Source organism: Chamaea fasciata, unplaced genomic scaffold, assembly GCF_029207755.1.
Source record: "Chamaea fasciata isolate MVZ Bird 193981 ecotype frontalis unplaced genomic scaffold, bChaFas1.0.hap1 SCAF_3, whole genome shotgun sequence".
NCBI classification, from domain to species: Eukaryota; Metazoa; Chordata; class Aves; order Passeriformes; family Sylviidae; genus Chamaea; species Chamaea fasciata.
Genome location: NW_027094088.1, coordinates 100,032,944 through 100,173,355, shown reverse-complemented (window position 1 = coordinate 100,173,355; position 140,412 = coordinate 100,032,944). Strand labels below are relative to the sequence as shown.

The following is a 140,412-nucleotide window of genomic DNA, read 5'->3' as shown; positions in this document are numbered from 1 at the left end:
ACAAGATTTCAGGAAAAGAATAGAGAAAAAAGAAGAAAATACCAGTTTGACACTGCATTAAGTCCACACTTTAGACTTCTTGTACCCTGACTGGATATCTGACCATGGGATCATAGGTAGCCTCTTTGAAGGGACCACTGGCTGTGTCTAACCCAATCTCACTGTCAAAGACAAGCCAGCTATGCAGTGAGGTTACTTAGGGCTTTATCCACTTGTGTCTTGGAAACTTCCAAGGATGAAGACTACACAACATTTCTGGACAATCTGATCCACATCTTTATTGATCTCATGTTGGGAAAAAAAAAAATCCTTTTTCCCTTTATTTTTTCCCCTTTCAGATTACAGTGTTATTCCTTTCAAATGTCACATTTGAAAAGGCTACAGTAGAACAGAAAAGCACCATACAAGAGTGACTAGAGATTTTAAATAACTTCCACACAAAGCAGATTACATAGGTTAGGAGTCTTCAAATTTGAAAATTGGTAACTGAGCTGATAAATATCTATTGAGATATTTAGTTGAGAATAATATGGGAAAAGTGCACTGAAAAGAAATTCTTCCAGTTTCCCATAACATAGGAATTACAAAGCATCAAATTACATAATTAGGGAACATATTTGAAACAAAATTACTTCGTTTTTTCTAACAAGTTAAAATTATATAACTCACTGCTGTAGAATGTAAAAACTGATCATTTTTGCTTTCCTGTAGCTATATAAATTGTCATTAACAATTAATAATGTATTATTATTTATTAGAATTTGCCTTCTGATTGGAACCAACTCAAGGTGAAGAAAAGAAGACTCAAGGAAACCTTATCACTCTCTACAGCCACCTGTAAGGAGGTTGTAATGAGGAGGGTGTTGGTCTCTTTTTCCAAGTAATAAGAGACAGGATAAGAGGAAATAGTCTTAAGTGGCACCAGAAGAAGTTTAGATTGGATATTAGGAGAAAATTCCTTATCAAAAGGGTTGTCAAGCTTTGGAACAGGCTGCCCAGGAAGTGGTTAAGTTGCCATTCCTGGAGGTATTTAGAAGATGTGCCAGCGTGGCACTTAGGGACATGGTTTAGTGGTGGACTTGGCAGTGTTGATTTAATGGTTGGACTTGATGACCTTAGAGGTCTTTTCCAACCTAAATGAATCGCTGATTCTAAGGTTCCTCAGTACTGTAGGCAAAACTGCATCTTGCCATTCCTCAATGGTAAAACAATGGTATTACCACTCAGTGGTAATAACTACCTTCCATTTTGCTTGTGTTGGAAATGTGAGAGGAAGAGAAGAATAAGAAGAGAGGCAGAAAAGTCTGCTCAGCTTTAATCCCCAGGGGCTGAAGGTTATCTCATGTTGCTGGAGGCCTGGGACCTGTTCACAAGGGGTGTTACTCCCTGATGGTAAGACATGGAAGCACTGGAGCTGGACTAGCAGAGTATGGAGGAAAGCAGATGCCTCAAAAATGGAAACAACTACCTGAGTTTTTCCAGTGGTTTCCGTTTTTCCAGCATCTGCCTACAGCTTGCCTCCCAGTGGCAGGTAACCCATTATCCCAGGATCTCTTTCCCTCAGAACAAACAGGTGCCCCAACAATTCTCATCCATTTCAAGTTCTCATTGCTATTAGAGAGTGAGAAACTGGAGGAAAAGATGGAAGTGGCCAACATACTTCCATGTTGGGCTTGAATGACTTTTATGCATCTTGACAATCCCACCATCTGTGAATGTGCTAAATCATAAATCTCAGTGCACACTTAACAGCAAGCTACTCTAATTTCATGTAGGTACTGTATAACACATTTTCACATTATAAGATAAAATTAAATAATAAAACAAATTAAAAAAAAAAACCAAAAGAACAAAAAAAACAAAACAAAAACCACAAACAAACAAAACAACAACAACAACAACAACAACTAACTTCAAGGATACTTTTAAACTCAGGATATAGACAACTACCTTATGAGGACATACTTCAACTTTTCCACACATTTTAAGTTGTCAAAACTAAATACATCAGGCAATTCTGCACCTCCTCTGCCACAAAAAAAAAAAAGATGCAAACAAAAATATAATAATGACCTTTTGCAACAGGAATCTTCTTCTGTTGACAAACTCCTTAGCATGGATGAAAACTGCCAGCAGGCTCTGTAAAGACCTTTGCCTAGAAACCTCAGGCTCTGTCAGACAATGGCAGATGGCTTACTGCCAGATTTCCAAACCTTCCTAAGAACACAATATTCACTGAACCTTTTCAGTAAGACACCAATGTTCATATACAGCAAGTACTTGCTATTTACACAACCCTTAAGAGATGTCACCTTAAGAGACCTTTTTCCATCTATAGAATTTCTTTATTGAAATATAGGTAGCAGAAGCTTCAGTCTATATCATGAACTAAATCCTATGTCTCCAATGTGATACCACATCCATGACTTTTAAGTGTCATTCAACACATGAGAAAAAGGAATGCTGGTTAGCACTGTGCTGCTCTCATCTGATTAACTGACTCAATCTTCCTCATACACAACAAAGTGAAGAAATAGGAGATTTGCCTTCTAAGATTAAAGGATGACTATTTGCCATGTATACAGGAAAAAAACTTTTTGCAGGCAGATTAAGCTGAGCACATCAAGACAGATTCTACTATTGCCAGAGACAGATTTAAATATTACATTTTATAGCATAAAATCTTATACCTTTATGCCTAATGGTTATGCAGTGGTGAGGACCTTAGGGAGGCCTGGAAGCTTCTACAGACTGACATATTAATATACAAAAATATGGATAACTCTATAGTGCCATGTAGTTCAAATAGATATTTACAGCTATTGCTGTCTTTCATGATTTTGTACTTTTGCAGGAATGTATTTCCTCTGACTCATCTTTTCAGCAACACGTGCACCTAATGTAAGATCCAGTTAAGAGATTATTGTCATGAAAGGAAAGACTGCATTCAATACAGAATTGTAGAGTTTTACAGATGGCAGCCTTGGCTTTAACTACAGAATGTTGTAACCACTATGTACAAAAAGAAAAAAAAAATCATATAAGGATATAAAGGTATCTATTGACGGATATATTTCCCATTTCAGGATCACACAAATAGGCTAATAAATATTAATAGTATATGAGTGCGGCAAATGGTAAAAGAATGGGAAAATAATGTGATTAAAACAAATTTTGAGTATTACAATGGCAATATAAAAACCAGCAACAATATCCTATACTGCATGAAATACAAACCTTTTGCCATTTCTGAAAGTGCTGCATGAAGTTCACCAGTAAAATCTTTTACAAAGCAGTCAAATTTCAGCTACTCAAAATTAAAACCTACATGCCTAAGTAGTGCAGGGTAAAATATTAAAAATTACACAAGTAATTTAAGAAGTGTTTTTAAGAAACTTACGTTTTGACTTTCACACACAGAATGTTAAAAAATGTTAGTGAATCCACTATTCTGGCAGGTTTTGATGGCAAAAGACCAGATTTAGGAAATGAATTATTGCCCCCTGGTGGCACATTAAGAATCACTGTAATGAAAAAGAAACTGATTTCAGATAAATAAGCAAACGTTTTATTTTAAGAATCATGTTTTGTACAATTAATGTTTTTTGTACAATTAAAGGAGGTGTTAAAAGAATGCACAGTCATTTTAATATGCATTAAGAGAACAGTAAATGAGGTATAATTTACATTTTCATCTACAGGATGGTTCTAATAAAGAATGTGTGATGTTTAATTGTCAGCTTTGTAAAATGTAAATAACATAAAACCCTTTATAAGCAGAATGCCATAGCAAAAACTCCTGATAGTCAAGTGAGTTACTTCAAAATCTTATTTTCATTTAAAAGAATAATAAGTCTTTTTCATTTTCATATAAATATAAAAAACTCTTCCTGAATCTGAATCCGTGTGGGGCTCTTCTTCACCCCATGAGATACGTCAGCAGGCAAGGACAGAGAAGCACGGGAACAACAGGATTTGATCTTGTGACTGGCTAGAACAACAGCATAGTTAAATGTTGATGCAATGTTTTCCACATGGATTAATACAGGAATTCATGTATCCTAATCCTCAAATTATGAGCTGTTAGCCTCCTCCTAATATCTGACCAGTTTACAGCCACCCATTCCTATTCAACAACTTTAACACTGCTTGGCACATTCCTTACATCACCTCAAACTAAAATGGCCCTAGACATCTACTCCAAACTGTTTTGCTGCTCCAGATGGAAAGAAACTGCTTTATCACGGTGTGTTTATACAGTCTGTAATTGCAATGATAAAATCCATCTTCCAGAATACAAAAAAGAGGGAGAAATAATCATTCCTCATGGAACTACATACGTCACCACAGAGAAGTTGGCAATTAGGCTATGTTGCACACACAAAAATGATCATTTTCACATTTTGGTGTGTCCGTTCCATGACAGGAGACTGCACCTGCATCAGTGTAGCCTCACCTTGCAATACTGTCAACCAGCATTTGCATGATGTCTTTAAATGCTCGACTCCAAATCTCCTGATACACAGACATCTTGCCTTTGAGGAGCTGTAATGTATTCTCTCTTCTTTTATTCTTGTTGATCCATTAAAGCACGAGAACAACTCACCTTAATTCTACACTCCTCTACAAGGTGAATTATTACCATTCAAGTACTTGACTGAAAATTGGTTGCTATGAAGAAAACTGCATCCTCTATCAAGGCATCTGATATGTGATTGGTGATGCCATAAGCTACTCTAAAGGAATGTCTAACTGGAAGGGCTATGAAACACATAGTAAATGAAAATTAATTCAGTATTTTTTTTCAAGATAATAGAGTGTTAGTTGGTATGTTTGGTCTGACCACACAAGAATATGAACACAATTCTTTAAGCAAAAGAACTCTGTGACAGACTTACCTGCTGCAGAAGAGAGTTAATTGCCATAAAGAGCAATCAAGGAACAGATAAGCTATCTAACAAGGAGCTGTGTTTTAAAGAAGTGTTTTTGTCTGACAAAGAGAAGTTATCTATGCAATTATCTATCCTATTGGAAATTTTGAGACTACTGAAGAGGTTGGCCAACGAGCAAGGCATCAGGGCTTATAAAATGTTATCACAAGTATGGAGGAAAGGGCAGGAGCAATGGAGCTGGGACTTGGGAAAGGATGATGCTGCAAGGTAAATGGACAGGCTTAGTTTGGACATGCCACATTTGATGGTTCCTGTCTGGCCCTAGAGGAATATACCTTGCCCTTCACTTACAAACCTCTTGTAATGAACTTATTCCTGACGTGGGCATTCTATCTGTGTCTCTCCCGTGAGTGACACGCACAGCTCTGGCTGCCTTGTACTAGCAAGTAATGACAAAACCAGGTAATTTGGCAAAGAATCAATACTAATTCCTCTCACAGCTACTTGCATGGCAATGCTCAGACAGAATGCTCTCTCCTTGCTCATGCTGTTACCTGGAAGAAAGATAAATCTCCCTCTTTGCAGTACAAGTGATGACCCTCTTCTTCTTGAGGGAAGCCGTATGAGGAGGGGCTAAGGCCACCTGGCTTGTCCAGCCCGGAGGAGACTGAGGGGAGACCTCATTGCAGTTACAACTTCCTTGTTGAGGGGAAGAGGAGGGGCAGATCTTCTCTTTGGTGACCAGGGACATGACCAGAGGGAATGGCCTTGTGTCAGGGAGGTTTAGGTTGGATATTAGAAAATGGTTCTTCACCCAGAGGGTGGATGGGCACTGGAACAGGCTCCCCAGGAAAGTGGTCACAGCGCCAGCCTGACAGAGCTCAAGAAGCATTTGGCCAACATTCTCGGGCACATGGTGTGACTCTTGAGGTGTCCTGTGCAGAGCCAGAAGCTGGACTCGACGATCCACGTGGGTCCCATCCAATTTAGCATATTCTGTGATTCCTCCCCTCAGCCCACGCCGGCCGCTGCAGTGCTCGGTGCGCTCCCGCTGTCGCAGAGGCGAGGACGAGGACGAGCAGACCGTTTCCGCCACCGAGCTGGCAGGCTGATGGGACGGGAGACAAAGAGCTGCTTCGGCGCATTCCCGCCGGTGCTCGGTGAGGCGGGGCCAGCCCGGGGGGCCGGGAGAAGGCGGGAGAAGCCCCGGTGGGGCGGGAAGGCGCCGCGGGGGCCGATGGGTAACGGGGGGAAGGCGGCGGCGCCGCGCGCGCCCCGGCGGCAGAGGGGAGGGCGCGTGCGCGGCTCCCGCTCGTTCCCGCCCCAGCGGCCCCCCAGGCGCGCGCGGGAGCGGCGGCCATGATGGGCAGCGGCGAGGGCGGGAGCGGTTCCGCGGCGCCCCGCGCCCGGCGGCGCCCCGGAGCCTCGGCGTGAGGGCGTCCGAGAGCCCTCCCAACTCCGGCGCCTCGCCTCGGGGTCGGTCGGGGCCAGGAGGAGGGGTCTGGCGGACATGGCCAGACTCGACAAGTGGGAGCGCCTGAAGCCTCTGCAGCCGGAGGCGCTGCGTGTGAGTGAGGTAGATGGCGGGCGGCACGGGGAGGCGCTGCCTGTGCGTGGGGAGAGGGCGGGACGGCGCCGCAGCTGCGCTCATGCCGCCGGAGCTGCTGAGGAGGCGGCCGAAAGCACGTCCTACGTCTCTGGGCGGGAAAGGTGCGGCAGGCCAGGCAGCGTGGTGCCCGAAAGGAGCCCTGGGGTGCTTCTCTCCCTCGTGGCGTTGGGGCAGGCTTCCTGGGAAAGGTGATAGAATGCAAAGGGATGGTTTTTCTTGCCTGTGTTACCTACAACCTCTCAACGGAGCTAAATATGTTGTAGCTAAGTATGTGAAAAGGGGACTACAATGTGTTTTCTCCTCTTAACGTCTATGAGCATCTTACCTGCAGCTGCCACCATTACCTTTAGCAATGCTATGAAGTAGCTAGCAAAAAAAGCCCATTTTGTAAAACCTTTTTAAGAAAAGTTACGTTTTTTAAGTTAACCCTGATGATCCATGCTTTTAATTTTGTGAAACTTTCATATATATATTTTTTTTAATTAATCTTTTCAGTTGGGCAAAAGGTTACTTGGTAGTATTTTCTTAAAGCCATGAAAGAGTTGATTTAAGTTTTTAGGTGGGTAATGGAAGTGGTGATTGTAAGAAGCAACTGGTGTTTGGCACAGCTTTTTTATGTAGATATTTAGATGAGTTTACAATGGGTGATACTTTCCTGAAGCAGCTTCTTATGAGCAGGGAGGTCAAAGGTGTGGTAATCATTAACAGCCTTGCCTGTGTTGGCCATGGAATTATATCTAGTGTGAGTAGCTGGGTTTGCAGGCAGCAGATGGGTGGGATCCCTAGACAAGAGGCCATGAACTGCCCAACCCTTGAGATAACAAAGGGCAGGAAGATGGTGGCACTGACCAGGTGAGTGGATACTGAGGGACACAGCAGAAGCCATGAACTGCCAACCCTTTGGATAAGGAAAGGGCACAGAGATGGTGGCACTGCCAGGGTGTGAAGAGAGACACATGGGGGACACAGAAGAAGCAGAGGACTCAGGGGGAAAGGCAAGATTTACCTCGGTAGACTATGAGGGTGTAAAACTTAAAGGTTCCTTTATTGTGCACCCCTCTTTGGAGGTACCAGCTTGGGCTGTTTCTGTGTTGCTGCACCATGAATAAATTGCTTTATGGAGAGACATCTGAGACTGCAGTGGGAAACCTGGGGTTGAACCATGAGAAAACATGGCCTGACTGAGTGTGGTGTGCAGGGAGTCAGGTGGGCCTCCCAGTGGCTCACTGAGGCTGTCCATTGTGAGGGGCTTTGGTCCCAGCAGTGACAGCCTCTGTCACTGGGAGTGTGACTGCCAGAGAGTCTCATGAGTGGTCAGACTGGGAAGTTTTCTTGATAGTGGGATATTCAAGACCCTGAGCCTGCTAGTAAGGAAGGCTAGTAGCAAAGTGCAGAACTGGGACTCCAGCTTATTGTGCCAGGAGGTAGTTGAGGTTTTTGGGAAGGCAGCTTTGGAAGCTGGAGGAGCTGAAGAGATGGAGATCAGTAAGGAGGAACACATTTCATCGTGACACTCATGGCGGAAAGAACATACGCAGGACAGACGAAAGAACAAGGATAAGAAGTGTCCAGACATGCAGATATGATGCTTGGAAAGCCAAAGTTGTAGTGTTGAAACTAGCAAGGAGTGTCAAAGGTTACAGTATTAAAGAAATTTCCCTGTCTGACCATTCAAAGGGCACTCTTGTCAGTGTCACACCACCTGAGCTGGGACTGAGGCCCCTTTGCAGCTGCACCCCCGCACTCACAGTCAGACAAAGTCCCTTCACCAGGTTGACCCCAAGTTCCTGTAGCAGAGTCTCAGACATTTGGATCCTTAAAATAACTTAATCTTGGTACACCAGCTGAAGCAGGGACCCCAAACAAAGGAAACCTTGGGCTTTGTATACCCTGTATTGGATTTTTATGGTCAGGTTTTGATAGCAGGTGGGGGGCTGCAGGGTGGCTTCTGTGAGAAGCTGCCAGAAGTTCCCCCCATGCCCTGCAGAGCTAATGCCAGGCAGCTCCAGGATGGACCTGTCACTGGCCAAGGCAGAGTTAATCAGAGATAGTAGTAGTGCCTCTGTGATAACATATTTAAGAAGGGAAAAAAGTTATTATACAGTTAGAATTGCAGCCAGAGAAGAGTGGAGTTCGAATATGTGAGAGTAAGAACTCTGCAGACACCAAGGTGAGTGGAGAAAGAGGAGGAAGTGCTCCAGGTGCTAGAGCAGAGATTCTCCCTGCAGCCTATGGTGCAACCATGGTGAAGCAGCTGCAGCCTGTGGAGGACCATGGGGATGCAGAAATCCACCTGCAGCCCATGGAGGAGAGCCAGCCTGGAGCCGGTGGATGCCTGAAAGGAGGCTGTGAGGTTGAGGGAAGCCCATGCTGGAGCAGGCTCCTTGCAGGGACCTGTGGACCCATGGAGAGTGGAGCCCATGCTGGAGCAGGTTTTCTGTGGGACTTGTGAGCCTTGAGCCACGCTGGAGCAGTCTGTGCCTGAAGAACTGCACCCTGAGGAAAAGTGATGCACGTTGAGGCAGTTGGAGAACTATTGCTGTGGGATGGACTCATATTGGAGATGTTCGTGGGGGGCTGTCTTCTGTGGGAGGAACCCCACACTGAAGTAGAGGAAGGACTCTCCTCCCTGAGCAGCAGCAGGAACATTTGATGAACAGGCTTAACCCCCATTCCTGTCTCCCTGCACTGCTGGTTTGGAGGATGTAGAGCTTGGGAAGGTGCGAAGGGTGCAGGGAAGGTGTTTTCTTTAAATGTATTTTGTTTCTCATTATTCTGCTGTGATTTTATTGGTAATAAATTTAATTACTATTCCCAAGTTGAGTCTGTTTTGCCCATGACTGTGTTTAGGGAGTGATCTCTTCTGGTCCTTAGCTCAGCTCACAAACTTATTACATCTCTCCCCTGACCACTTGTGGAGGGGAGTGATAGAGCAGCTTTGGTGGGTGCCTGGCAGGGTCTATCCTGGGGGCTATCCTGGTGATAGGTGTAGGATGTGAGGTTTATGGGCTGGAGGAGGGGGTCATCTAACACCTCATAAACCCAGGAAGTTGAAAATCAGGTGTTAAAGCTATGCCTTTACCCTGCAGTGGTACAGGCTGGGGGACCACCCTGCTGAAAGGACCTAGGGATCCTCATGGACAGTGGGCTAAATGTGCACCTGCACTGTGCCCTGACATTGAGGCATGTGAGGCTGTCTTAGCAGGAGAGCAGTAAATTGAGGGAAGTGATTCCTTTTCCTTACTTGGCACGTATTAGATTGCACTTGGAATGCTGTTCCTGATTTAGGCCCACTAGTATGAGAAGGCTGTTAATAAACTCCTGAGAGAACTTGTTAAGCCACAGCAGCCCTTCAGTAAAATCATAGCATATCCGGGGTTGGAAAGGATCATCAAGTCCCACTCCTGTCCCAGCACAGGACAATATCAAGAATCACCGTGTTCCTGAGAGCATTGTCCAAGAGCTTCTGGAACTGTGGCAGGCTTGGTGCTGTGACCACTTCCTTGGGGTGCCTCTTCCAGTGCCCAACCACCCTCTGGTAGATGAACCATTTTCCAACTATCTAACCCAAACTTCCCTTGACAAGTTTCATTCCATATGTGCAAGCAAGTTAACAACTTTAGGAGGTGACCACATATTTCACAGTTTCACATGATGGGTGGCTGAAAGGAAATGGCCATGAATTGCAGTGAAAGATGCAAGAGAGTATGCAGCATCCGTGGGCATCAGCAAGCTCAATGCTGTTTCCTATTTTTGAAAACAGAGTGAGTTGTGCTGAGATTAAGGGCTGAAAATTCTGGCAGGAAGTAAAGAGCATGTATTCCTTCTATCTGGTAGACACTTCTTCACAGTAACAGCTGTTGAATTGTCAGAACTGTGATGGCTGTAACATCTAAAGTAGATTTGAATATTTCTTACGAAGAAGCTCCCCCTGTAGATATGTTTTTTGGCTTTTTTTTTTTTTTACAGTTTTATGACAGCTGTTTTTTTCCCTTTTTATTTTCCCAGGCACCAATGGTCGACCTGAATGTGTACAAGGACACAGAGCCTGTGAAAAGTAAGTTGCTATGTGTCATATGTGAAAATTAATCTTGCAGTATTTCATGCCTTTCTACAATGTGAGTACATGCTGTAGACAAATGAAAAGTTGTATTTAATATCAGCAGAGTGGAAAAATGCTGAACACTGACTGAAACAACAGATGTGAAGCAATACATTCTTTGTAGTTTGTTCTCTTCAGATCTATTGCAAGTATACATTCCCACTGCTATGTAGAAAGTAATGCAAAGGAAATATGAGGTAGAGAAGACTGGAACAACACACTGGCAAATGTTAGGTTTCAACTGGTGTTAATAAATGTGGAAATAAACTTGCGTGAATTTCTGGGTGTTGGGGCTTTCTATGTTCTCACCAGGTGAATTGTTTCACACATATCCAGGAGCACAGTCCAAAACCGACTTGTTGAACCTGTCACTTTGTGTTAAGGAGTGCACAAACTTGCAACCATGGAATGGGTGTGATAGGTTATGAGAAAATGTGCATATCTTATTCATCTTGGGAAGAACACTGATGGCTGAAGTAGAATGTTGTCTAGGGTACTTTGTTTACGCACACATCTTTTCTTGAAGCATTAGACTGGAATATTTCTCAGGGACACAGGCTGATCAGATGAAATACCTGGTTTGCTTTATGGGGGAAAAGACAAGTAACAGCAGAATTTGACAATCTTTTGACTAGCATCACATGAGTGTGTGCATACCATGACTATTTTGTGCCTCAAAAGTAGGTGCTTTTTTGTGCTTTTTGCATACATAAATAACATTCTCAAATTATTCATCAGTGACTTTTGCTGTTTCTGCAAATATGTTGGTAATGGATGCACATAGCACAGGTAGCTGTAGATGTTCATTGCATTAGTAAATCAAACAATGGAATGACCAGTTCTTTTGCCCTGAGACCAAATAGTGCTAACAGAGTTTGTCTACACACTGAGTTCTTCAGTTCCAGGAGAGATTGGTCATGTCCAGCCTGAGGCAGTCCTGAAGCCAAGCTGACTCCTGAACCATGGCTAATGGTTACATGGAAGGTCTGGACCAAAAAGGTGTGAAAAAATATTCTAACAGTGTTATGGCGCAGAGACAGAGCTGTGCTTCCCTGGCAGCGCCTCAGCACTATCCATGGCTAACAAAAGGTTTCATTGGTATTTATTCAGTGATCTGATCTCATGTCCTGTAGAACATGCGCTTACTCAGTTATTAATAGCCATACTAGCAGTGTGGAGTTATGGATGTTGAAAGCACAAAAATGCATACTTGCTGTTTTGATAAAATCATTGCAAACAAACAAAGGTTTGTGTAGTTAATAGGCTTCATACCACTGCAATGTCAGCATTAAAAAATGCAGTGCTTCCAGACTTTTATCTTCATTTATACTTCATTGCTATCCCTTTTTTTAAGGATTGCTTCATGCTTACATAGTAGCTTACCCTGAGTGTTCTACCAAAACTTTACAGAAACTATGGATGTCAAAAGGCCTCGATTTGATGCATCCTTGGTGCTTTTGACACGAAGATTTATGGCTCTTCTCAAGAAAGCTCCAGACGGTGTCCTTGATTTAAATGAAGTAGCAACAACACTTGGAGTACGAAAACGAAGAGTGTATGACATCACCAATGTGCTGGATGGAATCCACTTGATCCAGAAAAGATCTAAGAATCTTATCCAGTGGATGTGAGTTGGCTTTGAAACTTCTAGTTTCTGAAACAGTAAATCCCAACAAAGTTGAGTAATGTTTATAACTTTTATTAGAGTATCTTTAACCATATTAAATTACTTCTCACAGATAATGTTTTACTTTCTGTATCCTTATGCTGTGTGAATTACCTAATATGTTAACAAGTATCAAGTGCAGAAATACACTGAAGCATATTTCAGCCGAATAAAGGAGTTCCTTACTGTTTTCTGTTAGTATACTTGGTGTTTAATAAACAGACTTTTATTTATATAAACATACTGGACAACTTTCTTATTCTTCTAGAGGTAACAATCTTGACCAAGTTGTTGGAAAAGCACCAGAGCAGCAAAACCTTAGAGATGAACTTTCGGACTTAACAGCCATGGAAGAAGCTCTGGATGAATTAATCAAGAATTGTGCTCATCAGATATTTGAACTAATAGATGACAAAGAAAATGCAAAATATCCTTTCAACTCTTGCATTATTTTAACACATGGTTTTGGTACTCACATATCTGTGAGTAAGAAATGTAGGTTGATACCACAGGTATGCAGTACTGCTTGATAATGAGTTCTATAATAGCAAACTTCTTGATTATTTTGTATTTGAGAGTGCCAGTTGTGTGCCTTGCTTTGCAGTATCATGGACAGTCTAGCCTGTCCTCAGAGGAGAGCTGCTTGTGTGACCTTTCCACTGCAGAAGAATGAAGTGGGGCAATAGTGTTGGTACCTGACCATCACCCTGTTCTCTCCATTTGAGTTGTCTCAGGGCAGGTCTTGACCTACCAGTGAGCTCAAGCTGCTCAGTGAGATGACAAAGAGGACTCAGAATGGAGTCCCAGTGGCCTGTCACCAGGGAGATATAATGGTATGTTGGTTGTGTCCTAAAACTCTTCTCTCTTGAAAGAGATTCCAGTGCAGTTCTGACTTTGATATGGGTTTTAACAATAGATAAGAGACTTACATTAAAATATGGCATAAAGATTGATTTTTGGCTTTGGGTTACAATAAAATATTATTTAGCTCTCTTGTTTGGCAGGATGTTAAGGTGTGTGTGCAGATGAAATGTGCTCATTTTCTTTACACTGTACTGGTTAAGAAAACAGGTTTATAGTGTCTCAGGGAATTGTTTTCATGCTATTAAAAACAGACTGTAGTTTCTGAAGAACAGTATTCCCTCTGCTTTGTAGACTTACGACATCTGTGAAAACTTTGGAGTTTTGTAGAACACTGAGTATATCTTTTTAAACCTTTTTTTCCTTCCTGGAAATACAGAAAAGTATTTTTCTACCATTGGCTGATACTTCATTTTATAAAGCTAATATTAACCTCTACTGAATTATTGATCAATTTTATGAAGTTAGTATTCTGCCTCTACGTATCTTGACATCACACTCTTTGCTTCTGTCCATTAGCAAATTACTGTACAGATTCCTTGACCAATGCACACACTAGCTTATGTGACATATCAAGATATCCGAAGCATTCAGGCATTTCAGGAACAGATTGTGATTGCAATCAAAGCTCCAGAGGAAACCAAACTGGAAATACCAGTTCCTAAAGATGTAAGTTTTACCCATTTCTCCTAAAGGGACCAAAGTCCTCAAATTCGATTTTTTGCAGCAGCAGTCAGTAATTGACTTCCAGTTTCTTTGTCATGCAGATAGTGGTTGCTCATTTTTCTTGTGTTCCACTAAACAGTGCTTCAGGGATAATAGTCTTAGGAACTTTTTTGCTGTATTTTTCTTTTTGCCTAAATTATTAAGGCATAAATATATCTGAGCTTTAGTTACCTGGTTTTGCAATGTACAGTATGGCTGGAAAAAAAAAACATTTTGTCACTGTGGTAGATCATATCTAGAGGGATTTTTCATGGAGTGGGGCTGTGCACTGTCCTCACCCCACAAGGCTACGTTCTCATCTCACAGAGGAGCCAGACCTTTGCCCTCTGCACCCAGCAGTGCTGCAGCTGCATAGTGGGGCCTGTGTACTGGGAACCCACTGTTGGTAGTGCTCTAAGAGGGCAAATCCTGGAAGGCAGCCTACAATAACAAACAGAACTTTAATTCCATTTTCTTGTTTGCATTAGCATTTTTTATAGTCTTCCCAATTGCACAGTCATTGACGTTGCCTTGCTGTGTGGACAGAAAGTTGGGGATCTCTTAAGAAAAGGAGATGAATCAGTAGAACCAAAAGATCTCCAGTAGTTTCCCTGGTCAAAGGAGCTGTCTCTCATGCAGTGAAGATGGAAAAGATATAATTCCAAATGCCTCCCAAAGCAATAAAAAGGCAGAATTTAAAAAGTTGTACATTAGAACAGAGTATTTTCTCCATTGCGTATTAAGATTTATTTGCTCTGTCTTGCAATGTGATGTCTGCTGAAGGAAAGCAGTAGAAGCAATAGGGATTAGTTGCTTTACCATGTCGTTAAAGCTATGTGCTCCAGTTTGTTGTCTGATTTATGGCACTGTTTTGTCAAGTTTTTAAATTTTGTTACTCTTCCTAAGCATATAGTAAGTCTTGGTCATATATCTGAAGGTCAGTAGAAAGACTAAACAAAAATTTAAGCGCATGTTCATCAAAAATGTTGTTACCTTAATTCTGCATAGTGATTGTCCTACAAATGTATGTAATAGCCATAATTTATGTGGAAGTAGTAACACAATTTTAAATAGTTATGTCATTTCTGTATTTGTTCTGTGCTTAATCTATTGTCTTTAAAATTCGTGCAAAAATAGATAAAGAATGTGTAAGATTTGTTCTTTGGATTATATGCAAGTTGCTGTTTTACAGGATCACATAGAAGTACATGTGAAGAGCACAAAAGGACCCATTGATGTGTATCTATGTGAGGTGGAAAAAGAGAAGCCAGGTGCTAAAACTTACGAAGATATGGATACTGTCACTAGTGAAAGTGAAACTGATACATCATTTTATCCTGATGAAGGTAACATTTTTATCCACATGTAGGCTTTGGGGTTTTTTTAAGCTTGTCATATCATTCTGATGAAGTTGTAAGCTGTACTGTTGCACAAGTATGATTTTCATAGTGTGTGGGAGTGTAGGAAACGCCTGGAAGAGAAGTCTGTGCTGTTGTGTTACGTCACAGCAGCAGGAGGTCAGAGAGTCAGGTACATGCACATGGAGCAAGGCACTCTTGTTCCCTGGCCTTTTCCTTCCTTCACTCTTTGCTGGTTTCATGTGGGAGCTGCACTCTGTGGATGGAGCAGCATGTGTCAGCTCTCAGCTGCTGCACTGCAGAGTCCTGCTCAGCTGAGATTTTTGCCGTGAGAGTTCTGATGCTGTTTTAAATGAGACTGTGCTGCTGCTCATTCCTGCCCTAAGGGAGAGCAGATAGAAGAGAGGATGTAGTATTTTAATCTCCTAAAACAAGATTGGATGGAATAGAGACTCTGAAGGACCCTAGTGCTGCAGGATGTTGTGGCTTAAAACAAATGTGGGAGGAATTGCAGTAGCTCAGAACACAAAGAGAGAAATTATTTTTAGAAGTGCTGCCTTATAGGTGAAGGGAAGAGTTGACTTTTTCATCCTAGGCATGCTTTACTTCATTTTGCTTGTGAAATACTTCAGAATTGTATTTTCTACGATAAGAGTAATCATATTCCTTTTTTACTTTCCTTTTAAAGTAAGATCTCCGATGGAAGAGAAAAAACCATTTGAGATGCCAGATTAATTACAACACAAAAATCTAATACAGGATGTAAATATCTGTGTTATAGGGCTTTTCCAAAGCTGCTTGGATCTGCAAACTTCGTAACCTGAAATGTTCCAAAGTGTTTCAAGAAACCAGCAGTGGATTGGTTCAGTGATTTCACAGAATTGCTTGTTTTCCTAGGTCAAAAGACAACAGCTTTTGGAGTTGCCACTTAGGAGATTTTTCTTAATTGCATGTGACCTACAGAACTTTGAGAAAACAGTATTTTTCACCATACAATTTTAATTGACAGATAACACAGATATTCAGTTACTTCCAAAAAGGAAGGTTGGAGAACTATTTCTGGAACAGTCCACAATCTGTGTGAGAATGTATAAAATGAAGAAATGCACTTTTTGGTTCTGAGGCTGCACTACTAAGCAGGATTGTCAAATATGAGTGTAACAAAGAACTGGTGTATTGGAAGCCTTTGCTATAAAGAACAAGATGAAATATCCTGAGAGTTATGCCTTATACTCTGTAGGTGCTGTTTGCATCCATGAACTACATGAACATGAAGTTCATTTACATGAACTGTGGTATCAACACTGAAGTGAAATAATGGGGTTTTGTGTACATACTTGTATCATTTCTAGGTAGTTACTGATGTACATTTCTTGAGATGGTTTGCATTTCTGCTTTTGTACAGCAAAGCAATAAAATAAGCTTACAAAAATATTAAATAGTCTAATGAAACGTGTTGGGTTGCCTTTGCTGCAATTCACTGAGTAACTACAAACATTTTAAATCTTGTGAAGATGTAAAATCTCTTTTACCTGGTGCTGTCAGATAACACTTAGATCTGGATTTTGTGATGCCACAGTAGTGTAGCAATTTTCAGAAGAATGATGGATAACTACTTAAGTTGGTCCCTTCCAATTTCTGGAGTTTACTTACAGCAGAGCTTTAGTTGAGTATAGTGACATCTTTGTGGCTCAGCTTGCAACAATATATAAAATACTTCAGGACTACATCTGTATTATCCATCTTTTGTATCCATAAAACAAAGCTGTGGAATTTGGATACTGGATTTTCTAAGGGAATGAACTGTCACTGTACAAATGCTGTCCTTGGGCTCACTTCATCCCAGTACACCAGAGGTGGCTGTAGGGGTGGGGTGGATTGGCAGGTTTGGTTTTAAATGGGAAGTCCAAGTCATGGTTTTCCTGATGACACAGGAAACTATATAATATGACAACTATATAAACATGACAACTTTCCATCTACTCATAAGTGAGAGCATCAAAGCTAATTAACCCCTGAATGTTCTAGCCAGCAACTCTACAGCTATTTTAGACAGATGTAGTGAAATTAAATGCCCTGTGCTCTACAATACAAATAAGGTGACACAGGTGACACTGAGGAGCCTAAATACACCTAGAGATTGAGAGTTAATTCAGTTTTCCACAACGTTCCCTAATTCTGCAAAATGCGTAGTAGTATACTATACAAATTGGGAGAAAAAATGCCAAGTGCAAGCTTGTGTCAGAAAACAGTCTTGAATTTTTATGTATGTCCTACCAACCTCTGGCTCCAGAATATAAAACTTCAGTATAGGATACTATTTTTCTGCCTATGAAATTCAAACTACAGGCTGAGCTGTAATAATAATAAAAAATAAAAGCAAAGTGACAGCATAGTTAATACATAGAACATGGTAATAATGAGGAAGGTACTCCTCCAGTGAAGCTGGGAGTGAGAGCTAAAACTAAGAAAAACATTTTTTTGCACAGGAAGATAGTCCTTTTCCTTCAGTGACTGGTATGTTTTCAGATGGCAAACTCTCTATTTGCTATTTTACATTGCTGTTTTGTTTTGGTGGGTGGGGAGGTCTGTGCCAAAGAGCAGCTTTGATTCCCTCTATGCTAGTTCAACAACTCAGGGCAGTGTTTGCCATAAATGTGTAAAAATTTCCAACACTAACAGCTAATTCTGAATGCTGTATGTTGGGGTGGGTTTTTGTTACATGATCTTAGAATCCTAGAATGGTTAGGGTTGGAATGGACCTTAAACATCATGTCATTCCAACCCCCCTGCTGTGGGCAGGGGCACCTTCCCCTACATCACAGAATTATTTCATTTGGAAAGACCTTCAAGACCATCAACTCCAACTTTTGACCAAACACTACACCGTCAGCTAGACCATAGCACAGAGTGTCAAATGCAGTCATTCCCTGAACTCCCTCAGGGATGGTGACTCCACCACCTCCCTGGGCAGCCTGTTCCAGTGCTTCACATTTCTTCAGTGAAGAAATTCTTCCTCATGTCCAACCTGAATCTCCCCTGGTGCAGCTTGAGGCCATTTCCTCTCATCCTGGTTGCCCAAAGCCCCATCCAACCTGGCCTTGAACACTTCCAGAGATGACAAGGCATCCACAGCTTCTCTTGGCAACCTGTTCCAGTGCCTCTCCACCCTCATAATAAAAAATTTCTTCCTAATATTCTAAACCTACCCTCTAACTCTTAGCCATTGCTTACCTTATCTATAGAGTAAGGAAGTATATTTTTTACAAAATAACCATCTTAAAAATGTTAGGAAGTCTGTATTCAACAGTGGGACAATTCATTTAAATGAAACATTAGGATTTTTCATTTTGAACAGATTTCTACTGATTGCTTTTCCTCACTTATTTGTACAGGTTTTCTAGCAGTATAATTAATTTTTTAGCCACACAATTGTCACAGTGAAATGGAAGAAGCTGTAATATGACAATTATACTATTATTATTTTATTAAATACATCTGTTGTTTTAATAGTGCACCTTCAATTGAATGAATGGACTTTTGAAGATTAAACCACTGCCTTTACTACTTGGTTACATACAGTATTACCCATTGGTGATGCTGGACAACAATGTACTGTATAAGCTTAGTGCACTAACTAGCTGAAAGGATTCAACTTGGACTTGAAAAATTCCCAAGTGATGCTGGACTGACACACAAGTTACAAGCTCACTTGTAAATGTGACAGGACCTTACTCTGCATTTGTACAATCTTGATTTTTTTTTCTGAGAGATTATTATTTTTCTTGAGTCCATATCTGTCCACATTCAGTACATTTGTATGTGTAAGAAGCTCTCTTGGCTATTTGAGGACTCTAATAAATTAAAAGTTTCTAATACTCTTTTTGTCTTCCCTTCAACAAGAATGGCTAAGCATCTGAACACATTAATCAGCAATAGCAACAGCCAGGATCCATAATCATGAAATGCCTGGTTTTGCTGATTCTTACTGGAAAAAGTGCTGCAGGTTGCCAGTTCAGCCTGTATTTGGTGTAGGAAATCACTTGTCAGAGTTTTCAGATGAGAACTACAGTTTTAAATAATGTGATTTTTAAAGAAGAGAGAAGATTCCTGCAAATTACTGTCTGTTGGAAGGCATTTGAAAGCCAGCCAGCAGTTTTCTTCATTTTGAATGATCTTTTTGGTGTGTGTGAAGAGCCTCATTTATAAGCATAATTAAACACTGATTTCATAAGTCACTTTAGCTTGTACTTGTCAGTGGCAGAGTTCAGCTGCTGGCCAGGCTATGAGCTGTTCCCTGCGTGCTGGGGCTGGCTGCAAGCTCTAAACCCTTGTATTTAATGATCCTGGGACATGGGCTGGCCCTGGCACCCTGCTGGGTCCTCAGTAACTGCTGAAGGGTTTATCCAGAACTCCAATCTGCCGGTTTTGGTTCCACTTCTGATCTGCCTGGGGTAACTTGTGAGAAGTGTGTTGAGGCTAAAATCATAGAAACTACACTTGGTTGTGTAGGTTGTATAAATCTAGAGGAGGCTTCTCACTGTTCATAGATGTTTACTGAAGGACTGGGATACTCACTTGTCAAAAAGCATGATCTATGTTTTGGAGAAAATTTAATGATGTTTGCAGAGAAAGGGCAGCCTTGTTCTGTCCATGTATGGCATCCTTGGTTCCTTCCTTCCCTGCCACCCCCTGCAGGCAGACAGTGGGTGATCTGAGGGCCTGGAGCTGGGCTCTCCAGACACCCACCATGTGGATGTGGGCTCATGGAAGCTTCTCACCATGTGATCCATGAATGAGGTGGTGTTTGCAATTGCCTCCAGATTAAGGGATGGGGGAATAGAAGATGATCCTAGAAGCTGTAACAGCAAATTCAAAGATCAAGCTCAGTACATCACAATTCTTTTTTATTGACTTGTATTAGGCCACTGGGGGGGGGGGGGTGTCCCCACCCTGGCCACACTGTGATCTCAGAAATGCTCATTAGGCCTCAGCCTTGACAAACAGCAGCTGGCTGAGCTCCTCTTGAGCTTATCAGAAACACTCTCTTCTCCCAGGAACTTTTGCTGTCTAACAAGCCCCCTGTGTTTTAATGAACAGCCTTGGAAGCTTATTTTTGTTGCCTGAATAACAACCTAAGTGGAATAATATTTTTATTAGGAAACTTTCTTTGAAAGTTACCGACCTGAATTGTGGCCAGGATGGAAAATTACTGTGACTAAAGCCAACTCTGTTGTGGCCCTATAAACACCAGTCCAAAGTGAGACCCATGGAGCCCTCCTGGACCACAGTGGCCTGTGGCCTACACTTCCCTCTCAGGGCCAGAGAACTCTCAGGTTTGCTGTACTCGGGAGGATTGCTGAACAACGGCGGATCCTGGGCTGATACACCCATTCCTCAAGGCTCAACCATTGAGAAGGTGCAAAGACATCCAAAGTGATGGATGAACTTCCCTGAACTCGAGGGGAATTTTTCACATGCATATTCTTACTATAGACTCTTCATGTTCGTGTGCATGCTGTGAGAGAACGAAATTTAAAGGGATAATGTCTCAAAATATTGCCCATTTGTGGAGATGGCAGGGTGCCTTGTTGAAGCCTGGTTTGGAGGTGGAGGAGGTGAGGTTTTAGATGTGCAGTGGTTAACCTCTGATAAGACTGAGGGTGAATGGTGTGCTGAGAGAGGAGACAGGTCCTATAGAGATGGGGTGGTGCTTCCTGTCATGCTAAGGTGCTCTCCCTTGCACAAACCACTGGGTTGTAGCGTGCACTCAGTGGCCCTTCTCCCCTCTGGAGAGTACTGGGACATTCACATGTGGCCTGGCCTGAGGGTGTTCATCTCTGCTGATGGGCCATAATTGAGTCAGCTGCCGGTGTGATGGGCAGCAGTGTTGTCTTAGATGATGTCAAGAACTCCCAAAGTGTCCCATGATCCACAACATTATCCCATCCAGTGTGAAGCTCCCCAACCTGGGGAAGGTACCTGAGCACTCCCACCTGAACCTGAGTGAATATAAAGTCAATAGAAGTTGTGTTCTGCAGATTGTCCTAGGGATTTCTCCCCACCACTTCTTCAGGACTTCCCTCACTACCCAAAGGATCCAGCCTGCAATCAACACTTTGACCAAGAGCGTGGAACAACCAAGTCTCATCACAGGGCCTGTGGGTGGTGAGATCCTCACACTCTTGTCCTCTCTTCCTCCTTTCTTTTCCCCTGTACATGTCCTTGGGTGAGGTGGTTGTGCCTTCATATTGCAATGCTTTCATGTTATATTCTTACAGATAATAACAACCAAAATGGAAATGGCTATACACCTGTTTTCCTTTGCAACCAAATTGTTCTATAATAAACCTTACATGTGTATGTTTACAAACACTGATCGCTCAGTGTCATTTCACTCTAATCCACCCCAAGTGAGCTATTATCAAGAACCTGGGTTACCCTCACCTTCTGCAGTAGGTCATAACACATGTGAGAGTGAATATGACATAGCAAATGTACTAGGAATTTTCTCTTAGATTCTTAAGTAGTTTAAATTTGTAGTAAGTCAGGTCTGTAAATAAATTATGATATAGTAAATTCTATATGAATCTATTGCTAAATTGTTTAGCTTCAGTTATCTATTAAGTACTGTTAAGTTTAAGTGTTAAGATTAGGGGCTGTTAAGATTAAGTGCTGTTGGGCCTTTAGGGATAAACTCTTGGTGAAGTCCAGGCTCCGTTTCGCTCAGGGGTGTGCTATGAACCCTGTGGCACTACAGGAGAGTCTTCTGTGTTCCTTTTTATCCTTATCTTTTCCTATCCTTTTCCCCCTTCACCCTCCAGACTCCATGTAGATATTTTTGGGTTTATTTTAGTTTGATTGATTTTAGATTTTTGTTTGCTTTTTCTCCATCAGTTTTTACCATCTAGTAAGTAGTAGAGTGAACCTTGCCAGCAAACTTAGTTGTGCTGTCACTTTTATATTAAACCTGTATTTGCTGAGTCCCTTTGCCAGTGATTCTTTAAGCAACCTTAAAACACTCATTCATGGTATATTTCAGAGCATCCTTCAAAAAGAAAACTTGGCACTTCATGATTATAAAATTTTGCAAGCTATTCATTTAAACAGTTACCTATTTAGCTATTCATCTAAACAGTTTTCAGTCTCTTGTAGATCCTGATGCAAATCCTGCACAGAACTGTTTTCAGACAATGCAATATTCTTTCTCAGACAGATAAACAATTTTGATGTTACAGCTGTCATTTTCTAAGCAATTCTTTTTTCCCTCCACATTTATAACCATAAAAATGTCCCAAGCAGGTTACAACCATGATTTCTGCTTCTCTAACATGCAGCCCCGGCATATATGAAAAAATGAAACAAGAACTGATAAAATTCTTGCAAATTAGGAAGGTGTCAGATCAGATATGAAGTTTCATAAAGCTCAGAAATGGAAGGGTTGTTCTTATATGTATTTTAATTACAAGACATAACAATTATTAAGAGGCCTGCTGGCTCCTAAACCTAGGATAACGTTTGTGTGCACAAACTGTGACCTTGACATTAAAAGAGTTAAATTCCAAATCTGAAAAAAAGTTATCTGTCAGAAGAAATTCCAAAGTGCAGTAAAAACATTTCAGAATTTATTTGGATAACAAAGTCTTAAAGGGGATTCTACTAAATACTGCAAGTGGTAAAATTTTAGTGTGGAATGAGGGAAGGCATTTATGCCATTTTGAAAAGGACACATGGTCACTATCTCATGTTGTTATTGGTAAGATCCACCCTTGCAAGCTATGAGACTGTCTTCTGCCATTCGCATCTGCTAAGTTGTACTCTACCTCTGCTCTTGTTCTGGAGTGTCCAGAAAGTAAATGGTATGTAAAATGAATGAAGGAACCAACAAATGAATGAATTCACTCCCATTTTCCTGGGATGAGAATCATGAATTCATTTCTTCCTGACCATGCTGCAGCTACTTGAGTGTTGTGAACAACACTAGACAGACACTGTGCTGCTAGCTGGCCATTTAAGGATCAAATCAAGCTTCCCAGAAGTTAATTGTGATCTTTTCACAATCCCTAAAACATCTATAAAAACAGGACAATATCCACACAGTGCCTCCATCCTATATACTAAGGTAGGTTGCACAAAATTCATTCAGGAGCTGAGAACTGTGATTTACTTGATAATGCTACTCCCTGGAGATCATCAAAGAACCTTTTTACCAAGCAATGTTCTCACCATCAAAGCCAGTAATATTTTGTGTAATAAACAATTTCTCACAAAAAAAAAAAAAAAAAATCTCCCTGGTTTTAGAAACAGCTTTAACCTTAACTCCCCAGCAATGTGTGCGAGCCTTCAGGCTGACAAGAAGCTGTTGGAGGAGATGATTTCTGTATTTATTCAGCTGAAGAGAAAACAAACACATTTGAAATTATGCAATATTATCCTATCCTGGGAGAATATTAATGAGGGAAATATAGAGATATAAGATTAATTCTTCCTGTGATTAGAGGTTAAAATAAAGCAAAGTAAAAGCAAAATACTGTGAAAACATTAGCATTGTCTGTCTTTTGAGATTAAAAAAGACTGAATTGCAGATTTATCTTAAAGAACTGAATAAAGGGATTTTAAAAAAATGCCAAAATTTTTACATTGACTGTCAGTCTCCATGCAGAGATTAGTAGTTTTGACTTGTGTGGAAAGTACCAAAAACACTGACAACCCTGAGCCACTGAGCAGCACAAGAGGCAAACGTGGATTAATGTTTATTTGTTGATTAATTATGTGTTTCCCCTGGTCTGAAATACCGTAGACTGCATCAAAAATTTACTGCACATTGAAACACAGAAATCTTACTTCTTTCAAAAAGAATTTAAATTTGTGACATTAGATGATGATTAGACTCTTTAAAACAAGTATCTTCCAATCAAGATATACTTTATTCCCAGTCTGTAATATACTGTTCCTTTATACATGGAGAAAGCATGAACTGCTTAGAAAGAAGGGGTTGGAAGGTTGTCCACATATTGTCTGTATTGTATGTATGAGTCTCTGAGGATCAGTTGCCTAGAAATGAAAACAGGACAACAGCAATTGTTTACATAGATGTCGCCTAAAAACTTCTCAGGCATTTATGCTCTCTCTGCTGACTTGATGCCAATTGTCCATCTCTTAAATTGACATATGGAGCTATTTTTGGGGTGTAAGGAGGGAAGTCTGAAAAGCAACATTTATAATTTGGAGGGAAAATTATTCAGAGCTAAAGGGAAAAAAATCTCCCTAATGCAACTTTAAAAGTTTTTTACCACCTTTGAAATCAAAACCTGATCAGGATGGTGGTGTGTGTTCATTCAATTGTTTCCAATGAGCTTAACAGAATCGAGGTTCAACTAGAAATAGTCATTCAGCCATGTAGCAAATGGTGGTGTTGAAATGGGCCTTAGTTCAGCTTGAAGTATAATTTACTTAATTGTTGCTCTTTTTTTTTTTTTTTTTGTATAGGTAATTCTTATTTAAAAGTAATAATGGATTCAAAATGGTAATACTGGTAGTGCAGGTGAATTACTGAGACACAGAGCTACCATTATCAGAAGGATGAAATCTGTAGTTTCTGTTTCCATACAGAGAAAATCCCAGTGTGGGCAGTCCTTTAAGGACAGTTGTACTTACATATAAACCCATATCTCCTTTCAACACCACATCCTGCTGCTGTCAGGCAGCTTGCTGCCTCTGGAACAAATCATTCCTCTGTGTTGTGCCCATTTGCAAAAAGGGAGGACTGTCTTGATCTCCCTTGCATACTCTGATAATTTCTGCTCTGCAGTGACTACTGAGAGTGTGCCAGCTTCCCCAGGACCCTCCACGGTATGCTTGTCCAGCACCAGGAAGGGCACTCCCCAGATTTGCTGTGCTCCATGAAGTAATCACAGTGGGTGCCCTGGGACAGCATCCTTTCTGAAGATAGTACTGGAGACCTTTCCACTATCTTTAAAGATGCTATCCCAGGGCTCTCATTTTTGCTGCATGTCCTTTTACAAAAAGCAAAATAAATTCAATGTTCCAAACACATAAACATAATTAGCATCTTATTGACAATTTCAGTTGAGAAGCCTAAGTGTACAGATGTACAAAAAATTGTTCCTTATGTTTATTTTACATATACTTTGGTTTTTTGGTTGGTTTTTTTTTCCCTTTGGTATTCTATCAATCTTGTGTTAAAGAGACAAGAAGATCTGAAACATTTAATTAATATTCAAGTATAATTTGCCTTTTTTTCAATGATGACAAATTCGTTCTCTCTCTAGGCTAAATAAACTGACATTTAAAAGAACTTAGAGACAGGATTAATCCTGTCCTCATATCACCTCCCAGTGCATCTGTTTTTTACAGTGGCCAGTGAAATAGGTTCAGCCTTCCAGTCACAAGGCTGTGCGAAGCAAACACTCTAAACACCCTGAGCTGGTGCAGAGTTTCCAGAGAAACTTGAGTGAAATGGAAAAAGGCAGAAATTATCTGCCATTTCTTATCTGTGTATATCAGACAGTTCCCCAGCCCCACAGAGGACCCAACTCCACAGAGGAGCACATCTGCCCCTGGTGAGCCCAGGGATGCCAGAGCTGCTCCTGGCATCCTGGAGGCTGCGGGGCCACTAGAGGGATGTCTACAACCATCCTACCACGGCTCCTGAAGTACCAAACCACCAGTTCACATTCCTGACCAGCTGCGAATCACACATGGCATCAAACAGTCCTTGGAAATACTGCAACAGATGCATCAGAGAGCTGCTTGCCGTGGCCTAGGGAAAGTATTTGGATACTACCAGTTGGAAAGATGAGATGCAATGCTGGAGTGCTACAAGGTCCAAGAGAGCTGACTAGAAATCATACAGTCATGGATTCACAGACTGGTTTAGGTTACAATCCTGACAATAATCTAGTTCCAACCCCCCTTGTTCTGGTTGAATAGTTTTAACACTATTAAAATCTACATCTAGTTATATCCTTTTTTTCCTTCATTTGTTTCCAATAGTTCAGCTTGCATATAGTGCCATGGCATAATCTAGTTAAACTATCAACAAATTAGCACTAGGCTCACTGCAAAAAGTGTTGGTTTGTTTTTTTTTTTTTAATTAGTTTAAATTAGTTGACTAAAAAAGCATGAAAATATAATAGAGTTCCCTCTCCTACAGTGATCAGCTGTTAGAACTGATAGGATGAAAGGGGCTGCAAAGAAAGGAGAATATGAGTAAACTGAAGAAATAAGCATTAGTTGGAAGTCCTATAAAAAAAGCTTGTGCATTCCAGAACAGCATAAGTAAGCAGCCCTAATTTACTACCCTGGCTGGGTAGATGGGTCAAACTGTTATATTTAATTACATTTACTAATTTTTTTTTAAAAAAAGGTTTTAATTTATGTGGAAAAGAAGCATCATGGATTTTAAAAGCAGTAATAGTTAGAGTTGGATTATTTATATATTTATTTTAATAGTTAATTCCCTGGAAAATGTGGTTTCAGTCATGTCTAAACTATTTGCCTCAAATTTGCTGAATAGTTTTGAAAAAAAAAAAAAAAAAGAGGGGGATAAACTGTGTTGGAGGAAAGTCCCCAATTACCCAACAGCTCAGTGATCAGAGCATTTACTAAAGTAGCAGAGACCCCTTAACAGAGGCTCTGTTGAGGCGGACTGTGCTCAATCCTTCCTGTGACCACTTTGATTTGGTCCCAGTTGTGAGGGGTGCGGACACACCTCCCAAAGGAGCAGGCTGGCTCCCAGAGTAGGAGGCTGTGATTCTCATGCTCCCCCTAGCTGACCCAATAAACTTGGTGCCTCTGTGCAGGTCAGCAGCTTCAATGTGAGGAAGAATTTTTCCTTTCTCTTGCTTCATGGATACCGAGTCCTTGGACAGCTTTCTAAGAAGAAGAATTCTGCTTCAAGTTCCCTTGGACAAAAGTAGGATTTCCTCATCCTAAGTATATCCATGCCATGACATTCTTTCAAGCATCCAAAACAAATATTCTGCATTGGATTAAAACTTAATATTCAATGGTTCACGAAAAGAAATAACCTTCAGGTTGCTTTCTTTCAGCAAGGAAAAGCAGCCAGTTTGGTTATGTCCAAATTGTGCTGATTTTTATTACATTCACCGAAGTTCTTGAACAAAAATGCAACTTCCACCAAGTCTTTAACTTATCATGAAATAGTTTGATAACCTTCATCCAGACTACCCTATGCTTCTTACAAACCCTTATGTCTGCAGCTGCATAAGAACTGAAAATGACATTGAGAGCTCCCAACTCCAGTCCCTGTGGTGTCAGACACCTTGCAGCCCTTTCAAAGTGCACTGATACCCTGCAGGTAGGTATTTTCTGGCTGCCTTTACTTGGATGAAGGTTGTACTAACCCCACATCGTGAGTAGCCAGAAACAGTCTTATTTCCCATCTAAGTTTATTTGTGGCCAGTTTACTCACATATGCTCTTCTGCCAGTATTGTTCTGTAATGTACAGCTCTTAAACATCTTGGTTGCTGTCTTTGGTGTATCTTTAGATATCACCATATTCTCATTCATCTCTCTGCTGGATCTAGAAAACTGAGTCAAGCCACCTCACATAAACCAGGCTGGTTTGTTCCTTTATCCCTGCCAAATTCCCATTTTCAGTTCTTCTTCTCCAATCAGATGAACGGAACTGTTTATGTCCCAGTGTTTTCACTTGATCTTGCCCTATCCTATCTCACTTGAGTATCTTTTTAAAATTTTGTTAAACAATACCATTTATACTTTTTAATTCCACATTTTCATTAGCTAACATTAGCCTGGAGTACTTCTCCTCAGCTATTTCCAAGTGGTAAGTTCCCACATTACATCAGAATTTCTTACTAGTACCCGAGGGCACTCCCTCTATAGATTGTACCATTTAATAATGTCCTGTTTCTATCATTCCCATCATTGAGCTGATCCAGATCTTCCAAGCAATATCCCAGCTCTCTATTGATGTTGTCTTCTGCAAACAGGCAGCATCAGCAGCACAGTCCTGGATTTCATGCTGGTAAACAAAAAGGTTCCAATTTCAAGAAGTTAAACAGGAGGAACCAGGACTGATCCTTGTAGTTCCTACCAATCCAAATCTTCAAGGATTCAACTAATACCTATATCCCTATTTCACCCCTTAAGGTATTGCTATCCTACATGAAGTGAGTCCTTTTTAGTTTTGGAATAGCATGATACCCTTCAGAATGTTTAAATCTCCTACAAAGAATGCACATGAAAACATCCCCTAATAATTCCCACTAACTTCAGCTTTCTCACATCAAAATCTTTCTTCCAAGTTTTCTTCTAATTTGGTTTCAATTACCTCTTCTAATACCTTAATTTTTCTTATCCATGTAGTGTTTCATTTAATTATTGTCCCCCACCATCCAAGATTGGGGAAAAACTGAGATCATCTCTATGCCAGTCTCTTCACACAACCATCCCATTTAGTATTTGACAGTCAAGTCTAGAAATAACAGCAGTTAAACATACTGTCCATGTTGGACAAAAGGACAGATAGAAAAGTTGTATTTTTTCCAAGCAGTAGCAGATCTTTCTCTCTTTCTCTCTTTCTTTCTCTCTTTCTCTCTTTCTCTCTTTCCATCTTTCTCTCTCTTTCCCTCTTCCCCTTCCTTCCTTCCTTCCTTCCTTCCTTCCTTCCTTCCTTCCTTCCTTCCTTCCTTCCTTCCTTCCTTCCTTCCTTCCTTCCTTCCTTCCTTCCTTCCTTCCTTCCTTCCTTCCTTCCTTCCTTCCTTCCTTCCTTCCTTCCTTCCTTCCTTCCTCCTTGACTCTAATGCTGTTTAAATACAAAATGAATTTCCCAAAAACTGTAAACCCTTATATACAAAGCTATGTCTTCACTCATGCACTCATAACTGTTCTTATTCGTATCTAACAGCCCCTGCAAGTTCCCTGAGAGCAGGCACAGCAGCTGTAGTTGTTTACACCCCAGTATCAGCTGGACTGGCTTGGTTTCCCCACAATTAACAGTAGCTAAGTCTTGATGAAAAGCAGATCACAGGAATGACAGTGCTAATGCAGAGACACATAATGTGGGTATTCAGAGATGCACACAGAACCTCTGCACTAATCATCTTTTTTTAGCTTGTTCTATCCAAGTCATCTTCTATTGGCATTTCCCTCTAATTGCAGGGAGAATTCAGTGCCTGGGGTTTTACTGTCATTTTCCAAGCCAGTTCCTGCATACTTATGGCAAAAGGCCAGATCAAAAGAAGGACTGATTAGGTGCTTACAGTGGTTTTTACACCAAAATCCAAAATGACAATTCAAAAAATACTCAATAGCTGTCTAACTGTGAAGGTCACTAAGTTTGCTACCTACCTCTCTGCTTCCATCCTGCTGAGTGTTCTCATCGAAAGGCTACAGAGCCTTTTTTTCCTGGCATCCCATTTCTTATTAATGCAATTTTCTGCAAAACCACACACCAGCCTGCAAGATAGTGTCTAGGAACTTTATTTGGAGATGTACTGTGCAACATGAATTGCCACAGGACGGAGAAAGGAGAACATGTACATGCGTTCTTGTTCTGCTAAAGAATTCTGGATCAGACCAGGATGAACATGCTGGTTCAGATTATCTCATCTAGGAGAATACGGGGCTTTGGCCACATTTCTCATAATTTCCATTCAGGATCCAGTTAGGCCTCTGTTCTAACACGTCTGATTCCCCCTCAGATTTTCTATAAGGAGCCTATTTCCCCAATTCTGGATTTTGGGTTCCATTTTGAGAAGCTAATGCTTAAATGTTTGATCTTAAATACAGAATAAACTATCAGAAACGCTTTTGTTCTTGCAGGTATGTGTTCACTAGAAGAGATTGTTACAGGCGTGAAAGTGACAGGTCCGAATCAATCTCTAGTCCCCTTGTCGAATTAAAAGGAGGCAGAGACAGCTTTGAGAAGCTCTGGCCAGCATTTCCAAAGGACCAGCAGCGTTGTACTCCTGCATATTTCCAATATTTCAACCTTTATGATATGTCATGCAAAGGAAGTGCTGGAGATAATGTTAACAGCAGAAAGAAGAGTGGCAGAAACCCTCCTCTGCTCCAAGGTACTGTGAGGTATACACAGCCTACTGACAGCATAACAGCAAGGATTTCATAAATCACAGCAGTCTCTCAAACTGCTGTGACTTACACAGATGGGCCACAGAGCCCTAAGCTTCACCTAAATGCACAAAGCAGCAAAAGAAAACTCGAGGTGACTTTGTCCTTACTCTCCAAGCTACACTTACTCCTGAGACTTACAGCAGAGAACCTGGCACATCGCCATCACGTAACCATTTCAATTAACCTAGATTCACAGCTTCACTTCTGTCTTTGCAATGCATCCAATAAACTATGAAACTACCTTATTAACAAAAGCTATGTTATTTAGCTGGGGAGAATTATGTAAGCAATTAAGAGCCAGGCAGAGACCAAGTCCTGTGTTATCAGACACACCCAGGCATTATGCAGCCACTTTTGATTCACACCTCCTTTTGTTGACTCTCTGGTATTTGTGCTTAAGACAGTGACTTGAGCACAGCAACAGACAGTACCAACTAATAGTCCTGTATTTATCAGCTATATATGCTGTTAGAAGAAATGGGAAACAGCTACCTGGCACACCTTCAGAGACAAAGGTACATCCCTTCCCAAGCAGAACAGTAGATACTGGCCTTTACCTACAAAGCTTACCAGATGAAGACATTTTCTTTAACATTTGCTTGATTACTTTGGTTTTCATTTAATTATACAGATGGCTGAGTGGTTTTGTAATTTTATAGCTGGCCTGTGCTAGTAATTGATGTGGTAGTGTCAGTCTTACTGAGGCTGGTTTGGAAATGCATGGGGTTTGAAAAGCTGCTTGTATTTAAATCCTCTAGTTGCAATGCAAGAGATGAATTAAATGAAAGAATGTTAAACGATGTTGGGGGGGGGGGGCATTTGTGGACTTTACACAACTGTACCATTTGTCCCAAGACAACACTGGAATCAGTATATCAACGATGAAGATTGTGACTTTGCAAGTCCTTCAAAAACATAACTCCTATATACGCAAGTTGTGTACCTTTCTTCCTGTCTGTTTTCATTAACCTAAAATGAAGAAGTTTATTTTAATCCACAAAAAACAATATATTAAACCTTAGGCTGATTTAACACTAGCATGTGAGAAAGTAAAATTAAAACAAACAAACATAGAAATAAACTTAAATTCCTTTTCACCCCTATTTTGTATTTATGAATCCAAAAGTAAAGAAACCCCTCTTCTAATGACATAAATCTACATTATTTTTTGGTGGCAGAATGATGATCTTTAGCTATGCCCTCCAAAGTCTCAAGACGTCATTATCTAAAAAATGACTTCTTGTCCTATTTTCATCACAACAACAGTGATCCATGTCAGTGCAGCGTCCTGAGTGAGTGGTGATAGTTATGCACCTTTGCCTGTAGCAGTCTGACATGGTTTAATTTTGGCAGCTTTCAAAGACTGTATTTTCTTGGACTATTGACAGGTGTTTTGTCTTTCTTACTGTTGTCACGATTTGATTCTCATTTGGGATAGAGTTTATTCATGACAATGGACAGAGACAGTCCATGATATCACTGGTAACTCACTTAGCTCTTCTATCTGTCTTCCCATATGCAAAACACAAAAATGGACTAGATCCATGAGATGCTAAACCTAAATTTTAGAGACCCTAGCTATTAGGAGAATCAACTCCCCTGTTGGTAGTGCTCTTATGTTCTTCAAATATTTGCAGAGTGGGAGCCTGAAAAGAAGATTTGCAAAAGCCTTACTTAGCCAGCAGCACGTGCTTAAAATCACAGCCCCTTCTCTTAAAACAGATGCACACATGGGTAGTCTCCTTTTGCTTCTTTTGCAGTAGTAGTGAAAGCATGCCTGAGGTCCAGAGCTAAATCTCTCTTCTCCCTGAACAGGCTTAAGCCCTATGGGATACCCTAAAGGAACAACCTGAAGCTGATGGCTTTTAACCAATAAGCCCCATTTACCAACTTCTTACAAATCTGTTGCTATAAATTTAGCCAGTTCTGAAAATGGTCAATAGCAAATTTCCTACTGCCTTGGGGCACCTAAAACATATTTGGACTTTAGATATCTTTAGATACCTAAAGAGTTCTCAGCAGCATTTCAGGGAGCAGAGAGAGAGATGACGGATCTAACTGGGCTTAAAGCTACAGTATGCATGCTGGAAGGCTTGGATTTTGCCTTACAAAAGACGATAATTGACAATTCACTGCATGGGACTTCAACACTAGCATACACAGAGTGAGTAGGAACAGTTTTTCCTTAGATGGTCATTGTAGGAATAGGTGATACCCTGAGAGATTTACACCACTGAAGGCAGAAGAGGTAGAGCTGTAAAAAAACCACAGAAGGTGGTGTTATTTCTCCTTTAGGGCATGTTAACAGTGTTCCTTGCAAACACTGAGAGAAGGATCTGACTTTCTGAGTACTATTTTTGTTACTTAGTCACTTATAACCAGCAATAAATCTTCCACTGATGATTTTTGCTGAGGATTCGTGTCGTACAAAGGAATTCAGCTGACTACCGTTGTCAATTTGTCCCTGTAACAGAGTAAAACTTGTTTAGTGAGTAAACAGATATGTCCTGAAGGGTGGAAGAATACATCTATTGGGCAAGAATTTCAAGAAGGTACTGTTTCTACACACTTGCTTTTGAAGTCACAATCACACTTTTTTTCCCCACGTAAAAAGGCCTGTTACATTTATTTAAGATTTTCTTTGTTACCTTTGTTTAAGATAGCACCCTGAACAATATCATTAAATCACACTAGCTAAAGATCAGTTTTTACAGAGCTTATAGATAAGAAAAACTGAAGAAAAGAGAAGCACCTTGCCTACATCCAAGAGGAAACTAAGAGCTTAGATCATCACATCACCTGGTGCCCAACTCCGAGCTCATTGAAATCAGCCCCAAAATTGCCATTCACAGTAACAGAACTTAGCACAAGCTCCTTCTTGATCACTAGAGACACACTCCTCACGTTTGGTCTGTTGTCCAAACCTATTTTAAATCCTTTAAAAAAACCAAAACATTTTTGATGTGCCACTTATGAGCCAATGAAAAGGCTGTAAGTGAAGAAATCATGTTTATTTTAGGTAATTTAGAGTTTTGAACCATTGTTTTGCAAGGCTGTGTAACTTCATGATGCAGCTAGTACCCACATATGATCCTAGTAGCAACCCAACTCATTGTCACACTTACTTCTTTTATCTCCTAGCAAAGTAAACTGCTCAAGGAGACTGTGATTTTTTTTGGGGGGGTGGTGCTTCAGTAAAGCAAATCCTAATCTGTTTTGAAGATGAAGTAGTCCTAAGATATAAATAACCAGTCCCTCCCCCAGATTTCATCAATTCCTTCAGAAAACTCACAAACTCAATGTGGTTCACTGTAAAATGTGAGTTGTAATGCCCAATTTGACTTTTCAAAATGCTCGTGTGTGTGTGTTTCTGTCAGGCTTGAGGATTTTGACTCATTGGACTGTAAAAGCAGAATCCAGTTACGGGGTTTGGGTGGAAAATCAGAGCAGACCTTCCCTCAAGCTGGGAGTTGTTCATTACCAGGGCCCTGACTCAGAATATCACTGAGAGTGATCTCGTTCAAAGCCATGCAAGTGACTCATGTATTTACTTCTCTGACTCTTTCTCCTCTTCCTTTAAAGTTAAAATATTGGGCCACTTTTCTGACATCAGCCCACTGCCATCCAGCTATCAGCTGAAAGTCAACACAGTAAAATGTTAACCTTTCCTCCCTGAGGTCCTCCACCTCAGCGAATGACACTTCCATAGTCTCTGCTGTTCTGCCCTGTAACATCTGCCCAGCAGCCACATCTCAGGTCTGCTGGAACCATAGTTTGGCCACAACCTCACATGCCATTCCATGGAGCATCCCTACCATCCACCTGCCCACCTTCATCCCTTTGGCCACAGCTCAGGATTCAGTGACACTTGCTGTAGCCTGTCTTGCCTGGGTCTGATAAACAGCATCCTGTCCCCTCTAAGTGCCCACTGAGCGTGGCAAGGTGGCTGTACCCATCTCTAGCACAGTGTGAAGGCTCATCTTCCTCAGGGGGCACGAGGGTGGCCCGCACCTCCCCCAGCACAGCTCCTCACTGCCTAGTTCTCCATCCTCCCTCTCATATAGGTAGGATATACACACATGGAGTACCGCTCCTATGAGAGAATTTGGATTGTTCAGCCTGGAAAAGAGAAGGCTTTGGGATGACCTTATTGTGACCTGAAGAGAATTTATAGAAAAGATAGGGCAAGATTATTAACAAGAGCATGTAGTGACAAAACAAGGGGGAATGGTTCCAAATTCAAGGAGTGTAGGCTTAGATATGATATGTGAGGAAAAATCTTTACCATGAGAGTGGTGAGGCACTGAATACGTAGCCCAGGGAAATTGTACATGCTCCATCCCTGATGCGGTTTGGCCAGGCTGGATGGAGCTGAGCAATCTGGCCGAGTGAAAGGTGTCACTGCCCATGGCAGGGGGCTTGGAATTAGATGATATTTAAGGTCCTTTCCAACTGAAACCATTCCACGAATCTCTGATTCGTGCCGTGAGCACTGCTGCTCTATCTGAAATGCTGCTCGCCCACCTTCCCGAGTATTTTTCCCTTTTTTTCCTGTGTACTTGACGCCACGGGGGCAGGGTGAGGTCTCATGTGCCAAAACGCACACAGCCGTGTCTCCGAGCGGCGCCTTGCCGAGGCCCGGCACGGCCCCGCCGAGCTCAGCGCTGCAGCCGGGAGCCGAGCGAGCGCCGAACAATGCGCCGCCGGCAGCGGGGCCTTGTGGGTAGGGGAGGCGGCCTGCGCGGGGCCGGGGAGCGGGAGGCCGGGCCGGGCCGCGCCGGCCCGGGGGTGGGCGGAACGCGGAGAGCGGCGAGGGAACGCGAGGCCGGCGGGGATCGCGGCTCCCGCCCCTGCAGCCGGCGAGCGCTGCAGAAGGAGCCGCGCTCCGGGCCCAACCCCGCGGCAGCCGCTCCCCACTCGTTCCCCGCCCTCGGAGAGATGTCCCGGCGGAGCGGGCAGTGAGGCGGCGGCCGCCGAGGGACGCTCTGAGCGGAGAGAGGCGGGGGCACGGCGGGAAGCGCTCCGTCCCTCCCTTCAAGCTCTCTCCCCTCCCTCTCCCCGCGCCCGGGCAGAGCAGCGGCCGTTTTCCCTCGCCCTTCATGCCCGGGCGGCGGCCACCGGCGGCGCTGCCCTCCGCTCCCGCCTCGCCGCCCCCGCCCTTCCCGGGCTCGCGGCCGCGCTAGGCCCGCCGGGCGGCCCCGCGCAGTGCCCTCCGCGGGCCCGGCTCTAGGCGGGCCGGAGGATGAGCCAGCAGCCGGCGGGGAAGATGTCGGCGGCTCCCCTGGCGGCCGAGGCGCTGGAGCCGGCGGCGGGGATGCTCGAGGGCCGCCAGAGGAAGCTGGAGTCCATGATCCGCGACCCGCGCTCCCCGGTCAACGTGGAGAGCCTGCTGGTGAGGGGCGACCGCGCCCGGGGGGAGCGCTCGGCGGGGGAACAAAGGGAGCGCTGCCCTCGCCGCAGGCGGGCGGGAGGGAACGGGAAGGAAGGAAAGGGCTCCTGCGTCCTGAAAGTGCTTTCCTGGGGGAGGACGGAGGATCGTCTCCACGCCCCCGGCCGGGCCACCGGTAGCGGGGAGGTGGCGGGAGCGGCCCTCGCCCCCAGGACTGTGGGGACGAGGGAACGGGCACGGCGCTGTGAGAGGAGAGCGAGCGGTCCCCGATTAGCTAGGTCTTATTTGGGGGAAAGTGAGAAACGTCCCTGGCGAGATCTGATCCAGGGAGAGGAGAAGCGCCTTGTTTTCCCTCCCAGCATCGTTCACTCCGTTCGCTTTCGCGCCTCGTAATCCCAGCGTGTCCGTCCCCAAAGTACCTGCCTTTGTGTGCGCTGCCGGGCACCCATCGCTCATCTCCTGTGAAAGGTCCCCTGGTGAAGCTGAAGTTGCCGTGTGATGTGGAAATAAGTCAGGAAAAGGGGACACGCCTAAGGGAGAAATGTAACTGAGGGGTCCAGTAGGGTCACATTTATTTTTCACTGGGGCAAATTGGTTCGTCTGTGTCCTGTTTCAAATAGCATTTTTCCGTGTGAGTGTATGAAATACAATTTACTCTAGTGAGAAATCTATGCCCTCGGGAAGAAGTGTGAAAGGGGTTAAATTTCCCCATTTAACCATCTGAACTCTAGAAAGGTAGCCAAGACACAGATTGTTATCATTATTGCTATCACTGTTGTTACCATTATTATCATTATTAGTATTATAATTATTAGTATTTTAACTGAACTTTAGGGTCTTCAAATCTTATATTTCCAGTCTGTCACAAGATTTCCAATGTGTCCCAGTTATGAGGAACAGAAAAAGGGATATAAATCCTAGTCCTTCCAAGAGTTGCCCAAGGCACTTACACTGTGTCTTTTTTTGTGCTTTCAGATGACTCAGTTCTGTTTGGCCAAAAATACAGGAACTGACTGAACAGAATGTATGCCTGTGCTGTGTGGAGAATATAGGAATTTCCTATAACATCTGAAAAATGTTCTTCCTGAGGCTGTGGTGCTGTGTTACTCCTCAGATGTTCAGGGGCATAATGACAGCCATAGTCAAAGGAGGGGAGTGGGAAACAGGGCTGCATATCTGACTGGATTCAGATAAGTTTTTGCCTAGGCCAAAGCAAAGAGAGCTGCCTCTGGGCTTCGCTCCCAGCATTTTCACTTTGGTATTTTGCTAGGAAAACTTTGACCTGTGGCCAAAAGAGAACAGTTAAAAATAGTACAGTCGTTCTGAAAAATGCATCAGGTTAGTACTTAACCCCAATAGACTTTTTCACACTCTGCTTTTATACTCAACAGCGTGGTTCTTTTATTCTCTCACCTCCCATGCCTTGGACGTAGTTTGAATACACTAAAATATGTTTATGTTTTTGAAGAGAAATCATAGCTACAAAATTGAGGCTGGGCTGCTTAGAGCTTGTTTTTTTTTGTTGTTTTATATGCTAGCAGTGTAGACTGTTTCATGTAATACATTGAGAAAGCAAACCATGGGAGGGTGTTAGCTGGATTGTAAATGAGATTTTTTTACAGTAAAGGTCATCACTGTTCTCTGCACTCTGTCTGTAAGTATTGTTTAAAAAACTAGCAGCAAGTAAAATATAATGCCAATCAATCAAATTTCCTAGCTTATGCAGTCTACGTATCCATGTATGAAATAATGAACTATTTATTATTCTTATTTAAGAAATTTGCAACAGATTTCCTGTAAAAGCGCTTTCTTTTGGTCTCTGGTATTGCTCTATGTAGTTTGACATTAATTTTGCACTGGTGTGCTGCTAAATGGTCTGAATATGAAAACATCATATTCATATTGAAAAATTTACTTGTTTACTAAAGAGCACACTTTCAGTGTAAATTATCAAAAGTGGAAATGTGTTTTCTGTTAAAAGTAGAAATACAGCAACATGTACTGAGAGTCAGGGAAAGCATCTTAAAAAGGCTAGCTGGGATGCCACTATTTCATCCTCCAAAAATAACAGAACCAAAACTAAAAATGTGGAATGGAATTCAAAATGGAATTCATTTCCTTACAGTGTAAAAAGTCATAAACAGCTGCTATTCTGTATTTTGTGTGCATGCTTTATTTTTGGGAAGCCGTAAAAAGCGAAAAAGTAGCTGTTAATCTATAACACATGGTGTAAATTTGAAAGATGTGAGAAGCTGAGGTAATAAGCTGTCTTCCTCTAGATAGCAATTCCACTGTCATCAAGAGATATTTTATTCAGTGGCTCCAAATGAAGAGACTTTCTTTGCGTACCTTCCTGACCACAGGATGGCTGACCATATCCATCTGTTTCTTCAGCAGGAGAATCTGTGAAGCCAAATACATTGATTGATTCTGTTCCTCCCATCCCCCTTCAGGGCTCAAGAGAGACTGTTAGATTTTCTAATGGGATTTTTGTTATCTTGTGTGCCTTAACACTTGTTTTTAATGGCTGTGTTGAACATAATTATTTGTGTTTGATTAAAGCATATCTTCAAAAAAGACCTATACATTCTCAATTCAGAGGCATTACGAGATGGAGAACTCCCCATTTAGTTTGTTCTCACAGGCAGTTATGGAGGCAAAATAGAACATCCTCCCAGAAAATAGCCAACCAACTGAAAATGTGTGACATGGTTATTACCACCCTTTTTTCTGCTAAATAAAAAGAAATGGAGGACTTCCTACTCATTAGCATAGATAGATGCACAGCCAGCACTTAGTGGGGTTCGTCTGGCTTTGGTCTGATAAAGAGATGAAAAAGGAATGCTAGAACTGTGTGCTGGGTGCTGTGATAGGTGTCAGCAAAGGCATCCACAAAGGGAAGTGGTTATTGCAGCGTCATTGAGGCCTTGGCTGAGTGCTCCTTTTCTCATTGTACCTTGTCGAAAGCCTGTTGTTAGGTTGCCTAGGTTAAGATAAATAATTTTGATATTGTCACAGCTTTCTGTGGTACAATGTTACTCTTTTTGGGCATGTAACAGTGCATTAGTGGTTATGAAAACCTGTTTCCTGTATTACTATTATATCATGCAGATTGCTTTGTAAAGCTACCATTTTTTAAAATTTATTTTTATTTTATTTTTTATTATCTTTTCTGCGTGTTGTGTCATCCACTAGTTTAATGAAGTGACATTTTTATGTGTTTGCTGCATGTACACATGGATGATAGCACTTAATGGCATTTGACCTTTGGTCATCCATAAGAAACGCTTCTAAAAATACATTCCTACCGTATAGTTCCGAGTTGGCAGCTAAATTTAAGGAGAGCTTAACTGTGCTTTAATACATTTGGGCATTTATGATTTTGCATATAAGCTACAGTATGAACTGAGTTATTTTTGGTAGTATTTATTACACATTATGTAGGGGTGCGTTGGCAAGTGTTATCTGCTCTAAAACAAGAGCAGATAGGTCACTGTAGGCTGTGTAAAGCTAATCCAGACCTCCGCTTCCTTGCCGTGTGTAATTGTATCACTTCAGCACATGCTGAACTCAACTTCTTAGTGGTGTGGTGGTGATAAACAGCTCTGGTAAATCTTACCATCCTCCTCCTGCAGTGCTTCACCTGGGCTGGAGCTGCTCTAGTGCAGTTGTCCAGAGAAAGGTGCTGGTGTTTGCCCTTGGACTCACTCATTCAGTGCAAACCTCAATATTTTAGTGTTAAACTTGAAGTTTGACATTACACTGGAGGTGTAAAATGTTGAGTATATTCTGCCTGTTCTGCTATGGTTGTGTCAGCTTTTGAAAGAAGGAGCTCTAATTAAGCAGTGCAACAGTGGAATTGTGAGCACAGCGCTGGGCTATGCTGGAATGCAGGCATGGTGGACTGAGAAGTGGAGAGATGATTAGCAGGAGAGTGCTCAAGTGTCTCAGAATACACATGCCTTAGAACTCGAGAAACCCAAACCCACAAAACAAAACTGAACTAATTTGCCTTTTATTTTTATTTATTTATTTTTTTTAATAAAGCTGACAGGTAAACTGTGTATTTACACTAGTTTGAACATGAATAGATGTTCATCTGCATAGATCGTTGCCATCAAGACCCTGGAATTTTACTCCTAATGAGAAATGGATTGGCGATACAGCTGTAACTCCCATGCTTTCAATAGGTGCATCTGTCCATAAAGATCTCATCAACTGAATAGATGCCAACCTTGTACCAAGAGTGTTAACTGAGCAGATCACTAGGCTGAGTTTTGTTAATTCAGGTTCTCCAGGTCATCATGGCTGATACAAGCTATCCCATTTGCAGGATTTTAGCCTTAAGGACTGTCTAAGTATTTCATATTTAATGTGAAAGTTTTTTCACGTTCCTGAAGGCATTGCCACACATAATTTTGAATCAGCGAGAAAAATCTGTTGTGTTAATTTGAGCCAGCAAGTACAGGGAAGAGATGCAAATGTAGCAATGTAACAGTTAGCAGGATCTGATCTAAAATTCATTGCCCACTTAGGCCAGATGATTCTCTGTTCTTGAAGAAATAACCTTTTCTTGTTTGTTGTAGTTCCTGTGCTGTTATTTCTGTCTTAGTTTCTAACTCCTTTCTATAAATGTTCTATTTTTGATCTGTAATTTTTGAGCATCTACTGCAGAGATAAAAATTATGATCCTTAAGGAAACAGAATTGTCTTTTGTTCATTGTTCCCTTCTGATGGATTTATATATAGCAGTATAGGTAACTGGAAAAAGATAGTTCTATTTTTCTGACAGTTTTATGTGTTTTTATATTCTCTCTCATTCTACACTAGGATTGAAGTGTTTAATTTCTGGTTTGAGAAAGCAAAAAGAACATGTTGCTCAGCTTCAGGTCTTTTTACTGCCACACGAGATGCGTGAAGATTTTGTGTGTGTGTATGCACAATAGGCATGTACAGTCCCAGTATTTCATCTCTGTTCATCAGATGCAGAGTGTGTCATTAGTATCCTTTAATTGTTGAATCTTTGTAACAACTTAAGAGAAACATAAATATTCCTACACTATCAAATTAGCAGAGTTTTCTTCTGCTTTATATGTGCAGGAATAAAAATTCAGGAACTGCTCACTCTTCCAAATATTAGTAGTCTCAGTTTCAGTTGGAATGTGTGCAAATGCTCATTAGAACCTGTTTTTTAAGGTACATTTTCAATTCTAACTAATGGCAGAGCAGTGCCAAAGCATTTGGCTCTTTGTCTAGCAATGCAATCCATTACAAAAGCTGCCTAATTTAAAAAGAAAGAAAAGTGCTACCTCAGTAGCCAGTCTCCACAGCAATCGACTGATGATTTCTTGCCAGTGTTTGATCTACAAAATATGACTGGAATTGTATCATTGTCACAGAGGAGCTGACTTTGGATTTTAAAGATGAAAGTGATTGAAATTTGGTAGTCTAGTTTTACATAATGAAAGATATGAGAAGATTAAATATGTGTATTTTTCTAACTCATAAGAATGGGGGGGTTTTGGGGGGAAGAATGCTATATTGTGTCCAAGCTTTCTTCTGAACTGTTACACTGAAATGCAGTGAATGTTTCTGGTAACAAATGTATTTAAAATACTTTTTTCTTGGTACATCCCCTTGGTTAAGAACAAGAATACAATGTTTATATTGGCAGACTTGGCTAGTAATAAACTTATTTTAATGAGCTGTTCGCAATGTAAACACGAGGTTGAATGTAGCTCAGTTCCCCGGCCGTACCTACTGTGTCCGTGGAGCTCCCGTGCAGCCCCGCGGTGCCCGGCCGCTCCTGCTGCCTGAGGGCAGGTGGAGCATCGCCTGCATCCTTCTCTGGCAACACTATGTTCACTACCTGCTAACAGAGCTTTAACGCTGTTTGATTAAATTAGGGATTGGGCCCCTAATGTGCAGAGAGCTTGGAATATTTGGAAGATTTTGTGAATTTTGTCCAGATTTCACTATGTTGGATCGTCTTAGGCTGTAACAGGTGCTGTATGGACTTAGCTTTTTCTCTGTGTTTGTCTGCTACAGTTACAGCTATTGAGAGCGGGGCCTTTTTTTTTTTTTTTTTTTTTTTTTTTTTTTTTTTTTTTTTTTGTCTGTGAAGTATTACGGAGTTTTGTTATGGGATGGACCCAGATTTCTTCACTGTCATGTGAAACACGCCTCCTGCTCAGTCTCTGCTTCGTTTGTTGTAGGGTGCGGAAGGTGATAGACGTGAGAAGAAAAACAATCTGGGTGCCACATACAGTGGGTTTTTGATTATGCTTGTCTTCCATTAATTTTATTTCATGTAGAATGAATTACCTAAGTCAAATCATTTGCAAAAAGTAACCAACCACATACTTTGTGTTTTCTGTGTGCCCAGATGGAGACTAATGAGTTATGATGTTAGTGTTCACCATTGTTACTTTAATTCCATAGTCATTTCATCATTCATTTTTTGGGAGGATAGTGTTGTTCAGATGGCACAATAAAAAAAATGGTATGCAGGAGGGTCTGAACCCTAATCTACTGCTATCATTTTATGGCTTCAGACAAATCTTTCTTTCCAGCTATATGAAATGGAGATGAGGAAGCTTTATTTTTAGGATGTAGTGCAGAATCATTTAATATTTAGAATAGACTTACGTGATTAAAAAATATGATCACAAGTAAGCTATGCCCAAGCATTTAATTTCAAACCTTGAGGATTCAGATAATCAAGTGATTGCTCTATTGCCTTTTGACTGTTCTAAATCATGGGTACTGATTTTATTAGTCTGTGTTTAAAGTAGAGAATTACAGGATCCTACATAAAGGAAGATGCAGTTTGGATGACTCATCCAAACACAAGAATTTTCTTGTACTTTTCTTCAGGAGGAAATGAAGAGGAGGTCACATACAGGCATGAAAGTAGGCTTGAACAACTATGAAAATAGAAAAGTTAAGCTTTAGAAAATACTTCTTTTTTTTTTTTAAATCTCAAAACATATAATGTTGACTGTTACTGTCACCAAATAAATAAATAACTAGAAGAAAAAATGCCTGAGTTTCACACTTTCTTCCAAATGCTGTTTAAAGTTTAACTAAAATCTTGATTACTGTTTAGAGGCTGTAATGCATCATTGTTCTTTGTCCATGTCACTGCTGTTACAAGTAGCTGTCCAAAGTCTATAGCTTAATTGTTGATTAAATATCAAACACAGTTCTCCCAACAACATAGACTTACCCTAGTATGGTATATATAGAGAGAAAGATCTTCAGGTGTTCTTTGGGAAGTTCTTTTTATTGAATGAGCTCTGAATTTGGAATTTGGAAATCTGCTTGTGTTTGTTGCTGCTGTACAACTTGACTGACCCTCCTTATTTCTCTTTTGTTTGAAATGAAGAGTGCTGCATTGATAAATTCACAGTACTGTGTATGTGCATACTTTCAAAGAGATTATGCTCTAGAAACAATAATAGCACAGGTTTTGGTTGAGGGGTATACAAACTTTTGGCTTGCCTGTGCTATGAAAATGTTCTGTTTCATACAGAAAATAGTTTTAAACTGGTTTTCCTTGTGGTTTATGAAACATGTTTGTTCTAGTATCTGTTTTCAGTTTAGTGCTGATTATGTTAAGTGCAAGATTAGGGAGACAAGCCTTGTCATTTGTTGTATGTTTAGGACACAGATTTTTATTAGTAAATGACTTTTAGTGCCATCTGCTATATAGGGAAGGCTATATTATGATAGACTTGCAGAATGTGCGGCTAAACTCTTTGGAAACAAGCTGTAGTAAATAGATAAAAGATCTTATGGGGTTACTTAATATTGGTTACACCCCTTCTTGCACAATTTTATAACTATGCTTGACTTCTGAATTAGGGTATTTTTGTGGAATTTTGAATTTTGTGGTAAAATAAACATGAAGTCTCTCAATTTAGGAATAGAATTATTCCTTCTAATAGTTTAGGAAAATGGAGAAGAGCAGGAAATAATACCAGGTTGGAAGCTGTTGGTTTAGTGAGTAATGAAAACCTTTCCAATGTCAAAGGGGTATGCATGCACAATCTGTTTCCTGTAGGGAACATCTTGGGACCTCCTCCTCCAACAGTAAAATTAGCCCACTTAGGCATTAAGCCATAGTTTTTATTTCTTGGCCTGTTCAATTTAATGACCTCTTTAGGGTGTATAAACCTGGATTATAAAATACCTCCCCCCCTTTTATTTTATGTTCTTTTATATGAAGAGTGACTGAGAACAACTGCTTGAATTACTCATCTGGCGAGGATTTTTATTGTATTGCAGCTGCTGCTATTAATTTAAACATTATTCTGTGTTAATTTTTTTTTTTTTCTTTGAGCACAAAATAATAGTTCTGTTAAACTTAAGAATTGTATCCATGCTGGTATCGCAAGTACTTGAACTGAGCTATAGATCTGATAGGGAAAGCTGAAAATAGCTGCACTTTCAAAAAAAAAAGTCCCATTACTAAACTGCTAAGTTTTGTAAATCCATTTTTTAAAATTCCTTTCAAGTTCATGTTTCAGTATTAATTTAATTATATGGAATGCACTTCTTTTTTATTTTATTTTAAAGTTATTTTCCTTATTCCCCACTCGTCATCTTCCCAGAACTGAAAGATTTGTCTTGACTCTGCCAATGTGGCATTACTGGCAGTGAGGGTGGGAAGCAGCAGAACTCCCTTGTCAGAATTCTGCTGGTAAAACCTAAATGTAACCGCAAACAAGGCAGCCTGAACATTGTTTTGTATCCATGTAGTGTTGTGTGTCAGGAATATTTTAAGCTTGTATTAAAAGATAAATAATAAATACACTAGTATAAGCTACATCTCCTGAAAAAATATTATGTTGGTAATTCCTTTTAATCATAGACATCTAGCTAGCTCTCTGTTTTAGAAATGATTTCTGCTAGGATTATGAAGAAAACCTCTAAATATGGACACTGTGATGAAGAATGGTTCATGTGCGTAGAAGCCTGAAACAGTAGCACCATGAGGTGTGAATCATTTCATCTATTTTAATGGTTGGCTGCCTCTGAAGAAAGGCAATGTAAGTGTCAAAATAAACTATTTCCGTGCTCCCATTTTTTTAGAAGAAATACCAGTATTTGTTCCCACATGTGCCTTGCAGTGTTTCTCAAGTGCCAGAAATCCCAAATGTCCCCTCTCTACCTGTGAAAACATCTTTGGCAAATTTTGAGAGATATAAAGTGGAAAATGGAACTTTAAAAATTTTGTAAGGTATGACGTTGTTAATGACGTAAAAAGCTCCTGGCTTTAGTTTATATAACTCTACTGCAGGACTTCCCTGAATTAGAAAATCAGAGACAGCACTGAGCCCAACTGCAGAGCTTATTTTATGTTTTCTGCATAGGGTGGACTGTTTTGCTTATGCCATATTGCTGAAAGAATGTTTCGTATGGGTTGGGTAAAAGTACATATGGTGATATGGTATTCATGTTTTGAAATCACAGTCTAAATTTATGAGGGAAGATGTGCAGTGTGTCTTACAGACAGATGGGGAATAATAAAATTGCAGTATACTGACAATACAAATTCTTTTTTTGTTAAATCAAAACCAAGTGAATGTACACTGAAGTTATTTCTATTTATCAGTGTTTTACATCAAATGGATGCTGAATGCCACAGGGGAGAGAAATGGCTGTTTTGCCTTTTTGGAGTATGCAGGAAGCATGACTGAAGAAAAGTCCTACACACATTTTATTCCAAAGTAAAACTTTTTAGTTCTATTTTGATTTCAAGCTTATTTTCTAGAGTTTATCAGAAGAGGCTGCCATGTAATTGGACTCCTTTCTTGGCACATGGGAATTGTTCTTGGGTTTATACACAGACTAAATTCTGAATTGTGGAATTTGTACTGGTTTTACTGCCATCATGCCTTGATTTTTTTTTTCTCATGTGAAATTGTAGCACTGTTGGATCAATTGTCCTCTAAAATGGAAGTGGGAGAGAAACAAATGTGTTTGAAACTGTAATATCATAGGATTACTGATGCTGAAAGCACGTAAGGATTGTGAGAGAAGCATGCCATTGTTATCTTCTTTGTGTTTGATTGCTTGTAAAAAAGTAATGAAAAAGTCATTATTGTGGTAAAATGTCACCATCATCTGTAAGTTTGTGTCTAATAACAGTTGCTCAGACTGTGTCAGGGTTCTCCCCTGTAGCTGGTGTGGTATTGCCCTGTCCCTAGTGGGAAGTTCCTGGCCCAAGATTGTCCAAAAACATCGCCGTGGTTACAGCAAGGGGACAGGAGGCCTCACACAGAGGTTCAGGTGCTGCTGTTGTTTCACAAAAAGATTCACAGAATACCTGTTCAGCTCGGAATATTTTGTGTATCCTTCTGTGAATCTGTGATTTAAATCAAAACCAGCAGAATAATCAGCAATTTAGGCTTAAAATGAACCTTGCCAGTGCTCAGAATGATGATGGCCACACCTATAGCAGCAAGTCAAACAAGAGCAGCACCAATTATCTCATGTTATTCCTGAGTTATTTATGAAAATGCTGGTCTTTGAGTAAATGAACATATCCCTATTCAATGATCAATTTTTTGTATGTCTGAACTCCCTTTGGTGGTGAGGTGTATGTAGCTAGTTGTATGCACATTTTCCATGTAGGGCAATAAGGAATGACAAGAAACTCAAATCATTCAAAGACCCAATTTTGTCTAGAATGCCCTGAAACACCAGGGTCATGCTCTTACGTACTCAATGTGCAGTAAAGCTGTTAAACTGTTTTTTGTTGATGCAAGGACTTTGTATCCCCAGACTGAAATTCTGCTTTAGGAGAGTTAATAGTGATCTCTGCTTGCTGTTGGGTAGTGCTACGCTGTTGTGGCTGTCCTGTTTCTGGTTAGGCCATGGTTGTGTGCTTTCAACCTGTGTATATTCATATAGGATGTGTGCAGAAATACTCTCATAAGAGACCTATGTAAGTTTTTTTCTTCCCCACAATCTTTAGCCCAGTGCATACACTTCTGACCTTAATGGTCTTGATGCATGAGTTTTTTCTTCAAATGTAAAAAATGTGATTCCTTGAGGAAGCAGCTGATGCAGATGGCTCTTATGGGGATTAATCTGCTCAAGTCTTAGGCAAATATATTCTTTCCTTTTCATATAAGAATCACTTGTTGCCAGAGCTGAAGGAAAATTTAGGAAACATCGAGTTATTGTCTGTGGGAAAACCGTTTTCCACTTATAAAACCATGAAGAATTTGAAATTTTTTTTCTATTTTGATTTGCTTTCTCAAGTAATTTGGGATATTCACTTAGCCCTGAATTTCTTGCCATATTTTTATTTAATATTTGGGGGTCTTTTTTCATTCTTTATATTCCAAAGATACATTTGCTCAGAAAAAGAAAGTGATTATGGTGGAATAAACACAAGCTAAATAAACCAAAAAATATTCTTCTCTTTTAAAATCTCTGTTTTGCTACCATAATCTCAGCTGATATTTTTAATATCAATTTGTAAAAAAAATTCTGATAGGGTTTTAATTTAACTGTCTCAGTGAAGGCAGTCCTGCATATCTTCTGTTAAATGACAAGGTGAAAAGGCAGGATTTCATTGCCTGCATATATAAAGATAATACCATTACCTTGCAGAGCTATAATCAATTGGAAAGAATATTTTATATCTGGTTCAGATTTTACAGTGCCCAGGAGCCTTTGCTTGTACTAACTTTACCTTGAAAAGGCTGTGAAGTAGTCCTACCATTCTGAAGATACAAGGTACTTCATTGTCAGACTGAGACCAAACTTCCTGAGGATGTGGGTTCCTTTGTGAAGATCTCTGTCAGCCATAGACAAAGATGTTAGAATGCCCATGGGGATGAGGAAAGCCTAAAAATGCTGTAGGATGCTGTATCTGTTGCTGAATTACTTCTAAGAAGCAGAAAGAGATGAGAATTTGCAGACACAAACTCAGTAAATAGGTGAGTACCGTGCTTGGGTCAGATAACTGGTCTGTAATGTGGACGTAAATGCAGCAATAATTAAGAGAAGCTTAAATATTCTCAGGTAGTCTACAGTGCTCTGAAGGAAGATACAACAGAGACAGTGGCCCTTTTATTTTGGAAAAGGTGGGAACAGCAGAGGACAGATGTGTACTTAGATATATGTGACAACTTACCTTTTCTGCCTTAGGACTAGCACATTTAGAAGAGGAATAGACATGGTCTATTCTTCTGGTGGTCTGGATAATTGGAATAAGGTTTTCTGGATTATTCTTTAATAGTCTAGATTTTGATTTTTTTTTAAAGGTATGTATATTTTTGTATTTGTTTAAGAGCTTCCCTCATTAAGGATAGTACCAATGAAATTTTTATGTATTTGTTAAAAATACATCTGTCTTGGAAGAATTTGTAAATGAACCAATAAAACTGTACAGTGTTAGATGAAGATACCAAGCAGCTTTTAATATCAGAACAAGAAATGTTCAGAAATCTGAAGAACAGAGAAGTTTTTCAGTATGAGAAACAGCCTCAGTGATCTCAGAAACTTTTTAACCCCTGTCTTTCTCCTTTAGCAGTTGTACGAATCCATTTAAAAACAAATGGCTAACACAAATAGTTTCACTATCAGTTAAAGCAGTAGCTCCACCTGCTTCCCTGAGGCGCCACCTTGGTGGTGACACAATATTTGTGCTGGTGTGTTGTGAATTTCCTTGAGTGCCTAACCTGGATTAAAACTAGCCTGAATCATTTTCTCAGCTAATCCTGGCATATTTACAGAATGATTACCAACCACATTAAATTTAACAAGGACAAGTGCTGGATTCTGTACCTGGGATGGGGCAATCTCAGTTGTGTGTATAGACTAGAAAATGAAACACTGGAGAGCAGTGCCTTGGAAAGGGACCTGGGGGTCCTGGCTAATGACAAGTTGAACATGAGCCAGGAGGGCCAGCCCTGTCCTGGGGGCATCAGGCACAGCATGGCCAGCCAGGCAAGGGAGGGGATTGTCCTGCTCTGCTCTGCACTGGGGCAGCCTCACCTCGAGTGCTGGGAGCGGTTTTGGGTGCCACAGTATAAGAAGGACATTAAACTATTAAATGTGTCCAAAGGAGGGTAAGAAAGGTGGTGAGGGGCCCTGAGGGGAGGCTGTGTGAGCAGTGGCTGAGGTCATTTGGTCTGTCCAACCTGGAGAGGAGGAGATGAGGGGAGACCTCACTGCAGTTACAACTTCTTTGTGAGGGGAAGAGGAAAGACAGACACTGATCTTTTCACTCTCAAGGCCAGTGAAAGGACTTAGGAACTAACAGTATGAAACTGTATCAGGGGAGGTTTCGGTTGGATATCAAGAAGACATTTTTCACCCAGAGGGTGGTTGGGCACTGGAACAGGCTCCCCAGGGAAGTGGTCGCAGCACTGGCCTGACAGAGCTCAAGGAGCATTTGAACAATCCTCTCAGGCACATGCTGAGTTTTTTGGGAGTCCCGTTCAGGGCCTAAAGTTGGGTTCAGTGATCCTTGTGGGTCCCTTCCAACTCAGCATATTCTATGAGTCTATGAACTATCACAATAACTTAAAAAACTCCAAACAACCCACAATCCTGAACCTCTCCACGGCAAACTAAAAAAATCCACAGTGTATCTCCTTTCTTCAGAGAGCTAGGTTCCACGTGGATGGTGTGTTTATTGATTAAAATATGCAGCCTACTTTTTCCAAATGCAGGCCATCATCTGCTTGTCCTACCACAGTGTTAGTAATGAAACTTTGAAGAGAGCGTGGGGCCAAGGAAGAAGTTTTGTGTACTGCTTTGCAAATACTGTAGCTTCTTTCAGGTTGCAGAGAACTTCAGCTAGAATATGCTAATATAAAAGAGAATGAGAATAAAAGACTGAAATAAATTCTGCTATCACCATCAGGGGTAATACCACAGTGTCTTACTAGTCTGTGTACAGAGAAAATTGTAGACACTGGAAAGGGTTTATTTTCCAAAAAGACTAGTGAAAAGTCAATTCCGATTAGTACTTGCCAGTGTTTGATTTAGGTAATTTAAATGGATCTTTTGTGCTTTAGTCTATTGCTTTAATCTGTTCTTTTAGGAAAAAGCAGGAATCTGTGAGTAAACATGCTTGTTTTAAAGATAAATACTGGCTCATGTTTTCTTCTGGAAATAGTGGAATCCATCAACACAAAAATGCCAAAATGACTATTTTCTGTTGTTAGCTGCCAGTTATTAGCTAAAAGTTGTTCTTAGTGCCATGTTATTATTGCTCTCTCTCCAATATGTGGGTTCTGTTACACTGACACAAAGCAGACTGGTACCACTGCAGCCTACTTTGATACCTGATTGAATTAAATTATATAAATAGTAATTTGACCGTACACTTATGCAGTTTTCTGATTTTAACTCTTACATCAGGGCAACACCATCAACTACATCAGTAGTGTTGACATTGAGACAAGGTTGTTTAAAAAATAAAAGGTATGTCAACCAGTGTCTGAATATCCTCGTTGTAAAGAATTTTTCCTTGTGTCCATTATAAATCTACCATCTTTGAATTTAAAAATGTTTCCCCTTGTCTTGTTACTACACACGCTGCTAAAAGGTCTCAGTCTTTCCAATTATCCCCCTTTAGATATTAAAAGGTCATGGTAAGGTCTCCCTGAAGCCTCTTCTCCAGGCTGAACAAAACCGATTCTCTCAGTCTTTCCTCATGGGAGAAGTGCTCCATCCCTCTGATCATCCTGGTGCCCTTCTCTGAACTCGCTCCAACAGGTCCATGTTCTTTTGCTGAGGACCCCACAGCTGGATGCAGCACTGCAGGTGGGGTCTCACCAGAGCAGAGCAGAGCAGAGGGGCAGAATCCCCTCCCTCACCTGCTGCCCACAATGTTTGGATGCAGCCCAGGACACCTTTGGCTTTCTGGGGTGTAAGGGCACATGGCTGGGTCATATCCAGCCTCTCACCCACAGCACCCCAAGTCCTTCTGCTCTCAATTCCTTCATCCCCCAGCCTGTCTGAATTGCCCCTGCCCATGTCCTTGACTTGGCACTTGGCCTTGTTGAACTTCATAAGGTTCCCATGAAGTAGCATGCCAGTAGTTTGCTGCAGTAACTGAAATTAGTATTGATTTTTTTGCCTGAAAATGTTAAAAAACTGTGTCAAATACAATTTATGGAGAGAACAGCCACTTGCAGTGTCACCGCACTCAGTTTCACATTCGATTTGTTTCCGATTTGTAGCCTGATATTAAGCAATTCAGAGCTCTGTTTTGGTAACAAAACAGATTGAGGGTCGTAAATTTTTTTTTTTTTTCACCATTAGAATGCAGGAACCATGACAAAATGAATTTCTGTAGATACTGGATCTCCTGGTCAGATAAGCTAAAGGCAATTTTCTTTCAGAGAACTGGGGGTCCCAGGGAATAGCATTGTCCAATTATTTTTATACGATTTCCTTTTTTTGACAAAACTAATGTTAAAAATCAAATACAGCTAATCAAAAATCTGTGTTGTTATACTTGTTCAAATGTTGTCAAAATGTGAATATATCATCCCTTCACAAAAAAAAAAAAAAGAACCAAAAACCAAAAAATAACAAAAAAAAAAAAAAAAAAACCCCAAAGAAACTCCACCAAAAACCCCACTAATTTCTCCATCACAGTGAGAAGCTTCTTTGGCTGTTTGAATTCTTTGCCCCTAGATAAACAGATTAGATAGCCAGACATGGATTTTTAAAATTATTACTTGACAAGCATGAAGGTCAAATGGATCCTAGAGAGATGGATTCCTGGAAGTCTTTTGAAAGACACTTTGGGGTAGGGGGAGTGTTTTTCAGAAATATTATTAGAGTGCAATTTTGCAAGCCTTTACATGCATGTTTAGCTTAAAACATTTTAGTAAATACAATTAAGTGAGTAGGACTATGTATAGGCCCAGAATTAGACATAAGGTTGTTTCAGTCCACAGCGCTGTGGATTGGGTGGTTGTTGCCAAGACTGTGTAATTTTTCCTTGTCATCTCTTTGATATGTAGGATACTTGTTGTACCCACTCCATCCTAATCTCTCTTCTCATCTTAGAGCAACATGGAGCCATTTCAGCTGAGGCTAACAAACGAAGTCTATTTCCTAATAAAAATATGCTCTGTTTAAGTGGATTGCTGACATCTAAGAGCTAATGTTTGAATGTGTGTTCTGTTAGCATGTAGTTCTGTGAGCTTAGTCATTACTGCTTTGAAGCCAAACAGTTTACTTTATGTGAAATTTAGTAATGCATTCAGTAATACATCCAACTCATTTCTGTGGAATTCTGCCCCTTCTTTCTCAGGTATTTCATTGTGTTGTTGGATTGAGTTTTGTGTGCTTTATGGAGGAATAATTGGAGGAAGAGGAAAGGGCAGATGTCCTGGCTCAGATGTCCCGGCTCCAAGTGATGATTTTATTTTATTTTTTTTTAGACTCCAGATGTTTTTTTCTGTTACTAGAATATCCAGGTGAAACTTGGAGCATAACTGGAATATTTGCAACTGTGCCACTGTGATGAAAATCAAAGAATTAAAATTTCTCATTTACCACATCTTTAAATATGAACAGATTGACAGGACCGTTTAATTATTTTTCTAAAAGACCGTGTCTGAAAAACATGGAATGTTTTCCATGGTGCTGTCAGCTTTTCTTTGAGATAGTTGAAAGGAGTCTACAATGTTTCTTGTTGCATATATGTATATATGTGTGTGTGTGTGTGTGTGCGCGTCTGTAATTGGAAGACAGTATTTCTTTACTGAAAACGAGTTTCGGCCAGGGATTTGTTTCATGTGCCGTACTTGAGTAGTTATAAAAATGTTACTCTTAATTTCTGCTATGATTTTCTAAGTGTTTATTTTCTGAGTTTTCCACCATTTTGACAAACGTGAGTATGTAACACTGGAAATAATAAGTACTTTTCAATATTTTTAGTGAGGAAATATATATACTACCTGTCTTTTCTTTCCCCTTACTGTTTCAGTAAGTATAATCAGGTGATATTGGCTGACAGATGTTTTCTCGTGTTTATCTCATTTTGCCAAGCGTTTAGTGAAATTTACTTTGATTTTATGCACACTTTGCTTATCTTGGTACAAGCTGCACTACTTTCACTAGGCTAGTCTTTGAAAAGCAGTTTCCACTCAAACTGTCAAAAAATAACCAGCTATCATCTTTTCTCTCCCCTTGTTCTCCAAATGCACACAGGTCATCTTAAAAAGAATAAATATGTATCAGAAGTTTGGGGTAAATTGTATTTGCTAAGCACTAGTTTGGTTAGTGACTGTGGTAACTGCTAACCTATTTACTCTTTGTAAGAGAAACTTTCTGCAACAAACTTCAAATGTTGTTGAAAGAACACACTTCACTGTCATGAAATATGTAAGTGAAGAAAGCTGCAGTTTTTCTCAGACCTGCAGCACTGGCTACCCCCAGCGCTGCAAGCTCTCCGTGTTTAGAGTTTGGGGAATTACATTTGCCTTTCCCTAAGTTGTTATGCCATTTTCCTCAGCTGTGGGGTTTGGAGACAAACCCTTTTGGAAAAATGTAGCATCTGACTAGGAAAGAGGCAGCTTGTGCTGGAAAAGAGGGTGAGCTTTTCTGTGGTCCTTAATTCTGTGGAATTTCATTGTCTAATTTTGAATCAGTCTCTTGAAATCTTAGGCTTCCAAAGAGAGATGATAAAGCTCATCTCAGTTTTGCAGATCTTCTTTGCTCAAGAGGAATGTAATTATACACCACAGTCTTCACATGAGAGATTTCACTGGTGTGGTGACACTGCGAGGGCCAGTTAATGTGTGTTCCTCAAGGAGTGCTAAGATGGATTTGCTAAGTCTAAATCTGCTACAGGAGCCAAAGGCAAATGTTTTGAGACTGCTGGTCTGGCTGTGGAATAACACTGTCGTGTTTGGTACAGCAGGACTAGACTCCAGAAATCTTCATGTCCATAAAATTGTATGGCAGTACTCCAGAAAGATTTAAGATAAGTTGAATAAGTAAGGCTTATCTGCAGTATGGGATAGGAAGCTGAGAAGGAAAAACGTTGTTCAGATTTTTGCAGGGAGGGTTTTTTTTTTTTTTTTAAGGGTAGGGAGGAAAGAGATTTTCAAATTGACAGTGCGGATACATGAAACTCAGGATAAACATTCTTTCAAACTACTTGATATAAATCCAAGCAACACTTTTATGAGCGAGGTCATGACCATTGTCTTAAATAGAATGAGAAAGGAAAATTACTTGAAGAGGTGAAGTGATGTTACTGTTTCTCTGTAGAGGACAATAGTTTGCGATTAATCTTCTCCCAAAACATGTCCTTACTGATATCGCTCTGTGTGTTTACAGCTGAAGGGGACCCTTGTGCAGTATGTCAATACGATTGTCTTAAAAATGGTCTTCTACCTTTTCACTCTCTCGAAATTTACAGCTCTGTTTCCTAAGCAAAAGAAGGTACTATTTGCATGTGTGAAGAGGTTTTTATATAGTTATATAAATATTCACTGTTTTGACATTATGACTTTCTTTTTATGTTTGGCAGGAAGTGAAAAATGAACTTTCTGGATTACTCTAAAATATGTAGGGAGTGTTCTTGAGACATCTCTCTGTCCATTTGGATGTGAACCATAACTCAGTGAAATTAGCAGAAACAGAAAACATTTTCTGTGGATAAAATAATTGCTATTGATAGTATGCTTAGCATATTTTTCTTACTAATTAGTATGCCAAGAAAGAGTTCTAAAGATTCGATACAGCTTCTTTTCAAATGACGTTGTGTTGGTAGAATAAAAAAAGCAAGTTCTTTACAACTTTTTGTTGTTTTGTTTGTGCTTTTCCCCCTCTCTGTTTTTCAGGTTTGAATGAAATGACATTTTCTCAGGAGTAATTCCCCATGCATGTGACTGATCTGCCTTGGTTGATATATCCCTTCTGCTGCTTTTTCCCTGATTATTTTACTTCTCTGACCCTGCAGTGAGTAGGTTTTAGGAGCTAAATGGCCAAAAATGAAAGCAGCAGAAGACCTGTCCAGTTTAGCTCCCTAAACTGGCTTGCTCAGGGTGAGAAAGACATAACTGCTGAGGCAAAGGAGGGGTGGGGATTTTTGTTTAGGGGATAGGTAGACTGGTTTAGACTGTCCTGGAACTTCATCCTCAGACCTTGAACAGATCACTTCTGTATGCAAACATAGGCTGCTTGACTGGTTAATCTGCAGCTCTGAAAATTACTGTGGGTTGCTGTAATTTATTTACTCATTGTTAGGTGCCTGCAACACACAGCTTTGGAAGCAAATGTTAGTATTAACCTGCTTTCGAAGTTTGTTTCGAGAAGAGTTGGGTGGAGTAAGTTCTTGAGACATCCATCCTGACTGCGGTGGTTATCACCAATAGCAAAGGCTTGAGCTTCCAATTTCTCTGTGGTTTTTATTCAACTACTTCTTAATAGGATCAACAATGTAATGGCTGTCTTTTGCAGTCTGGGGCAAATGAAAAGAAACAAGCTTCAAAAGGTTCTTTCACACCTGTCCTTGGTACAGCATGTATATTCAAATGCCATATAATGGTAATTATGTTATATAAAAATTACCAGTATTGGTCACTCTTAATGAAAAATAAAAGCTGTTCAGTAATTCCATCTCAAATCCTTTCCCAGAGAGCTATTTTTGATCACTTTTCTTCAGTGAATTGAAACAGAGCAATTACCAACATGTTTTACAGTTTCAACATTTCAACACTTGTTATTTGTAGAAGTCCTTCAGGCTTTGTTAGCAAATCTAGCAAAAGATGTAGCAAATAACTACTTCATCATGTATTCCAATGGTCATTCACTACAATTAGGCTTTTTCTCATTTTACCTTTAAGGCAATCCTGTTTAAATGGTTTTGACTCTGATATGTTTAGGCATGAGTTCCAGACTTACTAACTTTATTTTTTAAAAGTGTAATTATAGAATACTTTTATACATCTGTGTAGTTAGTGTTTGCAATACCTGTGACAATTTGTTTTGTGTAAGCCAGATATTTTGAGATGTTGAGACATGGAGGTAGGTGATGTCGGCAGCACAGAGTACGTAGAGTTTATTTATAAATCTAGTGGGAGCATTGTTGTTAATGTCATGGAAGGAATGTATTAATGCTTTCATTTACAAAACCTTTTTAATGAAGGACTTAATTGTCTGAAAGTTATTATCTTGTAAAAGAGATGAAATGACATCACAGAGCTAAAACTAAAAGATTGGACAGATTTCTGTGTTAAGCTATAAACTGCATTCCAAGAAATTACATCAAATAAATACTATGAATGTAAGTTCCAACTTCATACGGCCACCCAGGCACTCTCTTGACGAAACCCCAGTTGTTCATGCCGCAGTGTGTGCCTCCTTAGGACACAGTGCCTGGCTAGACCCTCTTCTGCTCCCCAGTCAAGTTTTTGAAGTGCTGTTAAATAATATTTCTATCAAACATTGGATCATTTACTGATAGCATTTTTCAGTTATCTTGTCTACTTCTGTCAGATTCCACTATGCAGTCATGCTCACTCAAAAACTCTCTTTGCAGCATATGGAAATTAAATGTTTATAACAGAGTTACAACCTAAATTGTGCAGTAAATGTAATACTTTCCAGAACATGCTGGCATAGTGTCATTTCATACAACAGATCTACAGAACTTATTTCTAAGTGGTTACTGATAGTAGTTATTTGGAATTTCTCTGCTTTGGTGAAGTTGGTGGAGTGACATTGTTTAGTTGTGAAGTAGAACTGGAGTAATTTTTTTTGCCATTGAGCAGACTGAAAACCAGCAAACCTTCAGAGACCAAAGTAAAGAAGTCTCTAAGGTCAGAGAAAAACTCCTGGTGTCCTCCCAAGGCCTGTAGGTGCATCTAAAGGAAAAATGATCAGTTGAACTGTTGTAATCTAAAGAGAAGAATTCTGAAAAGCATTATTTAAAAGCTTGACTTTGCTGGAAAAAAGTCTGTAATATTGAAAAGCTTGTGGTGTTTTCAATCTGAAGGTTTGAAAAAGTTTTTTACTCTGTGATCTGATGAGAAGAACAGCAAGCATTGTTGCAGATCTCTTCACATGTAATGAGAAAAATATATTAATTGTATCAAAAAATGACAAGGCAACCTGGACTGTGTAGATAAGATGAGTTTAAAGAGCTGCAGCTGTGCTGGCTGAGTAAGACATTGCAACTCTGGAGAAGAGCTACAACTCTGGTCAAACATCTCATATTGAGAGCAGTTAATGGCAAATCATGAAAATAATGCAAGATCAGTTTTGAGAAAATGAAATTTTGTCTGGGAATCCAGCTGATATGGAGCTATAGCAAGGCAAGAAACTTAAAGAAGAAAAGGAGATAAGAGGAGCACAGGAGCATGGCTTTGTTAAAAATCTGCTTCTGACATTGTATTACTGGCTCAGCTAAAGCACCACTTTTTAAAAAGCCTTAAAATTAAAATAAGACAGTTCTGCTGACTTCAATAGAAACAAAATGGATCTTGACTGAAGTGCTGTATTGCAGCACAAAGAAGTAAGAAGCTTTTAACTTTCCTCCTTATTTCTGTAGCATAAAGAGTTGGTGCAGCTTGGTTCTCAAGTGGAAGTTGTGAAAGTGCTTACTTCGTTTTTCTGCCTGCTGTGCTGAATGGCTTACGTCTGCATTTATGGGGACAGGACTTCATGTTCCTCTCAGTTGCCCAAAAATTACAGCATAAATCTCAATTGATCTTGGGTCTTCTGTCATGCTTTAAAATGTGCATTCTGTCCATTTCTGTACAGGGAAGGACCTAGATCTTTTAGTGAAACATGACATGTCAGCAGGAAGGCTGTGCAGCTGGAAGGCAGCTGTGTCACAGGGCTTTTGGAGGGGTTGATGGAGGTCTCTGTATGCATCCTCCTTTTTGACTTGGTGAGAAAATTTAAAAGGAAAGAGTTGGTTTACTAAGATCATGACTGGTTGGAAGAATGTGCATAATTACAGCATGCCATAGTTATGCAGTCAGAAAGAGTTTTCATAGAGCACCATGATTTATTTTGTCACAGCTACACTGAGTGTTGCTTTAGTGTTTTCTGTTGTAAATGTCATTGTTTGGATAAATTGCAGGTCTTAATGTTGTTAAAAATTCATGCTTTTCACAGAAACGTTCACATGGTAGCTCATGCGGATGGTTCTGTGTTATGTACCACCTTAAATTTGAGGCTGATCAGGAAATTAAATAACTTCCGTCTAATTATGTGCTCACCAGAGGATAGTATTTGAGCAGCTGTTCCTAGGGGTGGGCAGGTGCCCTATTCTGCTTTCATTCACCTACTTCCTGTGGTGAGTGGAAGATTTTAAAAATGAATTAAAGTATGATGATAATTCCCTAAACATTTTAGAAGATCAAAATGTCATATTGTAAACTGTGCACATACAATCTTGAGATAACTGAAATCAATTGAAATCAATATATAGCAAAGCATGGTTGCAAATTTATAGGTGGATTCAGAACTTGGGAGACTTTTGGAAATGTCAGCTCAGAATGATTTCTACATACTTATTGCTAATATTTCCATAGTAGATTTTTTTCCTAGCACTCTTTTTAAATACAGAAAATCTAAAATTGTGCTTGCCCAAGGTTTCATATTTAAAATATTTCTGCTTGACAAAGGGAGTGAGTTAATATTTTAATTAGCATTCTTGTTAATTGAATATCACCACTGGAAATGTAAAATTGATCTGCAAAACAGTACAGCCTAGCAAATAACCCTTATTTCTGGTAAACTACATTTTGGTAAAGAAGGGTAATGTTTGTACAGCTAGAATGGAATTCCATGTCTGAGATAAGGATAAGGCTATTCCTCTGAGGGCAGCAATGGCTTTCATGTGGAATAACAGTTTGCTAGTTTAGAAAATGTCTGTGGTGCTGTCTTGGGGGTGTGAGTTTTTTCTTCCCTTTTATAATTTTGAGGCAAAGAGAAGTTGCCATGATGTAGCAGGGAAGAGCCACCAAATACTGGTAGGGAAGCAACTCTGAAGGCTTCTTGGCATGGGAGGGAGTTCTGGTTCTTATTTGTGAATGCGTAAAGGGACTTAAAGCCCTGCTCCCCACCATAGCTGTAGGTGAGGAGGACAGGACCAGAGTGGCTGTGTCCTGCCCTGGCCACCATTGCTGCTCTGCTCTCAGCAAGGCACTGTGGGCTGCAGGGGCAGGGTGCCTGGGAAAGGGATGGTAAGACAGCATTTTTGTTAAACTGATCCCATTTCCCAACAAAGCATGTTAATTGTTTAGCTGAGTGCTGTGTTTGCAGAATGGATTAGATGTGAGCTGTGACATTGAAAATTCACGAGTGAAAATTCATAAGCAGGAGGAGGAAGGAACTGCATCACTGATCTGGTGTCGTTGTGCACCAGAAGTCTCCGCCCAGAATTGTGTCTGTGTTTCAAGTTGCAATGGAAAGTGCAAGTAACTGTTGTTGAGGTCATCCACCTTTTGGTTTGCAGTGTAGGATTAAGGTTGAGCTGAACTCTGGGCATGGTCTTCACTGCTGGTATTGCTCAGAAATAGCCATAGCCATAAAATACAGCTCTATAGTGTGCATGATGCTCAGCCACTGCTTTGGGTATCTGCACAGAAAAGACTTCATTGGCTTGTTGTAGAATATCTTTCTCTGGGAACTCAGGGCACTTGTGATCCTGAAATCAGGGCTGTCCTCTTGGCAGAAGACTGTACTCTTGGAGTTGAGTTTTTTCCTTCCATCTGTACCCATTTTTTGTTGTTGTTTGACCTGTACCCTGCTCAGCCCGTGCTGTCGACCTGAAAGGCTTACCATTTGTCTGTGCTGTCACATCGGTGGTGCTGGCATCCCCCACTCTTGCTTTATGAGCCTACTGGATTGCTTTTCATAGAATTATTAAGGCTGAAAAAGATCCTTAAGATCATCAAGTCCAATCACTAACCTAACATTAAAAAAACAAAGAACTTCCATTTTCAGAGTACTTTCCCCAACATTATTCTCATGGATGTAATGTGGGGAAGTCTGGAAACAATTTACAAATAAGGAATCATATTCTGTGTTGATGTACATGTACTGGTGAACGACCTGAAAGTCATCTATTTTGCTGGCTCAACAAGAGACTTCAAGGCACATGGTTCTTTCACTTGTTGATATTGGGAAGGACTCAGATAAGAGGTTGTCAAATCTGATTTAATTTATGATGCTTTGTGGACTATTTTTTACATATGCATGTAGGAGTACCTGCAAAAAACCCAACATGGTCCTTTTACTAAAGAAATTTAATGAATAAAGATTGTAAAAGTCTAGAATTAGTTCTAGAATTTTGACACTAGTTCTAGAATTCTAGCACTAGTTTGTGTTAGTAAGATTTTAGAATTTTACAGGAAAGATTTTTTTTAAATAATCAGCTTCAGTTTCTCCATCATTATCAGTCAATGATGTAGCTAGGGAATTAAATTTCCATTTAATTAATTTGCTTTCTTTTTAAAAGAATTTAAAACCAAATTTATCATATATTTTAGTAGTAATCAGAATTAAAGTCAGTGCAGAAACTTTGGTTTATAATTGGAATTAAGCCATTCAGATTGAAAAAGCCATCATAATTTTAACTGCTCCTTTCTTCCTTTTGCCCAAGTCTAAGTGATAGTATTTAGAATTCCTTTCAAAATGTGTTTGGAATGATGTTTGACGTTTTCCTCCGTAATCCTGTTCTAGCTTTTCATCTTTTAACTACTGACCACCTTTCTTGTCTGCGTTATGTCTGCTAAAACTCTGGCCTGTTTTTTCTGGTCATTTTAATACTAACCTGGATTTTCAGTTTCATGATTTACTGTAGAAACCTGTCTGTGGATTTTCTTTCTTTCTTCCAAATCCTTTGCATGAGCAAATGGGATCTTGTTCTCATGCCAAACTTTCATCAGTATTTCATGATTAATAGTAAGCCTTAAATATCTTCTAATTCAATGACTGCAGTATCTCCTAGCCTGACTGACACTTATTGCCTGTCCTTTGTAGAAGTTGTTTTATGTTGCTGCTATTAGGCTAATAGAGTCATATGTGCTTTTCAAACAGGTTTCCATGACAGGTTTGTTATTCAGATACATTGAAGTAACTGTGGGATCAAACAGAATAGTAGGGATTAGCTGCATGTTAATGAATTTTCACAAATAGTTGTTGTGGTAGTAACTGTAATTCAGAGTTTCTGAAATGTTCATGTAAACACAGGTGATTTGAGCATATTATGAAGTTAGGTGTATGCTTTCGAAGAACTGAAATTGTATTTTCAGATCAACGAGTCAGCATAAAGGATTACTGCTTCTAGGAGTTCTATTTTGGTATGTAACTAAAGTATTTCCACTGAGAGTGATGGCATTCTGAGTGAAGAGATGGGTTAAATATAGAATTGCATACTGTGTAGTATAGGGTGATATCAAAATTTAGAAATAAGTATTAGAAGTTAAGCTGCATGGTGGGTCATTGCACCTCTAAGTGATGCAAATTAAAATGGGATCTTCTTATCTTTAACCTGTGTACCTCCATCTTCTTGATTTGTGTATGGAAGTTAGGAACCAGAAACTCTCTTGAAGATTAAAAGATAGTAAAGGTTCATATCGACTTCAAAATGTGGTGGGTTTGGATAAGATTTTTTCTTGAGATCTCGGAGACTTGTATGCCCATCTGAAAATCACATTATTCATGGATAAAAGGATGAGTGTGCATACAGAGAGCAAAACCTTTGATTTTGCTTCATCCATAATGAACAGAAGAGTGAGTTTATAATAGCTCAGGAATAACGTGTGTACTGTGAAAAAAAGTATATTTGCTCTAATTTCAAGATTTTGCAACAGAGCTTATGTTAGTAAAGTCTTTTTTTGAATTGAGTTTGAAAATTATAATTTCCTAGGTGGGTGAAATTGTGCAAATAACACTAAATTCAAAATTCAGACACTGAGAGTTGAGATGTCTGGGGAGAAAAGACACTAGAGTTCTCTTAAAGAGAAATCTTATATTTAAAGTATGGCTATAACTTGAAATTATTTTCACTCTTAGCAGTAAAAGTCTAAGGAACTTCATTATGATTTTAACTCTCTTCTAAGAGGACTACAGTTTCCTTTGCCAATTTGATGTGATTCCTTTCCACAAATGCAAACAAAAAGATCTTGTATACATAAGCACACCCAATTGTTTGATTTGCACCTACAGCTGGAACATTGGGAAGAGGAATGTTCTGGGAACTTGTTATGCAAATGCCAGACCAAGTGTCCCATTTTATTTCAGAGTTACCATCTAAAGTATTATCACAACAAATGGCCTTTTTTAACAGAATGAGGTTTAACCAGCTGTAAAATTGATAATCAGTCATGGTATTTCAAAAACTGCAGTGTGAGTGGTTTTTACATTGTCTGTGCAGTAATGAAAGTCAAGTTCCTAGAACACTGAATGTATCTGAAAGTAGTTTTTAAGCTACCCAAGAGAAATTTTAAATACTAAATTTTGTTGGTTTTTTTTTTTTTTTTCCACTGACCAAGAGGTGGAGTTGCATCTAGGAAAGAGTGCATAAAGTATTGCACAGCCACCCATTCCGTGCTGGATTATCATGTTGAAGGGGAAGTGAAATAAGGTTGGGCAGTCAACCTTTGTTCTATTCTATCCTCTAAGTTTTGATAATTTTTTTCCTTCTAATATGTCTGAATGTGCATGCAATTGTTCTGCCACTCCCAAATGTAAAAGTTGGCTTAAAATAGATGCAGCATGACTTTAAAACATTACTAAATGGTAATTTTTTGTTGTTGTTGTATATTTCAAAGATTAGAAAAATTGTTTTATTCCACAAGGCTGATACTGTTTCTGCAACTTCATAACCTGCTTTGTAGCAGTAGCACTTGATTTGGCTGTTGCCAGAGCTGGCATTTGAATCCAGCCTCTGTTTTCTCACATTTCACAAAATTATTTAGGTTGGAAAAGACCTCCAAGATTGTCAGAGTCCAACCTTTGACCAGTCACCACCTCGTTACTCCTCCAGCCCCAAATTTCCAGGCTCCTCTTGCAGGTTGGGAGAACGAGGCAAGATACAATGTACTGCTGGTTGCAGAATGGTTTGTCTTTAGTGTCTGTTGTTGAAGCTCTTCTCTTTTTCCATGTATACTTTTGAGTTTGGCATGATGTTCTCTTTAGTCCAGAGTGTGTAATACTTTAGCTGAAAGAAACTTGTCTTACTTCCATGTAATTATTTGTAGGGATTAAAGCAGCTTGTGTGAGCATGAAAAGACAGTTTCTCAAAGTAACAACATGAAGGTGGATCACTAGATTGAATTAGGAGTTTTTCTAGCCTAACTATGCTATTCCCAGCAGTAGTCAATAGCTCAGAAGTTTCTAGGACAGAGTGCAGAAGAAGAACTCTGCCTGTTCAATTCCTCTCTCCCAGCTTGGGGAGACAGGGCAACTCAGGGAATCTCCATGGCAGATGTGGTGGTTTTCTGTCTCACAGCCCTTGAGAGCTTTATCTCCCTTGAATCAAATAGCCTTCAGCCCAATGTAAACTCCCTGGCAGCAGAAACATCCCGTGGCAATAAGTTCTATGATGTGAATAAACCCTTCCCTTCTGTTTTAAGTGTCTTGCATGCTGGCTTCATTTGCCTTCCATCTTCCTATTAATGGGGATCCAGCTAGCCAGGAAGTCTGAGTCACCACATACGTAGGAGACCAGGTTCCAGTTGAATGCCTGTGATACTGTCTGATGTTGTCTCTGCTTATTTCAATTTGTGCTTATCTATCAGGCATCTCTTATCTTCGATTTGACTGCAATACAAAACAAAACAGTCCTCATCTTCCACAGACGGGCCCTGGTCCATGATCGATAACATTGTGATAATACAATTCACGATGAAATATTGTTTCAAAAATATCCTGTCAGCTCTTCTAACAGCAATGTCTAGCCAAATAATTTGTGGTATTTCTGGAGATGTACATGGCACCCTGTCAGTAAGTGAGCTCTGGTTGAAACTATTTCCAGAATTGTATACAAATACCCATCACGGGATAATTTAAGATGCAAAGGACCTATGGAGGTCTTCTGGTCCAAACTGTTGATGTGCTCATTATCGGCTTCAATTAGATGATGTTCAAGAATTTTGTTTGGAAAATACCTAAACGTGGAGATGCCATATCCTCCCTGGGCAACCTGTTCCATCATTTGACAATGGTAGAGAAAATGTTTCCATATTGCCAGTTTCAGTTTCCCATATAGCAACCCATGTCTGTTGCCTCTTGTCATACTCCTCTGCTACAGGGCCCACTGCTGACCCGTGACCAGCTTTTTGTTCACCAGGACCCTCGGATCCTTTTCCCAAAACCCCTGTCTAGCCAGCAAGTGCCAGCCTCTCCTGGTGTGTGGTGGCATTCCATCCCACCTGTGGGAGTGTGTGTGTGTCACTGAACTGCATGAGGCCCCTCTCAGCCCATTTCCCCCAGCCTTTCTGGGTCCCTCTGAATAGCAGCCCTGCCCTTCAGTGTATCAGCCACTGCCCCAGTTGTGTTATCCATGAGGTTGCTGAAGGTACACTGTGTCCTAGCTTTTGGGTCATTAGTAAAAACAAACAGTATTGGTCCCAGTATCGCTCCCATTATTAGTCCCTGGGGAATGCCAGTGGTCCAGGTGCCAAGTTGGACTTGATTCTGCTGATCACAACGATACTTTGAGCTGGATGGTCCAGCCAGGTTTCCACCCAAATGATTGTTTGTGTACCCAAGTGGCCCATACAATTACTGCAGGAATCTGTTGAATACCTTGCTGAAGTCTAGATAAACAACACTGCTCACTCTTAGGGCACCAAAACAGTCATGTAGTTAGAGAAGACAAGTTGATTATATGCAATTTACTTCTGATCACTTTATTCAGTTATCTTATTCTCCATTTAATTGATAATGATGTTCAGGGGCCTGAACTTAATTGGAATTTTGGCCTGCTTTTCTGCAGGTCCTCCTTGTTGAGCATGGGCAGAAGATTTGTCCTTTTCCACTTAATGGGAGACTCCTCCAGTTGTTGTGACGTTTCAGAAGTGGTAGAGAGCAGCCTGGTAAAGGTCTTAACTGGTTCCTTCACGCTTTTCAGATGGATCCTGTGAGGATGCCTGAGGTGGAGCTCTGTATGTCCCAGGGAACAACAGCAAAAAAGGCATGAAGTGCCCATCTTCTGTCCCCAGGTCTCCTGCTCTACCGAGGCAGTGTTCCCCCATTTACTTTCTTTAGTTGCTGATTGATTCATAGAAGCTTTTGTTCTTGTCCTTCACACCCTTTCAGTGTGAGAGACAGTGCATGTATGTGTGCATATTCTGGTTTTCTAGGGACAGAAATACTAAATGCTTCTCAGCTTAAGAGAAACAGGTTTAATCGCAGTCATTCTGTGTCGTGCTCCAAGTCATGCTCTTTTATGCATGGCACAGGATTTTTTACACTATCCAAAGTGACAGAATATGTTTATTTTATTATGGTCGTACATGACATTTGAATATCTCACAGACACTGATAAGGTGATGTTTTTCCTGACTGAGGCAAAACTGAGGTGCTGTGTACAAACACAAGTGTTTATTGCTTCTATTTGTCTCTGCAAGCTGCAATAGTTTGGAGTTTTTTCTTGAGTGTCTTAATATTATGTAATGTTTATTTTTAAATACAGTTCCTTCTGATATAACTTGCAATTAGCATTAAAAGCTTCTGCAAACTGATTCATAAGGCAGAGGATATAACAACACCCACTGAGTGGAATTTATGGTTTGATAAACAGATCAGAAATCAAGAGCTGTTATTTTCCTGGGTTTGTGGTCAACTGTGATAGAAATTTTAAATTTTGTAATGAATTCACATGCTGGCAGCTTCTCAAACAAGATTCTGCAGTTCCTTGATGTCTTAAACTTTACATGACTAGTTTTTAGTGACTAAAGAAATAAAAGTTCCTCTATGACTAAACTAATTTATTGACGTTGAAAAACTCCTTCAGAAAAAATTTTTTTGTTCTCTTCTGTGGCTCTTTGCATCACCTTCTCCTCAATGAAAGAAGCCCAGAGATCTTGATAAAGGCTACTCACAGCTTTGGGGAGCAGTTGTTTGCAATGTGAAGGTTCTAACTAATCTTGTGGGAGAAATAGCTAATTAATATAGATTTGTGCCCAAAACAAACTTCTCGCTCAGAAGCTTAGAAAATTAGTAATTATAGCAGCAGATTGCAATAGACATTCACTTCACCAGACTTGCTGAAGTAGGTCTTTCAAAATCTAAGATAGCAAGTTCCTGTCAACACTTCTTTTCTACTGCTTTACTTCATACTTTTTTACAGTAAGAAATTCCTTATTCAAGGACTGTCTTTATCTTTGCAAGAACAGAAGTTTTTGGGCTCATTGATACAAAAACTGATTTTAATGTTGCTGACCTGCCGTATGCTCAGGTCAAAAGTCATTGTAGCATCATAGAATAACTCAGCTTTGAAGACCTCCGGAGGTCATCTTGGTTCAACCCCTGCTCAAAGTGGCTGCTTAATGTCTGTCCTGAGTGGGAAGCCAATCTCTTTTATACAGAACAGCCAGTCATGTGGTGGGACAGGGTTTGTTTTTCTTCTTGTTTTTTTTTTTTTTTTGGGGGGGGGAGTGTAGTTTTCTAACGCTTTTAGCTGGACTTGTCAGGAGAGACAAACTCTGAACTCTGTTGCAATCCTAGAGGCTGCGGCTGTTGACCTCTTAAATGTTTTTTTGTTATTGAAGTTGATGAGAAAAACTTCAGTTTTTGATAATTCCTCATCATCATGGATTTTACAAATGATGGAACTATTTCTTTAGTCAGTCCCCAGAAGAATGTATATGGAGTTCCAGCAGAAAACATTCAGAAAAATTCCTGTTCTGCTTTAAAATCTAGAATGTTCCGTTAGGAGTCTTGACACAGGAATTGGAATTGAAGTGTTATTTCCATTTTTTTATATATCTACATTTTAAATATTTATGTATTTTTACATATTTACATGTAGGTTTTTCCATACTGCATCCAAATTCTGTACTCCAGAGTTAGGTGTGATTTTGATTGCGTCAGTTTTATTCCTCACTTTAACTGGAAATCTGGGCTCATGGAATTATGATGGAGTATAGCATTACATTTTAAGAAATATGTGGTGCAGCTTATTAGAATATGTTGCTGACATCAAATTTGAAGTTAAACAGGAGATAACATGATGGGCAGGCCATTATTTATTTAGTTAGAAGTGTTTTAAAGAGTGATATTAAACAGTTGCTGGTATTTTTAGTACAGGGACATTTTATAATTTGTTCTGAATCAATGACTACAAAAAAACCCAAGTGCTTTTATAACTTCTAATTAATCATGCTTTTAAGGGAGGAGGGTGTTAGTTTTTTTGTTGATTTTTTTTCAAGCCATGTTATTTGCAGCTTCAATTACTGTAATAGAGGTAGTTACAATTTTTGTTATTTACCCTAAAATACGTGTCCTTTTTAGTTAGTAGATTGTCTACTTGTGTCTTATTAGTAAGAATACATAATATAATCCAACCATCAGCATTACATGAAGGAATATATAGGAAATACATTTATCCGAAAACAAGTTCATGGCAGAATTGAAGGTTGAGTGATTCTGATGGTATAACACACAATGGATAGTTGCTGACAGTAGCTTCACAGACTGAACTGTCTGAGGTTACAAAAAGACAAATAGAATAATTTTCATGATGGAGACGTGAGATTCTTAGTTAATATAGAATAAGGATGACCATGTGGTCAAAACATGATTTTAAGAATAGGCTGCACATCTGTCTCCGTCCTAGAGCAGAGATGAACCTCCTGACCTTTTATCTGTGTTCCTGATGTTACCTCTTAGTCCAGCAGCTGTAGCCTTTGGGAGCCCTTTTTGGGAAAAGAGGAATAAGTAAAACACTGTGTGTTGCATTTGGATTTTCTTGAAACAGTAGGTAATTCTATTTTTTCAGGATGTCAGAGAAACAATTCCAGGCATGGGTTTATTTTTTGTGCATTTGTAGATAGTCTTTTTGCACTACTTGGACTGTTTTGCTTGATTGCTTGGGTGAACTCCATCTGAGCTGGTGCATAAATGACTGAGGGAAAGTGACAGTCAAAATTACCACTCTTGCTCTCTTGTTGAGGAGCAAAGATTGCTAATAAAGGCCTTGGAGATTTACAATGAATAGGAAATTATCTCTAGTGTCATTTTAACAGGTTTGTATTTCTGGGCTTTGGTGTACATTAATGTTTGAAAGCAGTGTGAATTCTAAAATCAAAAGTAGCTAAAGAACCTGGATATGTGCAGTGACTTCAGATGAAAGGGGATTATGTGGAAGTACTGAATTTTCCATGGGTTCAGGGATAATCAGCAACACATGCAACACCAGTTTTATTTTATTAAAGCTTCAAGAGAAAACAGCAACAACCAATTTGGAGGGAAAAAAAGTGCTTTTTTTGTAATGGTTAAGTTTTTGAGTTTCTTTAAGTGAATAATATTAACCTGTATTTTCAGAGCTTCTGGTTTACTCCTTTTTCAGTCCTTTTTCTTTGGCTTCATTTATTGCCTTTGTGTATTTCTTACAGTAATTTGTGAAGAGATTTTAGGTAGGCTTGGAAGGAATTTTAGAGATCACTGCTAAAGGTCCACAGCTGGACCTACTGTAATAAATATTTCTCTAGCTTTTGAATCTCTTGTCAAGGTGATTTCTCAACTCCTTGAGGAGCTGCATTATGTCAGTTTATCACTACTGCTATTTAGAACATTTTTCCCTAATCTGCTACCTAACTTTTGTGCCTAATTCAGCTAATTTTTATGCGGTTTTAGGGGAATGTGAGGAGTTGTCTATCATCAGCATTGCTCATGACAGCCTTTTATGTTCTGAGAGAACTTGTCCTGATTCCTTAGACTAACCTTTTTAAAGACTGAAGTCTCTGATCCTGACAGCCCATTTTAGCACAAATTGCTTATCATTTGCCTGCTCTTGTTAACTTCCCTTCAGTTCTTTTTCAGCTTCTCTTTTGCAGTCCTCTGTATCAGGATTCACAGAACTGGACACAATTTTCTGGCTTAGGCTGTACCAATATCAGTGAATGATTTCTCATCTTTATTTGCAAAAAAATCTTAGGTCTCTGAGAGGTCTTATCCAATGCACCTCCTGTTTGTGTATCTCAGACTGGACTTCTAGTCTGCTATAAGCCCATGTCATTTTCCATGATCTTCCTGCTTGGTCGTTATTTCAGTTTTTATATTCTGTGCATTTAAGTTCTTTGAAAAACATATGTTAATGGAGATTTTTTTCCTCTTTTTGTACTTTGAGTTGCATCTGATTGTATTTTTTCAGGGTTTTTTTTCCTTCTTTTTGAGGTAATTTTGAATGCAGTAAAAAGCTTGTGCTCAAAACTCCAAGCTTGGTATCATGAATTTATTTATTTTATTTTTAGTTCTTAATAGATCTGTTTCTAATTCTGTTGCTTTATTGTGGCAATGAAAATATTTTGTAGAACTGAAACAGGACAAACCCAAGGGAATTTCTTTTTGACACACTTTTCCAAGTCCTGATGATTACCAAATTCCTAATTATGATTTTTTGGACCTTTTCTCCATGATTTCCTATACCATATTTTTTTTACTTTGCTAATGTGAATGGTGAGTCTTGCCTTTTATTTCTATGTTTAGATGCTTTGCTTTATTGATTACTCCCTATAATCTGCCAGAAATCTTTTATATGGCACTGTTTTATCTTTGAGAAGAATACAAAAACCCTTAAACCCTGGATCTTACATGTTAATCTGCTTTGTGTGCAAGATGATAAATGTCTTGTTCTAATGCCCCATTGCCAAATATTCTGATCTGTAGTTTGGAAAACCCTGTGCCTTTTAATGGGAGTGCTTTGATTTACCCTGTTCAGTCCTGCTGACCTGTCCTGTTCTCCTGAGTTTTCAATGTAGATTGATTAGGACAGTCTCCTTAAATACTGAGAGTGAATTTCAGTGGATCTTGCTGTCCTCAGCACATTTCTTCATGTACATAATGATTTTCTTTAGGATTTGTTTTCATTCTTAGCCCAGAAAGCATAGAAAACTTAAACCTTCTGTGCATTTCTTGTTTTTTGTAACTCCTGTTGGATTTTTTTTTTGATCATTCTTACTATAAAGTATCTTCCATTATTTTCTCTTGTCTCTTGTAAACTAGAACTCATTATACCCTTTTTGCCTTCCCGATCATTATTTATATGCTTTTACTGTTCTATAGTGGTGTTCTTTAACATCCATCTTGATGCATTTTGAACAATTTTGTCATTATAGTTTTGTAAGTATTTAGGAGGAAGCTGGTTTTGGGCTGTTACCATCCTCTCATAATCATTACACTTTCACACTGTGCCTTTGAAATAGCAGGGAAAATATATAAAACTATTAAAATATGCACATAAGATGCAGCACATACGAGGACATGTCTTGAGGAGTATTGCTTGTATGATGAAGAAAAATTTGCCTGTATTTGATAGTAGACAACATTAAAACCATTTCAGTATTTGTTTACCGTCATGTACAGAAATCAGACTGTAAGCCTGTTGTTAAGTATTTACATACTCATTTGTGGACTGTAGCTGCTTTTAGGTTTCTAAACTGTACATACTCAATACTGTTAAAAAAAATCTGTTAATTAATGTAAAACTGTTAAAGAACTAGAATAGCAAGACCTCCCAGCAGTAAATGTTGGCTGCATTATCATGGCCCAGATTAATCCTTCAGATACTGATTACTAATGCTTAAATAAGAGAAAAGTGAATTGCAACATATCCTAGAGATCACTGAGCAGGACAGGCTTGGGAAAAGGCTGTATTTGCCTTGCATATCACCTTTCAGTTGTTTTTCTTACTGTATGCTCTTACTGAGCTGTTTACCTGGCACACAAACGTAGCTTCCATGCTATGGAAAGAAGTAATTGCTCAGGAAAGACCAGAATTATTTTAGGGTCCCACTGGCATGTGGAAGAACATGGTGGAGTCCTGGGGGAATCCTGGGGAGTCCTTAGTCCTGGGGAAGACCCATTAGATGCTCACTTCCTGTGTTTGTAGATTTGGGAAGTTCTGCCTTTAAAAGCATTTAGGCCCAGTTAGAAAAAATGCAATGTGATGTTACAAGACTTTCCTATCCTTCCTTTTTACTGCAGCATATTATATTCAATTTTATTTGATGATTTGGAAGAGGAAAGGAATATTGTTTTGGTTTTCAGATAAATAATGGTTTATTAAAATTTTCATAGGATCTCAGGGGTGTAGGTTGGAAGGGAACCCTAAAAGAAAATCTATTCCAACCTCTTGTCTGTGGGTAGGGGCATCTTTCACTAGATCAGGCTTTTTATGTTTATTTCAGGATTACAAATTATTTTCTGAACTAACTGATACCTTTTCTGTTCAATTATCCACTGTTTGGCCTGGTGTTTTATTTTTTTCACATCATGAAAGTGAGGAATCAATCAAAATAGCCAAAGCTGCTTTCGACAGCCAGTGGAGTTTACATGCACATATCCATGTTAGACAAGTTCAGACGGTTACTTTAATGTCAGAAACTCTTATCAACACAGAATGGTTTCATTTGGTGAGGGCTTCTGTGGGATTGCCTGGAATTAATATTAAACTCATTATTGAGAAGCTACTAGTATTTTTCCTTATTACTGACCCTTCTGTCAGAGAGGAATATAAACATTTACTTTCCGTATTTCATGAATTTTTCTTGCCTGTTTTTTTCTTTGGTTCATTCAGGTTGGTAAACAGTGCAAACTGCTTGCTGGGAAAGCCAAGCTACATGTTGCCCACAAAGGGTGACTGCTGTCAGAGTGGCCATAAACTCTGCTCCTCTGTCCTCCTACTCTCTGTAATAGAAGGGTGTTGCAAAATTTATCAAGTTTGGTCTTTTCTCTTGGAAACCATTTCAGCATGTTTGCCATCAGCAAAAGGCTTTTGATGAGGGCAGATCTATGTTTGCCAGTGTTGCATTTGCTTGGAAGCTGCTATTTTTGGCCTGTTAGCTTGGAGTCTTTTGTAAGAGCAGAAAGTGGAAGTGAGCAGGGAAATCCCTTTAATAGCACATTTCCTGGTTGAAGTGACTTATCTGTGAGGCCTAGACAGAGGAGACGTCATTTCCTGGATTACTTCTCTTCAATCCAAACTGTCTGTTTTACTGCGTAATTTTTTGACCCAGCTTCTTAATTGTAGTGAATTTTACTGCTAAGTGGTATGAACTAGGTCTTTCAATGAAAATGTAAAGCTTTAAGGAAACAACTTTTGGCAAAATGCTAGTGTTCAAAACAGGTTTTTCATAAATTACATGTTGATATGAACTTGAAATCTCTTACATTGAAATTTTGTTTAAAAGTTTAAAATCTTGTCTTTGAAAGAGTATGATGATGAGATTTGTTCACAGGGCTAAAACAGATTTGGCACACTTTCTGTTCTTTGTGATGATGATACTGATCACTTCTCTTTGACACCAGCTGTATCTGGCTGTGTTCTAGAGTTAGGAACACTTCCAAAGAGCTAAAACAGTCAGTTGTGCTGTTCTCCAATTTAATTTCATTAATAACTGCTTGTGAAAATTTTTACCTGGAGCCCATGAAAAAGAGGCAAAAAGAGCTAATTAAAAATTAACTGCAAATGTGATTCTCAGTTTGTACAGACCACAAAAAAGCCATGGAATCAGAAAGACACAGAGGAAAAAAGTGACATCTGAAATGATAATATACAGTTCAGCTTAAATTGGAACTTATGATTGATTTGAACCTTCTAATCCAACGTCACTAAAATTTTTGTTGGTGATAATTTTTATTTCCCATGATGTTTTGTGTAAGATAGAAGTCAAGTACACTATATATGGGTTTCTTGGTCAACCACTAGAATATTTTCACATGAAAAGACATCAGGTGACCTCACCTCTGTTCCCCTTCAAAAGTGGAAGAACAAAAATATGCCTTGCTGATTTTTGTTAGCACAGACTGCTTTTGCATCTCCCTTAAAATGTCTACCCAGTTGTTAGTGATCATGAGAGTATTTTCCCAGTAGCAGTGAAAGAAGCATGTTGGAGTTCAATGTAGACTGCCATCTAATTGGAATTGATACTTCACTGAGCTAGGTAAAATCCTAGAAGGTGGCCCAGATGTTCCCATCAGGGCATTCAGCATGGTCCATCTCTACATGTGACAGGGTGAGGATCCATATTTCTGCAGATACACTGTGCTGCAGAATAAGATATCCTTTTTTGAAAGTGCTGTTTGCTAAATCGAGAGCAGTATGGATTCTATTATGCTATTCTGCAGGAAGTCATCTTAAATTAGTACTTTCTGTTGGATTTGTCTGGATTATTGGGCATTACCTGTGCAATTCATGTAGTGAGTAATCCATAAGTATATAACAACTTTGTTACTTTGGTTTTACTGTATCTTCTGTAAAAGTGTCACGTAAATTAGGAATAGGTAGTAAGTCTTCTCTCGTTCGTAGAGATGAGTATGTTGTCCTGGTGCATCACTCCTTTCTCCTTAATGTGTCTCGCAGCAATTGTTATGGCCAAGGCTGAAATAATTCCTAAATTTACTGTTATTAAAGCAACTACTGTGCCTTCTTGACTGACTTTCTGTTTGCTTATTTATAGTCTTATGCTTCTTTCTGGTAGGAAGTTCTAAAACTTGATGTGTAAGACTGTCATAACAGTTAAGGTTACATAGAGTCAAGAGTAAAATTCCACCTTTTTTTGGTGCAGCAGTGGAAATATTGTGAGTGTCACAAAATGTTTGAGGTCAGCAAGGACCTCTTGATATTGTCTAGTCTAACACCCTGCTCACTGCAGGGTCAACCAAAGTAGGTTGCCCAGGACCATGTCCTGTCAGTATTTGAATATCTCCACTGGTGGAGACTCCACAGCTGCTGTGGGCAATTTTTTTCCAGAACTTAACCATTCTCACAGGAAAGAAGTGTGGTGTTCAAATAGAATTTTGTGTGGTTTATCATATTTCCATTGTCTCTTGTCCTGTCAATGAGCAGTGCCTTTTTCTTCAGTCCCTACCGTCAGGTACTTACAGAAACTGATGAACTCCCCTGCCCTGAGTCTTCTCCTCTCAGGCTGCAGAGTCACAGCTCTTTGAGCCTCTTCTCCTTGGAGAAATGCATCAGTGCCTTAATCTTACCAGCTCTTTGCTGGTTTCACTCCAGTAGATCCCTGCCTGTGATGGTTTGGGAGACCAGGAGTGGACACTGCACTCCAGGTGGGACTTCATCAGTGCAGATGTTGTTCACCAGAACCCTCAGGTGTTTCTTTGCAAAGCTGCTTTCCTGCTTGCAGTCCACAGCCAATTCCTGGTACCTGGGGTTTTTCCTCTCCAGCAGCAAGACTTGGCTTTTCCCCTCACTGACCTTTGTGAAATCCTTCTCTCACCAGAGAAGTGCCAGTGCAGGGGTACACTGCTGGTGACTGGCTCCGAGTGGACTTTGTGCCACTGATCAGTCTTCTGGGCCGAGCCTTTCAACCAGCTTTTAATCATCTGTCTAACCCATACTTCCGTCAGCAGCTCTGTGACACTTCACAAGACACTTTCATTTGTTAGGAGATAATCAATCAATCAATCAATCAATAAATTCTCTTCATTTTGAAAATGGTCTTAACCATTAATGTGTTTTGTGGTGTAAAATGATATTGCCACAGATGAGGCGGTCTTATTTTTGTATGAGCTTATTTAGGACAAAGTGGCATTCAAAATATATTTTATACTCTTAGGCTTTGCCTTTGAATCTCTCCAGATATGTTATTAAAATGAATATAATAATTTTAGTAATATTTGCAATAAATTATACCTTCCCAGATGTATTAATAAAAACTATTAAATCAGCAGGTTGTTAGCTATAATCTCAGTTATTAAGAAGACTGAAAAGCTATCTAGTTCTGTTGGCTGCCTATTAATAAACATGATGTGGTCTCTGACTTAAATCTCTGTGATGCCCTGTCAAGGCTCAAAAACCTGAAAAAGCAGTCTCAGGATTTTGTTCTTAGGGCAATGAATAAAGCTGCCAGTTCAGGCTGAACACTGGAGCTGCTGACAATGATTGGTGTCTCCAACTCCTCTTAGTATCTCAAAATAATTCTTAGTTTTATTTGTCCCTGTGTAACTGGAAAGGTTTGAAGAGTAATTTTCTAAAGTTTTTCCAGGTTGCAGAAAGGTGGAATTGAATAAAGTCTTGTAACAGGCATTTAAAATACTATTTTTAGTTTAGTTATGGTGATCTCATCCCTTGCCATTTTAAGAGTCTCAATTGTTTTCTGCTGAGGCATTGATAATGGGTAGCAGAACGGCATGTGGAGTCCTGGCTCATCTTCTGTTGAGTCACTTAGAAAAGGTATTCTAGTCTTGTGAGCCTGAATTACGTGGTGAATTGTTTTCTTAAGTTTAGATCACATCTTGCTTCCAAGAAAAATATGTGGTTGGTTTTTGAATGTCCAAAATGGGATGATAGAGAGACTTTGATCAAAGCTATAAAATGGATATACAAACATAACATCTTTGCAGGAAAAATGTAACAGAAGTAAGAAAAATGGATTGACTGAACTCAGTGTCTTAAATCAGTGTTTAATGAGTAAGATTACTTACTGATTAAGATTAAAACTACTACTCCAGTTTAAGTCCCAGTGCCACTAATCTTTGGTAATATAGCTGTACTGTTTATAGAACTTGGAGCCAGTCAGTGTATGTTGGCTCCTCTGCTGGTTTATAAACATACTTGAGAGCTTGTTTGATTTGCCTGCTAGGAATGCAATGCATGCTTGAATAATATATAATCAGTCTCAGTGCAGCAATTTTAGGAAAGTTGTTAATTAAGACTTTAGAACTCAATTAACTTTTTTTTTTTTTTTTTTTTCAGGATGGCTTGAATTCTTTGGTCCTTGATCTGGATTATCCAGCGCTGAGGAAGAACAAGAACATTGATAATTTTTTAAATAGATGTAAGTTGCAAGTAGCCCTTAAACAACTTACATTGTTGTGATCTCAATCATAAGAAGTTGAGTGGTCAGTGATGCATTGCCCATGGTTATTCTATTAACTTTCATAACTCTGAGTTTCAGAAAGCTTTGGAGGACCATTTATTATAGAGAGAAATTTCATTTTAGGGAGTTGTTACATTGTGAAAATACCAGATTTTCATTTTCCTAAATACAGTTGGAAAAATCCTTTAATGTTATTTTCTTATCTTACGTATGTGTAACTACATAACTTACTAAGTATATCTTAGTTATTATTCTTCAGGAATTCATTACACTGAATGTCAACATTGTTTATATAGTTGTATTTAACAGAGAAGCCTTCTGTGGGTTTTTAAAACTAAATTCTTGTACCTTAAAATCTGTTGGTTCATTTTTGAATCTTTGCATAAGTGGTTGTGATTCTCCCCAAATTAATTGTAGACAGGATCTAGGAGTTTATTAAGCAAATGATTCTTCATCAGAGTAGCTGTATTTTGTGGTTTTGAAGTGTTCTCTATTTGTGTATATAAGCAAAATCTTTTTTCTTGTAAAAGTAGCAGATTATTTGTTTTAAAATGTAATTTGCAGTGAGTAAGCCTTCTTGGAATAACTGTGCTTTGTAGTGAGCTTTTTTTGAGATACATGTTTTTTAGAAAAAACTTCTCTGTTGCATAGGTTGAGGTTAGGTTACTGCCGATGCAGTCTTATCAGCAACTTCTTTTAAATTCATTACTGGTAAGAGCTGTATGTGTCTGCTCTCTGTTGCCCTGGGACTCCTTCGAATATCCACTCACTCTCCTCACTTAAAAAGTGGCTGGTGTAGTAATTTGTGGTGAGTTTTTTGGAATTCAGGGCTTCTCCATGAGGTTTAGCAGAGCCCCATAGATGGACATACAGCTTTTACAGTTGCCAGTAAAGTCTCATTTGGAGAAATCACTTAAAATGCAGTAAATAAGAAAGAGCAGATTAGGACATAGAGGCATACCTTGGGATTATTTTCAGTTTGAGTTCAAAGGAATTCAAGCAGATATTTATGAAAGAAAGAGTCTGTAACAGCATTTTAAGTATCTTTGTTATTTGCAACTAAGCATTATATGTGTAAAGTGAGGGGAAAGCCCTATGAAAATGACATAAATAACATTTATCAGCAACTTCTATGAGCTGGTCATATTTGCTTTTAAATTACTAGTTTTGCAGTAGAATAAAATTAGAAGCCTCTCTCTGATCAGAAGACCAGTGTCTTTTGACTATTAGAAATAGTAGCTGTGGGAAAACAATTTAACCTCAGGAACAGGCTGGGGTTTTGTTTGTTATTTGATTGGTTGGTTTTTGTTTGTTTCCTTGTTTGTTTTCTGCCCCTGAACATTCTAGCTTCTGCCTCCCTTTTTTCGAAGGCTGTTGCTCCTTCTCCTCTTCTAGGTTCTCTCTCATTGTTATAGTAAATATTTTTAAGTATCTTATGTGACCTAGAGGCTACCAGTAATGTCAGAAGCATTGAAATATACTTTTGTTCACAATTTTATTACTCCCTTTTTGTTGTTACATCAGCTGACAGTATACAATTGAAATGGCTAGATACTAGTTAAAAGAATTTTGAGATGTGTTGCAAATAAAATCACAGTAATTCATAAAGAGTTTTCAAGGGTGCACTTCATTCTTACCTGTTGAACTTTAAAAGGCCAACACCTGACTAATTTGGCCAACATATCATGTGACAGTGTAGCTTTCTTAGGAATCACACATGTAACTTCTCTCCCGTTTCTGTACTGACTGGGAGAGCATAAAAACAGTGCTGCATATCTTCTGGGATTTACACTTTGGGAAAAAAATAAATTGTGAAATGAGAATTTTGTAACCATTTGAGGCTGGTAATATTCTGATATTGCAAAAGAAAGAATCAATCCTGCCACCGTGATTAATTTCAAAGTCTTTCCTGACACAGGTGGTTGTATGGTTTGTTATATACACCATAAAAGGGAACTGAGCAGAATTAATGCATAGAGTTGGGTGGTTCATTTTTCTTTTTATTAAAACTAGTCAGGCAAAAGAAAAGCAAAGACCAGTTTCTGATTTTCATTTCACTTCACTTCACTGATACTTGTGCTAGCACAAAATGAGCCACTCAGGTACAGGAAAAAACAGGACAACAATTGGGTTTTTGTTGACATGGCCATTTTATGCATTTTAAAATTGCTAAACTCATAGCTCAGGTCTTCTTGTAAACTGTTCTGAGGGTAGCAAGTTTCACTGGAAAGAGTGTGGCACGTGGTTGCTGAAACCTCTTGCCACCTTGGGCTTGGAAGAAAAGTTGGGAACTATATTGAGAATTTATGGAACTGTAAGTTGTTGCTTTCTTAGGGTAAGGAACAGTGAGTTCTTGTCTCTTGTGATTTTTCTCAGCATCTGAAGAACTGTCGCAAATGCCCAGCTGAGAACTGCTGTCAAAAGGTTCTGACAAACTCTGCTGAGCAGTCTGTGCTGGGGGCCTGGAGCCTGCATCCCTCCCTAAGGCTTCCTGAGGCAAGCATGGAGAGGTGGCAGGGGCTCCTGTGACTTACACTGTGCTGCACAGTAAGGCAGCTAAAGCAGAGTCACTGCTGTTGTTTTCATCCATATTACACAAGTCCACAGAAATTGTGGAGAGCACTAAATAATCATCACACTTTCAGTCAGTTTAATCATTTAATTCTTCCACAGTAACACTTTGAGAAAGGAATTTTTTTTCCCCCACCACATCCCCAGGGGTTTGCATATACCCTACTTCCAACCTACATCAAGTCATTACTATTCAGGTTAATGTTTTATTAATAGCTTATTTTAATTTAAAAATATAATAGCTTGCACTTCAGCTGAGGCATTAATTTATGTTCAGCTCAACTCATAATTGCGAGCTGAAACTCAAATGTTTCAACTATTTCACAAAGGCAATTTATTAATTGTCCATACCATAGGAGTTTGGTGTATTCTTTTTCTGTGACCACTTCACAGAAGCAGCCTCTTCACTTGTTTAATATGAAAAAAATTCTTTAATTGCCTACTTTGCCTTACTATTCTGATTCCTTACCACTTTCTCTAAGGTATTGAACCAAAGGGGAGCCTGTGTTTGTTAGAAGAGGCACATTAAAAATCTCATATAATACAACCATTCCTTTTCAGTCTTTTCTTTCCTTTTCTGTTGCTTTAATCAACTGTTGGGATTCTGATTTAAATTGCTTTGTTTTTTAGAGTATTCATGGAATAGAAAAATGTAATGCAATATTTAATTCCCAAAACAATGAGAGGAATCTCATAGTCCTCTGAGAGCAGAAACTAATTTGCTTATTTTAGAAAAGAAAGCTGAGTTTTTCAGCATGGGCTTGGTGTAGCAAATCTTTCTCGGTCTTTTCCTCTTCTGTCATCCAGGCAAAGACAATAGGTTGAGTAAATTATTCCAAGTCAATTTTTCTGCCACGTGAGATTCGCCAAGTGTTGAATCACATCTTAGTGGTTTGTGCCTTTTTTCGTGGTCTCCCATTCAGATGCAACGTAATCTTAAATAGTTAAATAACAGGTTTAAGCAATAGTTGAAAACTAGTTGAAAAAATAGTTGAAAACATTTAATTATTTATAATCTTATCATCATGAATAGAAGGGCAGGAAAAATGGAGTTTGAGTAAATCCAAACACCAGCACAGAGAGTGGTGCCATCAATAGGTCTGGTACAACCCAGAAGTCTTAACTCCCTAAATGGATCAGTGATTATCTATACGTTATTCAGCATCACTCAAGAATTGGAAACTAGTGTCATTAAAATGATTCGCTGATGTTATGTAGGTTGGCAGACTTGTAGAGTGCAGTATTGCACTCTAGAGTGCATGTATTTGCAGTAGAACAGAATTCTGTAGAGATGTGGCACCTGTGCACCAGTTTTTCTGGTGATAAACTCCCTGAAAAGTTCCTTTGGCCATTTTCCTCTCCAAGCAGACACTGCTTACTTGGAAGATGTATCTGTTAAGATTAATTTCTTGCAAAATCAACAGTTCTGGTTCCTTCCCTTGCATTTTGTTATGTCATTTGAAGTTGCTGAATCCTGGCCAGCCATGTGGTTACCAAAAGAACGTGTTATCTGGTGTGGTGTGAGTGCCTTTCCAGGGCTGCAGCTCTGTGTGCTTTGGGCTTCCTGTCAGCAGCACTCATGAAATGTCAGATGCCAACAAGAATCTTAGAAATTTAGTGCACTATAGAACTTCCACTGAGTTAAGGAGCTAATTGCTCCTCTGGTTTTCTCTTGGCTTCTCTAAGGCAGCTCCCTGCCAGGTCTTCACAGTCGCCTCAGCAGGTTGGGCTCCAGTTCCATTCTTAATGATATTGTTCTGGTAGGAGTAGGGATGGGAGAGGTATCAAATAACCAACTTTCCCAAGCAGAGCGTGGAAGCCACAGTGTGTAAGACAGAATGTCTTAAATGTATAAACAAGTTATATGTCAGTGTCATTAACCACATTCCCTTTTGGGTACTTGGTAGATACAAAGCAATTCAGCCTGCCATCAGGCTTATTTTCATTACATTAGGGATGTGTTCTCTGTAAGCCAGAGGGCTGCTGCTTTCTGTTTCCCTGTGTTCTGCTCTTTTCCATCTATGCAAGAGAACATACTTCTCATGTTCCCCTTTTATTTCTCTGAGGGAGGAAGCATTACCCTGTCTGGAGCTGTGCCCTCTAATTCCTCCTGATTCTGCAAGGTCTCCAACAGCAGCTTCTTCTTCACACACCTTTGACCAGACACTATGGATGCACCCCTAATTACTTCAGTTGTTCTGTTATGCACTCTGTTTGGTTTTGTTCAGCTGTGGGATTGCAGCACTTCCTGGCTGTACTTCAGTTTAACTTCTGGCTGGACTTCTGCCTAGGGCAGCAACTTTTGACTTAATGTACTCCATAGCAGCACTCATTGACTGACTTTGTCTGATCTGTGGGGTAAAATTGCACTCCCTTGCAATTTTATTAATCATATATACACTCCCCAGAACTGCTTGATACACATTCTTTTTTTTTTTTTTTAAAGAAAATAGCCTGCATATGAACTTTTTTTTAACCCTAAAAGGTAGAAAAGTTTGGGTTTTTCCTTCCTCCCCATCCCCCTTTACTCTCCTAGAAAGGTATTTTTTCCATTTTCACAAGCATTTGCAACCTTCGGCCACATTCTTGCTGTCAGTGACTGATCTAAACACTCTGCCCTTTCAGAAAGGGAAACTTCATTTGTTTAAAAGCTATAGTGCCATTTTCAAATAGTAAATCAAAAACTGTCTTTAAAGACTCTTTTTATCTAGCATTCCTGTTCCTTCCTGTGTTAAAGAAGAAAACTGAGTCAGAGGTGATGGTATTCTCATGTTTTAGGACTTTCACTCAAATGTCACAGTATTTCTACAAGATTCCATTGCATCCTGCAGCTGAGGAGTCCATCTAATGCCTTCCTTTAAACATAACATTTTTCTTCTGCTGGGCTTTGTGCTGTTGCAAATTCATGAGACATGTACATACAGATACCAAAATTTTCAAACTCATCTGTGTGAAATCTGAAAATTCAGACCACTTTAAGAAGGCTGCTGTTGGAAAGGTCTCCTTCACCCTGAATTAGATCAGGTTATGTGATACATGAACTAAATCTTACGATCCAGTATGTTGCAATTATGATGTGGCTTCAGGGTTAATCTAAGCTTGCCTTCTTGCATCCCAGTTTTTTATTACAGGTTAGTTCCATGCATTGATTATCTGTTTCATATCTGTCAGATTTTATGCCGAAACAGACAATCCATCTGTGTAACTGATACCTTGCATCCCTCTGTGGAATTAACTGAGATTATTAAATTTTAGTTAAAGGAATTAGGAGGAGTGACCTCATTGCTCTTTAAAGAGGGGGAAAGTGGAGAGAGAGGGGCTGAGCTCTTCTTCCTGGGATGCAGTGACAGGATATATAGGAATGGTCCAAAGCTGCACCAGGGGAGATTCAGACAGGACATCATGAAGCATTTCTTTACAGAGAGTGGTCAGACAGTGGAACAGGCTTCCTTGAGAGGCAATCAATGTCCCGAGCTTGTGTGTGTTTAAGAGGCATTTAACAGCATTTAACTGTTGGTCAGCCCTGAAATAGTCAGACAATTGCAGTGATGGTCACTGTGGGTCCCTTTGAGCTGAAAGGGCTATTCTAAGTCTGTTCTATTCTATTCTATCTTTTATCAAAGCAAGTAGGATTTCTCCATTCTCAGCATTTCATAGGGATGATAAAACTAGTAACTCCTCAGTTGTTTCATATGTCTTTGGGTTTTTCATTGCTTGTTTGCATTATTTAATGCTTGAAGAGTTTGACTGGAGCTGTAGTAACTTTGTTGATAGTTTCTACCTTCTACAGAAGTATTCCTGTGAGTTTCTTCTCAGAAACTGAGCTGCTTAAAACTACACACTACTTTTCAGTGTGTTTAGATCCCTGCTCATTTCACATATTTGAAAACATTGAAACATGTCAGAAACATTTTAAAATAACTCGTCATTCCCATGTCTCATGAGATGGAACATGGTATTCAGACATGTAACTGCACATTCTCTGTGACTTGAAGTTTGCTGATACTCTTTCTCTACTGCTGCTTCCTGTGAATTTGTATTTATCCTCCTTGTCTAGTGCCAGGGTTTAATCTGCAGTTAACTTCCAAACACAGCATTCCCTTCACAATCTGCAAAATTAAGTCATATTATTAACAAAAATAATAAACTTGGTGTGGGCTCAGTTGCTTTCCTATGCTTTCAGTCTAGATTCTCATCATTCAGTATACAAACAACATCACAATTCTCTTAACTCCTCTTCCTGTTGACACACTGAATTACTTTGGTCTTATTAGTACACTGAATGTAGCACATTTCTTTACTTTTGGAGATTTTAATTGCCTCTGTCCTTGCAACTTTACTAGCAGATCATTCCCCCATTGTAACAATAATCTCTCCCCTTCCCTGTCACATCCAGTCTTTTCCTCAGAAGAAGAAACTTAGAGTTGCACTTTTGTGTTTCACAGGTTAGGAGGGATCTCTGGAGGCCACGTGGTCCAACTCTGCTCAAAGTCAAACCAGTTTTGATGTTATATCAGATTGTTCAGGTTCTTGTGCAGTTGAATTTTGAGGATTTCCAAAGATGGAGGTTTTTCAACTCCACTTGACAGTCTGCACCTTTGCCCAGTTCTTGCTATGCTTTTCTTACTATATAGGAGTTCTGGTATTTCATCTTGTCTCATGTCTCTTGTCCTTTCACTTTTTACCCCTCAGAGGTAAAACCTCATTTCAGCTTTTGTTGAGGCCAACCATTTATCCATCCCTAACCTGAACAATTTCAGTTCTCTCAGCTTCTCTTGAGCATCACGTGAGCATCTTGGTTGTCTTCCATGAAGCTAGGGAATGTTTGGTATTTTTTGTGCACCAAGGACCCCAAAGGTAGTCATAGTATTCCATAATAGATGGTTTCACCAATGACAGATAGGGGAGGAAATCTACTTCCCTCACCCTACTGGCTGTGCATTCACCAACACATACTTGCACATAGTCAGTGCAAAGGCAGGCTGCTCATCTTCTCTGCTTGACTTATTGTCCATCAGGGCTGTCAGGTCCTCTTTCTTATGGTGCTTTCTAGATGACGAGTGCATCCTATTCTTTTGTGTGGTGCTGTTCCATCCCAGCTACCGAACTCTGCACTTGCTGTTGAACTGTGAACTTCCTGTCTGCTCATTACTCATCTGTCTGGGTTACTCATAGAAGCCACCCTGCCCTCCAGTCTATCCGCTCTGAACTTAAAACCACTGGATGGGACTCCAGCAACTTTCCCACTCACCTGGTAATTCCTCTATGCAATCCATATCAGCCTGATTTGGCAACAAAGATACTTTGAGATGCTGTGTTGGAAGTCATGCTACAGTCAAGGAATTGTAATGCTTTCCCTTCATCCACCAAGACAGACATTTCATCATTGAAGGAAATCAGATTAGTCAAACACAGTTCGTCCTTTTTAGATCCATTCTGGCTGTTCTTGTCCTTCCATGTGCATCATGTGCTTGGAAGTAGATTCCTGGAAGATTTTGCTCCATGATCATCTTTGGGCAGTGTGGTCAGGCTGCTGTTCTACCCTGTAGCCTCCTTGTTGCCCTTTTAGAACATGGACATGACATTTGCACTTCAGCAGTCATCACCTTCCCAAGTTGCCATGAGCTTTCAAAGGTGATAGAGAACAGCCTGGTAATGGTCTTGACTGTTTCTTTCAGCACACTTGAATGCATCCTGTATTGTCTCAAGACCTGGTTTATGCCAAGTTTGCTTCACTGGTCTTTAACTGGTAACTTCCTCTACTGTGATACTGTGTTGCCCCACACTCTGCTCTTGGCTTCAAAGAGCTGGGATGCCTCTGAGCAGGGCTTGAGAGTGAAGTGAAGAAAAAAAAGGCATTGACTGCCGTGATCTTCTCCACATCCCTGGTACTAGATCACCTCCCACCTGAGAGCAGTGGGAGAATATTTGCCTCGTTCTTTCTTTTATTTCCAGTGTATTTGTAGAGTCTCTTGTTTACCTTAATAATCCTGGCTAGTTTCAGTTCCAGCTGAGCTCGGCTTTCCCAGATCCATCTTTTCTTGTTTGGGAGATTCCTTCTGGGTAACCCAACTCAGCTTCCATGTTCCAAACCTTTACCTTTTGTGGTTGAGTTGAGGCAGAGGTTGCCCATTTAGGCAGATTGGCTCCTTGCCATTCCTCCTCGATTTCTAGCTAACTAGAACAGACTGTTCTTGTGCTATGAACATGTCATCTTTGAAGATCAGCCCACTTCTCTGCCCTTCACAGCAGCTTTTCACAGGATCCTGCCAGGGAGTTTTCCAAATGAGCCATAGTCTGTTCTCCTGAAGTCCAAGGTCTGCTATTTTCCTTCTTCAGGTCTGTTCGAGTCTTAAATTCCACCATCTCACAGTTGATTCTGCCAAGTCTGCCACAGACTTTGTCTTCCTGAGCCAGTTCATTCTTGTTTTTGAGTAATAAATCAGAGTGCCTCCCTGATTGGCTTATTGCTTGTTTGGAAGAAAAGAAGTGTTCCTGATGGTCAGGCATCTCCTGGATTGCTTGTAGCCTGCCAAGCTGCTCTTCATGAATATGTAGGAATGGTTAAGCTATTTACTAGATGTTCTTATCATTAACTCCCTTAGACCATGTCATCTTTAATGTCATACTGGATTAACTGTATTTCTGATCCTTTTCTCCCCTGTATTCAGATCTGAGATCCTCTTTAATGCCTTTCTAGGGATAAAATTCCATGGTATTTGACCCTAAACGGGGATCTCACAATATAAACCTCAACCCCTCTCTGAATATAAGCATCCACGGCTTTTCGTACAATTTCATGCTCTTCCCTGGTAGATTTCTTGCTCCAGCCACCTGTTTTGCTTTGTTTTGTTCTTCCTCTAAGTGTGTGTAGGGGCTTGTCATGCCTCAGATTAACTCCAGTATTATGGATTCCATTCACTGATTCCATTATCTTTTGTCCTTGTAATAATAATATATTTTTAAAATGTATTTATCCAGGAATGCATTCATAGCATGCTTTTTATACAAAATTAAAGAGTCTAGGACCTTGTGTGGTTTTAGAACTTGTCAGAGATCAGAATTACACTATTTTCCCTTTTACGGATTCCACAACTGCTGATAAGACACGTACTGACAGGCAGTGCTTATCTGCAGAATGCTGAACAGAGCGTTGTAGACATCATTTTCAGAAGTGTAGAACTACACATGTGGTGGACACCAAAAAAGCACTTTGAGATGGCCAGCAGTTCCATACACATGTGTAAACTTGAATCAATGTTTCGTGGATGTGCCAGATATTTGTGTGATCTGCAGTTGTACATGAAGGTTACCGAGTCACATTCCTTGCCATGTGAATGCTGTTGAACCCTCCAGGTGTGTAGGAGCAGGTTGCACCTGCAGTACTCTTTGTGTACCACGTACTCCACCTCAGCATTATCAGTGGAGTGTCACTGGATCCTGGGAGTGCAGCGGGTAGCCAAGAATGATTGAAAATTCCAGATAAGCATCTCTGGCTATCTTCATTACCAGAGTCTTCCCATAAGCTTGTGAGTGATTATTAGAGGTGTGAAATAAGAGTCAGCAAAACATGAAAGATATTTAGTTGTTACAGCTAAAGGTAGAGGGTTAATGGGTTCCAAAGAATAACGAAAGGGGATATTAATAGTGACTACAGATTTCAAGAATTACCAAGAAGGCTCTAAACATTTAAATAAAAATAGCAAAATTTTACTCTAAATGAATAGCTGAAATTCTGTGTTCTGTTAATACATGCATTATCACAACTTCTATTTTATTCATTTTAGATGAGAAGATTGTGGAAAAAATCCGAGCTTTGCAAATGAAAGCTGAAGACTATGATGTTGTTAAGGTGATTGGAAGAGGGGCTTTTGGAGAAGTGCAGCTGGTAAGAATGTAATTATGTAATGTTTAAACAGATTAACAGCTTTAGCCAAAACCTTCCTCAATCTTCATATTTTATATTTAAAAATCCATTCTTCAAAAGAACAAGTGTAATTTTCACTGTTCTCAGAGATTGTTTCTTTTCATAGTAAACAGTAAATCTGATTTTAAAATATGATGGTTAGGAAGGGAAGAACTCCGGAATGTTTTCTATCCTTTGATCAAAATCAAAAAGGCAGTTCATGGCAATTCTAAATCTTTTTGGCCACAAGTATCACTGTATAATAATATCTGAAACCTTCTACAAAAAGCAGATGAACACTGTGACAGAAGATTGTTGTTGTGTTCCTACAGTTGTGATGCTTGCATTGTATTTTAAGTGACATGACTCACAGGATTTTTAAAAGATTCTTTTCTTAACATTGTCCCCTTGACATTGTATGCAATGTAATATCTAAAGTATGTATGAGATTACTTTTAAAATTTCTATTGCAGAGAAATTCTGTTATTAAAAAAAGGTAATCAAACTACAAAAAGTAACGTGGTGTATCACATGTAGTCTGATTTTCATTTAATTTTGATTTTTCCAGGACTTTTAAGTCCTACTGTCTGGTAAGTGGCACAAAAAAGTGAACATATGTAGAAGATGGATTGATATGCCAGTTTTGAAATAAGCATGGATGTAAGTGCCAGATAGAATCTAGAATGCAAACATTAGGGACAAGTTATCATGAGCTAACAGGTAACTGTGCACCAGCTGATCCATGGTGATTTTCTGTGTATTTTTTAGAGGAAGAGAGTTGTGAAGCAAGTCAATGGAAAGGGGAGCAGCTAATTTGCTGCAATTGAAGCTTGTTACCTTGTTACCATGAGGTAACAATAATTACTCTTTTGCTCGTACTTTTTGACCTGGAACTGGCTTTTTACTGCTCTGTGGTAATTTTGGGCTAAGAACCTGGGAAAATCATATTGTCTTGTAATGTATAACCATTTTGGAAAATATAAAGATGTGTTGGAGTTTTGTTGAGGAATGTGGTAAGGTCTAAGCTGTGAAGGGCTTATAGGAAGTACACGGTGTATAATTACAATAAATATATGATCCATTTATAAAATTCTTTGTATTTTCCATATTAGTGCGGCTGAAATTTGTTGGAACTGGAGGAAAACCCCTCTGACTAGCCTAATATTATTTGCATGACTCATGGGTAATTTGCAAATTTAGATGTGATTAGTGTGGGAGATAGCAACATCTAATCAGCAGTTTTTATTCATCTATGTCATTTTTTTAAGACAACTTCATCCAAGTCTAGTAACATGAGAATGTAGCACCCTGTTCCTTATTTCTCTCAGGGTAATTTACACTTGTTTTTTGTCCAGAAAAGTGAATGAAGTATGGAGTGGAGTAGTTTCAAAAATCCTCATTTCCTAGCAAGACTTTAAACAATTATTTTGTGTATTTTCATGATTTTATATCCTTGTAGGCAAGAAATTAAAAACAAAACCAAAACCTTAAGCAGAACTTTGCTTTCTTGTGAAGGGGCTACTGCAGAGTGTTGGAAAGAAGGCAGTCTACTCCATGTCTTTTCAATGACAGTCATATCAAAGGGTTTATTTAAAAGTCTTCTATTAGACATTTGTATCTTTAAATTAATCCACATGGAGCAGTGAGTAAAGACACTCCTTACACACTGGCTTGTGAAGTCAGTGAAAAATCAAGTTGTAAGGAGCAGAGTTTCTTGTCCATTTGTTGAGGGGATAGGAGATGAAAAAGAGCAAGTCTCAATAACAGAAGTTATGTGCCTTTTTAGATGCCACACTCATATATTTTCTGGAAGTACCCAAGAGAATTGTATTTTTGATGTGCTTCAAGAATGAAAATACATTGTTTTCATATGTGTATTTCTTGAGAACAGAAAGGTTTTTCTAAATTAGTTTTCTTTTTAATATTTCATTTCAAATAGAAGGTCCTGATTTGTTCATTAATTCACCATGTCATACACAATTTTAATTTTTAAGAAGAGATGATTTTTCATAGTGTACACACGGCAGTTGGGCACTTTGAGGGATATGAAGACACACTTTATTTTTCATTTGCCTGACCATTAAAATGTAATGACAAAATGCCTAGTAACCTGGTCATACAATGATGGGGTTTGGATTGCATTGCTGTCAGGGTGGGGTTTTTTAACATCTTTAATAAGCCCTTCAAAAAAGCAAGAATCCTTGGTATTAGAAAGAAACTTCTGTGTGTTCATATAGAGCTCTTCTGTATTTCACGTCAATTTAAGAGAACACTTTTTCTGGAGAGTAAAAATACAAGTAGAAATCATCATGTAATGCAGTCTTACAGTTGAAAAGCAGTGGGCTAGTAAATACAGCTGCAGATCTGAACTAATATTAGCTGGTGATGTGGATATACATACCTCCATTTTTTGCCTCACAAGGTATGGTACAAGTTTAAACTATTGAACTAAGTGCTATCTATTTCTACTCCATTCAAAATGTTAACACCACTGTTGCAGTTGATGGATTTGTGGTAATGGGAAAATTTTGCAACACTTTCTGTGATCAAAATAGAAATTTGCTTCAGTGGGGATTAAATACAAAAAGAACCATAAATAAAACATGATTTAGTACATGAATTAAAATAAGGAATGTTGTGTTATCAGTATGTGTTATTGTGCATAAGAATTGTATCACAAATATTTATTTTATGTTTCTGATGATTACATTAGTATGCTCAGTTTTTGGCTTGTAATGTTTGCAGCATAAAATAGTCAGCTATGACCTCTTTCATTATGTTTTCCCTTAGTCTTCTGCTCCAGTATAGCGTTTTCTTGCTTAAGAAGTGATATGAAGCAATCAGTTTTCCAGATTCTGTCAAGAAAGTAAAACACATTCTCTAATGTTGTGTCTTACAGTTAGATTTTTTTTTTTAAAGGCTTGATTTTTCATCTTCTTCTCCCCTGCAAAAAAATTTAAGAAATAGTCCAGTTAAAGAGAGATCAGATGACTCTGGTCTGAGCATCTGACTGTGGTGGAGAAACAATTTCCTTATAAATCCAGAAGTATTAAACGCCACACTTGTGCTCTGGTCTCTGGTTTTGCTGGGTCTGTTGGGATGGGGAAAGTGAAAATGATTGCCAGCTGCCAGATCACTTCTTCTCTTACGCAGTGCCGTCAATAAAAGTGACTGGTGTCTAGGGCAGACAGTAAAATTGAATTATGGTGCTTAATAGGTTATTTCTGGTTTATGCAGAAACAGTTATTTATGAAAGCACATCCTGAGTTCCTCTTGTTTGTTTTCACTTGTGGAAAATCATCTTGATTTCAAATTTATCCCTAGTTCCTTCTCCCAGGTCTAACCACGAAGGATTGTAATGTTGCAGTGACACAGCAGACTGACCTGCTTGTGTGCTGGAAGAGAAAACTAAAGCAAAGTTAACACTTCCTTGTGTTTAGGTGCTACAGGATGGTCTGGGTGACAGTCTTTACTGTCTGATTTCTTAGTGTTGCAAACCAGTTGTTGTCATGGCCTGTGTAAACAGATGCTGGTTTATTTTTCTTCATTAAGTGCTTTGTTTATTAGGTTTAATTCCCCATCCACTGCTGATGTACAGTTCTGAAGTAAAGCAGATAAAGCAGTCATGTTTTATTACCTGAAAATCTGTCAGGACGTGAACTTTGATACCCTATCTGTAGTCATTTCTTATGGCTTTATTAAGTATTTTAGGATACCTGTAATTACTTCAAGCCTTAAGAGTTCATTTCAAAACTCCATTCTAGGATAGCCATTTTTTTCAAAATCATAAAAGAGACTATTGGTACCATTACCAATACTGTGTACTAAATCTGATAACTTCAAATGAATGTGTCATTTTCTTTGCCTACAGATTGTCTTCCCATATGAATGCTGGGGAAATTATGGATGCATTTTGTTTATTGAAAGTATTAGATTGTTGAAGCACAGTAGAGTGAAATTCTTTTTTCTTAATGCATTTTCATGAGTTAAACAAGGGCATGTTACTCAGTGCTAATGGCATGAAGGGATTTTCCTACCTATTTTGAGAGTTACTCTGGTGAGCTACAGTTTAAATTTGGCAGTTCATTTTAACAGTTGGAAGAAATTGAAACATCGTGACAGTTTAATACATGAATAATCTGCTGTATGAGCCAATCTGTGTATGTACAAATATAGCTCTGAGTAAAGAGCACAGTGACTAGCAGCTCAAAAGGCTGTCTCCAGGGGCCGTGGTGCTGATAAAAGGAGGAATGTCAGCGGTAGGTCTGCTCACCTGCAAGGTGTGCCAAGACACATTCAGTCTCTGGGTGTGCCAGTATACTTGTTATTGCTTTGGTTTTGTGCAGAGAAAGAGCCTATCTTGAAATTTTCTGAAGAAATCATTTAGACAACAACCCACCGGCACTATTTAGAGATGTGTACAGACTGATTTTGGGCCCCCCACCTGTCTTTACTTTGCCTCTCCATTCAGGCTGTGCTGACTTTGAAGAATTTTTTTCTCCAAGTCATGGGAGACAGTTGTTTCTGTGCATGTAGGCAGCTACTCCAACTGCATGTAGGCAAGAGTACACAACAACTTTAGGACTTGTAAACTACTAAATGCATTGTGGAGCTTCAATGTGAAGTTTCACAGAAAATGCATCTTCAATTAAACAATATCTTTTTGAGGTTTCTGGTCTTTGTGTTTCTTCTGGTTTTGGGCAGGATTACAAAAGCTATACTCAGGGGAGTATAGTTTGTGGTGTACCACCAAGTCTTTGTAAATAATCCCTTGTGGGATTGGTAAGCGGGAAGAAGTTAGTTTTCAAAATGCTGTTTTAGGACACCGTCACTAACTGACTAGTTAATGCCCTAAAATATCCTTATAGAGTTGTTAATGCCCATAGATACCGTATTTCTGTTCTGGTGTTAGGTTGGAGGTTTTTTGATCTAACTGTAGAGGATGTTGTTTGTTAGTGTTAAACTATGCAAGATACTAATAATAAAACCTTTGCACCTATATCTTGAAGGCAAAAAGCCCCAATTTCAAGAACAGCAGCTCCTTAAATGATCCTCTTTCTGTCCATGTTCTTGCTTTGTCCAGTATTACCCTTTCCACCTGGTGCTTCTTCTATTCCTTCAGCAATATTAATTTTTACAGCTGCTTAGGAGCAAGAGACTGATGCTCTCAGATCTGTAGACCTGAGAGCCTCTCTGAAGCTTTGCTCTGCAGATGTCATGGACCTGCATCTACAGCTGTTCAGAAAAGCCTACTAAACATTCTTTCAAGTGACATAGTTAAACTCAGATATTGTGCAAAACGAAGAAGTTAGGAGATCTGCTTTATTTACTAGATGTGAGAGGTTTTAGATGCACCAGAAAATCATAACTTCAGTTTCTGGTGTATTTCACAATTTTCATGGATCAATTTCACAAACTAGTCCACTGCATTTTTTATTTTAACAGGAAAAAATACACAGAAACTTAAGGTCCTGATGACTCAGACTTCTTACAGCTGAATACTTCTCACTTTGATATCTGTAAGAAACACTCAAGAATGTTAAAAACCTGTTCCTTTAATAGTTTTTACATAAAATAGGATGTCTCATGATTAATTAACTGAGTAATGACTGCAGTGTACAATTTAAGGATTTGGTCTCTTGTCTGTATTCAGATGATGTTTTCAAAAATGTTTTCATATTTTGTAATAAAAGCTTTAATTCCAGTTTGCCAACAAGATTTATTGTATTAATTTGGCACCATTTAAAATGGATTTAAGAACCTTTTAGGAAAATAAATAGGAGCAATCATGTTTTGGTGGATAATAAAAATTGGCAGAGGCTGAAGCAGACTGCTTGCCCAGTTTCTAACATGAATGAATTCAATGGCTAGACAGTGTTCAGAATAAGAAAATAAAAGTAGACTTTATTTCCTGCTATGGTAGGGTTTTTTTAGCAGCTGTTAAACTTTTCTTTTTAGGTTTGGAAGTTCTCAAATCCTTACTGTGTAGAAAATTTGGTGTATGAAAACCTGGAGGCATCACATCCCAGAAAGCAGTTTGCACATAGCAGAAACATACTATGCTTGTACTCAGGTTTTTAACAAGGCATTTTAAAAAGGTTGATTCTCTTCTTTCTCAACCAACAGGTTCGCCATAAAATGACACAGAAGGTTTATGCAATGAAGCTACTCAGTAAATTTGAAATGATCAAGAGATCAGATTCAGCCTTTTTCTGGGAAGAAAGAGATATCATGGCCTTCGCCAACAGCCCGTGGGTGGTTCAGGTAAGGAAGATGTGTAAAAATAAAATAATAACAACAACAGCAATAGTAATGATGCTGATGCCATAAATACTTCCCAGTCTTGAGCTGGTTTTGAATTTACATAGAAACTCAAATAAAGATTTAGGTTCAAGTTTTTACTTTTAAAATTTTTTTACAGCAATTTCACTAAGTTTTGTTTATTTGACTATGTTAAAAAGTAGATTAATTTGCATTTTAATTGCTACAAATGCATCATAAAACAGAATTAAATAGATTTTTGAAATGCCAACATAATTATTTGGAATAAAAGGGAAGTTATCATTCCAACCGTGAAAAATTCTGTATAGGAATGTAGAAACAAACGTGATTGGTATTTCCAGTCTTTCCTCATGATACACTCAGTTGTTCACAGGCAATTGGTATTAAGAGTGCTTTAAATAGTCACTCCTTTCAGCTGCAGTTTGATTATGGATGAGTGTGCAGTCCTGGTCTCCTGCAAGACAAAGGGATGCAGCAGTGGTTTGCTTGAAACCATCTTCTGGTAGTGGTCAGTTCTGAGCATCAGCACTCAGCACATCCAAGTAATGCAGTAATGGACTTCTTCATCTGATCTTGAACACCATCACTCGCAGCTCTCGTGACTCATGTCATCAAAGTGCTGTAATGTGAATTATGCCTTTGGGAACAATCACTACTGATTATTGCCATTTGTTGTAACTGGTAAATTGCACAAGTTAACAAAAGCAGTAGTGAAAGCGTGTGCTTGGAGAAATTGTTGGTCCTTAGTTCTTTTAAATAATTAATTTTAATGCTCTCAAATGTGTTGCCATGCTTCTGTATATTTAATAAGACTGGCTTTAAACTTTCCATGTATTTTTCATAACACTTTCCCTCATATACAAAGATGTTTTGCTCTTCAAGCATGTTCTGTGCTCTTCCCTATATTCAGCAGAAATACTTAAATAGATGATTTTTTAATTTAGTTCTTTGTTCCAGTAACAGTAATTGTCAGGAACTATTTTTCACATGCAGTTGAAAGTAATGAGAAAGGCATGACATGGATTTTCAAAGGAAACTGTCACAGGATATAAATGTTTGTATGCACTTGTAAATAGCAAATGAACTAAAATGTAGTTGCAATTGTGCCTTCTATGATTAAGTGTATTAGTGTGATATATTTAGGTGATGTGGTCCAGTGGGGTAGGACATTGAGCTGGTTTGAAGAAAATGTAGGTCCTGTTCTGATCTAGAAACTGGGACAGATCACAATGCTTCTCTCTGTCTAGTTTTTAATGTGAAAAACAAATGAAACAAGAGCAGAGCCCTAGATAATTTTAATTTTTTAAAATGAAATCCCTTGAGGGCAATAACAAAAGTGCTGTATAAAGACATAGTGGTGTTATTGTATTAATATCTCAATCTATGACAAAATAGATTATTTTGAATCTTCATTTGGATTTTAATGATCCAATGCATTATTGTACTATATATTGCATATATTATCCATTTGTGCAAACAAATACAGTGCAACATATATGTATTAAAATATATATTTCTAATCTAGATCTTCAGTCACTAGTTAATACAAGTAATTTTAATCTAAAGGTCGAATCTCCATAGTAACATACCTGCCTTTCATGGTTCCTCATCCTCAACAGTCTCCCTGATTCTTTGTCCTTTCCACATATCCTATTTTTCAATTGTCTTTTAATTTTGTGTGTGTAATTTAAAGATGTGAATTACTTTAGTTTTCAAGGTAAGGTAAGCATTCCCTAAGAAAACAGGTTAGACTTTCAGAGACTTTTTCACAACAGTCATTGAACATTTGATAGGAATGCTTTTTGCTGGACTGGGCTATTTTCAGACCTGCTTATCACCGAGTGGAATCTCTAAAACTTCAGCAGTCTAGGTCTGAAATACATTTTAAAGGGATTGAACTTACTTTCACCATCATGCCAATAGGAAACATGCTCCCTGCAACTTATACCAGACCAGTATTTTATTGTTAAGGACAGTTTCTTCTTATTGTGTTATAGTTGTCTTCAGAAACATTTTGTTTTTATTTCTTATTTCAATATATGGTGATTTAGACAAAGTCAGCAGTGACTTTGCAAACATGTACAGAGATGAGGAATTTTTAATATAGGAAATTTGGAAACAGTCTAAGATGCTGCTCACTGTTGAACTATTTTCAAATCAGAACATGATGGTCCCTGTTGTGGTTTGATACTTTGCATTTTGACTCAGTGATACTTCTTAATGCCAAGAAACATGGAGATGGATATGCCTATAGTATTAAAATAATCAGGAAATATTTTTTACTTCCTCAAAAATTATAATGAGGGAAGTTTAGTAAATTTCAAGGTACTCTCATAATTAATAAAAAAATTTATATTTTATGCATATTAAAAATAATCTGGAAAACATATTCTCAGGTTTAATGAAACTTCAAGATAAAAGGCTTTATTCTTTTCCCTAGCTGTCTGAAAAGTAACTGCATGTTTTTCCTTTCCTTTTTTTTAATGTTGCAGCTATTTTGTGCCTTTCAAGATGACAAATATTTGTACATGGTAATGGAATACATGCCAGGTGGAGATCTTGTAAACCTTATGAGCAATTACGATGTGCCTGAGAAATGGGCCAAGTTCTACACAGCTGAAGTTGTTCTTGCTCTTGATGCAATTCACTCCATGGGCTTGATACACAGAGATGTGAAGCCTGACAATATGCTTTTAGATAAGTATGGGCATCTGAAGCTGGCAGACTTTGGCACTTGCATGAAAATGGATGAAGTAAGTATGCAACTGAATAATTTACCATCTGTTAAACTGTAATTCTAAATTACATTCATGTCTAAGGTTATTTTCTTATGAAGTATAATACCCAAAGGAATATTCATCAAATTATCTCCTTGGTTAGAAAGCTGTTTCTTGTTTCCTACTTTTAAATATAAGTGTACTTTAAATAATGTAACCTTTTCTGTTATAAACTGTTCTCTCACACGGAAGAAGGATGTAAACTTACTCTTTGCTATTTTTGAAAGCATGTGCATTTATGAATTTCTGAGGTAAATTTTTTTTTTGCCAAATGTTTGAAAAGCTTGCAAGATACTCTTAGCTTCAACGTTAATAGCATTGGAACAGTTCATAAGCTGACATTTTTTTGTGAATGAAATTATTTTATAGGCAAGGCACATTCCGTGTTTTTTTTCCTGTATCTAATTGTTCTCATAGCATCCTCTAGTGGTCATTCAAATGAGGTCACAGTATGACAGCAGTGGTATGTGATATATTGATGAAAATCTGTTTGTTATTTGTCAGGATGCCAAGATGTCAATTAAAATTACTTAATTTTCTAGATTTAGCCATGTTCAGCCAACTACAGCTTTCTACTGAGTTTGTATAAGAATATTTTTAACAGGATACTTTATATTATTAAAAAACTTGAAAACAAAACTACCTTTTGTAGTTTGCACTCCTAGGATCTTGCCTGACAGTGTTATGCTGTAATTTACAGAATATACTCGTCCTATGAAAAACTGTAACTATTCTTTCTATGAAAAACTATAACAGATTATAACATAGACAAAAAACTGTATATGAATGTGCATTATGATTTACCTGATCTTTGAAAGTTTTCTGTAGTAATGTTGGCAAGGGTGATCCTTTTAAGCTTATTGGCTTTTATGTTTTGAGGTTTTTTATGTATTGTTTAGGCAGTGCTTGATATAATTTCTGCTATCTATTTAATTTGCATTTGCGTCATTAATGCATTAAGTTAATATCTCTTCAGCAGTATCCAGAAGTACTTTGTCTGTTTAGGGTGGGTTTTTTCCACATGATAATATATTATCTTCATCATTTCCCAATTGCAGCTCTTTATTGAAGTTCACGCTATTCAGTTTTGTTGATGTTGTAGTTGTTAGTCTAAAGGCAGAGACAATATTTACCTCCATTTGGTTGATTTACTTGCCTGTATTTCAGGGGACAGCATTTACATTAATGGAAAAAAATCAAAAGTAGTCTTGGTCTCTTAATTAAGGACTGAATTTTAATTAAGTCCTTAAAAATATTAATAATCATTTTGAGTCAGTAGATTGTATTGTCTGAAGTGAATCTGTTGTTTGTTGGAAGTGACAACAAAAAAAGCATCAAAAAAGCTCACAATATGTATCTACCAAAAATAAGGTGATCCTATGTGCTGTTTTAGGGACGCCAGAAATGGTGGACCTACACCTTTTACTTTTTTTCTTTTTTTGCTGCTATTGTTAAAAGAATGGAATACTAAAATGGGGATGATGGTACTGTAAATGAGAGAAATGCATCCGTGTTTCTCATAAAAAGTTAGAGAGCTCCACTTTAGACTGGACATCATCAATGGACCAGTGATCTCCTAGAGAAGTTGATTTTTTAAAAGATTACATTTTAAGTTTTTTGTGCTTCTCAGACTCAGTGGAATGGCAAAAATTTTTTCTACAGGAAGCTTTAGAAGTTGAGAAGTTCTGGGTTGTCTCCAAATCTCATGCTACTTCTTACAAAACATGAACACATCCCAGCTGTGTAAATATAATATTGGTGTTGGCAGACTGATTTGTAGAAAATATATGCTTACCCAATACTTACTTAGTTTTTGGGTTTGGATCTCTTTCAGCAGTTATGAGCATTAGCATCTTCCTTATGCTGTTGAGAGCCCAGGAAAATTTTGCTGCAGTTTGTTGAGAGGTTTTTCTGACATTTGCAGTTCAGTGTTTGCTTAAGTCGGCCAGGCCAGAACAGACACTTGCAGCAGAGTTTCTCCTTATCATGTTCTGAAAAGAGTTGCTAAGTGTTTTAGTGATCTTTTTCAGCATAAAAGGAACTGTTCTGTTTATGTAACTCAGTTGTCGTAATTGGGGGTTTGTGGTGTTGGTTTTCATTTCTTGTTTTGTTTTGTTTTGTTTTGTTTTTTTAATTAGTCATCTTTTTTAAAATCTGCAACAAAGTGAGTATTTCTGTTGCTGAATAAAGAATGGAGTAAGACTCAAGAATTTAGTAGGAATCGTGGTTCCCTTTTTTGGTATTTAGGTATGATAAGGTAGACCAGGGCAGGGTTCACCAGTCTCTGTCTAATCCTCAGGTGTTGTGTAAGAAACAAAACAGCATTTGGCTTTGATAGGTGTTGTAGGGAGGTCCCAGTATGGCCATGCACAGCACTGTCCTGTGCTAACTGAGCTTTCAGCAGAGCACAGATTCAGAGAGTATCTGTTGAACAAGATGTGACTAAAAGAATGGGTGTTTGCTCTTGGGATTATTGCCTCACCCCAGGCAGTTCAGCTGAAAGAAGCAGCTTTTTGGAACTCAGCTTCTTTCCCACTGAAGCCTGTCCAGTGAAGAGGGCTCTGCTGGATCTTTCCTGCCTCAGTGCCTTGTCTGCTGTTAACACCTGATGTGTGCAGTCCTCGTGGTTCCACACAAACACCTTCCAAGTCTTGTTTACTGGAAGGAACTTCCTCAGGGAGTGAAAGCCTGATTGTCAGCCTTGGTTCAACACAGCAAGTCCTTCAGGTTTGATGGGGAAGATCCTCCTGAAGATGAAACCTGAATTGCTTTGTCTTCAGCAATATAATAATGCTGAATGATGCTGAGAGACACTACAGGAGCCTCACCTCCAAGTTGTCAGGAGCTGTGAGAACATTGCTGGACAGCCAGTTTTTTAAAATTGTGCACTATACATTTCTCACATAGCTGCAGGAGATGAGTTCCAAAGTCCACCTTGATCTTTTGAAGTGATGAGAAAAGTTTCAGGCCTGAGACTCCCAACAGGAAGCTTTAGATGGTTACTGTTACAGTAAGTGTGCTACTCAGGCATAAAAGGAGGCCAGGCATAAATAGAGGCTTAGTGTTTGAAACACAGGAGTAACACATTGCCCAAAGGAAACAGCACCATTTAAGTCTCTTCAGAATGTAGGGACTGCCAAGGTGCTCTGTACTGGACTGAGAGCGTGTCCCTGTTTACTCAGCTTTTATGCCAGAGATCACAGTCTGACTGTGGTATTAAAGGTACCCAGTACTTAAAAATACATACAGAACAACACCCAAGTTCTTTGAAAGCAGAAATGAGCAGAGCAGAAATCCAGGAATGTTTTATTCAGGTAATAATGGGCCAACCTCCCCAGGGACATGGTAGAATCCCCATTTTGTGATGCAGTCCCACAGGGTGCTAGATAATCTTGTATCAGCTCCTTTTCCTATGACTGGTTGAGTCAGATGATCTTTCAGGTCCCTTCAAAGCCAGGCTGTTTTATGATCTGCAAATGCCTTTCTAGGTTAGCTCCTGAGACAGAAGGTAGAGAGTTTTATGGGGAATAAGTACAGCCAGCTCCATGTGCTTCAGAGAACTATGGTCCACTGAACCTGGTGACCTGGTGTTAACATGCAAGGGCTCTTTGGGGTTTTTTTGTTTGTTTGTTTGGGTTTTTTGTTTGGTTTTTTGGTGGGTTTTTTTGGGGTTTGTTTTTTTTTTTTGTTTTTTTTTTTTCTGTTCAATTCTTTGGCACGTTGTCTAAAAACTTAAACTGTATTGCATGGAACTCTTAGCATCTGTGACGCTGTTGAAAAGACTTTCCCTTGTTGCTGCATACCAGCTATCAGACTTGTGTAAGTCTGGCTGCGTTTTGGCATAGCTTTTGCTTTGTTTGTTTAGGACTTTGGAAAATACCAACATGTGTAACGTATTAGAAAGAATTCTTGCTTTGGTGTATTAATTATAGAGGGAGGGGAAATAGGGTGTTATTAAGTGCTCAGGTGTCAAGGTGGAGAGGTTGTGACTGAAACTGCAGACTTCAGAGAACTCTTTGAGAACTGTTTTGGTGACTTTGTTTTTAAGAATCCCTTTACCCAGGGAGAGATTCAGGTGGCTTGGACCAGACTTGACTGAGCAAAAATTCAGATTTTCCCTTGTTGTAATTTTGTGTTTGGGTAAGGAAGAGATAGATACACGCCAGTGTTGGAGCCTCATTAAGTTGCCACAGTCCTACTGGAGGAGCAGAACCACATAACCCTAGAGCAATTCCTCCTGTGCTCAAAGCAAAGACAGCTTTAGGCTTCAGAGAAGATATGCAGGTTAGTTCACAGAGTGCTGTGACAAGCAGGATATTCAAATAGTGATTCCTTGTCATGTGCTAGATCTATTTTCAAATGCTCTCAGTTTTAGATTTCTGGAGTCTTTGAGCTTTCGTTTATTTTGCAATGTTAAAATGTGTTTGCCTGTATTTTTCTTTGTCCAATGAATGCAGCTTCTGGAAAGAGCTAACTTCATTTTCTTATCCCAGTATGAATAAGTTATGTGCTATCTCATCCAGTAGAGAATGCAAAAAGTTTACCTGCTCTTCATTCTGGAACTGAGAAGTTAAAATTTCTTTAGGTTTCAGTTTTAGCATGGAGTCATAAAAGGTAGGCATTTTCCAGGAGGACATTTGAAGTACTCCATGGATCTCTACAGTATTTAGTCATCCCTTCAGTTTTTGCCTGCTGAGTCATGACTTTCTGGATTCTGTTTTAGTACAGAAATAAAAGCTTTTCACTGTTCATATTGTGTATGAGAAAGAATATTTTAATGTGGTTTCTAAATTTTGTGTATCAGTACAATTCCCTAAATGAAATGTTTCTCTTGTTTTCTTTAAATATGTATTTTGAACTTAGTAGTTGCTACTAATATTCTGTATTAATATTCAGAATTAATACATATTGACATTCATGCTGATGGCAAAATGCATGATGAACCTTTGTAAAATGATTTAGATAAAACATCAGATTGGGAAATGGAATAAAAGATGAGTCTGTTTTTGGTACTTCTCTAACTTCATCTAGGATTTAATTTCATTCATCCATCTGGTCTCTCAGGAGTGAATTCAGTGAATTTCATTAAAAGAAACAAGACTTATAACTCTGAATCAGAATGATGGCAGAGCTGACGCTTCTGCGTCACTTAGTCCCTACATTTTTAGTTTCTCAGTGTGAAGCAGAGGATAAGGAATCATTTCATTGATACAACTGTGGTAATATGTTAATAAAAAAAAATGTTTTTTAATAAAGAAAGCTTTGCTATTCTTTAAAAATAGCTTCTTCTTTTATTCTTCTTCCTATCATTAAACAAAATTTACCTATAACTTGATTTATTGGTGAATTAGACAAGATTGTTATGTATCTGCTTTGTAGGGCCTAGAATTCATAACTTGTCAGAATTATTCTAAAGTTTGTCCCTGAATTCAATGAGAAAAGGTGCAGTCTGATACGGTGTGTAATTTCACATTAAGATCAACGGTCAAAATAATAAAATCGGTGAATTTTGAGAAGATGAAGTCAAGAGAAATGAGAGTAGGCAGGGGTAAGCACATTATCAAGAAATGTCATTTCAATCCATATTGCTTCTTGAATTATAAGTAGTCTTTAAAACACACTCCTCAAACCAAGTATTTTAGGGTATATTTTTAGTATGTATATTTTTCTGTCCTACTGACAGAGGAATTGTTAAAGAGGTGCTCAGAGCCCCTTGAACTGAGCTGTGTGTGTTGTTACTGTTGCACAGACAGGGATGGTGCGCTGCGACACAGCCGTGGGGACTCCGGACTACATCTCGCCCGAAGTCCTGAAATCCCAGGGGGGCGATGGGTATTATGGACGGGAATGTGACTGGTGGTCTGTAGGGGTTTTCCTTTTCGAGATGTTAGTTGGTAAGTAATGATTTCTTCTGCTAATGAGATTATCCCTGAGTCTTCCCTGTGCCTTTAGCTGCACTTTCCTGTGTGAAGGCTGCTCGTACCTCACTAACAGCTTCTGACTTTTGGCTGATGCTGCAGCTTCACTGTTGTTCTCTTTGCTCTCTGTCACTCTCATGCTGGGACAGCTGTTTGCGTGCTTGCTCAGTGATTAGTTCTCTGACTTGGTTCAGCTTAAAACTAATTCTTAGAATAGTTCTAACTGGGGTTAGCTACCTCACCACATTTGTGCCACCTCAGGCAGGATTGAGTTTGCAGAGACACAAGAGGTGAGACAGGAATGGCAAGGGCAGGACCGTCCATTTTTTTTTCTCCTCCTTTTCTACAGCACATCAGTGTCTTCTGTTAGGTCAAAGTCTGGAAGTATGGCTTGATTCTTTTGTGCTTGAGTCAGGATTTTCTAGTAAAATACACTGGACTGCTATGGCAACGAACATAGAATATAATCTGTTAAGGAGATGAGTCATCTGCATCTTAAAATATAGTGAGGATCAGTATGATAGCTTGGTAGCAAAATACTGATTATGCAAGGATGGAATAGAGCATACAATTATTAAAAGTCCAAATCAGCATTTTCTGGGAATATTGCAGATTTGATGTTTCTGGTATCCTGAGCCAGGAAAGACACTTAAACATATGAGGCGATCATTATTTCCAACTCTTTCAGAATTACAACATTTTGACTTTAAGAATGTGTGGTTTATAGTTAATAGTCTCTCATGAACAATTTTAGCAGTAGATAAAACTATTTGGTTCTTAAAATATTGGGCATAGCTGTCCAGAATGTTTTCTCAGCATTTCAGAGCCTCTTTTTTTTCCTCCTGGCATCTAAGAGGAAAATATTACTTAATTTCTCTATATCCCACATATTGGTAGAAGGTATCTATTTTTGTCTGTGCTTATGTATCAGATCCTGGCTATGGTCTTCTAAAACTTTGCACTTCAAAGAAAGCACAGACACTGTTTTGTTATTCTGGTTTTATAAAGCTGCATAACTCATGAAAATGGTAATTTTATTATGAAAATGAAAATTTTATTGTGTGCTGAACTAAACCGTAAAATGTTGGTCACAGGATGAGTCCCAACGTTAGTTCAGTGACTTAAGATAGTTTTGAGATGTGGCCAAAATCAAAGCTGTTTCCAAGACAGAAAACAATTGAGAAGAGGAAGGTTGGGAAAGAGGGAGGGAGGCAGCAGCAAATATCAGTGATTGCCACCTGCAGTGCACTGGTATGGAAACCTGATAAATTTACTAAAAGTCTACAAGTTAAGTTCAAACTGGTGTGTACTAATTTCTTATTTTGCTATAAAATGACAGAAAGAGACAAAATTCAGGATTGTTCTTTTGAAAGCAGAATGGTTAATGTCCATTGGTCTGTTCGTACACTTTTTCATGTTTGTGGCTTTTGAAATGCTCAGTTTCTTGTTGGAAGGCTGCAGCCTGTGATGCCAGATGATTCCTGACTGCATACAGCACACCAGAACTGAGAAAAGAGCCTAGCTCATGTGACTGATTGTTGACCTTCTATATAAACCTGTGGATTAGTTGAGAGAAAGGATTCCTGTAAAAGTTGCAACTTCTTGATTACAGACCCAAACCATTTGTACATTGAGAATGTTGCCAGTTAATTTGATTGTCAGTTGTCTTTATCACAGCCTGTTCTTTTCACTTGCCCCAGTTTTACCTTTCTCAAGTCTAGTTCTTTGCAAATATCTTTAACTACAGCCTAGGCTGGAAACTCTGGGTGAGAAAAGTCTTTTATTTTAAAAGCCACATGCCATGTTAATATGGGCACTCAAGCTGATGTAATTTGTCAGTCGAGAAGATTTATTAATATGGGTTTAACAGCGTGGTAATGCACTGGGAAGGCTTCTGCTCAGAGCTGACATGCCTTAGGGAGGATAGACCTGTGTGCCTCTGAAATGGTCTTCAGAGAGCTTTGGTGGATTCCTTCCAACAAATGTGCATTAGCAAGTCTTTAATGAGTTTTGGTCCATTTTACCCTTGGAATGTTTAAAGATTGATTCATATGGGTGTCAGCCATTATGTAAATTAGAAAGTATATTGAGAGTCTTTAAGGCAGAACAAAAGACATAATTCACCAGGCAAAATTTTGGTAGTTACAGACAGGATGGAAAGTGGTGTAGTTTGTAACACAGACATTTTAGGGAAGGAATATTTTTAGAAGTATACATTATTTGCACACTGCATGTCCAATTTTTCTTTTTCTTAATAAAAGACTCTTTTAGGTAAACTAAAAAAAAAAAAGTTTTCATCATCTCTTTTGTCTTATTCAACTTACATAACTAAAACATGATGTAAAATCACAGCCAATTTATATTTTATTTTCAGGCGATACTCCTTTTTATGCAGACTCACTAGTAGGAACATACAGTAAAATTATGGATCATAAGAACTCATTGCATTTCCCGGATGATGTGGAAATCTCTAAGCATGCAAAGAACCTTATCTGTGCCTTTTTAACTGATAGGTAAGTGTACATATTGTTCTGGCACTGTTTTTTATTTTGGATGGTATTGGCTGTATTTATTTTGGATGGTACATTGTAAAAATTAATTTCTTCTACTTCTCCTGGTCTCTGTTCAAATCTCTTCTGCCAAACCTCCTGTTCTCTAGTTTTTCTTTTGAGGTGTTTTTTCCAGGTATTGTATTTTATTTCTATGAGCAGTTTTGACAGCTCTTGTTAACAACACAGTTTGTGCTGGACAAATCCTTCCAAGTGCAGTAACAAACCTGTAAGGCTGAAAGTAATTTGTAACCTCCAAGACAGGGACAAAATTGTTTTGCTTAATGTCTATGTGGGTGTTACTTAAAAAAAGTGGAAGCAAATACTTTTCTGAAAGTAAGCATGTATTTACTGAATTTGTTTAAGATTTCTTAGAGTTTTTGAAATTCCTTTTCATTTGCTTTGTTGCATTATTTGGTAAATACAGCTAACAAACCTGTGAGGTTATTATTTTGGCTACAAAAACAAAGTCGTAGAATTTTCTCTTAATAGATCTAAGCCACTTACTGAAATGAAGCTGTGTAAGCTTGTTCTTGACATGAGCACTTATATTTTGTTTAGTTTCAGAAAGGAGAGATAATCTTCAGTTTCACTGATTTAAAAGAACAACAGTGTAGGCCCACAGCTAACTCTGGATCCATGTTGCCTTCTTATGTTTTCCTGTGATCACCTGCACTTGGCTGGAGCAGGGCATTGGGCCACTATAGAAGGAGGAATCAGGAAAACAAAATGCCTTATAATGGGTTTTGCATTTGAAGAGAGATTGTTTGCTCTACTGAGCAAGCCTGCAGTTGGTCAGGAAGGATGTGCTTTATTTAACAGCATTTTTCACCCTTAGTGAAGGGCAGAGAGAAAATACGATTAGAATTTAATAGTGTAAATGTAGTAAGGTGGACTTCCACTACGTGTGTCCCTCTTCCTGTTTATATTTAACACAGGACTGGAGCAATTTATTTGAAACAGATGCTGCGTGATTGCTGCTGAAGCACTTAAAGAAGGACTAAACATCAACCCTGTGATTTATTGCTTCTTTTCCACACATTGTTTTTATGTCCTGTTCTTTTACGTCGTTTCAAGAGAGACTCCTCTGTTCAAACTAGAAGTTTCTTGTTGTACTTAAGATTTACTTTGCGGCAAATATCAGCAAGAGACGTGTCAGGGTTAGTTGTGGGGCAGAGGATGGAATTCTTAGAATATTTATTTTAGTCCAGCTTTGAATAACTGTTCTGTGCAGCAAGTTAGACCTTCCTTCACTTACGTCTTATGGTCTGTCATGTGGTTTGGCAGACACGAAAGTTCTGCAGTTTTATTTCCCCCAAGGGTGTTGAGTTTTTGTTTGTGTTTTTAGTTTTTTCTTAGTTTTTGCCTCAGTGCTCTCTTTCTTGCTTTACTCCCCACGTGGCAGACTCCAGATTCTGGACATTTTAGCAGTCACAGGGAGAGTGCATGCTAAGAATCAGTAAATTTTATATAAGAAACTCCAGATCAGTGACTGGTGGTTTTTAAATTTTGTTTTTGTTTGACCATTAGTGCAGTTAAAACAGACAATCTTTACTGAAAGTTTCATTGCTGCTTATAAACAAGTCAGAATTTAAATTTAAAAAAAAAACAAACAACCCAGCTATTTTTCCTAATGTGACTCAGGATTAATTGCTGTTTAGGGATGTGCGACTTGGGAGAAATGGGGTAGAAGAAATAAAGCATCACCCTTTCTTCAGAAGTGATCAGTGGAACTGGGACAACATTCGAGAGAGTAAGTAAATGAGGTTAAAAGTTCTATTTTATTCAGTATTTGCAATTGTAGAAATGAAAAATACTTATGAAGTACTTCCTATTTATCAAGAATCTTGCTCAAACACTCATATTTATCACTTGTGTTATAAAACCTCATATGAGGAAGGGTTAATAAAGATGCATTTTTCCTTCTGGAATTATGTCACCTTTATCATGTTTTTTAATGTAGACATTTCCATTTTAAACAATGGAATTGGATGTTTCAGAATCTGAACTAAAAAGAATACCTGTTAGGTTCTGTTTCTCAGGGGTTTTGTTCTTTTGAGGTGGATTTTTTTGTTTTCTTTCAATTTTCTTTTAATCTTCTGGTAGTTAAGACAGTAGTTTGACAGTGGTCTTGTTTTACTGCTTTTTATGTAAGGTATTGAGAACATGATCGCTTTAGGTAAAAAAGCAAAGTATGTCAGTTCTCATAATCTTGTCATAACTTCTAAAGATATTACCTAAGAATTTTTTAAATGATAGTTTTATTTAAAGTTTTATTCTCAAGTGTGATTACCTGACCAAATATGTCTTGCATACTAGATGGTCTTCACATTAGGCAACGCATACAAAAATAGATTGATCTAGAAAAAAATTTTCACAGTAATATTTCCAGATCTGTTGTCTGGTTAATACATATTTAACTCCAAGGTATTTAAGGACAACTTATAATAGAGTATTTTAATGCTAGAGAGATACCAGTATATAACAAGTGCCTGAATCTTGGAGTGAAATACATCTTTTTTCCCCTTTTTATAGCTGCTGCTCCTGTTGTTCCTGAGCTTAGCAGTGATATAGATAGCAGTAATTTTGATGACATTGAGGACGACAAGGGAGACGTGGAAACCTTTCCAATCCCCAAAGCCTTCGTGGGAAACCAGCTGCCTTTCATAGGATTTACCTACTACAGAGAAAATTTGTATGTGATACTTTAATATGCATTTTTAAAAACATACCTGTACATTATTCTTACATTCTTTTTTTTTTTTTTCTGCTCTAAATACATAACTTATTCCTGGCATTATATTAATTTATGTCCAATGTGTGAAGATACAAAATACAAAGTTTGAACAAAATAATTTGTTATTCTTTCAGTTATTTCTATAACTCTGATTAAACTGTATTTTTATATGCACAAAATTCTACAATATCTTAAAAAAAATCAGTTAGGGTTAAAATTCTGATCTATTTGTAATTTTTTTTCTAAAATGGCTTTTTATTAGTTATTTTAGAAGAAAGCTTACACAGCATAATAACTTTCTAGAAGTCATCTTGAATAATCAAGAAATAATTGTATTAATTAAAAAAATTACAAGCTGTTGTAGTTTTGAAAACATTCTGTTAAGGAAGGATTCAAATCAGAAAGATGCACTAACACCAAAATAAAACAAGAGCACCATAGGACAAATTGAGACTTGAGAGAATTGATTAAAATGGCAAGGTTGCCAGAGTTGTTGAAAAGTTGAGTAAGAGCTGGAGGGATTTTTGTTTTTGACAGGTTGCTAAGTGACTCCTCTCAGTCTTGCAGAGAAAACGAATCTGTGCAATCTAGTAAAAATGAGGTTAGTGCCTTTTTTTCCTTAGTATTAATGGGATGATTAACTAATTTTGTTAAGTCTGTTAAGAAAAGACAAAGTCTAAAATAAGTGTTTAAGCAGTTTTGTGGGGGGCTCTTTGTCTTTTAATGATCCTCAATAAAAACGATATTTTCTATTTACAGGACAGCAAAGAGGTAAGTATAGTATCTGAATTATGAAAGGAATAAAAAAATTCCTACATAATTTTATGTGGATGTGAAGTATCTTAAATGTTTATTCACCACATTGTTAGCAGTAAACCAGTTGTATTTTGAAACAGTTGTACTCAAGTGTTAAGATGCTATAGTATAAAGATAAATGAATATAGATTTTTCTCAAATTCTTTTTGCATCCAGAACTTGTTTGGAAAGCCAATGTGTGAGGCTCTGTTTTCTACAGACAGCATTACTCTTGTGAAGGTCCCACACTTACATTAATGATTCATGACTGATTTATTCAGAGTTTGAAAAAGTAAATTGTCACCTGCAGGGATGAAGGAATGTTTAAATCATACTCCAGTTGGAGCATATGGAGCATGTTTATCCAGCTTTTGAAGATTGACAAATGAATTTAAATTTGCATTACAGGAAAAATGATGATATTTCCATATACTTACTTCATTATGTTAGTTAAACATTTGTATTATTCAAAAGTCCATAGTATATTGTTAACATTTCTTAAAACTTACAATTCCTTTTCAAAGTTTAAAAAATACATAAAGGAAATGCATTATGTATTGATGAGATAAATTTAAATGCAAGTGTTTATTAGATTTTACTTCCTTCCTGTCATTGATGAATAGATGAATATTTTTAGACTTCACTTTTTAAATAGAAATGGTACTGCTGTTTAAAATACATATGGTCACATTCATGATGTTTGCTTTATGTTGTGTTAGTAAATGCAGATGATAAAATTTTGCATTTCACTTCTGACAACTTATTTTATTTGTATTTTCTCAAGCAGCAAGTCTCCGTTTTTGATGTCCTTTTTAGTGTTCCCGTTGTGGAAATCTTCTAATTGTAACAATTATAAAGTGTTTTGGAAAACTGCATTTTTACATTTCGTGTTTGGGGGGTAGAGGAAAAGGAGGAAGGGAGGAAAATAAATGCGTTTGAAAGCCTGAAGTCATGAGATGAATCCAAAATTTATTATTTATAATTTATTTCATGAATATTTGGGTACTGGACCCACAATTATTTTTTAAAAAATATTTTAGTAAGCAAAGCTTTTCCAAAGTGTTCATTAGCTTCCAAGGTGTAAGACTAAGAAATTCTTTTTTATGTGAGGTCACTGAACATGTTTAGCCATATTATCTGAATATTGTCCAATTTGGTCATGTACACCCCTTTTTTATTTTTTCATTTCATTTAGAAAATGCTTTGCATAAACATCTGCTCCAGTGGAAAGTCTCTGGCTACAGAGCACAGCAAAGGGCCGGTAACAATGTTTTTTGCCCATATAAATTTAATGACTCACAATCTGTGGCACATAATTCTTCAATGATGGTTCAATTCAATTCAGCATGCAGCAAATTTAGTTGCTATAAATCCATATATTTAAAATTATCAAAATTAATACCCTGTAAAAATGTAACCTTCTAGTGATGGTTTTAAAAAATATACTGGAAGACTGAATTAATTTTCCTCACTTTTCCTTATTTTGTTATTTCATTGAATTGCATTTGTTTTCTGTGAAAGCATTTTTATATGTGGGCCATGCTTTTTTGACATTTTACGCAGTTTCAGAAAAAGCTAAGCAAGCTAGAAGAACAGCTCAGTAATGAATTACAAGCCAAAGATGAACTAGAACAGAAGTACAGGTGAGAATGTTTCAACATGTTTGTTATGTTTATAAAGATGTTTTACTAGACCTTTTGTTTTTGAATGCTTAAAAGCATTCTAATCCACTTTGGCGTTTCCCAACCCTGCAATCAGACCTCACGGTAAGTTGCTGGCTTAATTTTTGCTACTCCTGTGACTACTGGGGTGGTTTTTAGGGGGTTCCTTGAGTTTTGTTATTTTTTTTTTTTTTGCTTTAACTCCCTATGAGAATCTCACTGTTTAGTAATTTCACCAGTCCTTGAGGTTTCATGTTGCTGCTTAAAATAGAATATCTTGCATAAAACTAATGAAACAAAAGCACCTTAACTAAAAGTAGTGAAATACATCCAAACATTCTAATTTCTGTATTATCAGGAGGATTTAAAAATAATTTTTAAAATTTGTTCAGGTCTACAAGTGTTCGTTTAGAGAAGATAGCGAAAGAGCTCGATGAAGAGGTAAGGCCATAGATTTCTAACTGGAATTAAAATTTTAACATTTGTGTGTGGATTTTTTCCTTCGAGAACAGCAAATTGCTTTTGAGTAGCTGTGTATTTTATGGCAAATAACACCAGTTAATTTCTTGGTATTCACAAGCATGAAATTGTTGTCACTGCTAAAATATTTTCATTATTATTCCTGTACTGTAACTGCACATTTCTTTCCAGAACTAGTTTTTTACTGTATTTTCAGTTGGCAGACAGCATGACATAAAGATCCCATACAGACTTTAAAACCTGAAGGTTTGAGAGTAGTGTTTCCAGAGGAGGAAGGCCATGCTTTGCATTGTTTGGTGTTACTAAAAGGACCCTATTTCTTGCCCAGCTTTGCACCTTACTGCTTCTACAAATTTGGATGCAGCTGTATACAACTTAAAGTACAGCTCATGCAGGTGCATGTTAAGACCTTTCCATGTCTCTCTGCTCCCAGAGTGACTGCTTAGGCAGGTCTACCAGGTTTGTCAAATCCAGATGATCAAACAGTATTTAAATTTCAAAACTCCTGGCCATAGGCATCCTGGGCTGGTTTTGACCACATGTTCTGATACGTTGTATTTGCAGCAGGCAGATAGACTGGCTTCCTCCATTACAGACTGAACTGAGTGCGTGAGCTGTGTTTTTATCGTCCAAGAATACCACTCCTCTGTGTGTAATTAGTGGTGTATTTTTTTAAATATATCCAGATAACTTCAAGGAAGAATGTAGAGTCTGCAGTCAGGCAGTTAGAGAGGGAGAAGGCTCTTCTTCAGCATAAGAATACAGAATACCAGAGGAAAGCAGAACATGAAGCGGATAAGAAACGCAATTTGGAAAATGAGGGTATGTTGAACCATGCTTGAAGGTTCCATTTTGATGTGGGTTCTTAATGCTTAAAATAAATGAATTATAGTTCAAACTGAAGCATTTTTGTGACAGTGATTAACAATGTAGAATTGTTTTTGTTGCAGTTAACAGTTTGAAAGACCAACTTGAAGATTTAAAAAAGAGGAATCAGAACTCTCAAATATCTAATGAAAAAATCAATCAACTACAAAGACAGGTATGCCAACCTTATATACATGTATTTTAAAATAATCAGTGCTTGGAGTACGGAATTTTGTAACAGTGGAAGAATTTCAAATATGTAATTGGGTTTTAAAAGCTGTTCTTTCTTGTTAGGTTTTGGTGTTCAAAAGTAATCTTAAAATATATTCCTTACTTCCTTAATCCATAAAACCTAGTATTCTGTAGTAGAAATAGTGGGGTTTATATTTTAATTGTTTCTGAAGTATGTTTTTGTCACTCTTAGTTGGATGAAGCTAATTCTTTACTGCGGTCAGAGTCTGATACTGCAGCCAGGTTAAGGAAGAACCAGACAGAAAGCACAAAGCAAATCCAGCAGCTGGAAATTAATAATAGAGAACTACAAGATAAGAACTGCCTGCTGGAGAATGCAAAACTCAAACTGGAGAAGGAGTATCTCAACCTTCAGTCAGCTCTAGAATCAGAAAGGAGAGATCGAAGTCATGGATCAGAGATTATCAGCGATTTACAAGGTATTTGTGCAAATCTTCTGAAGTTAAAATTGCTTCTTGTTTCTAGTTTAGGTGGTGTTATTTGAGTTTCAGACTATGACTAGATAAGTGTGCTGTTTTATAAAATGTTACATAATTGTGGACAGCATTTAAGAAAAAATGTGTGGTAACATCTATAAAACATTATTGGTAACTTTTAGAATCACCCCAAAGGAGACATTCTTAATAGTCAGAATTGGAAGCTGTTAAATTTCAAAAATGTTATCTCTAAATAGATAAAATACAAGTCTTGTTTTCACACACTGACCAGCCTCAATGATATTTTGGTAATTTTTAGGTCGAATATCTAGCCTTGAAGAAGAAGTGAAGAATGGAAAGAGTGCATTAGCCAAACTGGAAATGGAGAAAAGACAATTGCAGGAAAAGCTCACAGATTTAGAAAAGGTGACAGCAGTGCTAAATGAACATTGGTGTTACATTCTTATGGAATTTTTGAATTTGTACTTTTATTACTTGAGACACTTCAACCAAACCTATACAAAAAATAGACCTTGTTTTCAGCTTTTTTTAATACATTTTACTTCTAAAGTACTTAAGTAACTAATTTTGTACTCCAATGTGTACCTTGACAGCACAGTAGCTACATTTCATTTCATATGTGGAGTTTTTTTAAACTCTCATTATTGCCAAATATAAAAGAGCCTCTGCTAATAGGATTTTTTAAAAGAAATTTGTTATTGAAACAAAAGACTTGAAAAGTTTCTTCAATAAACTTAATCTTTGAGCTGCTCTTACTACAGAATGTTGGCTGTTAAAGGCAGTAATTCTGTAATTGTTTGCAACTGGGGATGTTGTGTTGTACATTTTTAGAGCACTTTGGCATTCACGAAGAAACATTTATGGAAATGAGTTCTCAGTTAGTTCCTTAGCATGAGCTCTCTCTTCTACTCCAAGCATCCTTCCAAGCATCATGTTACTGTGGTTCAAAATTCTGCCACTAACCTTATGTATTTAATGTTTTATTTCAATGTAATTCTTTTCTTTAACAGGAAAAAAGCAACATGGAAATAGATATGACATATAAATTTAAAGTTATGCAGCAGAACCTTGAACAAGAAGAAGCTGAGCATAAAGCCACAAAAGCACGATTAGCAGACAAAAATAAGATCTATGAGTCTATAGAGGAAGCAAAATCTGAAGCCATGAAAGGTATGTATCTGGCATCCCAGTTGGACTTAGTTGTGAATTATACAAAGTGGATAATATAATCTTTCAATGCATTTTCTGGTGCATCTCATGACAACTGAAATATCTTGAAGAGAGGGCTAATTACCAAAAAAATCCAGAAGATGGCCTTACTTTTGAATTAAGGGGCTTATGTTTATTGCAGCTACTTACAAAAGCTACCTACAGACCCTGTCCTTCCAATTGCAGGGCATTCACAAAATTTTGAGCATGCAGATCTTCAGAAGCAGCAAAAATGATTCAGTAATAATGGCAGAGTCACTTGGCATATCAGGTTCCCAAACAACTTCAGCTCTTTGATTCTACATCATCACAGTCAGAGCACAGTAGATTGAAATGTTTTATTTTTAAAGTACCACCCATTTTGTTTATCTCAGAGGTGTTGCAGATAAACTAGAAGTTACCTAGAAGCTCAAAAGTAGGAAATAGCTCTGTCAGAAATGCTTGAAAAAGCTTCCTTTGGGTGTGTATCTACTGTCAAAATTTTAATTAATCACTTCGAAGTAGTCTTTCTCTTCAGTTTTAAAAGGAGAAACATGTGGCTCATTGTTAGTACAGGGCAGACATCCACTTCACTTTGGCCTCCAAAATCTGCTGGTTTACAGTTCACTGATGTCTTATATCTTTTCCTTCACAGAAATGGAAAAGAAACTTTTGGAAGAGAGAGCTTTAAAGCAGAAAGTAGAGAACCGGCTGTTGGAAGCGGAGAAGCAGCGCTCCATGTTGGACTGTGATCTCAAACAATCGCAACAGAAAATAAACGAACTCCTTCGCCAAAAGGATATACTCAGTGAAGATGTAAGGAGCACTGGCAAAAAGAGTCTTGAGTCAAACCTTGTTTTCAATGTCCCAGTATTTTTCCTGTTATAGCTGTATTTAGAAATATTTGTGAATTAAAATGTTGACAAAGTTTTCCTTCTCTGCCTTTGAAACTTTAAAAAGTCTACTTTTTAATGTGGTGTCATTTTTCTGAAATATTTTGGCATTATTCATGTTAAAATGTTTGTCCTCTCTAGTGGTAAATCCTGTGAGATTGACATGGAAAAACTAGGTAATTTAATGTGTGCTAATGCCTTTATTCAGGAAGCAGCTTTGATTTACCAAAAGATGTAAAGGAAGTCTGCTAGAGACTGTTTAAATGTTGTTTTCCTGTGTAGATCTGTAAAATTCACAGGTTTCTGCTTCTTTTTCAGGTAAAAAACTTGACATTGAAAATAGAGCAAGAAACACAAAAGCGCTGTCTCACTCAAAATGACCTCAAGATGCAAACCCAGCAGGTCAACACCTTGAAAATGTCAGAGAAGCAGTTAAAACAGGAGAATAACCACCTTCAGGAAATCAAATTAAGTCTGGAAAAACAAAACAATGAACTGCGCAAGTACGCAAGTTGTTCTATATGTTTTAGTCATGTTACTGACCTGAAATATTTTTGGAACAAAAATCGGGAACAAAATTAATTTTTTAAAATTGCTGCAAAGTATATGCTATTCTACAGTGCAAAACTTAATTGTTCTTTAAAATAATTTATAGTGACTCTAACTGAGACTTGCCCTAATGATTCAGCAATGTATAGGTTTGTATTAAAAGATGTTTGTTATCCTGAAAATCTTAGATATGAAATTAAATATGAGATTGAAATATTAAACAGCTTAAATATGAGTCTGAAAACTTCAGAGAAACATTTATTTAACTGAAGGTGCTTTTTTTAATGATGTAGGGCTTCAGTGAAGAGGAAAGTTACTGGAATTATTAGTCTAGCAGAATTTATCAGAGTAGGAAATGAATACTGCTACAAAGCATAACCATTGGAAATACCTAGTACCTACAGACCTTTGAGCACATCTGTTGGACTTTCACATAGGAGTTTCAGTAGTTCTTCACGGTCTTACAAGTAGTATTTGCACCTGATAATAAGTAAGGAAAGAAACTTTTTTTTTTTTACATAAGGCACTTCCTTGTGAATGAAAAGACCAGATTACTACACATATTAAATGAATCTCAATCCTAGCTCCTTTATGACTTTGGATGTTTTGTCTCCCTGTGCTTTGCCTTTCTGTCAGCAAGATACAGTTAGTCATGTAGAAGGTGGCTATAATGTGGAACACTGGCAGAAGTTTTTTCTGCTACATTTCTGTTGTTATGGAACTGAGTGTTGTTTAAGTAATAGATAAATTCAAGAAAATATACATGTCAAGGAAGACAGACATTCACATACTGTGCTCTAGCAAACAAGAGACCCAAAACAATCTGTCAGATCAGTGACATTTTACATGGAAGTAAGATTCTGCTGGTGGTTGTTTACTTTATCAATGTCTCTTACTGGTTAAACTTTGTGACACTGCTGTCTTTTCTGTTACTGCTCTGGAATATCTTCATATTTCTAAAGCATGTTTCCTTTCTAGGGAACGTCAAGATGCAGATGGACAAATGAAAGAGCTTCAAGACCAGCTCGAAGCTGAACAATATTTCTCAGTATGTTTTATGCTGCTTTATTTTTATATTAATCTGTTTACTGAGTACGTTAGCTTTTCTTCTTCCCTCTCAGCCATCAGACATTTCACATCTCTAACCCAAAGCTACTTGATTTTCTCGTGCCTGTCTCCAGTGTTGTCTGCTGCCTTGATCTTGATCACTGACCAGCACAAAAGAGCTCATGTTGAGAAATGTCCCAGCTTTGTAGGGGAGTTCAGAGGGAGGAGTCAAGCAGCTCATTTTTTTAACCGTGTGAATAATTTTGTGCATGTTTCAAGCCTTTTGCATTCAGCATCTCTTCCATGCTGTATGGCAGAGAAGAGTTGTATTCTCATGTGATGTGACGAAACGTGTATCTATGACTCAGGAGGAAATTTTGTATTACAATCAAACTCAGTAGGATCTGTTGGGAGTTTTTCATTTATTATAATAAGGTGCACCAGAATAAATAGGTAGCATACTTAAAAATCATCACTGGCATGTGGAGGTTAATTATTATTAACAGTGCCAGTTGCACTGCAGGAGATGCCAAAAGGCTTGTTTCAATATTAATGGGAAATGAAGATTTCCTTGTGGATTTAGGTCAGTGAGGAGAAGGCATGCCTAAAGTTTTATAGATGAAAATGTTACACATTAAAGGAAAGAAAGGGAGAATTGAGGTCAGCTGGCTGCAGTAGATGGGCCAGAGAGAGACAATCTGTCTTGAAATCCCTGCAGTAAGTACACTTAGAGTCGTCTGCCACTTGACCTGTAGTCAGTCATTTGAATAGACAGAGCAAAATAATGTTTCTTTCACTTTCTTCAGAGTTTTAGATTTATATTGATTCCATGAAATTTTGAATTTCAAATTATTTTCTCATTGGTTTTTCCCTTATTCCTGTATTTCTTTTTGTTTTTTAACAGTCATGTTGGTTTCGTGGATATGTATGATTAGAATCTAAGCTTCACACACATAATTACATCAGACAAAGATTTAAAATAGTAGAGAAAAAGAAATTAATTATTTTCTCTGCTTCTGATACTTCTGATTTTGCACAAAATAGTGATTTTCACATTTAGAGTATCTTTAACAGTATGTATACAAACATAGAAAATGCATATCCTACATCTACCCATTCACAAATATACAAGCTGAAAAAGGAACAACAAAATAACAAAAGCACATTTGTGAATGATGATGACATTTAGATAAGTTTAGAGGTGGCATTGCATAATTAAACTCCAATTAGTGTGATTAAGGAACTGCATACCATATCAACTTGTATAATTTTTGTGGACCTTCAAGAGTAAAGAAATCACATAATTTTCTTTCCAACTTTAAATTCTAGACTCTCTATAAGACACAAGTTCGAGAACTTAAAGAAGAATGTGAGGAAAAGACCAAAATTTGTAAAGAAATGCAGCAAAAGATACAAGAGTTACAGGATGAGAGGTAGGTTTTGCTAGTTGGACTACTAATACATAAAAGATCATGATTGCTTTTTATTTTTTTTTCCTTCTTCCCCTCCCTAACCCCTCCCTAACCTAACCCTACCATATGAGATAACTTTTGACTTTAAAGTTAGTTAAAAATTAACTGATTTTAAAAAAAGTATATATCAATAATTTGCAGAGATTCCTTGGCTGCTCAGCTAGAGATTACTTTGACAAAAGCAGATTCAGAACAACTTGCCCGTTCCATTGCTGAAGAACAGTACTCTGATTTGGAAAAAGAGAAGATTATGAAAGAGCTGGAGATTAAAGAGATGATGGCAAGGCATAAACAGGAACTTGCTGAGAAAGATGCCACCATAGCCTCAGTGAGTTACATGATCTGTAATTCTGGTAGAGATAGTACATGAGCTTTATTTTCAGTTTGAGTTATCCATTGCTCTTTAGCAGATTTAGAGATGTACAAGTATATCTAATGTTTTAAAAATATTTATTTCTTATGATTGAAATTCAAGAATCTCTTTCTGTGTTTCTTCCATGAATTTCTCTGACCATTCTGTCTTTTGTGCCCCTACCCCTCTTACAGCCAGTCCTCTTATCCTTATCCTGGTCTCACTCTGCAGCATTTCCTTCTGTCCTGTAATGCTTCTTCATATGCCAAATGAGTTTTGTTACATGGTCACATGTCCTTTTTTTTTTAGTTGGAAGAAGCAAATAGGACACTAACTAGTGATGTGGCTAACCTTGCTAATGAGAAAGAAGAACTAAACAATAAACTGAAGGAAGCACAAGAACGTATGTAATCTCTGAACCAAATGTGATTGAAATTGAAACTATGTTTGTTCTTTAATAGTACTATATTCATTTGTAATGAGTTTTCATAGATTTTCTTTTAATTACCTTGCTACAGAAATTACAAAGCTAAAAGAAGAAGAAGCAAATGTAGGAAATATTAAAGCACAATTTGAGAAACAGTTGTTGAATGAAAGAACGTTAAAAACCCAGGTAAGCAAATATATTCAAATGCATATAGATGCAGTGTTCATGAATCAAATAATTTTTAATAGAATATTTTCCTTTATAAACCACAGATATGTGCTAGTAAGTCTATTTGTTTTTCTCTGAAAGAAAATATATTGGTTTTTTTCTTCCTTCTTCTAAGTAGACTCAGTGTAGTGAAACTGGATCCTTATGATTTGTAATAGAGGAACTTCTAATCCAGATGTATTCCACGAGCAAAAGCCTTCATTTCTGTCAAATTATTTGATACGTTACTGGTTTCAGTCTTGATTTATATTCCTTTACAAGTTCTAGAAAGAAGTACATTACTGATCTTAATCTAGATTGTTTTTTAGAACAAGTAGCATTTTAATACAAAGACATATTTGGGTCTAGCTAGTGAAAATGGAAGGGATTATTTAAATGAGTGAAAGTGCTCCCACAGCTAATGCTTGCTTCAAGTAAAAATGGCATCATTACCTTCTTCTATATTTTGTGTAATAAGTTGAATTAAAGCAAGCTTGTAGTACTGGATTGCAGACATCTTAGTTTATAGTTAGAAGTGCCTAGTTATAGACAGAGAGAAGACCTTATTTCTTCACAGCATAACTCTGTGGATTTATTAGTGTTGTTTTTGTCACTTTTTTCTTTCCCATGGGAAGGCTGTGAATAAATTGGCTGAAATCATGAATCGGAAGGGTCCAGTCAAACGTGGAGCTGACACTGATGTACGGCGGAAAGAAAAGGAAAATAGGAAGCTGCATATGGAACTGAAGTCTGAACGAGAAAAGTTAACCCAGATGATGATCAAATATCAGAAGGAAATAAATGAAATGCAGGCAGTAAGATCCTTTTGTAAATACAAACATTGCAGTGTTTTCTGTAAAATCATACTACTGATACAGACTTTACAGTAGCGTATCCAGTCTCTATTCCTAAATTTTCCCAACCAAAAGAAATATACAGAATGTATATTGAGATTGGCTACCAATTCTGCATAGTTTTCTCTGAGTAACCAAATATTGTAATAATAGGAAATCTTGCAATTTATCTCTGCAGCAAATAGCAGAAGAGAGTCAGATACGGATTGAACTGCAGATGACTCTGGACAGCAAAGACAGTGACATTGAACAGCTTCGTTCCCAGCTGCAGTCACTGCACATTGGGATGGACAACAGTAGCATAGGCAGTGGACCTGGAGAGGCTGAGGCAGATGATGGATTCCCTGGTATGTTAATTTTAGTAATATTTCTGCATTAACTGGGTTTATACTGGTGTTTTTCCATAGAAACTGGAGTATAAAATTGATGGTCTGATGATTCTGTGATTTTCATCTTCATCTATTTCTGCCATCTTATCAATCTGTTGATTGTGATCACTTGTTCACCTAACTTAATCTGTCTGTTGTAATACTTCACCTTACATTTATTTAAAGAATTTGTTTTAAAATTCTATTGTGCTCCATTGGAACTAAATATTTCTTTCACTTTATTTTGGTGGTTACTTTGCAATTACTGTGTGTATGTGATGAAATGTAAAACTAATACTCTCTTAGAAATTCTATTTTGACTTCTTTTCTACTTTTCCTCCTTTATGCTTTATGTTTAGTCCATATCACTCAATCCCACACTATGGAATCCATGTCCTTTACCTATCAGCACTCTTCTACCTCTGTCAGTATTGCCACTAAGCCTTCCAGTTCTCGCATGCTTCTTGATTCCGATTCTGACTCAGAGGAAGAACCTTTGTCTTGTTCCCACAGCCCTACAGAAGTTGATAGCACAGGTGACATCCCTGAGAACTGTTTGGTTTTGTTCTTATTGTATCATTTTCTCTGTTCCAGAACTAACACTATTAATACATAATTAAAGAAGCATAAACCAAATCTGGCAGATAACATGCTGCAGCGGCAGTAAACATTGCTATCAAAGACATGAGGAAGTTTGCATGAACAAATAACTGACCTGTTTTCTCTAAAAGTTTGCAAATGCTTGCTGACAGTTATAAACCCACCATTTTTATTGAGGCATTGAATAAATGAGCCTTATGGCTTGTTTTCAAGAAAGCCTCTACACAGTATCTGCAGCTCTCCGTATGACCCTAAGGTACTGGATACCAAAAAGTCAAATCTTCATGTTTAAGTGAAGTGTGGAAACATCTAACTCCTCACATCTAAACATACATGATTTTCTTGTAGAAATTCATTGTCCTGAGTATTACATTGTTTTGCCTTAAAAGTATATTATGAGTGGTGAGGCCCTGTTTTACTAATTCTGTATTCATTTTATATGACTACACACACACCCTTTTAACAAAGCTTCTGTTTATTGTTAATATTAGATACGGGTTTTTTGTTGCATTCAAATTTCTGTATTTCACATGAGATTCCTTTAAAGTGTGAATACTTTTCCACTGAAGGTAGAGCCTCTTTTGGCATTTAGACATTACTTCATCAAACTAGAGTAAAGAATAATGCATTTCCTCTATTTTCCTCATTCTCTGGTTCTTGCTTTAAAGCTTCTAATGAAAGAAAGCCTACATACATACATATTTTTTTCCTTATTGGCTGCTGTTGTGGTATGGATTTGCTTTGTTCTAAAGTAAAAAACCATAGCTAAGCTGGGATTCTTTGCTGACATAATTACAAAAGATTTGAGGAAGGATAGTCTCTTCTGTTGTTTCTCCCCTCCGATTATTTATAAACATGTATTATGAGAAGTTTGGAATATTTTGCCCTTTTTCTGACCTGTTAGTACTGAATGAACACCAGAAGGAGAAAAAGTATAATCAGAAGCTCTCATTTTGTCCAATTAAATCTGTATTACAGGTTACAGAGAAAAATAGGAAAATCAAATTTTAGGAAAATAGGAGAAACATGCATATTTTTTTTGCCCTACATGTGCTTCCTGGATATGGCGTAGACTATTTTTTTGCATCAATGTTATGCTTGCTACACTTTCTATGAGATGTAGTTGAAAGGAGCAATATAAGGTGGCAGGTATGAGGCAAACCATGTTACAGAACTGTTTCATGTAGTTGATAATGTGTATTAAAACAGGTCACCAACAGCATCGCTGGTAGGGCAATAAACATTGAAGACAGTGTGTATCTGTGTATCTTGCTTTAAGTCTCTCTAGACACAAAAAGAATTTTATTAATATCTAGTGATTATTTGTTACACTGTGTTAAACACGGGCAGGAACCTGCAAATGCCCTCTGATGAGAAGAAAAATATTATTTGTAATTTTGGAGTATGTTTCTGCTTGTTCTATGGTTTTGTGTTTGTTAATGCTTAACACTTCACTATTTTTGACTTGGAGGTTCCTCAGCAGCATTAGAGAGGTAATCTGCTAGAGTAGGAACCTCATTAGAAAAATATTATTGCAATTAAGTAGTTCCCCTTAATAAAACGTAGGGGGAAGAAACACTTGTGTTAAATTCAGCCACAAAAATAGGATCAAAGGGTATGTGATCCTGTGTATTACCAAGCACTGGGAAAGCGTGATCCTGTTGAGCTTTTGGTGGCTACTGAAAAGTGTGTCAAACAACAGCTGAGCTCTCAATACTCTTGATAAATCAAATCTGACAAATGTGCCAGTGTAATATAAAATACTGCAAGTGTGTGAAAGGGCAGTTGAATTCAGGCAAGACCTAAGGGTTTGCCAAAGATTACCTATTTTTGGCATATTTGGACATACAGGCAGAATTGGAGAAAAGAAAAATTTACAGACCAAAAAGTATGAATTAGAATACTAAACTGACTTTCCCCCCTAGTATGTAGGGTATATAGGTTATTTGGCAGTAATTTGCCTTTTTTTTGGTCTTGGATTGGATGTTGTGTGGTCTGTACTAATATCTTTAGATGCTGTTGTAGAAGGTAAAGGTCAATAGACATAAAGCTTTTAAGACTTGAAAAAATTACTAAGGGAATGTGTGTGCTATAATTGCAAGTTTGTTCTTCCCCTTCCTCCTCATGTCTACTACTTCTTTGTGATTGCATTGCTGCTTATTGGCTGTATTCAGGAGTATATTATTCAATGTATTCCTGAACATTTACTGTGGTAAACTTTGCAAGATCTCGTACTGTGAAATAGTTCTCTTCTCATGTTTGCTCTCTTGCTTTATTATGGATGTTCAATGACTTCTAAAATGCCCATCAGTCTCAATAATAATGTTTTGTCTGTTCTTTAATACCTATCTCTTTTTCAGAATCGAGACTGGAAGGCTGGCTATCAATGCCTGTCAGAAATAACACTAAAAAATTTGGATGGGTTAAAAAGGTAAGAAAAGCAGATTTATGATTTTATTTCATGCTTAGGTTCAACTTTAAATTTACTGTAGGTTTTCAACACTTCAGTTTTTCTTTGATATGTGATCTCTCATTACTTAAATCTATAAAATATGTTAGCTGGTATAGCTACATCTCAGAGGGGCAGCTTAAGACAATTGCAATAGTTTAGGACATCTCTTTGTACAGCCAGAGGTGAGAACAGTCATTCATGATCTTCAAATGTTTATACATGCCATAAGCATTCCCAGCAGTATTACATAGCTGGAATTAGGCAGAGTCTGGAAACAGGCTGTTGCTCTTGACAAGTTCTTTATTTAGGGGATAAGACTAAAACCTACTCCTCCTGCTTGTGCAGCCTTCATTTGTTTACTGCTTCTCAGTAACCTCTTTGGTGACTCTTTGTTCAAAATGTAGCATACACATTTTCATACAAATTTCCTTACTGCTGTCACACAGTTAATTCTAGGCCAAATTCTGGAGGTAGGACATCTTTTAGGTAATTAGCTTTTTAGTAAACACTGATAGCTATTCTGGTAAATATAACAGTGATCTTTTTAAGTATGATTCCTATTAGTTGTGACCTGCACACATGAAATAGGCAGAGGATGACAGTTACTCTCTCTACCAGTCCAAGTGAAAATTAAATCAATAAAATAGAAAGAAAAAGCTTATATCCTACTTTCTTCCTGACTTTCATTTTTTTTTCTTCATAGATATTTAAATATGTTTAAAAATCAGTTAATCTGATCATATAACTTGATTTATCAGGTAATCAGAATTTTGTTTGTTATGCAATGAATTCCTTGGCACAGACTTTGTATACAGTACTACCATTGTCGGCTTAGGTACCATTTAATCAAATTGTAGAAAAATATTGCTACAACGTACGTGATACATAATTGCTGTGACATATTTGACATCTGTGATGAGCTAGATTAAAACATGTTTTATCTTTTTATCTCCTAACAGTATGTAATTGTGAGCAGCAAGAAGATCCTGTTCTACGACAGTGAACAAGATAAAGAACAATCCAATCCCCATATGGTATTGGATATAGAGTAAGTATTACCATGTGCGATTCCTTCTTCTGATTTGTAGGTGAACTCTGTTGGAAAGACCTTGACCACAGGGCCTTTTGAGGTCCATCCAGTCTGCGAGCACAGCATCATCACATGGGACATGACTTGTGAGTCACGAAGGGAAGGGGTGGGGCTTTTTCCATCATTGAGTAGCTGATTATAAGAACGATGAGCAGATGCATTCCTTGCACTTGTGAGTTGTGCGGGAATGGGGTGGGGCTTCTTCCATCATGGAGTAGTGAGCTGATTAAAAGAGGCCTCTAGAGACTGCAGCAAACAGGAGCAAGCATACAGGGGTGTAGCATGACTCTGAGGGCATGGCATGTCAATTTGCATGGCAGGAACCCTCCAGAAAGGGTGTGTCTGTAAAGATCCATTCCTGTGAGGAGTGTTTGAGCTTATCAGTGGTTTCAACGGGAGTTGTGGAGGAAACCTGCCTGCGGTGTAAACAGATGAACGATCTCCTTTGACTGGTGGCCGAGCTTAGGAAGGAAGTCGAAAGACTCAGGAGTATCAGGGAAAGTGAAAGGGAAATAGATTGGTGGAGTTCAGACCTTCCATCCTTAAGGGATGCCCACCAAGAGTCAGAGGACTCATATGCCTCCCACTGTCAGGCAATAGAAGGATACCTGGTAGAGGAAGGGGAATAGAAATGGGTCCCTGCTCGAGGAGGTAATAATAAAAATTCCTCCCAACCCCCATCCCCTAGCCAGGTGTCACTTCAGAATAGGTATGAGCCCCTGAATCTAGAGAGCCAGCCAGATGATTTAGAAGAAAATTATCTGCCCAGTGAGCCTCCCAATTATGATTCATCTATAAGATGGATCACCACCTCTAACATCAAAAAGAAAAGAAGGGTAGTGGTAGTGGGTGACTCCCTTCTGAGGGCAACAGAGGGCTCCATATATTGACCAGGCACACCCCACTGAGAGGTCTGCTGCCTCCCTGGGGCCAGGGTACGAGATATCACTGAGAGACTTCCTGGGCTGATTCAGCCCTCTGATTATTACCCACTGCTGATACTCCAGCCTGGCAGTGATGAGATTGAAAAGAGGAGTGTCAGGGCAATTAAAAGGGACTTTACACTACTAAGTCAAGTGGTTGATAAGACAGGGACCCAGGTAGTGTTCTGCTCAGTCCCTTTGGTGGCAGAGAAAAAATGATGGAAGGAATAGGAGAGCTCACATTATCAACAAGTGGCTCAAGGGTTGGTGTCATCAGCAGAATTTTGGGTTCTTTGATCTTTGGGAAACTTTTACGGCACCTGGCCTGCTGGAACCAGATGGGCTCCATCTCTCTGTTAAGGGCAGAAAGTATTTAGCTCATGAACTGGCAGAACTTGTTGAGAGGGCTTTAAATTAGGTTTGAAGGGGGAAGGGGATGCAGCTGGGCTGCCCGGAAGAAGGCCTAAGGGTGGTAAGCCTGAGTTAGGGGTGAAATCAGTAGGCCAGTTGAGGTTCATGTATACCAATGCACGCAGCATGGGTAACAAACAAGAAGAGCTAGAGGCCATGGTACAGCAGCAAAGTTATGATGTAGTTGCCATCACAGAAACGTGGTGGGATGACTCACATAGCTGGAGCACTGCACTCGAGGGCTACAAGCTCTTCAGGAGAGACAGGAAAAGGAGAAGAGTGGAGGGGTGGCCCTTTATATTAAGGAAACTTTTGACGCAATAGGTATTGAAACTAATGAAGATGGAGTTGAATGCCTATGGGTAAGAAATAAGGGGAAAGGCAACAAGGCTGACATCCTTCTGGGAGTCTGTTATCACCCACCCAACCAGGAGGAAGAGGTGGACAACTTATTTTATAAGCAGCTGGAGAATGTTTCAGGATCATCAGCCCTTGTTCTTGTAGGTGACTTCAACTGCCTCATATCTGCTGGGAACTTAATACAGCAGAAAAGAGGCAGTCCAGGAAATTTTTAGAGTCTATGGAGGACAACTTTTTGTCGCAACTGGTGGGTGAGCCCACCAGGGGAGGGACTAAGACTGTTTTTTGCAAATAGTGATGGGCTGGTGGGAGATGTGGTGGTTGGAGGCCGCTTGGGGCACAGTGATAATGAAATTATAGAGTTCTCGGTATTTGGTGAAATCAGGAGGAACATCAATAAGACTTTTCATTGGACTTTCAGAGGGCAGACTTTGGCCTATTTAGGAGACTTATTCAGAGCATTCCTTGGAAAGCAACCCTTAAAAACAAAGGAGTTCAGGAAAGGTGGGAGTGCTGCAAAACAGAGATCTTGAAGGCACAGGAACAGACTGTCCCTGTGTGCTGAAAGATGAGTCGACAAGGCAAATGTCCAGCCTGGATGGGCAAGAAGGTTTTGGAGGAACTTAGGAATAAAAAGAGAATGTATCATCTTTGGAGGGAGGGTCAGGTCCCTCAGGAAGTATTTAAGGGGGCTTCTAGAGCATGGAGGAATAAAATTAAGGAGGACAAAGCTCAGTTTGAACATAAAATGGCGACATCTGTAATGGGCAATAAAAAATATTTCTACAAATATATTAATGGTAGAAGGAAGAGTAACGATCAACCTTTGTTCTTTATTAGATGTGGGAGGGAACTTAGTAATGGCAGATGAGGAGAAGGCAGAAGTGCCTAATGCCTTCTTTGCCTCAGTTTTTAGTGGAAAGACAACTTGCCTTCAGGACAACTGTCCTCTTGGGTTGGTTGATGGTATCAGGGAGTAGAATGGTCCTCCTGTTATCCAAGAGGCGGCAGTCAGAGAACTGCTGAGATGCTTGGATATTCATAAATCTATGGGCCCAGACGGGATCCATCCCAGGGTGATGCGGGAGCTGGCAGATGAGCTTGCAAAGCCATTCTCCATCATTTACCAACACTGGTGGTAAATGAGCTTGCGAAGTCACGCTCCATCATTTACCAACCTGGCTCACTGGTGAGGTTCCAGATTACTGGAAGATGGCCAGTGTGACACCCATTCACAAAAAGGGTGGGAGAGAGGGTCCCAGTAATTATAGACCAGTCAGCCTGACTTCAGTATCAAGTAAAGTAATGGAACAGTTTATATTGAGTATCATCATGCAGCACTTACAGGATGGACAGGGTATCAGACTCAGCCAGTCAGTGTGGGTTTCAGAGGGGTTGGTCATGTTTGACCAACCTGATTTCCTTTTATGACCAAGTGACCCTCCTGGTGGATGCAGGAAAGGCTGTGGATGTTGTGTACCCAGACTTCAGCAAGGCCTTTGACACTGTCTCCCACAGCATACTCCTGGATAAGCTGTCAGCCCATGGTTTGGACAGGAGCATTCTTTGCTGGGTTAGGAACTGGCCAGTTCCTAACATGGCCAGGCCCAGAGACTGGTGGTGAAAAATGCCGCATCCAGCTGGCAGCCGGTGGCATCCCTCAGGGGTCTGTGCTGGGGCCAGTTCTGTCCAATATTTTTACTGATGACATGGATGAAGGTATTGAGTCATTCATTAGTAAATTTGTGGACGACACTAAGCTGGGAGCATTAATTGATCTGTTGGAAGGGAGGAGGGCTCTGCAGAGAGACCTGGAATGGTTGGATGGATGGGCAGAGTCCAATAAGATGAAGTTTAATAAGTTCAAGTGCTGAGTCCTGCACTTTGGCCACAATAACCCCCTGCAGCGTTTTAGGCTGGGGACGGTGTGGCTGAACAGTGCCCAGGCAGAACAGGACTTGGGGGTACTGGTGACAGCAGCTGAACATGAGCCAGCAGTGTGCCCTGGTGGTCAAGAAGGGCCAGTGGCATCCTGGCCTGGATCAGGAATCATGTGGCCAGCAGGAGCAGGGAGGTCATTCTTCCCCTGTACTCGGCACTGCTGAGGCCACACCTTGCGTGCTCTGTCCAGTTCTGGCCCCTCAGTTTAGGAAGGATGTCGAGACGCTCGAGCGCGTCCAGAGGAGGCAACGAGGCTGGTGAGGGGCTTGTTTCCCTATGAGGAACGACTGGGGTTGTTTAGCCTGCAGAAAATGAGACTCAGGGGTGACCGTATCACTGTCCACAACTTCCTAAAAGGTGGTTGTAGTCAGGTGGGGATTGGTCTCTTTCTCCAGGCAGCAACTGACAGAACAAGAGGACACAGTCTTAAGATGCACCATGGGAGATATAGGTTGGATATTAGGAAAAAGCTTTTCATAAAAAGAGTGATAAAATACTGGAATGGTCTGCCTGGGGAGGTGGTGGACATCCCTGGATGTGTTTAAAAAAAGACTGGATATGGAACTCAGTGCCATGGTCTAGTTGAGATGTTAGAGCATGAGTTGGACTCGATGATCTTGAAGGTCTCTTCCAGCCCTAGTCATTCTGTGAATTCTGTGACTTTTTAAAATCTGAACTATAGAGCTGGACCCTTGGATACCCACTGTGGTGAAGAATGGGGTTTGCTCTAGGCACTGGTGCAGGAGGACCAGTGTGGTGCTCAGACTGATCCAGAGAGCTGCATTGAGCCCTGGTGTGACTGAACTGCCCCCACTAGCTCAGCTAGACCTTCTTCACACACACTTGAGCATGCATGTAAAGAAAGATGCAAAGCATGTAAAGAAAACTGCAGCAGACCAGATACCATTTTCAGTGTTTGTATATTTTCTCTTACAACATGGTCTTACAGGTGGGTTCTATAGTTAATTTATTTTCTTAATAAATGCAGAATGTGGCTATTCAGAGCATGGGGACAGGATTGTGTTAGAAAGGTGCCGGCAGCCATTAAAGTCACATGGTGGTGGTTTCTCAGTGCGTCTGCAAATATAGCTGGATGCTTGTGGCTTCTTTTTATTTACAGTTTTTGGGAGTTCATGTGCAGGGTGTTGAAAGACAAGGCTTTACCAAGTGATTAGAAATCTGTACAAATTTGACAAATCTTTAATAAGTCTTAATGTGGAATGTTGTATCCTAACTTAATCTGTCACATTTATCATTATGGTAACATTAATTTTTGTCCTTATTGAAACAATTTCTTATAGCAAACTCTTCCATGTCCGACCAGTCACTCAGACTGATGTGTACAGAGCAGATTCCAAGGAAATTCCTAGGATATTCCAGGTATTCATTAATAAGTTAATGTTTCTAGTGTAACAGACATGGTCAAAAATATTGTCTAATGAAATATTTACTAAAAAATCATTGAAAAACCGTTCCTAGTGTACTTCTTCAATCTTTGTACTTAGGTAATGACTCTGAATTTATATTTGTCATCTGGGAGTACTGAGATTATTTTGCTTTCATTCTAGATCCTATATGCTAATGAAGGAGAGAGCAAAAAGGAACAGGAATTTCCTGTGGAGCCCGTGGGAGAGAAGTCAAATTACATTTGTCACAAAGGACATGAGTTTATACCTACTCTTTACCACTTCCCAACCAATTGTGAAGCTTGTATGAAGCCGCTGTGGCACATGTTTAAACCTCCTCCTGCTCTGGAATGTCGCCGCTGCCATATCAAATGTCACAAAGATCACATGGATAAAAAAGAAGAGATTATAGCGCCTTGCAAAGGTAAATAGCAAGTATTTGAATATGCAGATACTGCTGGAGTCACAAGGTATTCTAATAGATCAGAGGATTCTAGTAATGGTCTGACACCAACTAAACATAAAGGTTGGTTTGTCTTTTATTAGTTCGTGGCCATCAGCTCCTTTCGGAGGGTGTCTCCATGTGCGTCACTCTGCTTTGAGTTCATGGCACGTGGCTGTGGTGTGGTGTGCACGTACCGGTTGTGTTGTCATCCTTGTGCAGCAGAGTGTGGTGGTTGTAAGGTGTGTGCTGTGCTCTGCTGTGGGAAACAACAATGCTATGGAATGGGTTACATTTGATGAAGGTTGCTCCTTGCAACTCAACCTTATATAATTTCTTAGTCTCAGTCACACCTCTTTGTGTTACCTGTGTTTTCTTCCACGTGAATGTGCATCTTCCACAGTACTATGTTGTTATTCTCTAAATATAAGGAGGAGGCACTGTCAGCAGCCAGACAACCTATGGGTTCATTTTGCTTTTGACCTCTCTGCTGATTTCTCTGCATCGAGTATGAAAATATGCTAATCTGACAGCTAATTTTTGATGTGGGGCTATGTTTAGAATAATAACAATATTCATTTTTAATTTTTAAATCTTATTACAGTGTACTATGATATTTCTACGGCAAAGAATCTACTACTGTTAGCTAATTCTACAGAAGAACAGCAAAAATGGGTGAGCCGACTCGTGAAAAAAATACCCAAGAAGCCTCCAGCACCAGACCCCTTCGCTCGATCTTCTCCCAGAACTTCCATGAAGGTACAGCCAAACCAGTCCATCAGACGACCAAGTCGACAGCTTCCTCCAAACAAACCAAGGTGACACAAGAGCTGCTATTTAATTTATTGTTTTAAATGTTTTACTACAATTGGTTTCAATTCCTTATTCAGGGTAGAAGGACTCATGCCAATGTCTCATGATTCCTAAAAGAATAGTCTTATCAGATTCTTCTGATTTGGTAAAAATTGTCCATACAAAAATCATTAATTTACTACTGGATCACTTCTAAGGAGCAGAATCCTGTGTGTTGTGCTGTGGAAGTTGATAGCATTCTGCAGGTAGCATTTATATAATCGCACAGTGAAGAGTTTCTGGATTTTTTTCCAGTTTGCTTTTTTCATCACCTGCAGTACTAGCTTATATTTGCTTCTGTCGGTTCCCAGTGCTGGCAGCCTATGAAAAGCTTGAAATATTGCAGTATTCCAGTTTAGCAAAGGCTTAACATTTTTCCCAAGAGAGGTAATTGGGCAGTGCCTGGATTGCTGTCCTTTTTTCTGTGACCAGACTGGCACCGGTATCTCAGCTGGCTGGGTGAGACCTGGGCTGGGTCAGTGGCCAGTTTACAGTGAGCAATGCTGGGAAGCACACTCTTGCTGAGATGCTGCTATTACCACAAAACATTCTTATGCTATGAAGAGTTAGATCTTAAACAGATACTGGTATTTTAATGGGTGGAAATGCATAGTGGAAAGACTTAGAGTAATTTAATTCCACTTCCCTCCCAGCCTTCATACAATCTATTTTTGGTGATTTAATTTACATATTTCAAAGAAAATTAGACCTCATAATTTGGATTTTAAATTAATAGATATATTATAATCATGAAGGAAAAAAGCTTTTAAATAACTTTTTAGGGACCAATTATTGAAGAGTTTCTTTGTGCAAAAATAACCAAAATATCAGTGATAGGACTGAAAGCATGAATCAAGAAAACATTCATGACAGTTTGGGGGACAAGTAGATTACTTTTCTTCTGCATACTGTTTACAGTCTAACTTAGTGGTGTTACTCTGTTTCTTGCTGTTAACATATAAAGGTATATTATAAATTCTGATTTTTTTTCAATAGATATTCTTAAGTGTTCTGCAAATAATTCTTCTCCTTCCAATACCCTTTCTTCAGTCTTTAACTTTTGTACAAAATGCTTTCATAGCACAGTATTTACCATTCTGTACTGGTGGGAAAAGCAGGAGGATGAGTATTTTTGTGTGTAAAACATGTAATTGTTCAGTTTAAGCTTCAAAGTTAGTCTCGCAAATGTACCTAAGAGATGAAAAGTGTAGTTCTGTGAGGTCATGTCACCTATTACCAGACTAATGCAGGTCTGTCAAACCAGTGGAAATGTGTATGGATTTAAACACCTTTAATTAGAAGCCATATACTCATAAACAACTGTAAATGCTATGGCAAATTTATATCTCACTGTTGCTTCTATGAGGCTTTTGTGCAAGGGTTTACCATATGAAATAATTAAGTTTCCTTTATGAACTTTATTAAAAATGAAGATGTAGTTGCCAGTTCAATCTAGGGACTGAGCAGTGGGCCCTGGCAGCCAAGTAGGCTCTGGGCTGCACCAAGGGGAGCACAGATGGATGACTGAGGGAAGAGATTATACACCTCTGTTCACTTGATAGTCTGCAGCACAACACTGCCTTCACCTTTGAGTCCCCAAATTCCAGCCAGACATCAACAGACTGGGGAAGGATTAAGCAGGTGCCACCAGGATGGTCAGAGCAGATGCCTGAGGGAACTGGGCTTGTTGAGCCTGGATGATGGACAAGTCCAGGGGCTCCCAGAGCAGCCTGCCCCAGCCTGTGGGGAGGGTATCCAAGAGACAGAGCCAGGCTCCTCAGTGCTGCTTGTGAGAAACAAGGGGCTCCCTTGAACCAAGAGACACTCCAGCTGGATAGAGGGAAAAGCCAGTGCAGAGGGAGGCCAATGAGGCTGGATGGGCTCCATCCCTGGAGGCTCTCATTACCTGGCAGAAAAAGGCCTTGAGCATCCTGGGCTGGCTTTGCATCTGACCCTGCTTTGAGCAGGAGGTTGGGCTAGAAACCTCCTGAGGTCCCTCCCAAGCTGCCTGGTCCTAGAAATGCTGTTCCTAACCAGGAATTTTACCCATTGATGGTTTCTTCAAGGTTTTCATGGCTGTTTTTTTCATGAGGATTTAAGAAAGGGCAAACCAGTTTTTCATACAGACCATATAATTTCTACTTAGCCATTTGGTTGGATTGTGCCAAATGGATAATTCCAAATTGAAAAATAGCCAACTTTAATGTATTTTGCTTCCTAATAAATTCTTTAAGTGTAATAACCATAGTTCATGTAACAAATGAATATTGAGCCTTTTCATATTTATCACATTTAAAGGTTTAAATAGTTTAAAGCCTGAAAATCCAAATTCCCCTGAAACCCATTTTGTTTAAAACATGGTACTAACTGTATTAAACAATGTAACATATTTATATTGATGGTCTCTTAGGGTTAGGTTTCCATGCCTGCATCCTATGCTTGGCATACAACCCTAATTAGGATCCTTCCAGCTCACTGGAGAGATGACTAGGCTGCATTTCATTTGTTGTAGCCATAGGAGTTGAAAAGCTAGTACTTAAGTATTACAACAGAAAGAGGTGAGTGCTTCTAGACAATGATTGACCCCATCCCAAAGTAAATGCCTCAGATAAGTAAAATGACTCATTTGCTGACAGGGTTTGCCTTGCTTGCCTTCTTTGTTCTATAGTGACCATACAAGGAGCACAGAGAGGAAGGCCTAGACAACAAGTTGATATATCCTCTTTTTTTGGCACTGCTTAACTTTAAACAATGAGCCACAGAATAGCTGTATAGTATAATCACCCTGTATTTGGGATACAGTAAAACCCTGCTATATTCATTTGTACATTCACATGAAGCTATCTTATTCAATGTTCTTTTCAGCACTCAAAATCACTTGATTTTATTGGAAAAATTGTTAGGTTTGCATTATTGTCTGGAAGGGGGATAGCAGGATACCATAAAACCACCTCAGTCAGCAAGAACAGCAACAAAACAGGAAGCAGATAATTTTATAAAAGGTGCATGTTCTTTTCTACTGAAATTCTAGGGGGAAAAAATCAATATGGTAAGTGTTCTATATTGAATGAAATTATTTTTGAGATCAATTTGCAATGAATGCAATATTCTTAACTTACATGAACACTAACTGAATCCTCATACTTATGACAGGTAAAGGAACAAACCCACCTACCTTGAACAGTCTTTCAGTTAAAAAGGTTTAGTGATAGCAAAAGGAATTTTCAAGTCTTTTATAGAAGTGTGACATTCATTAAACATCAAACCCTCCTGTTGCAGATTACTTGATCTGGCATTTAAGGACTGGGATTGGTCCTTTGATGATGTTGATGATATTGATGGTGATGATGATGATGACGATGTTTTTGATTTCTGAAGAAGTATAAGGGGTAAATCTAAATAGAGAGGAATGGATTTGTTTGCCTTTGAATACAGCATGCTATGTTGGATTTTGTTTCTCAAAGCAGAGAAAATACAAGATCTCATTTTAATATTTTAAACAGAAAAATGAGATTCTGTTCATTATATTGAATTTTCAGAGGAGTCACTTTCATTAAAACAAAGTTGCTGACTCTCAGTGTTTTTATTTTTCTAATTTTAGATCTTTTTCTTTTCTTCTTAAATTCATGTCTGCCTGCCTGAAAAAAAAACAAAACACCAAAACTGCTGTTTTCAGGGTCGTTGCTCATCTCTAATGCTAATACTGCTAACCCCAGCAGAGAATATTTGAAGGATAAAAGGGAGACGGTAGCAGTTGGATGTTTAGCTGAAACAGACTTGGTATTTACAAAGATTTTTCAAACTGACTGGTCTGTATGGCTAGCAGACATGAAATCACTGGAGTTCTGCATTTTGCTTTTCTACCTGTGTTCTGAAGTGAATTTGACTTGGCTTTCCCTTGCAGTGCTGTGCTTTCTGGGTATCTAACCATGCATTTGAAAACTTTGTAAACAAGCAGGTTTTCAGCTTCTGTGATGTGGTTTCCTTGACTGCTTTAGAAAGATCTGGCCATTGCAGTGATCTGATTTGTCCCGTAGCTTCATTCTGGTGTACTGTAAATGGTTTTACCTATTTTATAGACCTCAGTATCTGATCATTTCACACGTTGATGCAATCTTATATTTACACAGAAAAAAACCCCTAAATATTAAATGCCTAAGAATTATTTTAAACAGTATGTGAGATGTGTCTCAACTGTATAACAGCGGTACTGGGGCTGCTTCTCAGCTCTCTGCTCAGGGGAACTGAGGAACCAGCTCCTGCAGAACTTAACTGGCTTAGTGTTCACAGTAACGAGCATTATGTTAATTAAATATACTGCATCTTTGTGTATTAAAAGCTTACTGATCACTAATCCTTTAGAAGTAAATATCACACTGTGCATATTGTACTTTACACCTTCATGTATTGCAAGGGGGTTTAATTGATTTGGGATTACAATGTGTAAGGATGTGCTATACTGAAGTAATGTTGCTGTTGGATGCAGAGGAAAGGTGCTTCTCACAAGTACGATGATGAACTCAGCTTAAATGAAGACTTGGAAGAAGTGTATTTTTGTCAGATTTACATTTGTTGCATTTACTGACCAAACTTCCTGCTTCTTTTTCAGCTAACTGCTTTCCGTGAATGCAGACACAGTCAAGGTGATAATTTTCTTCCCATTACAGCAAGACTGAAACATATCCCAAAATATATTAAAAATATATATTTTCCTGAGAGATTGTGCTATATATATCAGAGGTTTACATTTTTGCTGCAATATAAATTACTAATCTCTGAGGGTTTTCCTGTATTCTCCCGAGTGACTGATCAGTTGAGGAATGGTTGATAAATAGTCAAAGGATATGTTAGGTAACATTTTAAACTCTGTTCCACAAAAGCTTTCTTGGCAAGACACATACACTACATTTCATAAAAGGAATTGAGAGGAATGAGTATTGAAATGGAAGAAACTGACTTTTCAGCTTTCATAAAGATGCCACCAGCACGTCTGCAAGTAGAACCGGAGGAAGATCCACCATAGTGATATAGACTGCATCTGTAAGAAGTGACCATTATACTGTGTATATATATTGTACTGTAATACTGCAAGAGGGTTTTAAAAATCTTTCCACTTTATTTTTTTATGCTTATTAATCAGATACCGTTACTTATTGCAGTTGCAACTATGCACTTGTATAAAGCCATAATGTTGAAGTTTATATCATTCATGCACATCTATCAGAAGCTGCATGTCAGTGTTCAGCAGCTAGTATAGGTTTGAAGTATATACTAGTTTCAGCTATGTCATCATGGGCAGTCCACTTTTACCTGTCTAATTGCCTTAATTTAAATTTTTTTCAAGTTTTTTTTGCCCATTCTTTCTATTTAAGGAAAAAGAAAGTTTACCAGCTCTTAGGATGCAGTTTTGCTTTGTGGCAGAAAAAAATAGTGCACTATTTTTACACCTAGTAAGTATATCAGTGTCAACCTATTTTGAATGTATATCGACTGGTTTTAAGGGTGGAGAAGTGTTGGTTACAGAAACAATGTCTGAGAGCATGGGATTTACCAGACCATTTGCTTGTACATGTAACTGCTCATCCAGCCCTTTTTACAAACCTCAATACTAGTTATTGACTTATATTAACCCTCATTAAGTGCTATGAAACTTCATTTTGCCTTGTTTTTGCATACTCTCCTAGATGTGGAGTGGTTTTTTTTTTCATTTCTGGAAAATAAAAAGTCTGTGACTATTTTTACATTTCACAACACAATATTTGAGGACTGTCACAAACTTTAAGGAAAGTAAAACATACTGTAGATGTATTTTAAATAAGTTTTCATCTGGTTCTCTAGCACATAGCTGTAGGCATAGATAAATATTTCAGTAGTGTGTTTTGAGAACTGATAGCTGGGAAGAAAGGGCCTCAGAGGCACTTAATCTGACTTTTTTTTAACTTGGAGTTGTACAAAAAATATAATTTATGTGGGCTCATTCATGGTGTGTTCATAATTATCATCAGAAAATGCATGTTTTATACAACTACAGTATGTGATGTTAAACATATTGACAGTAAAAAATGTAGTCTCCTATTTGGTCTCTTTATATATATATATAAATATATATATATATTTAGAATATATATATATAAAATATTGTGTGGGAGTGCCGTAATTTAAAATATGATCTAACACTTCAATGAAGGAGGACATTTCACTTTAAAATTTTGTTTGTTTGTTTTTGTTTTTTTAAAGAGTGTTGAAATGTTTGGAAGGATAGGACCATGTTTTATTTAACACTATCATGAAAGGTGGACTTGGAAACACTGAAATACTGAAATTTAATAAATATATTTACATTTTGTAACCTCTGTTACAGTTCAGCTTAACAAACCAAGAATGTATTCAGTCTTCTATTCATGCACTCACAAAGCAAAATGTTGTTTGTGAGTTCTTAAATTCAGAATTAAAACTTTCATATCATTTCTGTTAGGTATTATAACCCAGAGCACAGCTACAGTGGTTTTTCCCTGCTTGTTTTGATTTACAGAAGTAAGGTATATTTTTAGATAATGCAGATTTGCATAGAGTACAGCATTAAAAATGTATACAGTAAAACTGTTTCCATTCACTGAATGCATAAATATTTTATATATATATATATATAAAAATGTTACATTGTGGGAAGTTCTATCCTTTTCTGAATTGGAGAATATTATATATATATATATTTTTAAATAAACTATTTGAGTAAGGTAAAATAGTTCCTGAACTTGAGAAGCTGGTAATTAATTGAAATATTTAAATATAAAGATAACTACTGCAGCAGAGATGGGAAAGGCAAGAGCTGCTCCAAAGGCAGCCCAGCAAAGCCTGTGTGCATAGGAAGCGCAGACTCCAAGGGAGCTGTTTGGCAGCTCCTCCACTCCTGGGGCTGGATATTTTGCACTTTCTCTCCCTGGCTTGCCCTCATTTACTGTGAATCCACAGGGCCCTGCTAAGCCTGACATTTTAGGAAATATACTATAGTATAGTATTTGCTAGCCCCAGTGTATAAATTCCATGCTTGTACAAAAGGTCATTAGCTGTACATACAGCAGGCTGTACTGAGATGGTGTCGTGGAGCAACACGGGCTGAGGGGGAGCACTGGGGGTCCTGTGCTCTGACCTCTGCCTCAGAGCTGAGCTAACTTGGCACAGGTTCCTCAAGGCCAGTGCTCTGAGGTGCACGAACCTTGCTTTGGACCCACAACACAAAAGGCAGAGCTGCTCTTCTGTTCTTCTCCCTTATCATGCTGTGAAATGCAAACACCTCTTTAATGCTAGTTCCTGGAGATTGTGTTGTTTCGTTATTGTCTAGTCATGACCTTTTAATATTTTTGAGAGAAGGGCATATTCATGAACTCTAAGGAGTATTTGTCTTGAAAGTCACTGGTTTAACACTTTTTGTTACAGGCTTGTCCTAAGCAAACAGGATGAATGACTTACCTATAGAAAATTCTCTCATTCCAAGTCCTTTTGTCTCACAAGAGTAAACAAGTGGCATAGCCAAGCTATAGATTATTCTTCTGGAAAAACCGGGGTCAAACTTGGAGCCAGAATCTCAAGGCACTTGTAGGGAAGTCACTCCTTAGTTCCCAATCCATGGTCTCACCAGCACAGAAGGACAGGCAGACCCCATCAAAATTACCTTCTCAGGTGTCAGAAAGACCTTTCTGCAATAAGATTTCCACTTTTGTCCTAGTTGTGCGCTGCAGTTCCTTGCGTCTTGTGGTCCCTGCCAAAGTGCAGCCTCTCCCAGCATTGCCAGCAATCCAGCACCACATCTGCATTTAACTAGAGGAAAACTACGGTGGTTCTTGTGCTTCTGAGCACAGCTGATGCTGTAACCAAAAACATGACATAGAATCACAGTATGATGTAGGACTTGGAAACATGTAAGAGGCTCAAGGATCTTAGCAGTGACGGGGCCAAATTTAAAACATCGCTGAAATTTCACTGCAAGTGTCTAAATTTTGACAGGCATTCAGTGGCTCTCTGAAGGCACCAAGGCCAGGAAAGCTGCCACTGAAATTACATGCTTTTTCTCTTTAGTTTCTAATGTCAAGCGTTCATTAGAAATTTGAGCATTTCTGTTTGTAATCTTACAATGTATTGGTTTCCCATCTAGCTTTGAGAGAATCAGCCTTGGAAGAGGACAATATATTTTGGTCCCAAGTGCCTTTACCCATCCTGTGCTTGTGAGATTGTATTTGGGATGCTGCTGTGAAAAGGGGAAACTTAATCACCTCCTTATTCTGTTTTTGAGGCAGAACAAACAGTACAAGGTCCAGTTCAGTGAACTGGAGTATTTCAGTCTCCTCCACATTCCTGGATAGTTTGCCTTGACATTCATGTTAAAATAATGATTATTTTTTCATGTAGTCATAGAATATATCAAATTGGAAGGGACCTATAAGGATCATCAAGTCCAACTCTGCTCTTCACAGAACTGCCTAATACTAAACCATATGACTAAAAGCATGATCTAGACACTCCTTGACTTCTGACAGGCTTGGTGCCTTTTTCAGTGCATTACAGTTTTTTACAAATTGTCATCTCAGCACATAGTACATTTTAAATTGAAAACATTATTTCTTATTTTTTAAGATGATCTTCTGAATAATTTAGGGTTCTATCAGAATCCCAAGGATCATAGGGTTTGCCTGCTGCTTTGAAGGATCCCTCATGAGGAGGGTGGGAAGGAGTCTTCTTTTGAATGTCCATAAAGGATGTTGATGGGGTGGTTCTGAAACTACAAATTGTATTCCATGTTGAAGTTGCCTAAAAAGTGGACAGGTCTATATACTCAGACATTCTCATCTGAGAAATTAGACAAGTCTACTGAAATGTGTGTGGCAGAGAAGAACACTCAAAACACATCCAGCCTAGATCTCCCCAGAAGCTACTGCAATGAGTGGAAAAGCTGTAACTGTAGAAACATAGCTCCAAGAAGTGGGGATGTAGAGAAAATAATGTATTGGCATAGCAGGCTTACTAATGAAAGTTGGGGTTTGGAATCTCTGCCACTTTGTAGGCAGGAAGCAGTGTTTTATAAAGGTAAGAAAGCCACACTACTACTTGTTGCTGCAAGGTTGAAGTCTTGGATTTGACTGCAGCTGCTTTTGCTCCAATAATCTTGTAGAAGCTGCAAGATGAAAGTGATCCTTCAAAATGAAAGTCATGGTGAAAGGTCACGAAATTTCAGTTATAAGTGTATGTAGTCCTGATACCTTAAAGAACTCTGGAAAGACACATCATCACCCTGAAAAGAAAGGGCAGAGAGTCCAGTAATGTCATGTCCCTGCAGCCCTTACTTATTGGAGGGGCTGCACAGAAATGCTTTCACAGCCAAGAGAACTGCATGGGATGCTTCAGTCCCACCACCCCATTTTAAGGTCTAGGCCTCCAGCATTTGTTCAGAGATGTGTGCCTGCTTCTATTCATGGTCTTATATTGTCCCTGGAGGCCTCATGTCATACAATTCTTGTCATTTGTCATTACTGTTTGGGGTGTTTTTTGCCCAGGACACTCTTGCACCACTTGGTAAGCATGGCTATCCAGCAAGAATTTCATCAGGCTTGTAAAATCATGGCCAGTCCTCTTTTCCTTTGGATCACCAACTGCTTAGACTTTGGGCTCTGAATTGCCTTCTATACATGCTACTTTTTATTAACAAGTGAGCTGGTAGAATCTCTCTTTGGAGTAACCTGAGGTATTAAATCCCTTAATCTTTTTAAGACTGAAAGAGCTGGGTTATCCCACCTCCTGTTCTGTTTCGTATTGGCCTTGCACTGTCCTGACCTAAACTGTTCCATTTTCTGGTAGGCTCGTGGAGCAGGTCTTGCCCTGGGTGCAGGTCTGGCTGCAGCTTCAGGACTTGACTCTGCTTGCTGGATTCCATGGTCTCATATGTCTACAGGATGTTTTCCAGCATATTAGAATCCCTGTGTCCTGGGGGCCAGTGAGATTCAGTAGGATCTGTGTGGCTTGTAGTCCAATCGGGAACCATGGGAGGAGGCTCCGCTGCCTGCTCTGTTCTGACGTAGGGCAATGGGAGTTGCATTACTAGAAGGTGGACATTTGTGCAAAATTAAAAGAACCAACAAGGCTGAGAGATGAAAATACCTTTGAGCTCAGAGAGTCCATGAGGAGTGTAAGTTGTGCTGACAGTGCCCTTCATGGAAAAAAAAAATAAAATCTCACAAGATAAGTCAGACTCTGGAAAGTGAGACCGCTCTATATACCGAATTTGTATATAGTCAGCTGTTCAAAGGTGAGGGAATTTCTCTGCAGTAATTATTTAAAATATGCTTTACAGAAGCTTAATTTGTGCTTTGTTAAGAGTCATGGTTTACATGACAGAGGCAACACTGAGGCATAGGATGCATGTTCTTCCATTTATGATTTTCATATAGTGTGAGACTTGGTACTGCTGGCCAAAGCCTTCATATTCCAAAGGAGAAATCTTGTACATTCCAGAGCAGGCATATGCACAGATAACTTTGCAATTATAATAAGGTGGTAAGTAGAATTGATTTTCAGCGTGGACCCATGTTATTAATCTGTTTGAATCAGAATCATCATTAGCCAACTTGTCACATTTTAGGCTGGTGCAGGTTCTGTCCTTTACATCATTTTCCAGAATACTTGACAGATAAAACAAGGTGTCTGCTGTCCTAAAGCTGCCTCCCTGTGAGTCAGTGATACCACATAATGCACAGAAGTACCTGATTAGGCTTCTGACAATTCAAGACAGTTCTAAGATGAAATAAGGAAACAAAATGGGGTATGAACAAAATTGTGACAATTATTTAAACTGTCTTTCAGGTATCCCAAATTATATTTCATCAAATCTATGATGTAAAAAGTCTCTTATTTTACCCCTGGCCCAAAGACTGAGTTTTTTTCCAAGATAGAGATGGTTGCCCCAAACTACTGCCAATGTAGGATGGAATAGCTGATACCTTTAACTTGAAAATGTCTGTATGTCTGTTTTGCCATTAGGCAGGAAACACCCGAGGTCCATCAGGACTCAGGTCTGTGAGGCTGACAAGGTCTTGCAATTGAATCCATCACAAGTGATGATCTCTCAGATTCTTACAGTGATGTTCACTGTGGCTCCCAGGCACCTGTTTGACCTCAACAGCTGTCACCACAGAGAACTCTGAAGTGTCCTGGAGAACTCTGGCTCGAAATCAAGCAAATTAGGTTCATTACAAACCAAGAACTTTATAAAATCCTATTTTAAGATTTTTTTTCAGCTTCCTCACCTTCAAAAAGGGAGACATCCTTAGACCATGACTAGTGATGAAGGTGACATTTCATGTTCTGCTTCATATATAAATATGAATTTCAAGTATGAAAGAATTTGGAAGAGAGTGGAAAAACCAGCCTGAAGAGAATGTGGAGGGAAATAATAATTATTTATCATCTGGGAAAATACATGGCTGGGAAACTACCTCATTCCAGTTATCTCCACATCTGTGGAGCTTTTCATTTATAATAGTCCCTTGTGTAGACTCAGCTGTTATTTGCTTTTTTTTTATATTCCCCCTATTATAGCATAT

The 140,412-nt window shown here is 38.7% G+C and overlaps 2 protein-coding genes across 6 annotated transcripts; both read left to right on the top strand.

Moving 5' to 3' along the window:
- The first annotated feature begins 6,033 nt into the window (after positions 1-6,033).
- On the top strand, positions 6,034-16,632 carry E2F6 (E2F transcription factor 6). 3 transcript variants are annotated; one of them, XM_066179937.1, is made up of 7 exons: positions 6,034-6,052; positions 10,510-10,558; positions 12,014-12,230; positions 12,538-12,697; positions 13,686-13,799; positions 15,028-15,181; positions 15,882-16,632. In XM_066179937.1, exons 2-7 carry the CDS (start codon positions 10,516-10,518, stop codon positions 15,926-15,928), a joined length of 735 nt encoding a protein of 244 aa, XP_066036034.1. In that variant the 5' UTR covers positions 6,034-6,052; positions 10,510-10,515; the 3' UTR covers positions 15,929-16,632. The 3 variants fall into 3 exon arrangements, with proteins under 3 accessions (XP_066036034.1, XP_066036033.1, XP_066036032.1); XM_066179936.1 differs by lacking the exon at positions 6,034-6,052 and adding an exon at positions 6,161-6,459; XM_066179935.1 differs by lacking the exon at positions 6,034-6,052 and adding an exon at positions 6,161-6,468.
- Positions 16,633-35,559: 18,927 nt separating this feature from the next.
- Positions 35,560-135,028, top strand: ROCK2 (Rho associated coiled-coil containing protein kinase 2). 3 transcript variants are annotated; one of them, XM_066179931.1, is made up of 33 exons: positions 35,560-35,730; positions 75,632-75,713; positions 86,114-86,214; positions 92,359-92,496; positions 95,007-95,267; positions 101,041-101,185; positions 103,584-103,722; positions 105,420-105,511; positions 106,294-106,453; positions 107,033-107,096; positions 108,486-108,551; positions 108,854-108,933; positions 109,344-109,392; positions 110,118-110,253; positions 110,382-110,473; positions 110,723-110,969; positions 111,286-111,392; positions 111,998-112,157; positions 112,831-112,991; positions 113,387-113,571; positions 114,596-114,665; positions 115,994-116,097; positions 116,278-116,464; positions 116,798-116,891; positions 117,007-117,101; positions 117,758-117,937; positions 118,155-118,323; positions 121,305-121,375; positions 122,356-122,444; positions 127,423-127,501; positions 127,690-127,951; positions 128,574-128,787; positions 133,431-135,028. In XM_066179931.1, the coding sequence occupies exons 1-33, from the start codon at positions 35,581-35,583 to the stop codon at positions 133,432-133,434; spliced, it is 4,233 nt and encodes a 1,410-aa protein (XP_066036028.1). In that variant the 5' UTR covers positions 35,560-35,580; the 3' UTR covers positions 133,435-135,028. The 3 variants fall into 3 exon arrangements, with proteins under 3 accessions (XP_066036028.1, XP_066036030.1, XP_066036029.1); XM_066179933.1 differs by lacking the exon at positions 133,431-135,028 and adding an exon at positions 132,101-132,233; XM_066179932.1 differs by lacking the exon at positions 108,486-108,551 and having other exon boundaries at positions 35,561-35,730.
- The last annotated feature ends 5,384 nt before the right edge of the window (positions 135,029-140,412 follow it).

Bases quoted from the DNA above. Each gene is read 5' to 3' on its own strand.
- E2F6 (XM_066179935.1), top strand. From the start codon at position 6,403: ATGGCCAGACTCGACAAGTGGGAGCGCCTGAAGCCTCTGCAGCCGGAG. The intron at 12,231-12,537 runs GTGAGTTGGCTT...TTATTCTTCTAG, and splicing joins AAGAATCTTATCCAGTGGAT to AGGTAACAATCTTGACCAAG. The intron at 12,698-13,685 runs TATCCTTTCAAC...CCAATGCACACA, and splicing joins ATGACAAAGAAAATGCAAAA to CTAGCTTATGTGACATATCA.
- ROCK2 (XM_066179933.1), top strand. From the start codon at position 35,581: ATGAGCCAGCAGCCGGCGGGGAAGATGTCGGCGGCTCCCCTGGCGGCC. The intron at 118,324-121,304 runs GTATGTTAATTT...TCTCTTTTTCAG, and splicing joins GGCAGATGATGGATTCCCTG to AATCGAGACTGGAAGGCTGG. The intron at 121,376-122,355 runs GTAAGAAAAGCA...ATCTCCTAACAG, and splicing joins AATTTGGATGGGTTAAAAAG to TATGTAATTGTGAGCAGCAA.